This window comes from Cotesia typhae, unplaced genomic scaffold (assembly GCF_013202065.1).
Source record: "Cotesia typhae breed Kobodo isofemale line unplaced genomic scaffold, CoteBio_Ctyphae contig_28, whole genome shotgun sequence".
Classification (NCBI taxonomy): domain Eukaryota; kingdom Metazoa; phylum Arthropoda; class Insecta; order Hymenoptera; family Braconidae; genus Cotesia; species Cotesia typhae.
The window spans coordinates 306,235-426,730 of record NW_027423736.1 but is presented as its reverse complement, the minus strand read 5'-3'; the positions used below and the strand labels follow the sequence as shown (position 1 = coordinate 426,730).

The following is a 120,496-nucleotide window of genomic DNA, read 5'->3' as shown; positions in this document are numbered from 1 at the left end:
CGTTACAAGTTAGACGGTCAACGAACAAGTGACTAGCTAAGTAACTTTTAGCGGGCTACCAGGTTGTAGCGCTTTGTCCCCACCACCTGTGGTATGCACTTGTCGCAATTCTGGCAACAATAAAGGCAAACGGTCGAGTACACGTTGGAAGTCTCTCGGTTTCTTTCTCGGATTAGCGCGATGATTCTTCAAAAAAGAAGACGACAATAGAGGCTTATAGCGGGTACTCGCTTGGACAGTGATTCCAAACGAAACAGTATTTATTGTTTGTAGCCAAGGATTTTTAATTAAATAATGATATAGTACAAAGAAGAGACCTATATAGAACAGAAATTGTTAAAAAATTAAATTAGCCGATATCTAAAAATTTTTATAATTTTTTTTATTAAAAAAATAATTACAAAAAAATTTTTTTCATTTGTTGAAAAATTTAAAAACTGTAAATGCAATTTTTAAAAAATATTTTTTAATTCTAATTTAATCAATGATGCAAAATCGAAAAATCAAAAATTCCGGCAAACTTTATTATTATAAATTGTTTTTAATTGTACTTACAGTTTATATAGATATGGATAGTGCTTACTTTCTAAAAGTATAAATTATTTTATTGATTTAAGTAAATTGTAGCAATTGAATATATTATATACATATAAAGTGTCAATTTAGCTGACGTGCCATAATTTTTAAAATATGCACTTGTAAATTTTAAAATTTTCTACAAGTGCATTTTTGAAAAATTATTATTTTTCAAATATTAATTTATTTATTTACAAAACCAAAATTATTAAATATCGTCGGTTGAATTTACACCCGTATGTATATGAAACCGTAAAATTTATAAGTGTATCAAATATTAAAGATTATAAATATATGGTAGTTATATCCGATAGAAATCGATCTGTTAAATTCTAGAAAATCCTTATTTCAAATTACCATAATTATTTCCATGATTTACTTGTTGTAACTGATAGAGAAAAAAAATGCAATTCCTCATTATCCCAAATACAATTAAATTAACGGAATATCAGATTCGGTAACTGGAATCTATTGTGTTTTTGCAACTGCAATTACTTATGAAAAATCATAAATAATTATAGTTTTTATGTTGCAAATACTTTATAAATACCAATACATATCCCAAAAGTAGGTTAGTTATTACAATTAAAGTCCGATAGAAAAAGTCATTGGCATAAACTTATAAATACTTTTATGTTCATAAAAACGAAAACCAGGTATATACATAATTTGTACAACCAACATGAAGTTACAATTAGAAAAATTTAACCACTTAAAATTGTAAATACTGATAAAATTTACCATTTTGGTTTTTCCTTATTGAATCAAATAAATAACTTACTCGAAGCACCAGATAAAATCCAATCAAATTAAAAAATTATTACAATCGTATAGATTACAATATGGAAAGACCGTATAAATCTCAAATTTTCGTATCGACTGATAAGTAACAATACAATTCTTATCTGGACATTTTTTGATCCAGATAGATCTATCAGGATTTCTATGGAAATCAATCATTTTTTAACGGTTTTTTTCCACAGGGATACCGACTGTGTTTACTGTAAGCATGACGTTTTTTTGAGGTTGCAAATTTTATTTTAAATTCTACGGTCTTTTTTTTTCTTAAATTTCTATTATAACAGTAGTTCATACCTTATTTTCCTAATATTAATTAATTGAAAAAATATGAAAAAATTGTTTAGTTCTATGAATTAGAATTATTTCGGTTCAGACAGCGTTGAATATAACTGCTTAAATTTTGTCCCTATTATAATTTTTTATTCAGATATCTCTGCATAGGAACACTTTTTAACAAGAAATCTAATTTCTAATGTTTCATATTTTCGATAACAATAATACTAATTATAATAATAAAAGTAATAATATCGGTAATAATAAATTGATGTTAAAAATGACAGAAATAATAATATTTATCATTATCATTATTATTACTAAAATAATTGTTTGTTATTTTCATTGAATTAATGTGTATTGCAGTATTAAATCTAAATTAAAATTTTTTCTTATTAAGAAATTAAATCTAAATTAAAATTTTTTCTTATTAAGAAAATGTCAAAATTCTCTTTGTATATATAAGAAATGTATAATTTCCATCGATAATTTAAGTTATCGATTTAAACCGGAGGCGTTTACGCGGATTAGTCAGTTTAAATTTTTTAATACCACTAGCTAATATAAGAAAAGAAAACATTAATTTTTTTTATCAGAATTTGAGCTGTAAAATCAAAGAACGAACGACTTTTCATATGATTATAGCTTTGCCTGAACAAATTCATTTATTTATGAATTTTTAATATTGCGCGGGAAAAGTTTACGTTTGAAATTAAAAATGTAAAAGTATCTTATGAAACAAAAAATTTTATAGAACAAATTATCATACAACCTTCCATGTTTATGTTTGAAACATATTTTTTAATTAAATTTTATTTGTTAACCAGTTTAAACACACAAACATTGTATGAGTTATACTTTCTTCGGATAAACCAGATGTTCAGTGTCTGGGGAATTCTCATTGAAAAGTGTATACATTCGATGATCTTATGGTTAATGCATGTAGATGGCACTGTCATCCAATTGAGCGGGTTTCAAATAATCTTAATCTCGTGATAACATGTAACTCATTAAAAGTGTGAACATTCTGTGATCTTATGGTTATTGCCTGTAAGTGGCACTGTCATCCAATTGAGCGGGTTTCAAATAATCTTAATCTCTTGATAATACGAAACATGACTATGCGTTTGATATATTGCGTCATTTACTAACAACAATATCATAATAACAATAAATAATATTGGTAACCATAATAAAAATAACAATAATAGTAATTATAATACTGAAAGTATTAATATCGGTAATAATAAATTGATGTTAAAAATGAAAGCAATAATAATGTTTATCATTATCATTATTATTACTAAAATGATTGTTGTTATTAATAAATCTGAACAAAAACAGTTTCACTATAAAAAATTGTGCCAAGTCCACGTTCATAAAACTCATCTCAATAACATTAGCACTTTACAAAAAAAAATAAGACTCGTTTCAAAAATTTTCATTCTTTACAAAAAGATGTGAAATCCGAACAAAAACAGTTTCACTGTAAAAAAATTGCGCCAAGTCCACGTTCATAAACCTCATCTCAATAACGTTTGCACTTTACAAAAAAAATAAGACTCGATATAATAATTGTCATTCTCTACAAAAAAAAGTGAAATACAAAAAAATACCAAGAAACTGTCATAATGTTAAAAAAATTGAAAGAAAATTTGTTGAAAATTTAAAAATTAAAAAAATTTTTTATCGTACTTGGCGCGCGTCATTGAGTACCCCAAATTTTTCAGGATAAATAAACATCCTTTTAATGATTAAAAATTTATAATTAAGTCAACCTATAAAATGCATGAATTTAATTAATCAACTATTATTATTTAATAATAAGTTTTACAAAATTTAGGTAAAATCGACATGTCATACGTATGTTATTTGAAATTTTTAATCTTCCAGACATCATTTATGATTTTACTAAAACGCCCTCTCGTGTTTGGTTATGAAAACTACTTCAAAGTGGATACAATTGAGTGCTCTAGAAAAGAAAACATATGGCCGACTAAATTGAGAAAATTCGGTGTGATTGCCAATCAAAATGTGTTAATTACAATTAAACTAAGCAATATCAAGTTTCTTCATTGAAGCTTAATGACAGAGCTGAAAAAAATTGAATCCAAAAATTTTAAATAATTTCAGATGATTTCACCACACCACCATATTGATAGTTATGTCCACTAAAAATTTAAAAAAAAATTTAAAAACGGATTTTTTTCACTGAAACTCATAATTAATCGAGTAAGCAGTGTTTTTAATGAGTTGAGTATGCTTGACTAATGTAAATTTATAAGTATAAGAATGTATGAAATCATATATTATGTAATTAGAGCTGATCAGCTCGAACATGTATAACTATACATAATTACATAAATTCGAGCAAAATCGTTTTTTCTCGGGTTGAAATTCTTCCGAAAAAATTTGGGGTACTCAATGACGCGCGCCAAGTACGATAAAAAATTTTTTTTTTAATTTTTAAATTTTCAACAAATTTTCTTTCAATTTTTTTAACATTATGACAGTTTCTTGGTATTTTTTTGTATTTCACTTTTTTTTGTAGAGAATGACAATTATTATATCGAGTCTTATTTTTTGTGTAAAGTGCAAACGTTATTGAGATGAGTTTTATGAACGTGGACTTGGCGCAATTTTTTTACATTGAAACTGTTTTTGTTCGGATTCATGCTTTACTTCGTTATACTTGTAACTTTTAATCTTCATGTATATTAACAAAAATAGACAAAACACAAACACTCACTCACATACAGCGTGGCTTTGTTTCCAAGATCGATTTGTAAATATGTAGGATAAGGTTGTTTCTTTATTTTTTTTTGTATGTTTTTTGTGTAAATAAAATTGTATATGTACAATTGTAGATATAAGTAGAAGAATAATTTGTAATTATAATATTCTTGCATATAAATATGAATAATCGATCAGTCTTTCATTTTCAGTGACGTTTTACATCACAGTCTGTTTTACCTACATCTACATTTTCAGTCTTATAATGATCGATGTCAGGCATAGTCGTTATTAAGAGTAGGGGAGCAGTAGTTATTATAACAGTTATTTGTTTATATTGTAGGGCTCGGTGTCAGTACTCGCTATTGGCAGACGGATTTGGATGACGCATATTCACGACATCAATCCGCGCCCGAGCGGACGCCCGCGGACCCGCCCAGCGGATCAGGCGTTTGATACTGCCGGTTCCCAGACACGTGCTCCACGTAAATGTCCCTCGACCAGCGAATTGTCTCCGATACAATGAGCCGCCTCATCAGACGAGCAAAGTACTGAGAAATACCCAGCCTCCTCAGAACCGGCTCATTGTTCGGGTCCCAGGCACCCAGGGAGCCGACGACGATCGCGTCCACGGTCACCTGATACCCCTGTACCCTGAGCGCTTTTGCAAGCTCCCGATACTTCTCACTTTTTTCGTTTCGAGCCGTATCAAGGGCTTTGCACTGATTCTCAAATGGCACAGTGACATCCACAATGGCAATGGACTTGGCTTGCTCGTTTCTGACTACCAGGTCAGGTCTGAGCGCTGCCAGATCCCCATCAACTCCCCTTACGGTCTGGTTGACCCGCTTCTCCCCCGGAATCCTCGAGGCCTGCGATATCCGTTTGAGGATCGCATCATGTCTCAGCTGATAGCCCCTGGAGTGCGTCATACAGTGATTCAAGACGTGGGGCAAGGATTCGAGATAATACCCGCACACTCTGCAGCGCCTATCCCGCTCTCCCCAGCGCATTGCTCCATTAAGGGGCAATACGTCGAGTCGAGCGCGGTGGATAAATCGCCACTCGGCGAAGCGGATATATTTCCCGTCGCGCAGGCAGAGATTACTCTCCCGATTGCGCGACGTAACCTCCCACACCTTACCCTGGTCCTTCTTCGCTGTCAGCATCTCCAGATATTGTAGTTGGGCTGCCTTGCGAAGTCTCCAGATGATCTGAGACCTCGCACTTGGTGGCACTGTGACTGTGCGGTCCCCAGTGTCCTTTATGATGATGGCGAGGCCATTCTCAACCTCATCCCATCTCCACTCCACACCAAGCCTTTTGGACAGACGCCTAGAGGCCATTCGGACCCTTGTCCAGACGTTCGGGTCACCTTTTTTGTTCCCTGCAAAGGGGCCATCCAGTGAACCCGAAAGGAACTCCGCAATTTCTTGCGGCGAAGGATGGTGAATGGTTTTTCGCTGGACCACTTGCTCAAGTGAGGATTTTGCAATCTCAGCCACATCAGTGTCCTTACAGGAAAGCATCCTGAAGGCCTGGGCAATGACTGAGATATCTGCGAGGTCCGCAAGTGGGATGATACCACACCCACCTCTCCACGGCTGTGCATATACCACTTCGGTAGTTGCACGCTGTGGGAGGTGTAGCCAGCTCTTCACCATCCTCCTGAGTCCCTTGTCTATGGTGGTCAAGGGTGTTTTTTCAACTTGTCCCCCCCGCAAGATATAGTCTATCCGCGGCATGATGAAAGTACGCAAAGCGTCTATCTTCTGCCACGGTGCGAGGAGGGACTCGTCGATGGCCTCCGCCTCCGCCATCATGCTGGTAAGAGTTTTGACAGGATTTTGGTTGATCCTGAACCCCACTGGGACACCCAGATAATCGTACGCTTCTCCCTCCCCCAGCGACTTCATTTCCTCACCGCTGATGGTTAATTTGCTATTCTTTACACAGCGCTTGCTACCCTTGCCACTTATATGTAACGTGACGCATTTGGACGGGTTGAATCTGATTCCAACCCGTCGGGCAGCAACGCTTGCGGTGAGAAGCAGCTGTTCCATATCCTCTTCCGAGGAGGTAGTAAAACAATAGTCGTCCGCATACGCGCATGACGCAATCCTTTTGCCGTTCAGCACGTAGCCACGATCTCGTTCCTCGACTGATCTTAGAACTGAATCGGTGCCAATGTTGAAGGCAATTGGACTTGCCGGACAACCTTGCTTGGTGCCTCTCTTTAGAGGTATGGCAGCTGTGAAGCCTTCACTGGTGCGAACCCTCGTCGTGCACCCAGTGTAGAAGCTTTTTATGAGGTTTTGTATTGGCTCCGGAGCGCCAATACCCTCAAACGCGTCGAATATCACCGCGTGCGGGATGGAACCAAAAGCATTGGATGCATCCAGGCACGCGACTAGCAGTAGTAGTAGTAGTAGTAGTAGTAGTAGTAGTAGTAGTAGTAGTAGTAGTACTAGTAGTAGTAGTAGTAGTAACGGTAATATAAACTATTGCAAGGTCGTTGAGCTTGCAAATTCTTTTTACTGAAGGTCACTGACGTGGTTGCTTTTATAAGCGTGATGATGTTACATACATACAGTTATAACCGTTATAGAAATAATGCTGAATTTACAAATTCTTTTTTGCCAAGGTTATCAACGGGCTTGATTACAACTCTTTATACTTATCAAGTTTTTATATTTAAATGTATACTTACCTTTTCATAATATGTATATTACTATTATATCATACTTATTTATTATATAAACTAATAATTAAATAAAAGATTTTAAAGGAGAGGCAATTATATCAAAATAAATAAAGATACAACTAAAATTTGCATTTTTGATATTTAATTCCACATAAAAAGAATAGGAGTACATAATTGATTATTAGCGATTATTGTGAATACAAAATTAAGAACATGATTGAATATTAGCTATTATGTCACTTACAAAATTATTGTTATATTTTTTTGGCTATATTTTCATAAACGTATTGTAATATTCTTCGACGATCTCATCATTTCTGTCAAGTCTTCCGTCAAAGATAGATATAAATCTATCAAGTGAAGGATAAGTAGACATATAATGCAAAAACATGATACAGTATTGACCGCACACTTGAGAATTTTCTTTTTACAACTGAATGTGGTTATATTTGAACCATTTACAGTTGTTTTTGAGGGGTTTAAGATGCTGCGGGATATACGGTGGGAGTCCATAGCTATCGAAGTACCATCCACAGCCATCTCTATCGACGTATATGGCGACCCAGTGCTGTCCTGGCTTATGGCATCCATCTGTGTTTATTACGAAGGCTGTAGGCTTAGTCCAGACTCTCGGGATCCTGTCTGCAGGATACACTCCAATCGCGTGGTATGGTATATACTGAATAGCTTTTAAGACCTGCACCGTGTTCATTACAAGCCTCACACCCCCAAGGACAAACGAGTGAAGGTTCGTAGCTATTTTCACTAGCTTCAGAATTTGCTTTCTTACTTAACCACTGTTTCAGTAAGTCAGCACAAGACAAAGCACACTGATTATAACCAAGACTCCGATTTCTTCGAGATTCCAAAACACTGTGTAAGGCACAGGTTAACCGTGGCTGATGCAGCGTAGATACTGAGGGACTATCTTGCAAATCTTCAATTTTTATAACTGGTCTGCAGAGTAGAGATTCCAAGTATGATTTTTGTGCCCTCCCTCTTGTATAAATTTTCATAGAATTTTGACAAAAAAAGCGTAACTGTGTATGCACGTATTTTACCATTGATTCCCCATCGTACCATTCAAGACCATGTTTTCGGGTTAAGGCGTTGTTTTCGAGCTGTCTTTCTTCGGATAGCAGGTTAAACGAGAATTCAGGAGCCAAAATCCAATGTGCAGTATCACCGTTAATTAGAGAGGTTACACCTATTTCTTTAGGTAAAAATTCACGGTCGTTATTTATAAAGCCTTGGATATATATAACAACAGAAGACATATCGGTCTCCACCGTACTACAGCAAAGCGTATACTAAATTTTAAATACTTGCTTACCCGGCGAAATCTATAGTTACTTGTCTCGAAGCATCTATTTCTAAAACACTTTCATATTCGGCATATACTATACAGTTTGTAGTTGTAGCCAGTGCTTTATCAAATCTGACCTCTATACGAACTGTACCATGTTTGATTAAATTCCAATGAGTGTTACTATTAGCTGATAAATCGGGCGTTAAATCAAAAGCATATAAACAATAGCCGTTAGGGTAATCAAATCTGTCTATAGAGTTCCCTTCGTTCAAAAAATGAATACCTGTGCCTGAGAATAACGTGTGATAAGCGTCTATGTAATTCATACGGTTTCCAAAATCAGGCTGGAGTGGTTTTGACGGTATTTGCCAACCGTCAACATACAGCGATAAATAATTAATCCCGAAATTTTGGAAATTGAAAGGATTCATCGAAGCATCGCCGTTAAATGCTTTATTATCAACAAAACCGATGATTAAACGTCTAGGTATTTGGCCATGAAGGATATTGTCCATAGTCTCGCCATGTACACCAGCTGCCATTGAAACAGCTTTAACCTCAACTCTGGTCAGTGGATATTTAGCAGTAGTTTTAGCTAACATACGGGCGTGTGCTAAAAGTGTTCCTGGTGAAATTTTTGCACGACGCACTAATAAACTAGCGTCACTAATATTGTATACACAACCGTCATCCATTAGACAAAAAGTATCACGTGCACATGTTAATCGTAATCGCATTTCTACACCGTTAATTAAAAATCTTTCTTGATTGAAAACGTCACAATGTAGATGACCAATAAAATCTGCTGTTTTATCACACGTTAATAATTCTTTTCGTTTTTTCAAGCCTAAATTCTCGTCGGTTAAACTATCCATTTTTCCAGGGGTATCACAGCACCACCCTACAGTAGTTAAATGCGATTTTTTGGCATCTGCTCCGTAGTTCAATAAAGTTTCTATGTATGCCCGGTACGGATATAAATTATTAGGTGTTGATACAGGTTTTTGATTGAATAACACATCAACTTGACTGAATATTGAATGCATAAAATTGTTTATAGGTGCTACTTTAGGAGGGTGAGCGCTAGCTGTCACAGGGCTTCTTCGGGTAATACCCACGCATAACCTTAGCATCGTATGTGCTAAATCAATGTATTCATCCCCTTGACCTTGAACAACAAATTCTATCGGCGAGTTATCAGTCAATGATGAAATTGGTTTATAATGAACCCATTGGGAACTTTCAATTGTTGTTTGGGTCGGCGGTAGAGTAAATAATTCTAACTCAGTTTTAGCACACTCACATGAATGTACATGTAAAAACGACATTTTAGAAATTTTTATCAAAAATGTCAGCCACTGTACGTAGTTTTTATTTTTATTGTTATTGTTTTTCTTTTTAATAGCGATCTTTTTTTATTAACTTTACTTTTATTTTTCACTTTAGATTTGACAATGCGTCTTTTTTTTTTTTTAACAATCCGTTTTCTTGAGTTTGGTTGTGTGTTGCTCATACCGTTGGTTAAGGCAAACTGGGTAGGTATATAGCCAGACCCGTTCATAAGACTATCAATTTTTTCCTGGGCTTTACGTTTTAAATTTTTACCTGACTCGCGCACGCGCGTTTTAAATGATTCTTCAACGGGGATTTGGTGATCCAAAACATCTGTAGCTATATTTACACCTGATCTTAAAGCTTCTTTACCAACGGTCTTAAGACCGCTTTTTAAAAAAGGTAATACTCTTCTGAATAAGCCGCCCAAAAAACTACCTATACCATGCCCTCTTTGATAAGGTGATCCTACATAAACATGGCTTATTCCAGAATAACTACGGGTACCGTCACCGTATTGTATCATCTCGAAGTCTATCATCGTAGAGAATCTTAAAAACTTCTTTTGAAATGTAACGTTACTGTCAACGTCCCGTATTCGAATGGCACGGGTTTACCATATTCGTCTCTTATATCAATTTCGATAGTAGCCATACTTTTACGTAATAGAGGTATATATTGGCCAGGCGAAAAACTTTTAATTTTAGTTGAACCGTAAATGTATTGATCGTGATCAAGAGGCACAACACGTAGTAGAGGGGCCTGAATATCTCCTGTTATGTAGCCTTCACAAATATCTGTATAAACGAATAATTTTCCTGGTATAGCTTGAGATAGAGAGGCTGGATTAGATCCGCAACAGTCATCAGGGCCGTCTGTTATAACTTTAGAAAACGAACTTTCTTCAAAGCCTAATATATGCCAGAGCCGATCACTTAATGCCAGCGTATGTCTTGCATTTTCACACTTGCATGTTGTATAAAATTTTATGAAACCGCCAGCACTACAAGTAAAATTGATATGCTCTGAAACAGATTTAAGTTTGTTGAGAGAATCCACTAAAGAGCCTATATTTTGATATTGACCATGTGGTATGTTGTTAGAATAAAGGAATGAATCCATTATTTTATTATTATCTTCTGTATCTATATATTCAACGGTTAATGTAACTTTCGTGAAATCTTTAGGAATATGTAAGATTGTCATTGGCGTCTGGATTTCCACTAAAGCAACATCCCACCATCCGTTAAGTTCTAAAGGATAGGGCAAACGCGTTATAAAATGAGTAGTTGTGTTGTCCGGGAAGTATTTCATGCTGCTATTGCTAGGTAGCACTATGTAAAAATTATCTCTTTCTAAAGACATTTATTCAACCTTAGATAATTCCTCTTCATAAAATATACCGTTGATTGGTTCGTTTTGAAGATCGGTTAATATAAAAACCGGTGGTTGGCGATATTCAGAAATACTTGATACTTTAAAAACTTCGCTAGTCCAGCCACTCTCATATCCTTTCGTAAACGCTGCCTTTGCTTTACTGATACGTACCAAGTCACCAACAGCATATTTAAGCTTACGGTTTTTCAAGAGCGCAGAGCGCTTCTCATTTTCATAACGTTTTTTAAGGTTATTAAAAGCTATTTGAGCTGTATTATTGTTAACATTTACCGGCGCCATTTTGATACCAGTATGCGTTGTTTGATTGTAAGCGTAAATAATTTTTTGTAATATGTCTAAATACTTTTTTGTGCGGGAATACGTAAAATAACGCCATATTCTCTCCTTTATCGTTCTATTTAGACGTTCTACAATAGCTGCTTTGACGTCAGGGTTGCGTGCTGTTCTAAAAAATATTCCTTTTTTTAAAAACTCTTGAAAAGTCTCTCCAAGAAACTCCTTTCCGCTATCTGTCTGCACTAAGCGGGGTATTCTTTTGTTACTTCTACTTAAGATTTTTTAGAATGCTTGAGTCACACTTAGACTAGTTTTATTTATTAGAGGCTCAGCCCACGCATACTTACTCAATACATCGATCACCATCAATATATATTTATAACCCTTGTTATACGTAGAGATACTTCGTAAATCAGCTAAATCAGCTTCCCAGACATCATCTATTGATTCAACATTGTAAGTCCTTCTAATAAAACGTTTCCTGTTCATACGGTGCTTTGTAAAAGTTTCTTGTTTATTTAACCATTCCTTAACATCATCTTGAGATAGCTCTGATTTGTTTTCAGCAGAGTATTTTAGAATATTTTTAGCACCTGAAAAACTTTCTGGTCTTATAGGATCATAATAGATGTTTTTTAGTTTTTTATCTATCTCAACTTTATCCATGGTATTTTTTTACTTTGACTGTTTTTATTTATAGAACCTTCACCGTTTTTATTTAATTGTAATTCGTCTAAGGATGTGTGTTCTGTAAGTATTTCAGGCACGGAAAAATTAACAGATCGTCTTCTAGGTGTAGAAGTTGACATTTCTTCGTTAAAATAAGCTCGATTACCGATGTATTCACGCGGAATGTTTAACGTTTGCAGTACTTGAGCAAACTGTTGACGACCTATCGCTTTCACACTCTTTCTAGACCTCAACACATCGTTTAAAAGATCAGTGATATTAGAACGTGCTACTTGTTTACCTCTAATTGTCACAAGACCTCTATCGTCCCAAGATATTAACGTGGCAGGTGCACTTCTTAGTCTTTTTAATAGCCGCGCTGCATTTCCTCTGAATCTTCTAGGTACACTGTCTATAACCGAAATATCTATAACTACATCATATGAAGAACGATGATCAATTTCACTTTCAGAAGAACCTGCACTACTCTCGAATAATTTAGAGTTGTTGTTGTCTACAGCCAGGTCTGAAACATTTATGTTGGTATCTATATTAGCAGCGTTGACAGATTTTTTTTCATTTTCAAGAATCCTAAGATATCGCTCAAGTGTTTGTAAATAGGCTTGACATTTTTCACGGTCTGAGTTATATTTACCCGTAGAATTTAAAATTTCATACATTTCATTGTCGAGCCTAGTTAACACTGTTCCACTAGTAAGACAAGATTTATTTTTTGCGATATCTTCATTTTTTTTCTGAGACTGCCAATTTCTCATGAATTTTATCCTCAGGTACTAACACCATCTTACGGGCGTCTTCCATGATTTTACTAAATGTTTTATTTAGAAATTATATTTGCAACCACAGCACCCAGAACAGGTGCTAAAAATAAAGGTAAAAAGCCGCCTTTTTGAATAATTATTTTCTTTTTAGTATTTAGATTGCTTCCTCCTGATGATAATTTTCTTAAAATCGTAATGTGACGTTTTAATTTTTTCTTATGACCTGTTGTTAAAGGTACGTTACCGCGTAATATGTTTAATATACACTCGCAAATATAACGTATTAAAGCAGGATCAGCTTTACGTAAAACAGCTAAGCGTTGCGTATTATTTAGATAGCACAATGCTTGTAATACACGTAGCTGTTTTTTTTTATAGGTGTGAGCTCGCCCATTATCAAAGAACTACTGGTACATTATTCCTTTTAGTTTTATAATTTATACTTTTTTTCGACACATAGACAACCTGGTATGGGTCGTCCGGGAAAATAGAGCATCGGAAACGGCAGTTTTCTGGAGTTGATTGTTTTAAATCCAGTAGTAAGTAACCGTGTGGTAAAGATGTCGCTTCGTAATAAATCTCTTGTAGAAAACGTGTATTTTCCGGACTCACTTGACGCGCTAGATGTTGAATTTGTGATCTATCGCGTGGGTTTTTAAAAACTACAATGTAATTCGCATTTAATGATATATCTCTTTGACCTCTACCTTGATGGAAAATATTTTGTGTCAAAAAAATAACACTCAAATTCCTATGATGACTACCTTTTGTAAAAAGATCTATTATAGCATTATTTGATGCTTCACGCATCAAATCGTCAATAATTACTAGTTTTGGATTATTATCACAACCGTATTCTTCACCTATTGGAAGACCTTCATGAAACTCAATGTTTTTATCATGAATATACTCATTGTAGCCCGGCTGCCATTCAGCGTAATGAAATATTATTTTTGAGAAATTTGTATCACTCATTAGAGATAAATGTTTGATTAATCTTAATACGAATACTGTTTTACCGCAACCAGTAGGACCGCATATAATTGATGTCCATGGATGTTTCCAACGTGGATCCATAATATATACTGAGCTAATTTATAAAATGTTATGTTATATAAAGACAGACTCTGCTAAGATCTACGGGGTGTAAATCGTAAAAACACATACTGATGATAAATAATATAGATTAATTTTCATCGGCTATAATAGGAACTTTATTTATATTTTCCAATGATTGGTATCTCCAAATACAATTTCAATGATATTATTTTTATAATTTATGTCGTAGAAAGCGTTGCATATATAAATAGATAAATATAATTCATGTATAAATATAATTCATAAATATAATCTTAATCACGGCTGCTGCTGCCGGTAGTGCTGCCGCCACAGCCGCTACTGCTGCTATTGCTAACACTGCCACTGCTGCTCATCGACATGTTTCGATGTGGTATAAGAGCTTGTTGCACAAGCTCAGGTGCTGACCTCATGGCTGATTCGAATATGTCTTGACTAAGATTCTCAAAAAACTACAATGTTTTAAAAGTTTAAGAAAAGTTAGAAAGTACATGAAATCATAAGTTAGCAAATAAAATTTTTAATGTACCTGTAGAAACGTTGATGGACGCCTTACAAGACGTGTGCACAGAGACAGCCACACAACCGTTTCTTCATCTAAGCTCCTTGATAAAATCTGGAAAAGAGGTCATGAGGCCAAAAAGTCCGAAAGGCCATTAAATCCTCTTCACGCACTTCGATTATTGGTAATATTCCAGACTCATCTTTCAAAATCACTTCTTTCATTTTAGGATAGCACATATTGACTGTGATAATAATGTGTCTTTTAACACTAGCTTGAATATAATGAGCGTACGAGCTAACAATACAGTCTTTAAGAGATGTTACAGCTGAGAATTTGCTGACAAATCTAAACGTGCTGACATGAAAAAAGATTCTGTATTCAAACGTTCTTTTAGAAGCCACTTTTGTAAACACAAAACATTATTTAATGCACACGAAAAACGCTTATCCGGTAATGAAGTCTTTCCATGGAATACGCAGTTAATTACTTCAGGTTCTAAATTCTCAAACTTAGGACATTCTGACGAAGGTTCTTCTAAATTAATAATTTCTCTTTGTAATAACTCTTCAAGATATTTCGCTTTTACAGACCCGCGTACATAAATACGATGAGCTTTTTCAGAATAAAATTTGATGTTATCAATTAAATTTGAGAGATAAACGGAACCATCCGCCCATTTCAAACCATGATGATTAAAAGTTAACCATGTGTTTTGATGACGGTCCTTTAGGGGTAATTTATTAAAAGGAAACGGTGATCTAATCAACCAGTGCCTTTGAATACCGTGCTCTACAGTATTTAAAGCAACTTCTTTTGGTAAAAATTTGCCTCGGCCGTCTGTGAAGCCCTGGATATCAATAATTAGATCCATTTAAATTTTTAATGTGTGTAGAATACTTGAAAACACAGCGTGTATAACTATCACTCTCGGTAGTAAAAGAAAAACTGTGGTATATGAATAAATTTATAAAGCTGCGGTGTCGGTTAAGGAAGGCGTGGTTAAATTTTTTAACCAATAACAATTGAAAACACATTTAAATAGGTTGTCAATGCGAAAAAAGGAAAAAGCGGGAAAAAGCCAGCGGAAAGTGAGGCGTTTTAAGCGTTTACTGTATTTGCGTACTTAGAAAGATAGTTGAACACATTTATTTCATTGTATACATAATTACATTTACAATATTAATTTATCTGAATTTATTTCGTTAAATACATAATTCCATTTACAATATTAATTTATCTAAATTTATTTCCTGAAAAATATATAATTACATTTTATAACCAAACGGTAATGTCATGTATTTATTTTCAAACTTTCTTTTCTTAAATTGCGGGTACGTTTTTTTCTTTTCTTTCTTTGTAACAACAGCGTGAAAACATGTTCTTCGTATAGCGTCAAATTTTATTTTAATAGGTTTTTTTCTTTCACCTGTGACAAGAGACCTTACGGTTTTATAATTAATTTTAAGACTGGTTGAAACACTTAAAGTTATACCTTTAACCTTACACACTTCTTTTATAGACCCGTCAGGTGTAAGTATTGTAAAAGCATAAAATTTAGGGCCTCCTGTTACAAATGATGTGATATAACTACCTATACCATATTTCTCTAGCTCATCGGTCAGCTCACCTAAAAATTTACCGGTCGGAGGTTCGTACAGACCATTTGATGAAATATAAATACATGAATCAGTATCGCAATATAACGCTCTCTTACCTAATTTTTCTAAGTAACTATACAGTTTAAGTCGAGCTTGAGCCGTTGTATAAGCTGCTATCACAACATTCGTTGTACGTGACGGTTTGAGAGCGTCTTTACTATGAATAAAATTTATGTACAATGTTTTATCATTTACTGGTAAGAAGCCGCAAATTTCGATTTGACTGTCTGTTAACATTTCCATCAACCGTGCACGCGTCGTGACAATTTCTGTCTGCATCAAATTTTCGCGCTGACCGAACTTACCCCAAAGAGAGTTTAAGCTGAGCTTCGCTACAGAACGTAACCCAGGGTTTACTTCAACTTTTTCACTATCTAATTTAATACCCTCAGCTTTTTTATAAGCAGCAATATATTGTGTTTTTTGTTGATCTGTAATACAGTCTCTGGGGTATCCAGAAGCTTCAGTTTTAATTTTTAAAAATGTATTAATATCATCTGCAAATATTCCACCAATACCTGTTTCTGGATTGTACTGCGTTATTTTATAATGCCATATCTCATATACTTTAAGTAACTTATATCCTTTCTGAATGGCCTTTCTTATCTCATCAACAACCCATGTGCCTCTTAAAAGCCTATCTTTAATTTTATGGGTACAGTTTGTTTGCTTTAATTCTTGAGCACAAGAACGACATAAAGTGAAAAGAAGTCTATTATGGAGCTTACAAGGGAGTACTGGGGGTATAAATTCTGCGGTGGTAAAATAGTGCATTTAACTAGCCCTTCTACTTTTGATAAATCCTTGTTAGGACCTATAATTTCAGAACATTCCTTACCTATATATATTTTAGGGTGGCCTATTGGGAATTTACCTGTTTTACAAATGTAAGGATACAGCGAGCAAACATCTACGTACTTAATTTTTTCATTTTCTTTTGCATCATATAACGATATAAAGCTTTCCGTACGACCTCCAAAAAAGCATCTCGTGGGTTTAAGGGCTCTATATTGATTAAAGGGTGATTTTGCAACGCTATAAGTGTTTCAGGATTGTTGGTTAAGTATAAATCAAAATCACATTCCCACTCCTCTATTAATTTATAACCCAAGTTTCGAATTCTTTCGGATATAGCAATGGTACGTTCGTATCGAGTATCCATATTATCTATTTCTTGGTAGTTATTATTTAGTTTTCTATCACGGTTTACTTTATAACATTTAGGACACCCGTGCCAGTAACACCCGTGAAATTGTAATACGGTTTTTTTACCTGTTCTAGAATTTTCAAAGTAACCATCCACCACTATACCGGAAGGTAAACGCTGTTCTTTACCACGCGCTGCTTGTGTAATTCTATAACCGTACTCACGTTCTTTTAAAATTAACCATTTAATAGCTTTCAATGATTGATTCTGAGACCATCTGTATGTACCTGTAGCCGGTAAAATACCTATTGTATCGGGTTTAAGAAAATTACGGCGATAAATTTTTGAGCAAGCTGACGCTATTGTAGTTCACTCTGAAAACGGGCAAACATTTCCACACTTTATAAACATATCCCGAAACTGCATACAAGCTCTTCTTAACACAATAACATCGTTTCGACAATAAAATTTGATTTCGGAATCAAAATTGAAAACATAATTTTCTTCTGATTTTTCATTATACCATGCAATAAATTTTTCAAGCTCTTTTTGAAACATAGTATCAGGAGAAAAATATTTGACAGCAGGGATAGGACCTACATAACCCCTATTACAGGGTTTGTTGAATAAATGAGGAAAATATCCTTTCGATACTTCGTTATTGAAACCGAAAGCTTCTGGGAGATCTCTCAAAGGCATATGTAAATAATTTAGACTGTCTAAAAAAACCGTGTTACCTATACGCATAACAATTATTTTGGTACCATTTAATATTAAATCCGGTAGCCTTGTTTTATTCTTTTCTATCATACATTTCAAAATAAATTGAGCATCAAAACTTCTAGCATTGTGAGCTATACATATAGTTTTCGAAAATTTTTTAGTATTTTTTAAAGCTAGATCGATTAATTTTTCTACAGGTTTGTCGTTAAAAATAAATTCACGCACACCGCATTCAGCACAGTTTTCAGAAACATATTTGTCATCCCAACAATAAGTACAAGTTTTTTGAACTACACACAGATTAGGTATATGAATTCTTGTACTACGGTTACCTTTTACACGTTCATTTTGCTGTGTTTCGAAATCATAAAATAAAAATAAGACTTTTGGTAATTCTTTTTTTTTCAAGGGGGCCATAAAACAATAATGATTCAGAGGCCTTTCGCAGCAGCACACTTTGCAATAATTTATGTTGCATTTATGTTCTACATTATGAAAGATATAACGATAACAAACACCGCATAATTTTAATGCTTCGCAAACTGTGAAATTTTTATTTTTACCTCTCAAATTAGCCGAACCAGTTTTTAAGTGATTTGAGTAACAATCATCGTTTGAAAACCATCGCTTACAGTTAAGGCATGTTTTTTTACATATTTGTCTACACACAGGTGCCACGTTGCAGCGCGGGCACTTTTTAGAACACCTATGACCACGTGCTGATTCATATCCTTTATTACAAGTTTCGCAAAATGCACGACTGCCTAAAGCACCCGCTAAATTTATTATTGGTTGAAAATGATTAGTGTCTTGGTAATATAATAAATTAATTGTATTGCAAACGTTTCCGAACGCTTCTTGAACAGCATTACGACCGTCAAAAAGCGGTTGACCTTTACCAAAAGTTAAAAATTCATAAACAACGATAGCTGTACCCTCGCGGGCAAAGTAGTGTTGAAAATTTTGTATTTAATTTAAACCGCAACCCCTTCGCGGTATAACGACCGGGTAAGTTTGTAATAATTTAAACGCTTCTTTCTCTTGAAAACTCCTTCGTCCATCAATTATGCTTTTCCATCGTTTCTGCAAATACCCTGAACGGATCTCACCACGTTCTATATATGCTTTCAACAACTAACGAACGAGGTAAACATAAGTTATCATTGTTATTGATTGTTATAATGGATCGTTTAAATATATTTTCATGAGATAAAATTACTTTCCCACACCCCGCGACACCGGCGACAACAGCTGATGTAACAATTATTTTATCGTTGGTTGTTAAGCCTCCGGCACTTTGAGAAACGCTAGTAAGCAAATTCCATAAATCAGTGCCTGTAACAGCGTTTGCACATTGAAAACGCGACCATATTACACCCTGTGTGAGTTTTTCATAATTAATTGTAAAACCTATATAGTCATGCGCATTACAACCCGCTGTAATATATGTTACAATATCGCTCAATGCGTCGTGAAACCATTGTAGGGGATCTGTATTAACCGGCGGTTCTTGTATTATTAAAGTTGTTTCTTTACCTTTAGCTTGAAACCGCTTATAATGTTTAATTATTTCACGTTCGATTTTGAATCTTTTACCAGGTGGTTCAACAATATGCTCTTCAATTGAAGTATGATCTTCAATTGAGGCTTCGTGATCGTCTGGTAAGCCTGCTGTCGATGTAGATGGTAAGGCGTTCTGTGTGGCTTTTGCTCTCGAGCGTGTTGTTACACCGCCATATTGGGCACTTATATATATGTATATTTTCAATTAAACTATTTATAAGGTAGATGTTCATGTTGTTAGTATTTTAAACTTTTATTTAAATCGCATAAGGTGTCATACAAGCAGTAATAATATTTAATTAAATTTAAGCAGCGAAGGGTGTGTGAATATTTGTAATATCTTGTAAAATACCTAGAGCGTGTGATTGTACAAAGGAACGTATATTATCATCACTAGAGTCATCACTATTGTCGTCATAATAATCGTCAGGGTCATCAAAAAATAAAGGCGTGCTCTCTTCTTCTTTTTCTTCTTCTTCTTCTTCTTCTTCTTCGTCTTCTTCTACAATAATCTCTTCAGCATCGCTGTTGTGACGATTATTATATGCTACGTGTTGATAATACTCTTCTTCCGAATCGAGATCAGCCGATAAAGTCATCATATTTTCATCAGTATCCGTAGGATATGATACATGCGTATCATCGGAGCTAGTAGACGATGCACGGCTCCGTGAACGTTTCACTCCGGTAAAGCGGTCTAGCCTTATTATCTCACCTTTTAGAGCTGCAGATGTTGAGGTTTTTGACAGTTCTATGAAACAATTGCGATTATTATTATTATTATTCGATTGGTTTACATCTTGATTAAATACACCGAACTTACTTTTTCACGCTAATGTCAATATCATCCTCATCGTCATCAGAAGTATTATCAGAATTTAGGAGTTCATCGCGGCAATAGACTTCTATAAAACCATTAAAAATGAGGTGTGAGATATTTAAATTAAACGCTGTACGGTCTAGAAATAAAAATACTTACCATAAGCTGTTAAGAAGGGTTTTAAACACTCAGCGTCTGCTTTTGATGTTTGAAGGATTGTATTAACGGCAATTGTCATAATAAAGTGTTATTTGTTAATAATCCTTTCTTATAAGCTCTTGACAACACACGGCAAGAAGCTACAGCCACAATTCTACGCAATAGTTTTATTAATCTGTCACGCTGTAAAAAGACCCAACTTGAAACACGCGTTTCGGTGTAGATAGACCACAAACGAGGTGATTTATCCCGTATGTATCGCACTAGCTGACACACAGCCCTCGTAAAGGGTTGCTGATAAATATAATTATCTGCGTTCATTATGTCTTCAAAAATACTTTAGTAAGTTACAAGAAGCTGATTGAAACTGTCTTATAATTATAAGAAAAATTGTGTGCAGTAGCTGGTCACGTTATGCTGAGACGGCTTTTTTAAAAACACACGTGTAGTCTAGACAGTGAACGCATAGCTCTACTCTACATTTGTTAATATTATATGAAAAAATGCTTAACCATCATATTGAGTTGTGGGTGTTAACCGTGTGTAACCAGCATCAGTTCGCTTAAGAACATTGTTGGTGCAACAACTATTAATTTGCAATGGCTAAACGCTCTTTCTACGAGAATTTTCAAGCTGACGAAGGTGTTGAAGAACACCGTTTTATACCATCATGGGAACGTTTTGATTTCTTATTGACTACATCTTATAAATTAAATGATTCACACTCAAAGTCAATCATTGTTGGTTTAAAATTGAATAGTGATGTTTACAAGTTTGAACCATGTATCGCTATTGTTGACGAAAAAGCCTGCGGTATTTTATGTGCATCAGCGAAGTGGTTAAAATTTACGACTGTTCTTAAAAAACTAGCCCGTAATCTGAATTTAATCGAATCACAGTATAAAAAGTTACCGCTCGATACAACATCGTTTGATGGATATAGTTTTCAATATTCTCTGCTGGGGTCCATGTATGGGAAAGCTAAATTATTCTCCATCATTGAAAGAACCGATCAACAACCATCATCATCAACATCTACTGCTGTTCAGCGTGGCCGAAAAGTGACAATGAAAGAGAACACACTCCAAACTATCTACGGTTTTGAAGAGCTCGTGAACGCCCGCTTGAATTATCTTCAAAAATTCGTCGAACCTTGTAATGTGTGTCTCAATCACCTTTTTACACCTGTTCAAGAGTTCTTACCAAAACTTCTTGGCAAAATCGAATTACCTGAAGAAGTCATTCGTAAATGTGTGGTATCAAATTTGAAGAATAATACCGTCAAAGATAGTGTGATTAGTGAGTTATCGGCTAAAGAAGGTAAATCGTACGAATGGTTTATTGAAAACTATATCGATATTGTTACTTATGAATTAATGTTGCTATTCGATAAAGAAATTATAGCTAAAGTGAAGAATGTTTAAATGATTATGAAAAGTTTGAAAATCTAAAATTATTGCTATTATAATTATAAAAAGGTAAATGTTTATTTTATAAAATTTAAAGAGTTTTGTCTATTGCTATTGTATTCTGCGAAAACTTATGTATCAATAACTAATAATACATGTATTGATAATTTATGCTTATTATGAATATTATTATAATAGCTAATAAGAAAAAATCCCTTCATTATCCTTAAAATAAGATCTGATATGCAGGTATACGGTAAGTAAGATTTTCGTTTATCAATGGAATTATTTAAGATTATAAATTATATAATAATTAATTATTTAATGCTAAACGGTTAGTGAATATACATATACAAAATATTTGCAAGCTCAGCGACCTTGCGATAACTTACATTACTACTACTACTACTACTACTACTACTACTACTACTACTACTACTACTACTACTACTACTACTAATAAGGCATAAAGTGTAGGTATACGATCAGTAAGATTTTCGTTTATCAATAGAATTATTAATATTACAAATTATATCATAATTAATTGTTTATCGCTAAAAGGTAAGTGAATATACATATATACTATTATTAATATACTATCCATTATATATATATATATATATATATATATATATATATATATATATATATATATATATATATTAGGGTGGGTCAAAAAAATCGAATAATTTATTTTTGACTTTATACTCTGAAAAATAGGTTCGTAGACACCTAAAAAGAATTCTCTCCAAGTATAAGCTCTTAATTATAACGGGAAGGTCCTCCGCTTTGCGGGTTTCTATTTTTTTCGAATAATCAGATAAAAAAATTTATATCTCGCTTCCAACTGCTTGGAAAAATATTCCGTGGCATAGATTTTGTGAGAAATTGAATGCTTTACAAAAAAGGTCTCTTATGACTTTTTCAAAAACTCAACCGATTAAAAGATATTCATAGTTGAAGTTTGGCTATTTTAAGGAAAATATTCGTTTTTATTATGAATTTTATAAGTCGATGAAAAAAATTATTTCGGATTGCGGAACTCATGATTTTGTAGGAAATTTACTGCTCTACAAAAATGGTCTCTTATGATTTTTTGATTAAGTGAAGCCGTTACGAGATATTCATCGTCAAACATTAACGAATATCAATATTTCCAGTTTTTGATCAATAATTCGATAAATTTTAATTTAAACTATGAGTTTCAGGAAAATTTACATAAATTTGAGTTTCGATCGATAAAGAAATGTTATAAACAATTTTTTTAATATTGTTTTCAGTCTTGAGCTTGTTTGATTGCATTAAAACAAGAAATTAGAGCATTTTTTTCGACATATAGCCAATGATTAGTTTAATTTGAAGTGAATGACATATTTCTTTGTCAAATTTAATATGAAAAGTATTGAATCAAGTGAGAAACAACCAGTATTTAACTTTTTTATAGATAAATTTTTTATTGAATTATCAATTGCAATATAATTGTCTATATTTTTAACATAACAGTACGCTATTACTATAAATAATTTCTTTTATTACAATTTGGGAATGTTTTTGATGTTCTTTGACAACTTGCAATAAGTACTGGAATTGTTCTTCATTTTTTGTCAAGCATTGATTATATTCACTGACTAATGCAACAGCTCGCTCTGCTGAATCATTGACAACTTTTAGTTGTTGAAAGTATTCTTTATTTTCGAGATAACTCTCATTAGTAGGCCATAATTCAACATCGACATCAAGAAAGTCATACGGTAGATCGAAGATTTTGAAAAGATTTAATGACTTTTTAGACACAAAGTCACTCAGAGTTCTCTGCGCCAATGAATTCAAATCTTTTTAGCAATTACAAATCTTTTAGCTTTAGAATCTGTACCTTCACGAGTATTAACAGCTTCAACAATACTTTTTTACTTCTAATGGAACGCCATCGTCAAACAGTGATAAAATGGCAAGTTCATCGCTCAAATACCATAAGTGCGAAATCATTTTTTCACACGTAGCTGAAGAAATCAAAGGATTGATATGTTTGTACTCCAATAAATTTTTCATAAACTGCAAGTCATGATAAGCAGCAGTTGTTGCAGAAGTTGATGAAAACCAAGCTTTTAAATACAATGTGACTATAAAAATACAGAAATGACGAAGACCATGCAATTCTTTCTGAGAGAGTTTGAATTCATCTCTGAATAGATACATTTTCAAACTATAAATGGCCTTAGCCATCCATCTAGCATGATGAACAGCACCAGGACGTTTGAAAGAAATCTTTTCTTGAGGCATTTCTCCAAGGAAAATCAATGATAATTCCAATAATTCTTTATCTAACTTATTATAACATTTTTTTATCGATCGAAACTCAAATTTATGTAAATTTTCCTGAAACTCATAGTTTAAATTAAAATTTATCGAATTATTGATCAAAAACTGGAAATATTGATATTCGTTAATGTTTGACGATGAATATCTCGTAACGGCTTCACTTAATCAAAAATCATAAGAGACCATTTTTGTAGAGCAGTAAATTTCCTACAAAATCATGAGTTCCGCAATCCGAAATAATTTTTTTCATCGACTTATAAAATTCATAATAAAAACGAATATTTTCCTTAAAATAGCCAAACTTCAACTATGAATATCTTTTAATCGGTTGAGTTTTTGAAAAAGTCATAAGAGACCTTTTTGTAAAGCATTCAATTTCTCACAAAATCTATGCCACGGAATATTTTTCCAAGCAGTTGGAAGCGAGATATAAATTTTTTTATCTGATTATTCGAAAAAAATAGAAACCCGCAAAGCGGAGGACCTTCCCGTTATAATTAAGAGCTTATACTTGGAGAGAATTCTTTTTAGGTGTCTACGAACCTATTTTTCAGAGTATAAAGTCAAAAATAAATTATTCGATTTTTTTGACCCACCCTAATATATATATATATATATATATATGTATATGGTTGATAAATCCATTGTTTTCAGTCTCTACAAGGGACAAATTTTAAATACTCTGTGAGAATGTAAAAAACGAAAGAACAAATGCAACGTTTTTTATGAAATATGTAATTTCTGTATTTTTAAATGGCGGAAATTGTAATTAAGAAAAAAATTTCAATGTAAATATAATTTCTAAAAAAAATCTTAAATTTACTTTGATGATTTTTTTAACTATCCGTTAAGAAAATCGAAGATTTTCAAAAATCGTGAAGTCATTGGTTTTACCTCGTGTTTCGAAAATCGAGTGCTCATCACGTCAAAAGAAGAAATTTTCACAAAAAGATGTAAAATCCGAACAAAAACAGTTCCACTGTAAAAAATTACGCCAAGTACACGTTCACAACTCTTGATTTACAAAAATGCCAAGGAGAAATTATCATTTTACAAAAAGATGTAAAATAAAAAAAAAAACGGACCAAGTAGCCGTTATGATCTTCCATAATTGAAAAAATTTTGTGATAAATTTAACGAATAAAAACAATTTTTTAGACGTACTTGGCGTGCGTCATTGAGTACCCAAAATTTTTTCATTTCTGATAACTGAGCCAGAGAACTGATATGAAAAGCGATTTTACGGACAAGTCTTTCAGCCCTTCCTCACCAAGTCATTAACCCTACTGATGATCATTTTGATGCAACCATATGAATCGATAACAATTGAAATTCATGCTTGTTTTCATTATTTCACGGATAAGATTGATATTTGTACAACTAAATAGCTTCCGAGCATTACGTTCAGATCGAGAAAAAATGAATCAGTTTATTAATTGAATGAACTGTTAATTAAATTGACTTCATTAGAAAATATAGCATTAATAAATGTTCAAGAAACACCGGAGCCCTATTTTAAAGGAAGATTTATTTCTACTATAAATTAAAAAAAAAACAGGATTTTATCACGAAATTTGATCATTAATTTACTAAGCAGTCTTTATAATTAATTCAGTAATCGTTTTTCTTGCCACCAGTATATTTTTAACTTCTCGCTAAGAAAATTGAAAATTTTTTGAAGGTCACAAAAAACTTACATGAGTATCCCCACGAGGGTGTCACTGCGTGTGTGTGTGTGTGTGTGTGTGTCTGTGTGTGTGTGTGTGTGTGTGTGTGTGTGTGTGTGTGTGAGTGTGTGTGTGTGTGTGTGTGTTCGTGTGTGTGAGTCTAAATATATTGTAAATATAGTGAATGTAAATATAGTTATTAAAATGTCATGAAAAAAAATTATTGATGTTCAAAGGCTTAAAAAAAAAATTAATTTATTTCATAATCACTTTTTAAATAGAATGACGCTTCTTCTCTACCAAAAACTGTCGATGGAAAAATCAATTATGCTGACATTAATAGTATATAATTCCATCATTATTGAAGAAGATTTCGATAGTTTGCTATCCAAACTACAGGCAAACACTTTATTGAACACACAAAGGAGAACAAAAAGAAGAAGTACTCCTCATATTTATTGTTTTTTTCCATAATTAACAACTAGAAATAATTTTATCAATGAATAATAACGGAATTTATGAATGAACTGGAAACATAAAACTTTTTATCTTATTTAACAAATATTTATATTTTTTAGTGATAAGTAAATAATTAAATATCTAATTGATTACAAATTGTATGGTAAATCTTTTGTTATAATAATTTTTATTTTAACTTATACAGTGTTACTCAAGGATAAGAAAAAAACAAAACGATCGCTAATGAATAAATCGACGTAGTGAACGATTTAATTAATCACAATCGCGAGCCGTATTCTACATCAAGTGTTGTAGCTTATTCCATTTTTATATTAACATGATACTAAAAATATGTATCACATACATAAAAAAATAAATCTCATACATTTTCTTTTTTAATTTGTTAATAAATGTAGAAAATTGATGAATTAATTAATTGAATCTAATGTATCAATTTGTTCATTGATTTACTAATGAATGAATTAATTTCTTACTAAACAATAAATAACTTAATCGTTAATTATTATTAGTAATAAGAATAACAGATGGTAAAAAATTTCAAATCTAGGGATATTTTTCGTAGTCTAAAAAAATACCTATGCGCACGCGCAAATAGTACCCGAAAGACCCGAGGGTACGGAAGCAGTCATATTTCCTATTTTTGGTAAATTACCCGTGCGAATGCGCAAAAACTTGTAAAATGACCCCGTTCCCCGTGCCCCATCCATCGGACGAATTCTCACTGTCAAAAAATTTTCTCCAGGCGACAATGATTTAGATTTTATCACTATTCGAGAGAGTTGGCTTTTCCAGGAGGTCGGTGTCAAGAAGCAAGTTTCTCTGTTGTTTATTATCGCTATAGCTGTGAGTGGTGTCTAAAGAAATTTGTGGTGCAGAATTTAAATATTTGTTCGGAAAATCATCATATCTGGATAGACGTTCTCTGTAGCAAATGATAAAAATACTAATTTCAGGGTATGAAAAGTGAAAAAAATCCCAAATGAGTCGTACATTAACATTATTTTTAATGAAATATAATCAAGAATCATTTGAAATAAAATTTTATTCAAAAGTGGAGTAAAGTGGCTTGGATCTTTCATACAACATTTATTTATTAGTGCCGGTTGGTAGTACATTTTTGTTTTCTATATATTTGGAAAAACAATTTTCTTAATTGAGACTTAGTAACCATTATTAAGGTAATATCTTTTATGTGGTCTTGTAAAAAGTATCATCAAATAAATATACATTTTATTTTATCTGATTTTTACAGATAAAACTAATCATAGAATAAATACTTATGATAACAGTTTAATTATTTTTTATAGTATTCTTCAATATTGAGCAGAAATAAGTTCAAAATGTACATCTTTTTTATGGTGTTCTTGAAGCTGTTTGGTATGTAGTATGGAATTACTCAATTATATTTTTATCTGTGCTACATGAATTGCACTTGAGAATATCTTGAATTTTTCACGATAGTTAGTTTTTGAAGTATGTAACATCATGAAAAACTAGTTTTTACTTAAATTTAATATTAATGAATTTATTCATTTTATTTTTTGTTGTTTCAATTTTAACGATTTAATGAAATTAACCTTTCAATTTCATAAACAGTATGCTTTTGAACAAACAAAGAGTGCTAAATATGAACTAAAAAATGATATCTTTAATAAAGTAGTTCAATTTAAATTATAAATATTTCAATAACTAGGGATGGCTCATTATTTACGGTGTTATCAACAAATAATTTATATTTATAGTCAAATAATGTATTTTACTTAAAAAATAATGAAAAAATTGAACAATCGTAATAGATTGACAAATATTTGAAACAAGAAAGGAAATATGTATATTAGACTGTGTCAAAAAACCTACAAATTTATTCGCTCAAATGGTCTTAAAATTCGAGTAAAAATGTCACAATATAGATTCATTTTCAATAAGAGCCCTTAATACGAGTATCTATAGGTCGCCTTATTGAAGTTTTTCATTTATTATCTAAAGACGTAGAGGAGTTCGATTATATTTCTTTAAAATTATTTTCCAAGATTATTTAAATTTTGCAACCAAGCTATCGTTGCTAAAGAAAATTCTTGTAACTCACTTTAGAGCATGTTAAATTTTAATTGACTGATCAACAGAAACCCAAAATAGTTTTGTACCAGTGAACAGTAATAGTTATTAGTATTTTTTCAAATGAAGTTTATTATTTATGAGCTCTAAAATAAAACAGTAATTACTATGGACGAAAATATCTATTCTTTTGCAAATAATAATTATTTTATGCAAAAGTAAACAACTTTATAGTAAGCTAAAGATTGATCTTGAGTAATTTTTGAATTAAAAAAAAACATCTAAAAATCATAAAACGCCTTTTCTGTAAAGTATTCAATGAATATTTTGGAATTATCAAAATTTTCCCACATGATTTAGATATAGAGGATGAACACATTTGATTTAAAATCTTTAAATATTGTGAAGGGCCTAAATTTTAACAGAATCTATATTTTAATATTTCTCAATAAGACATCGGGTACATTTGAGATAAAATATACTCAGTTGGTTTTTTGATACAATAAATGTATATATGTATATTTAGATATACAGCTATACAGAAATCAGGTTTATTAACTGCGTGTTATTTCTATTTATAGATTAAGGTTGCACATATCGATAGTATCACTAGTTTTCACTTAATAATTGTCGGTTTATTTTTTGGTCTCAGTTACAACTACTTCCTGACGAACTTTATGGCCTCGGAAACTTGCTTGAATTTTAGTTGCTGCTTTGTGTAAATCTGGATCGGTTAAATCGATGCCTTCTAATTCGTTAGCTGCATCATCCATCTGTGAAAAATCATTTAATTTTACTTTTTTTCTATGGAAGTATTATGAAATAAGACGCAACGTTTTGTCGCTTGATATCTAGGAAGTTTCGTGGAAGGATAGTGCACAGTAAACAAATAGAATTAGATTAGATGTGTTTAGTTCGCTTTATTTAGAAAAACTGACTAATAGGTAGTATTATAAGATTAAATAAAGTTTGATTACAGGTATGTGTATATGTATGTGTGTGTAGGTGTAATATGTGTATGTGAATAAATCTCAATAACTATATTCGTATAAGTAAATAGTAGCATAAAGAATGTTTTCCATTTAAATTTCAACATTCCCACTAAAAACTATTCTTATAAAATTTCTAATAAATACTTAATTTCATCATCCTTTTAAAACCATAATCTTAAACTGCTAAAGGGATTTAGTATAGAAATATATTGTTTCGATATACTTCGTGCGATTCGTTGGACTTGTGGTTTTGAGACTATTAATTACAGTTGGATTATCCTCATATAGAATTATTGCCGACTCTTTTGCTTCGTCGAAGAATGTTAATAACCATTTGATCCCACAGCTTCACGAGCTGTTTCACATAATGCTAACAGTTCAGCTTCAGTGGTTGAAAGTGCTACGGTCGTCTGCTTTATACATCTCCAACTTATCGCTCCACCAAACAATTGGAAAATGTACCTTGTATTTAACTTGCGATCCTCTCTGCACTCAGCCTAATTAGCATCAGTATAGCTGGTAAGCTTATAATTTTCTGGCTGACTATCACTCATTTTTAATTCATAATTTATTGTATTTTTCAGTTATCTATAGACCTGTTTCATCTCCAGTCAATCAATTTCCTTGGTTTTATTGATATGTTGACGCAGAATGGAAACGGCTACAGAGGTATCGGGTCTCGTATTAACAGAGATATACAATAAGGCTACTATTAATTTTTGATAATAATCGATTTTGTTTGATCTTGACTCATTACGTAGTTTTTCGTACCCTACATCCAATGGGAATGCTGAACCCTTTGCGCTGTTAGCTTAGATCTTTCCAAGATTTTTTGGATGTACTGACTATCTGATGTTACATCACCTGGTTTAAATATTTATTCAACGTTCAGTGTTCTGTGCATTGTTTGAAGTAATGGGATATTGTCTTCGGGTGTGCTTGTATCGACTGAAGCAAATTCTTGATTGATAATAAAATTATTTTTGTTATTATTATCGAGGTCAAATGGCACCTCTGTTTTTTTTGCTTCTTTCATTTTCTATGAATTTTACATCACGGCTTATAATGATGTTTCCAGTTGCTTGATCCAAAAGACGATAGACTTTAGACTCTTTTGAATAATCCATCATGAGACATTTTTATGGTTTTAAATCCAATTTCTTTCGTTTCTGCTTTGGTACGAGCACGAAAGCACGACATCCAAATACTTTCAGGTGGCTTTGGTCAGGTCACTTGTTGAACCATAGCTGATAAGGTGTACCATTTTTAATTTCCCGCTAAGAAAATCAAAGATTTTTTAGAATCGGGAAGTTATTGTTTTCACCCCGTTTTGCTGAAATCGAGTTTTCCTCAGATCTCGACGTTTTAAGGTCTCAGGAAGCTTCTACTGACTGCTTACTCCCGCGATGTTGTGTATGTATATGTGTGTGTGTGTGTGTGTGTGTGTGTGTGAGAGATTGATTGATTGATTGATAGTTTATTCATGCCAAGGCACAAGCCAAATGGCAATATTCAATTATAATAAATACCAAAAATTTTTTACATATTTAATATTAATATTGCAAGTACATAAATTAAAATTAATTCTAAGCATTTTACTAAATATTTTAGCGATATTAAGCACATTTTTAATCTTATCTGATTCAACAAATAACTCTAAATTTTAAATAACATTTGAAATATAAAGACATATTAAGGTAAATTTCACAATAATTGAGAGTATTACGGGTCATCAAGCGATTTTTCAATTATCCAAATTTAATAAATGGTCAAAAATTTTATTTTTAAACACCTCCAAACTGCTTGAGTTAACAATGTCGTCAGGTAGCTCCTCCCACACTCTTATCACAGTAACTATAAATGAACGCTCTAAATAGGTAGTAGCAAAGTGAGGTAGTTTAAATACAGTGTGTTTTTTAGCTGCTAATCTACTAGAGCGTCGCACATCAGTTTCGTCCAAGAATGCATCTCGTAGATAGCCCGGTTTACCGATTTCCAGCAACTTGTAGAAGTAACACAGCAAAAAATACATTCGACGATATTTTACTGATAGCCAACCTAGTTCTCGACGATAAGCGGTGACATGTTCATCTCGTCTAAGACCAAAGATAAATCTTATTGAGAGAGAGAGAATGTGACCCACTTATAACTTTTGAACGGCTTCACCGAATCGAACGAAACTAGTGGCGTTCCAAAGAGCATCATCAAACTTAGATTTCCTAAATATTTGAATCGATTCGGACCGGTAGATTTGGAGAAAACTCAAAAAAACCCCAAAAAACTACGAAAAATTTCGTTTTTAGATGTAGTTTTTTTGGAAGAACTTTTAAACGGCTGTATCGATCGATTTTAAAAACTAATCAGCTTTTAACCTTGTAAAACCACGTCGATTGCCGCTAATACGGTCAAAATTGGTTGATTCGTTTGAGAGATATCGGGAACGATAGAAAATCGAAAAAAGTGTTTTTTTCGGAATAACTCCAAAATTTCTCGTTCGATCAATTCAACCTTAAAGATTCTTAATGGTGCTTAAAAAACTTCATTGAATGCCGCCAATCGCGTGAAAATCGGTTCATCCATTCAAAAGTTATTGCAGTTTGAAATTTCAAAAAATAATGTTTCAATAAACTTTCATCAAACTTTTGAGCTCGGAGTGCTTATAAGCATAGAACAGCTATCTTTTTGAGCTCGAAGAGCTCAAAATGACACGAAAATTCTATTTTTGAGCTCGAAGAGCTCAAAAAATGAATATTTGCAATTTTGAGCGTTTAAGTATGAAATTCGCGGAAAGTTGCAGAGATGGCCTTTAGGGTCAGTCGTTTCCCAAATTTTTTTACCGTAGACTCCGGTAAATTTTACTCACACAATTGTAAAGTATTTCTGTTACTAGTAAATAGTACAGCAGCACCTTAGCCTCCCACGATTACAATACAGTCCGGTAATTTTTCTCGTTAATTTGAGAGTAAATTTCAAAGAAAATTTCTCTCCGTGTATGAAAAATATATCAAAATGCATGTGGATACTCAAATAAAAATGCTTGATGAGTGTAACATCGGGATGAGCTTATATCTTTAAAAACGTCAATATTTAAGAAAGTACAGTGCAATTTAACAAAAGTCATTTTTTAATAAAGCAAAATTTTTGTTTTTTTATAGTTCACAAGTCACAGTAGTCACATAGTGATATATATTAGATAGAAATAAGGCTGCAGCACTCGACATTTAAAAAAAAAAAAGTGTTTCATATTAGTCGCTTAAATGGTAATAATAATTACCATCATGATTGTAGAGTTTATAATCAACATGATTTTAGCGGTTAACATATATGATGATTAAGTTTACGATCTTTATGTTACCAGCCAGATAGTAATAATTATCATTCAGATGGTAAATGTAACTATCTGGGTGTTTCAGTTAACAATTTGGATAGTTTTCGCAATCATTCGTACTAAGAAGCTTGTTTTACAATACTCGGATAGTTGTATTTATTATTAAATTTTCTCCGTGTAGCTTCAGAAAGCTACAAATTCGGTAATAATCTTTTGTTTGTCATGTATAGATCATCTCAATACGGATTTCAATAAATTCTATTTCCGATTCGATGGAATGTGGAACCTGTGCAAGTCAAAATAATACTCGAATGAATTTCAAGTCTAGATCTAAAACTACAATTCTATAAAGTGCCCAGCGGAACGGGCAGGTAACGGCTTGTTTATATATATATATATATATATATATATATATATATATATATATATATATATATATATATACCCGATGAAAAAAGATTTTGTCTAATCATATATAATCATACATAATTGTCTATATATGATCAGATCCAAAAATTGGCCAGGTCTAATTATATATAATCATGTATAACTATGTATAATAATATATAATTATATATAACAATATTTCATTATATATTTTTACTTCTAATTAATTATTTGGTTACTTTTATGGATGTAGTACTTGATATGGTCGTACGCGATTCTATATAACCAATTAAAATACAAAAGAAAAACTTTATATATAATTTTGCGGCTATAACACCAGCGGTCACGCATCCAACTACTAACCACGCTCAATGCTGCTTAACTTTGGTGATATCCGTGCGCCTTGAAGTTCCCGTCTGCAGTACTGCTATCTCATATGACAATGATTCTATGAAGTACATAATGTATCAAATCAGTTTATCATAAATATAATATAAAAATTAATTTTATAATATATTTTGATACACGGAGAAAAAAATATCGCTCTCATTACTATATGTATCGTAACTATCACGATCCAGGCGAAAAGTGGTGGGAAAGTAGTGGCGCTGCAAGCGGTGTATCGTGATTATCACGATACGTATAGTCCTTAACACTATACGTTTTGAGGTAATCACAATACGTATAGTGATAGAATACAAACGTTTGTTAACAGTCGCTATAAATATGATTGTGATAGTGACGATACAAAGTTTCGTGTTTATCACGATGTTTTTTCTCCGTGTATTCTTAAATTATTTATTTTACCGAATCTCATTATTACATTAGATTTATTTGAATAATAAAGTAAATAATGATTTGACTGTTAAGCAGTAGCAGAGCAGTAAGTAGCGGAGCAGACCTAAACATTCCATAGGAAATGTAACAAATTTTTTATTTCAGAATGATTTAAACGTAATGGTAAACATCATTTTGCACTTTTTTTAAAGACCAAAAAAAAAATTTTTTTTTTCAAAGAAAAAATTTTGATAACATCTGATTACGCAAGTCTGATCAGATCCAATTATATATAGACCTATATATTATCAGATCTGATCATATATAGACTTATATATGATTATATATGGGGTTACAATAGCCAGGTATGATTAGATCTAACTATATATAGACTTATATATAAATGGATCTGATCAGATTTAATTGTATATGGACTTATATATAATCAGATCTGATCATATATAGACTTATACATGGATTTATAACAGCCAGGTATGATCAGATCTAATTATGTATGGGGTCATATATAATTATATATGACATCATATATAATCATGCATGATTATATATAACTTCATATATGATCATATATATGAACATATATTATCATATATAATTAGAAAAAAACTTTTTTCATCGGGTATAAATTTATAAAATGATCTATGCATGCATAAAATCTCAAAAATGATTCCACGAAATTTTACAAGTGTACCGTTGCTTTAAAATTTATAATCACTTAAAAATTAAAAATACAATAGACGTAGAATCAGAATTAAAAGCTCAAATTTTAATGGAATTATTTGTATAGTATATGAAACTATATATTGCCGGAGGAACTGGGTGACAATTTTTAAACTTGACGAAACTGTCAATTTTTTCGACATTTAACTTTTTCATAAGTTAATAAAGTTCCTATTATTTGATCTACAAAATAGGTCAGAAGTATCGTTTGTGGCCAGTGTACCTTTCTTGGTCAATTCATTTCCAAATTATTGTATAAATATTTTTAACAGCGCAAGATTTTATGAATTCAATTCGTATAAATGTACTAATTCATAAATTCTATAAAAATTCTATATGAATAGTTCAATTTTTTTACAAATTCACTAAAATATCAAGTGGCCAGAAATGGTCAAGATGGCCAAAACCGGTACTTCTATCCTACTATAGATGAAAAGATTATTAATCATTGAAGTAACAGACTCTTCGATGAAAAAAAAAAAAGAATGTTTTAAAGTGAACACAAAATACCCACTGAAGTAGGAAAAATTGTATATGATTCATCTATAATTATATGTGATTTCCTTATAGTTACATATTATTTTACATAATTAAACAGAATTATAAACAATTATATAAAATTATACATGATTAAATGTAATTACATGTTATTGTATATGTATTATTTATAAATATGTGTAATTGTATATGCACTATGCATGATTGTACATGATATTTGATAAGAACTTTTTTTATCGGAACCCCGGTTGAAGAAATTTATGTAATTGTTTGTGATTATATATAATTATATGTAAGTATATGGACATTCTTTTACCCGGAATGCTCAACCCGTACGCTTTATTACTCTACTGTAATAAAATGAAGCTTTCTCATAAGATTTTTGAAAAAGTTCAATTTTGTGTTTGTTTATGGTGAAAATTAACATAACTCGATTACATTTAATGGCTCATGTATTAATAGATTAATGATACATTTCGATAATTAAATGCATTATTTTCGATTTTTATCAAAATTCCCCTTAGCTAAATATATCTGACATGATTGGTTCAAATTAAGTCAGATTATGTAAACGGGTGCAATAACGTTTAGATCTGTTTTAATCAAATTAGATTAAGATGAAAAAAACTTAGTTTTGTCCTGAGCCAATCAAATCCGCTCTAAACATAGCTACTCCATACTTCCGCTATGATCAAATTAAATGTTATCAAGCTTAAAAAAAAAACTGATATCTCTTTTTTCTGAGCAATTTTTTGTCATGGCCCTTTCATGAGTATACTCAAATAGTTAACATGACACTATGCCCAGATCAGAACAATTACCTTAAACATTAATAGTAAGCAGTTTTGAAATTCTTCCATAAAGGGAGAACGATTGTTGGATTCGATCGGTGCAAGAGAGTTAAGTCAGATATTATAAGTTCCGATGGTTGAAGAATTTGTTTTTGAGTAGATTATTTCTTCAAAGTGATATTTTCAATTAACGTAGACTCAAGAAGAATGACTGACAGTTCCTCGATAAATTTATTAATTCAACGCCTTTCGACAGTTTTTTTTTCTTTTCACTGTTGGATAATAGTGATAATAACAACCTACGCCGATGACTTAACCCGCTCACTCCTATCAACAAGAAAAAAAAAAGTAATGACAAATGGAATTGTTTCAAATGAAAAAAAAAGTTGAAAGCCACGTAAGTTTAAGTTTTCCTACATTATATGATACACGGAAAAAAATTTCTGGGAATTTTTACTATACAACTATTGTAAAGCTGGACGATACTTTCATTACGAGTAATTGTCGAATATTTTAGAAGAAAATTTATTATTTATTCAAGAAATTTTACAACTTACTATCGTAATTTCACCAAATAATTATTGTATTACACTCGATTAGAAAAAATACGATATCCTATATATTAAAATTGATGGTTAATTGAAGTTAGCTTAGTATCGAAATAATTCAAAAACATGGACCCTGATTCCTTATTGGTTCAAGATTAGAGTGCGCACGTACGCGCGCATTTTTAATTCCTTGTTTATATCTTAAATAGAATGGGAATAAAAATTAAGATGTAAAAATATAATTATTCTTGTATTCATTTTTAAAATTTCTAGTGCTGTGTATCTTTCCAATCGAAGTAACAAATTTTTTAATAGTTGAATTGGATCGTCTTTTAATTAGTGTGAGTGTTGGCCGTACACAATGCTAGACTCCGAGCTTATATAATTGCTAAGGACATCAGTAGTAGTTTACCTCGGAAAGCTTAGAGGGAGACTCTCTGGCTACCCGATGAAAAAAGTTTTTGTCCAATTATGATTACTAGGACCAAGACTTTCACAGTTGTTCACATGAGCATTTATATGTTTAACCTCAAATTTGAATAAAGAAAAAAAGCTAACTCTCTGGCCCTAATGATTACCGTATATAGTACCAACTAAGAGTTATGGTTTTGATTCCCGGAAGAAAATTCCGATTTGTTTCTTCAATTACTGTAAATTTATTAATGAGTTTAACCGCCTACGCTCGCTCTCCTTAAAATTTCGTTTAAAGAAACCAACTGTCAATTTTTACAATAGTTGAATTGTAAAATTCATTAATACATCTTGTAAAATTTGCTCTTGGAATATTGGATTTTTTAAGTCTTCTGATAGTCTTATTTGTTAAATAAAATTAACAGTAGTAGATCGTAAAAATTATCAAATGGCAAGTATAGTCCATTGTTATTAATTTATTCAGTAAAAATTACAATAGTAAAATAGTAGAAATTCTTTCAATTTTTTTTTCCGTGCAGGAACAAAAAGTTGATTCCGTTCGCTTATACTGTGATGAGTAGTGTTTGTTATCGAAAAATTGAAGTCTCGTTGATATAGAGCTGCAGATTTTGAAGTACAAATATGAACAGAGTTGGAAGAAATGAAATTTATTGTGTGAAATCAAAACTGGTTAATTTACGGTAACGTACCTTTTCTTCTATTTTTGACGATACATTTTCTATAGCATCTTCAGTAGCTTTCATGACTGATGCAACAGCTTGTTCTTTTCTAGACATGTGGCCGCGAAAAGATGCTTGAATTTTTGTTGCTGCATTACAGAGATCTATAATAAAGTGAAAAATTATCAATGAAAATGATAAATAAGAAAAACATAATTTAAATGTTTACTTGATAAAGAAAAAAAATTAGTGAAACGGTTGACCCTACAGGATATCTTTGCAACCTCCCGCTAATTTATAATTCAAAGAGTTATGAATTTCAAGGTGCTTTTTCATACTGACGTTCGAAGCTGGCATACAGCGTCAAGTGAGGTCACGTGGTATAATTTCGACTGGGACGCCATCTTTAATTAATGCAGCATTAAATATTGGACCGTCAAGCTTCAAAATATTGAAAAAAAAAATAAAATTAAAAAATTTTTAAAAGCTAAACAATGTTTAGCTTTGACGCTGCATTAATTAATGATGGCGTTTCAGTCAAAATCTTACCACGTGACCTCATTTGATGCTCTAAGCCAGCGTCGAGCGTCAGGATGAAAAAGCACCTAAAAGTACTCGAACAAGCTTGCTCGTGTTACTACACAAATAAACTTTTGTGAAAAGAACGATATATCATATTAATTGATAAATAAACAAAAATGATAATTAATCTGTAACACATATATTAAATGTAAACGTCTTAATCATAATAGTTTAACAAGTAACATTTATGAATTGATTTCTAACTTATAACTATGATAGATAAACTTTGTATAAATATGCTTATAATATTTATAACAAATTAGTTATATAATCATAAAAATTAGAAAATCGGTTGACCCTGAAGGCCATCCCTGCAACTTCCCGCTACTTTCGTAATTAAGGGCTCAAAATTGCGCTTATTACGTTTTTGAACTCGAAGAGCTCAAGAATATAATTTTCATGTAGTTTTGAGCTCTCTGAGCTCAAAACAATTGCTTTGGAAAAAGGCTCAGGGTGACTATCTTCAGTCTGTCTTCTCTCGAGCTGGCCAAGCAAAAGACTTTTGAATAGAGATAGATAGGTTAGGGTTAACACGGTCGGCAGCGAAGTCGATATCGAAGATCTAAATACCTACTACGTGATAGTCATTGAAGGTAGAAAGCTTCCATCTTTTGATGAAGTTGAAGCTGGTGTTGTTCGTTCGCGTGGACATGAATGGTTTGTGTTCGGCCGGGCTAGTACCTCTGATGTAACTAAACACCTCTCGGTCGGCACCTCTAGAGTTGTTGGTGTTGATAACTTGTCGGCTCAAACGTTAAAAACTTTTAAAAATATACTAGCTCCGTTGATCGCAGACCTGATTAATTATTCGCTAGAAAATAAGTGCTTTTCACGTGGCGATCCGCGCTCGTTACACCAATACCTAAAGTGCGTAGTCCGGAGTCTTTGACAGATATGCGGCCGATTTCTATACTCTGTGCGATGTCTAAGGTCTATGAGCGTGTGGTTCTGGATCAAGTCATCAAATTCCTTGATGAGTATAATATATTAAGTCCACAGCGGACTAGATTCAGACCCGGTATGGGTACGCAAACTGCTGTAGTTAGACTCGTGGATGACGTTCGTGCGAGAATCGATGAACAAATGGTTACTGTTGCTGTATTTCTAGACCTAACAAAGGCGTTTGACTCTGTGGATCACCTGCTATAGCTATACAAGCTGTTTAAATTAGGCTTTTTGCTGGACACAGTGCACTGGATGTATACGTATCTTGTCGACCGAAAACAAGCAGTGAAAGATGGTAATACAGCTTCATCTTGGTAGGAATGTGTAGTCGGTGTACCTCAAGGGAGTGTCTTAGGATCTCTGCTGTTTTCCCTGTTTATCAATGACTTACCGAGCTACTGACGTCACTGTTGCTGCTTGCTGTATTCTGATGACGGTATCATATACTACTCGTTCAACTTGCGAGACATCGGGGAAGCATTTGGTAAAGTCAATGAAGATCTTGCGGCAATTGAGTTGTAGTGTTGGCGGAACAAGCTTAGAATGAACTCTTTAAAGACTAAAACGATGTATTCTGATGACGGTATCATATACTACTCGTTCAACTTGCGAGACATCGGGGAAGCATTTGGTAAAGTCAATGAAGATCTTGCGGCAATTGAGTTGTAGTGTTGGCGGAACAAGCTTAGAATGAACTCTTTAAAGACTAAAACGATGTTATTCGGTAGTACCTTTTACGTCAAAGTCCTTGACAGGAGTGTAGTGTCAAAACTCTTGTTATCTGGAGAAGATATTGAGTATGTTAATAGCTTTAAGTACCTAGGTGTGACATTTGACCCAACAGTGCAATGGACTAATCAAGTTACAGAAATTTGCAACTCAGCTTCAAGGACGCTTTATCGTATTCGTCAGTCGACAAACTATCTTAATTTCGCCTTCAAGAGGCAGCTGGTGATCAGCTTGGTTATTGTGCAATTGTTCTTACTAACTTAAATTTTGGGCTTGAGAAAAAACTGGATGTGGCTTTAAATAACTGCGTTAGATTTATTCTGTGGAGACCGCTTGGTGTACACATTAATGGCCCTCGGCTTGAGCTTAGGTGGCTTTCGCCATTGAACCGCCGGCTGTATCTCATAAGACCGGTTTATTAGGAAGAGACATTAAGCTGAATCACAATTATGCCAGACATCGAGACAACGACAGGACTGATACGCTCTTCTTTATTTTCTTGTTCTTGGAGTTGCCTTCTGGAACGCTTTACCACCTGCTGTTTCAACTGCTGCGTCCCTGGATGAGTTCAAGACTCGTTGTTACAATCACTTACTTTCTATTGAGCAGGTTGAAGTTGCAGGTGCATGGATTCAAGTGCAGTAATGTGCTTGGAGTGCGACTAGGTGTAACATGATACTCGCTTAACTTTGCTCAACTTTAATTTTTTTACTTGCTCTTTGTTGAAAATGAACTTAATTTCTTTTTATATAATTAAACTTCCGTATTTACTGAATTCAAGCTTCTGTGACTTTCTTCTTATTGTATAATATATTATTTAATCATTTTTTCTTATTTAAAAAAACACACTTTGTACTATATTACAATATTTATGTATCTTTTAGCTGTCAGGGGACTTTATCCTACAGCCAATCAATAAATAACATTACATTACATTACACATTGTTTTTTGTAATGTTGTTTCACACGAATGATCTACTCTAAAGCCAGACTGTTTTTTTTTTTTCAAATATTATTCCTATCAAGGTGTTCTATTAATCTATTTTTAACAACTTCTTCTAAAATCTTTTCTAATTCAGGTAGGGTCTTAGTTGTTCTGTACTCCTTCGCCTTATTAGTACCTTTAACTTTAGGTATCGGATGAATCAATGAGTTTTTCCATTCGTTCGGAATTTCTAATGACTCTACAATTTATTAACTACAATTTATTAACTTTGTAATTACGATTTTATTTACACTCCCTATTTTACTATAACCGAATCTGTGGATCTTCAAAGATCAAATGATCGTTTAATTTTCGCTTATATGAATATCAAATATGCGGTGAGTTAATCTTAATCTTCAATGGAAAAAATATGCCGGTTAATAGTTTCATTGAACTTTGCAAACAAACTGTAAATTTGATACATCCATCTGGTAAATTGAATTGGACTCAATTAGTAAAGTCTCGCATTCAGGGCAAATCTAGCAGATATGTTTCGAGTGAGTCAGAATTAACTTTTGAAGAAGTTCTGAACAACCTCAAAATTACTCTAGCGCCAAGGCGTAGATAGTCTCAGTGGCAATTACTCCTTTCGAATATTCATCAAAATGATGCATCAGAATGATAGCAGATTTTGCAACTAGAATTAAAGAAATTGTTCACGGCACTTCTGAAGTAATTATTGACAAATATTCGAGAGAAATAAGAACTGGGTTATTGGCGAGCACATGAGGAACACGGGATAGTTTTTAACGCTGTTTGAGAGGACAGTTAGGGCTGTGGGTAGCGAGTCAAAAACCATTAACTTTATTACAAGCAATCGATTTCATTTTAGAATTAGAAAAGAGAATGGAACAGAGGGATTCACTTGTAGGTAGATTTCATAAAATCTATGTATTGCATTGGCCCTTGTGTAAAAATTCACACAGAATATCATTACTATGTTAATTATTTAGTCAAGTAAGGCTTAAAAATGACATTGGTTGGGAACTTTATATATATATACAGTACTCACAAAAATTAAGGGAATAAAAAAAATGAAAAATTTTCTTCAATTTTCGACAGGCTGTATTTCATCGAAAAATGATCGTATGGCAAAAAAAAAATGGATTTTTAAGCTCCAAGTCTGTAACTTTCAGATCTTGAGGTCAAAATTTTTTATGAATTTCGGTTATAACATGATCCGAAGAAATAGAGCGAAAAAAAAATTTTCCACATTTTTTATTTTTTTTTCGCTCCAAGGAATTGGAAAAATTTTTTCAGAAAAAGCGACCTTATGGAACAGATATGTTTATTCAGCTTCAATTTCATTTTCTATTTAGCTTGATACGACTATTTGTTGCGGAGATATCCGAGATTGAACAAGGAAAGACGCTTATGTCTTTAACCATCAATATCTCTGCAACCACTAATTGTACGATAAAAAAAAAGACAGTTTTGGAAACTGGCAGAAATTTTTAATAAAATCTTATGAAAAAATTCGAACGAAAAAAAACTTTATCGATGTTCGATACCGGTTAGAAAAAGGTTGAAAAAAGTGACTTTTTCCCTTATTTTGGTTAATTGACTGTATCTCAATAAATATCAATGGAGAAGCTCGACATTTCAGAAATTTTTACACTCCAATGTACCTCTGATAACCCTGTTGAATTTCAGATCGATCCATTCAGTAATTTTCTCGCTCCGAGCATTCAAAATTTTGAGAAAATTAAAGGAATAAGATTTCGATCCATTATCGTAGCGGAATTTTCGCAAAAATGAAAAATTTATTATTTTTTCGTTTTTCTCTAAATTTTACATCGGCTCATCAGTAAATATAAATGAAAAAAATGTCAAAAAAAGTTAGGAAAACGGTTGACCCTGAAGACCATCCCTGTAACTTTCCGCTAATTCCATACCTAACCGATTACAACTTCACTCATGACGTTTTTGAGCTCTTCGAGCTCGAAAATCTGATAGAAGTTTCATAGAACATTTTTGTTTTAATTTTCAAACCACAACAACTTTCGACTGAATCAACTGATTTGCACGTGGTAGGCGGCATTTGACGTAGTTTCATCAGTCTCATAAAGAATCAATAAGTTTAAATTGATCAAACTAGAAATTTTGGAGTAGTTAAAAAAAACGCGTTTTTTGGCATTCTTTCGTTCACGATATCTCTTGAACGAATTAACTGATTTTGAACGGATTAGTAACGATCGACGTAGTTTTTCAAGCTTAAGGGCAGATTAGTTTTTGGAGTTGATCGATGATGCTGTTTAAAAGTTATTCCAAAAAAACCACTTTCAAGAACAATTTTTTTCCGATTTTTTTTTAGTTTTCTCAAATTTTCTTAAAATCTATCGGTCCGAATCGATTCAAATTCATAGGAAATCTAAGTTTGAGGGAACTCTTTAGAACGCCGTTTGGTAGATTCCGATCAGTTCAATAGTTCTAAAGTTATAAGTGATTGACACACACACACACACACACACACACACACACACACACACACACACACACACACACACACACACACACACACACACACACACACACACACACACGCACACCTGTGACCTTCAAACGTCGATATCTGATGAAAACTCGATTTTTGCGAAACAGGTTGAAAACAGTAACTTTCCAATTCTTGAAAATCTTCGATTTTCTTAGCGGGAAGTTAAAAAAATTTGTTTTTGACAACATTTTTTTTTCAAGTTAGTAGTCCTTATCTTTAACTCGTTGGATAAAAAATATGGATTTTGTTTTTAAATGGCTTGTAACTTTTGTACTTTAATCTTTTTTACTTTCTAATTAAAATAAATTAATTAAAAGTCGATGTCCCCGAGATTCCGGCAATATTCTTCAAACGAATATTGAGGCACAAAATTCTGGCGTTTTGTTTGCAAAGCTAATGAGTGTTCCTAACACCAGTTTTTCTCAAGACTACTCTGATTTTTTGTTGAAAAAATCCATTCATCAGTTTTTTTTCAAAACTACTATTAATTTTTGCAAATATGTCGAAAGAAATTTACTATAGGTTGTTGAAAACTTTGTTTTTTTTTTTTTCCAATTTTTGATTATGCTCAGGCGGCATTTACCTGCGATAGAAGTCGCTCAATTAGCGACTCTGGTACAAGAGGGGTACAGGTATCAGCATATCGGCGATAGACTGGACGTTTCTGCCTCCATCGTGTGTCGTGTTTACAATCGGTACCTAGAAAATGATAGTTATACTCGACGAGCTGGCCAAGGTTGGCGTCGTGCCAATGTTATCACTCGGGACTTTCCGAACCACCGACAACAACAACTGCGACGACAATTGCGCACAACCGATTCGTCATCGTCTCCATGAGACTGGAGTACGAGCTAGAAGAGCCGTGCGCGTACTAATGTTGTCAACTGCCCATCGCGGAGCTTGCCTGACTTACGCTCATCGACATTCTGCTTGGACCATGAGGCTATGGAACGATGTTTTGTTTTTCGATGAATCACGGTTTTGCCAGTATGACAATGATCGAAGACCTCAAGTTTGGCGTCGTCAGGGAGAGCGTTTTCTATAGAACTTTACTCGGCCTGTAGCAGCGTATAATGGAGGATCTGTAATGGTTTAGGGTGGAGTTTCGCGAATTGGGCAAATTCCGTTAGTAATTGTTTGTCAAAATTTGAATGTTAGGTGTAAGATCATCTCAAACATTCGCAGTGAGAATTTTTAATTAACTGAAATTAATTCATCTAATTTATTTAACATCCGAAATTGTTTCATTAATTGTGTTAACTTTTAGAATAAATTAATTCGGTAGAACTAATGATTAGTTTTTACACTTGAGAAAAACTGACAAGTGTCTTCTCACGAATTATTGGTCAAGCGTCGGTAGATATTTTACGTCGCAGTTAATCCGAGTTCCCAAGGTCATAAAAACCAAACCAGCGAATGTTCTAGTGTCTATTTTACGTGTCGATTTTTATGATTGAATTTTTTTATAACGGAAATTATTGAACTTTATATTGGGAATTACTTTACTTGAATTAATTTATATTATAAAACAATTTATTGCAAATTCATTTATTAATATTACGACGCGTTATGTTGAATTATTGATTATATCAAATATGAATTATTTATGAAAATTAATTTGAGAGACATTCAAAATTTAATTCTTAAAATCGAATTGAGATTAAATGAATTTCTGCGTATTAATTATTGAACTGTTTATTGATTGTTAAACTTAAGTTATTCAACTTAATTATTGAACTGAAGTTTATGAAACTATTTAGTTAAATTAATTCGTCATTTTGTCGAAAAGTATGCTATTAATTAATTACCCACACGGATATTAAGTCCAAGAATCTATAGTCGAATTTTATGATGAGAGTTTATCACGAATTTATTTATTGTAGAATTCATTACCAGTGTTGGATATTCTAGTTCGGATTTTTCTTTAATTGTAATTTGTTTATTAGTTTGGAAATATTGTGTAATCAATATACTGATGACTGAACATATTTAGTTGAAGTTTTTAACGTAATTTAATTTGTTGTAAATTTTCATCATTCTTAAAATTAAAATAAAAGTTAATTAATAGCGTCAGTGTAGGTGTGTGTACGGATTATGTGTGTGTGTGCGTCGCGAAACCATTTCGGTATATGTTTCGTCGTTGGCTGTTAATTCTGTAGCAGAGCGAGCTGCGGGGAAAACATCTCGGTTTATGTTTCGTCGCTGAGATGTTTTTTTTTCGCCGTAGCTAATTGATGATCTCAATAGAGTAATTAATACGTTATGTCCTGCCGTCAGTTACGTTAGTTACTTTGGTTCAGTCGAATTAGGGGGCATCCATAAATTACGTGAGGTGTTTAAGGAAGGGAGGGGGTTAAGTCAAATCTCATCTAATCTTACGTTGGAGAGGGGGGTGTCTGGGCAAATATCACGCAATTTTTTTTCTGATTGAAACAAAAAAAAATTATACTATTTTGGTCCATTTAATCCAGATTGTACATGCTTAAGATTTTATCTTGAGCATAATCGAAACACGATTAAGATCATTTATTAATTCGTTCGAAAGAAAATAATGACTAAAAAATAAAAAATATCTTAGTTTTCGTAAATCTTATCGAGTTTTTTTTTATGATTTAGTATAAAAAATTTTATGTGATTCATCACGATTCAAATAAAAAGCGTTAAATAGACATTTTGTAACAACCTAGTTGGCAGTACTGTAAAGATTATAAATTCAATTGTCATTTAAATGTTAATTCGTTATTTTGTAACGGGTAATTTTTGAGTGTTTATTCTTTTGAAGAATAAACGCCGAACGAATATGAACGATACTGCGACACAAAACGCCCCCTTGCTCGAATCTGAAGCTCGTCGGAGTCCAGGGTAAAAGGGGGGGGGGGGTTAAACAACAAAATACAATCCAAAATAAAACCAACAGAACTCAGTTACTTATAAATAAATAATACATAACTACGTCTAAATAAATAACTCAAAATATCAAACAGGTTATGATATAGAAACAAAATAATCATTTAATTACCAAAATCAACTCAATAGGTTAATGAAAAAGATTACAAAAAAAATAACAAAACTCGTAGTACAAATTTTAGGTTATTCAAACCTCAACAACTAAATCTAATGACAATAATACACAACATGACTTCGTGACGTCGGTCAACGCACGCGTATCAAGGCCCGATCAAAACTGGTCTGTACAAAACAAACTCTCACGCATTCTCACTCTCGTGAGTGTCAAAATCGCGAACTAATATTCCAAAATGTGCTGCTGGCATGGGCCCGGACGGATCACACTTTCTTTTCTATTTACAGGTTCCACTGGTTCAATGGCGGTTTCAGCAATCGACTCGGCGACAACAGGATTCTCATTGATAGGTTCAGCAAGTCCATCAACATCTATCGGCGCACCAGGTTCAGCAGTAGGTACCATGGCATCCACAGGTTTCGTCATCTGCGGCGCAGCGATCAACTGGGGACTACGCTTGAAGCGTGGGCCCGGGTTGGTGGTTGTGCTGTGGTTTCCGTCGTCGATGCCTGGATTCTTCCCTGCAGAGGTTTCCCGTGTGGGGCTGGGTCCGAAGAGCTCCTCCAACCTCTTTGCTCTTGTTTCTAACTTCCTGGTCAGATTTACCAAACCGTTCGTGGCTGGCCTGATCCGTATTCTTGGCCTCTTGCGCTTGAATAGTCCATGGCTGATCCTTTTTGGTTGAGTGCTGACTGCGGTGGTCGGTGTGGCTGGACGGCGATCAGGTCTCACAAAACCTAGATTGGCTGGATCGTAGGGCTCTGGTACGGTGACGTTTTCGGGGTTAGGGTTTACTGGTCTTGCAGTTTCTGGCAGGGGGGTGAGAACAACGTCCAATGGTCTCCTCAGCATCTCCTCGAGTAGCCATATTTCCTCCTCTTCGGTAAATTGGCCATCCATTTTGTGTTTTCTAGATTATAGTGTTAATTAGAACAAATTCTATTACGCTACCTAGACCAGTTTTGACCATCCTTTCGCTTTATTTACTATTAAAACATAAAAAAAACAAAACTTTGTATTTCTTTTGACATGATTTTGACTCTTAGCCCTGTATAGACATTTCAATTTCGTGATTGACTACTAGGTGATACAATTTTGAACAGAATTTTCAAAACTAAATACGTAAAAGAAAAAATGCAACTTGACTCTAACAGTTTACTTGGCGTTCCACTTTCAACCTGGTTCTCCGGTGGCAGAGACTAATTTTGCCTTTTTGGTCATAGCTCGGGTTACACGACGCGGTCCCGAGGTTTCATCTACGTCCGGATAATGGTCAATTTGTTTGCGTTCGAGTTTTTCATAATCAGATTCCGGAGGATTTCCCTCATGACACGGTTTCAAATCCTTTATGTGCGCAGTGAACGTTTTACCCTCTTTGCTAACCTCGTATACGGAAGGACCGACGATCTTAGTTACTGTAAAACCCGTCGCGTACTTCTCCGCAAGTTTAGCCGAAAAGTGGTCAATCGCCGATGACAGATGGTGTTCCCTCTTGCTGACCAGGTCTCCAAGAGCTGGTTGCCAGGAACCACGCTTGCGGTTATAATACTTGGCTTGTTTCCCATAGGCTTGGGCCAGGTTAACTTTGACCAACTCAATGGTGTCTTCCAAGGTCTTGGCTGCTCGATGCGGATCATAAGCCTCGTCTTTCCCTCGGTTGGCTCGTACTCTGATTAACAAAGGAGGTAGGATTTCGCGGCCGTAATTTGGATACGCCGGGGAAAACCCTGTTGCGTCATGCTTTGCCGTGTTATAGGCGAAGGTGAATTCTGGGACTTGTTTGTCCCAGTTTCGTTGATTTGTCCCTACGAATTGGGCAATCATTGTTCCTATAACTCGATTCGTTCTCTCGACTGGATTGCATTGAGGTGAATATGGTGGGGTTCGTACGTGATTTTTTCCGAATTGTCGCAATAAGGAGGTGAACTCCTTGCTTACAAAAGGGGTACCATTGTCGGTGATCACTGTGTCTACCCTACCGAAACGCAGCAAGACTCTTTCCGGAAATCTACGCAAAACCGATATTTCCGGTTCTTTTTCTTGACTTACACGATAGGAGAATTCCACGGGCTGTTTGATGGTTCAATGATTCCGTCTTTCAGCATTTTGTCAACTTCGTTGTTCATAATTTGTTGCATTTTCGGGTTCTTCGGAAAGTAACGCGCCTTTACGGGTTCGGTTCCGGGTTTAATTTTAATTTTGTGCGTCGCACACCGGGTAGGGCCAACTATTTCTTCGTCTAGTTTGAGCCAGGTCTTTATCTCTTGTCGAGCAGTCTCCAAATCGTATTCAGTATCCAACGCATTGAACTATTTTGCCTTGCGTTGCAATTGATAACCTAATATCGCCAGGTTGTCAACGCCTAAAAGCATATCGTTTGTGTAGGTTGGCATGACGTGAAATGGTAGTTCGTACGAGTGATTATTTTCCTGGACATTGACTCAAACTGTACCAGATGATAGAATCACTTGATTCCCTAATGTCGAGCCCCGTATCCGAGTGGGGTTATGTTTAGTGTGTAATCCATTTTCGCGGATAAAGTCCCAGACTCGTTGGGAAACAATGGACGCGGTTGCACCAGTATCCATTAATGCCTGGATTTTTATATCACCGAGTCCAATTTCGGCGAAGGGTCGTTTCTCACCAGGCTTCAGTGCGGTTGGCTGGAAGTGCCCGGTTGAGGCTCTGGATTGGTCGGCGCAGTGTTCTGTCCCTGCAGCGATGCTCCATGTGGGTTCACGGGCCGGTTTTGGGAGCGCGTACCGGTCCTCGCGGCGTTTCCCTGGTAGGCGCAGCATTCGCGCGAATACACGTTCATTTTTCCGCATCGTATACAAAACTTTATCGCCCGATTCGTATTGTTCATTGTTCTCTGGTGTGCCCCTTTTGGCGGCATCGCCAGCAAGAATCACGCCAGTTATACTCGAAAATCTCTATTGGTGCCGGTTCGACAGGTTTCGCGGGTTTTCGATTGAACGAAGTTTCCGTTTTCCGGGGTGCTTGCCTGGTCTCTTTGACCGCGGGGGGTTTCTCTTGCACAACGAGTTGCTCGTACTCTCTTGCAAGCCGTAAAAGTCCTGAGACGTCAGCGAACTCTGTACGCTTCATGTAACGTCGGTATTCTGGTCTCATGTTCTGATATAGTCGGGTAAGACGGGCCGAGTTTGACATCTGGCCATGTCTTCGCATCAAGGTTTGCAGTCTTGTTGCATATTCCGCCGCCGACTCGGTTTCTCCCTGGACGCTGTTCCGGATCTGCTCCTCCAGCTCAAGTTCGAGGCCCGGAGGCAGATAAAAAGATTTCAGGTCCGACACGAAATCTTCCCAAGAGATCCAGTCTCTCTTGTTGTTGCGATACCAGAGAAGGGCCTTTTCGCGCAACAATATCGGGATGCATGGCAGCAGGTGGTCCATCTCGAAACCATAACTGTCTGCCATTTCTTCTAGCCGTTCCAAGAAGTCTTGTACGTCGCGTTCCCCTTTGAACACGACGTTCCACTTCCGCAATGTTAATTAATAATTTCTCGAGAAAATACGCCCGTTGAAGTATCAGGCGAACATGAGTAACGAAGAGTAGGTAAACGCCGTTGTTCCCCTCCTTGTCCCTTCTTCCGCGCCCTACTCCTCAGCTGTCCTGTACTAGCCATCGACCCTCTCTCTCCGACTCAGTCCCACTCCCCTACCCTAGATCCTTTTTCCGACATCTGGGTCATCATTTGAAGTCAATTTATTACTTTTTTCGTATTTTACCGCAAAAATCACTGTAGTTTTTCATCATAGCGCCACTTCTATGGCATTATTTACATGTAAACAATACTTAAGGTAACTTAAGTCAGTCTTCTATAACTTTGTTTATACTATGCGGCATCTTGGATTGTTTGATGTGTATTTAATTATTATATTGGAGTATTAGTAACGTTCACTGAGTTAGTTTTTGATTTTCAATTTTTATTATTAAAACATTTTGCCATTAATTAAAAAATGAGCTGCAACCCTATTTTTTTAATTGGTACTCCAAACCCAGACGTCTTTGGCCGTAAATTACCTACGGTTAGAGAGGTTATGTCTGTGTTTTTTTTATCACCATGTTGTATTGAAGGAGACAACCCTGGTGAAAATTTTTCGGACTTTTCTCTCACAAACTCTGAAGAAGTCTTTAGAAGTCTTTTAGAACTTAAGAAGTCTTTATTAGAGTTTTTCAGAGAAAAGTCCGAAAAATTTTTACAAGGGAATTAGAAAAAGTGCAGGGAATATCATAGTTAAAGTTGAGAAGCAATGGTATTCTGCTAGATTACCTGTTTGTAGAAGAGAAAACGCTGTAGAAAAATTGATAGGATTACATTTTAAGTGGAAAAGTTTACACAGAAATAAAAGCAAAAAAAATTCACCTGCTCAGATGAAAAATCAGTCTCTTTTTCAAACAAAGTTGGCTGAACTCTTTGATATTACGGATCAAAAAAAGACTTCAATCAATAAATTACGATAAAACGATTTTTTGAGAGGGGCAAAAATCTTCGAATCGAAGTGGAATTATAAATTTAAGTTCACAACCAGACTCTGAAGCAGATGTGATGATAGCCGATGAAATAAGTAAGTATTACATGTTATGAACATGTACCAATTAACATTCATAGTGCTCATAACTCTATAATAAATTACTAATTATCAAATTGTACAATACATAAATTAACGGTCATTAATTTGTAACAGTTTTGCCTGTTCAGGTTGGCCCCTAATTAATTTTATAAATAAACTAACAATTCAACAACAAACGACAATAATTATCAGGGCGCCACCAGGATTTTTAATCGCGGCTCCTGGAACCGCTTCAGCGCTGAGAATTCCTTATCTTAAGGTAGAGAGAGTGGAGGAAGGTGCTGTTGAAGGACAAATAATTAATTAACAATTTGATCAGTTTTATTAACAATAAAAATTAGCAAAAGAAGTATTTGTAAAAGATTAACTAAATTTCACTCACACACTCACACTATAATTAATTAAAAATTATTATCTATAGCCTAACTGACGGCTAACCAGGACCACTTATTAACTATAGCCTAACTAACGGCTAACCAGGACCACTTATTAACTATAACCTAACTAACGGCTAACCAGAACTATTTAATTACTCTGCACAAAGACAACAGTGTGACAGAGATCATATAGCCTAACTAACGGCAAACCAGGACCAACTTAACACTATTAACACTCTCTATCACACATTACCCACACTAATCTTCACACACATAACCCACACTTGTAATGATTTTATTTTATAAAAATGAATTTAATGTTTATAAAAATAAATTAATTTAGAATTATTTAATTAAATTATTCAATCACTAGTTTCTAATTAATAATGTTACAAATAAACAACCAAATTCCAAAATACACTACTGGAAAAAATTAAGGGATCAAAAAAAAATTCCAAATTTTTCGGTAGTTTTCAACAGGCCGTAACTTAGAGAGAAATGGTCGCATAGGAAATAAAAAAAAAGGAAATTGTAGCTCCAAGTGTCTACTTTTTGGATTAGAACTTCAAAATTTTGTAGCCTCCGCGGTTTCTGAGTAATCGTAGAAAAACCAGCAACAAAAAAATTCTGAAAATTTTTTTAGTTTTTTTTTTTGGTCTACGGGCGTCGAAAAAATTTTTTTAGCTTAACCACCATAAGGATCGGATACTTTGTTCATTTAGCTTTAATTTCTTTTTTTAAACACCCTGATACGTCCACTCCTTCGCTGAGATATCGGTCTTCAAATGGAAAAGGATCTTTTTGTCTTTGATTATCGATATCTCAGCAACCAATGATCGCACAGAAAGTTAAAGGTGGGTTTCAAGAACTTGAATGAATTCCCCTTAACGACTGTCCCCTGTTTTTTCGAAAAAAAATTTTTTCTTTCCGTCACATGAATTTGAAAATGCAACAAAAAAGGGCTTTTAGTGGTTTTTGGAAAATCAAGCGCTGGATCGAAAATATTGAGGAAACCACTAATGTTAAGAGTGCCTTTTACAGTTCAATATGTCCACAAAAACCCTACAAAGAATCAAATTAATCCAGCCAGCCGTTTTTTTGTTTCACTTGATCGAATTTTTGAAAAAATTAAAGGATCACGTTTTTTGCTCTGAAAAGCTCATAATTTTTAAAAATGAGAAAAAAAATTGTTCTTTCGAGCTTTTTCCACATTTTTGTTCCAGAAAGTGCTTAAATTGAAAAAAAAAAAAAAAAAAAAAATTTTTTTGAAATTTTTTCTCTTGAAAAGTTTAAGAAAACAATTACCGCCGGCATTAGCGTTATCCAAAGCGTACCACGTGGAGGTCGCGCGGTCGGATTTACGCTTGTGTGTGTGTGTGTGTGTGTGTGTGTGTGTGTGTGTGTGTGTGTGTGTGTGTGTGTGTGTGTGTGTGTGTGTGTGTGTGTGTGTGTGTGTGTGTGTGTGTGTGTGTGTGTGTGTGTGAGGTATTTCAGGAGAATTGAGACCCGGTGGCTCGTCAGTTCCACCGTATTTAATGACTCCAAACTCATTCTCTGAAGGTTTTTGTTGGTTCAATACCGGGTATTACCACCCCTGTTTTCAATAACGGCTCTCAAACGTTCAGCCATGTTTATGCAGACGGTAATTTGAGGCTGCGGAATGGTATTCCAAATGTGCTGAAGCGCGCGTTGCAAAGCAGCTAATTTCTGCAAATTTGGATACTCTCTGCGCAACCGACGGCCCATTATGTCCCAAACGTGCTCTATGGGGTTGAGATCTGGACTCATTGCTGGGTGTCGCAACAATGTGATGTCATACCGCTCAAAGAAGCGCCGGGTAATGTTGGCTGTGTGTGGACGTGCATTATCTTGCATTAATATGAACGACCTCAGATGTTGTCGTCTGCGCAGAACAATAGGCCTTAAAATTTGGCCGATGTAACGTCTAGCTGTCAAATTTTCGCGTACAATTACCAAAGGTGTTCTCCAATTTCGTGAAACGCCGCCCCACACCATAACTGATCCACCGCCGTAGGCAACGACTGGACGGACAAAGTTCTGGCGAAAACGTTCTCCACGACGGCGCCAAACGAGAGGACGTCGATCGTTGCCATACAGATTAAAACGAGACTCATCAGTGAATAAAACATTTGTCCATTCCCTCAAGTTCCAATTTCGATGATCGTAAGCATACGCTAAACGAGCTCGACGATGTCTTGCTGTCAACAGGGGTACACGATTAGGATGTCGTGCGTGTAACCCAGTTTCACGAAGACGGTTGATGATTGTTCGAGAGCAAATGTTTCGCACTTGATGCCGTCGTCGCTGTTGCTGTTGTTGTTGCTGTTGTCTGCGATTGGGGAAGTTTCGAGCGACAATATTCGCATTGACGAAAGGTTGTCGTCGAACTTCTCTAACAATTGTTCGATCATCGCGGGCATTAGTGACTCGATGGCGACCTTGTCCGGGGCGACGATGATATTGATTCGTCTCTTGGTATCTGGTATAAGCTCGAGATACGACAGTATGACTTACACCCATCCGGATAGCAACTGCATGTTGAGTGTAACCTTCGTCGATAAGAGTCACTAACCGAGCGACTTCCACCTCCGATAAATGTCGTCTAACCATGATTAAGAATCAAAAGTCAGAAATTTTCAATTTTGACCAAAAAATTAAAAAAATTTTTTTAGCGCAGAGGGATTAGTTTTGAAAAAACTGTTGAATGAAGCGATTTGCTAAGGATTCACAAAAAGAAAAGAAAAAAAAACTCCGAAAAGCGTATGAAAAAATCGAAATTCGATTGGGGGTATTAACTTTTTTATTAATTTAATTAAAAGGAGATCAGTAGAATCAAGGAATGCAGCGGTGGAAAGGTGATAAAAATCATTGGGCGATGGTTTCTTGAGTTTCCTTAACTTGTTAAAAAAATTTTTCCAAAAACATTTTTTTAAATTTTTTTCGAAAAATTTTTTTTTTTGAAAAATTTTTTTTTGAATTTTTTTTTTTGAAAATTTAAGCACTTTTGGAACGAAAATGTGGAAAAAGCTCGAAAAAACCATTTTTTTCTCATTTTTAAAAATTATGAGCTTTTCAGAGCAAAAACGTGATCCTTTAATTTTTTCAAAAATTCGATCAAGTGAAACAAAAAAACGGCTGGCTGGATTAATTTGATTCTTTGTAGGGTTTTTGTGGACATATTGAACTGTAAAAGGCACACTTAACATTAGTGGTTTCCTCAATATTTTCGATCCAGCGCTCGATTTTCCAAAAACCACTAAAAGCCCTTTTTTTTGTTGCATTTTCAAATTCATGTGACGGAAAGAAAAATTTTTTTCGAAAAACAATGGACAGTCGTTAAGGGAATTCATTCAAGTTCTTGAAACCCACCTTTAACTTTCTGTGCGATCATTGGTTGCTGAGATATCGATAATCAAAGACAAAAAGATCCTTTTCCATTTGAAGACCGATATCTCAGCGAGGAGTGGACGTATCAGGGTGTTTAAAAAAGAAATTAAAGCTAAATGAACAAAGTATTCGATCCTTATGGTGGTTAAGCTAAAAAAAATTTTTCCACGCCCGTAGACCAAAAAAAAAAACTAAAAAAATTTTAAAAATTTTTTGTTGCTGGTTTTTCTACGATTACTCAGAAACCGCGGAGGCTACAAAATTTTGAAGTTCTAATCCAAAAACTAGACACTTGGAGCTACAATTTTCTTTTTTTTTATTTCCTGTACGACCATTTCTCTCAAAGTTAAGGCCTGTTGAAAACTACCGAAAAATTTGGAATTTTTTTTTGATCCCTTAATTTTTTCCAGTAGTGTAGCTTTGAACTATCTATTACTAAAAATTCCGACTGCTAATTTTATATTTAAATTCAAATATAAAATAGATTAAAATTATAAGATCAGATTAACATTCTTGACTACTTTACTACCAGGGTCTTAATATGACAACAATAATGGATTAAAACACAAGGTCTTAATATCTTAAATCAATAACCGAGAATTGTTTGGTAATTATTTAATCTAAATAATTTTTTGAAAAATCAAGTTGAAAATTATTAACATAAAATTAATGATGCAAATTAATTAATTATAACCGGATTTTCTGTGATAATATTCAACATAAAATAACTAATTTCTTGGACTTAATGTCCACGCTATTAATTTTTAATTTTCAACAAAATTTAATTTATTTAATTCACAGACAATCCCAAAATAAATTTTCACTTGATAAAATAATTTTACAGTATAAAATAATTTCAACAAATAATTCTTAATAAAATATTCGATAATTTCCAAATAGTTTTATAAATTATAAAAATCGACAAAAGTCGAAACCTTCAATTCTGTTAGCTAGAACATTCGCTAGCTTAGTTGTCTTTAACCTTGGGTATTTGGAATTTACTGCGACACAAAATATATCGACGCTCGACCAAAAACTCCACGAGTAAAATTGCTTGTCGATTATTTTGAAGCACAAAATTAATCACTTTTTCTTGAGTTAATTGTAACAAAAATGATAACAATATATTAAACAAAGTTTCTAGATGTTAATTAATTTAATTGATTAATTTTAGTTTCTTAAGAATTCTCCCGAGGAATTTAGAAAGAATTTATCCCTCAAGGTCGATTAAGTGATTCTAGGGTATAAGCCCCCAGGAAAGTCACTCAATTCAAACTAGCGAAGATCAAAATTCTCATTAATTAAATAATCGTTGATTAAACGATCCAATTGATAATTAAATAGGAGAAGTAACCGAGTATTAGGTAAACCGCGGTCCACTTCTTTCCCACAGAGTAATAATTGATACCTTGACGAATAAAACGATGATCTTACTCTCTAATTGAGGATGAAGTCCTAGTTGTAGTTGGCTTCTTTCGTCTCGTCACTACTCCGGGGATCGGTCCTTCTCAGTTTTCCGTGGCACTAGGTCTGGCGGTCAGACTATTTCTCCCTTTTTCACTGCACGGCTCACTTATTTTAACCCAAAACTACTCCCTCCTATTCTTCCTTTAGGCCCGAAGATCGAGACGCGCCAGTGCTACGTCGAATAATCGATATCCGGTGACTTATCGATTTAGAGTAATTTTACCCTGTTACAAATTGTTTTAATGTATAATTATGATTTATGATTCATTCATTATTTGATTAAAAATAGTGTTATTAGCTATCATTTTTTCTGAATAACTATAAGTAGATGACTAAAAATTCTTTTTACTTTCAACTTGTAATATTTAATTTTATTTTTCCTAAAATTAACAAAGACTTTTTTTCTACATCTAATAACATTTGTATGCTTATAAAAATATTCAAGTTTTCAATTCTAGATCAGCCCGTGAAAGATAAACAGATCTCAATAATTAAACAAGAATCTGATCTAATAACATCCCAGTTATTAGCGAGCTTGACTCCAAAATCAGTCTCCGATTTAGAAAATGAATTAACACCGCCTATAGCTCCTAAAATTAACGTGATGACACCATAATTAGTTGCTGCATTAGATCGATCGAATGTTTCTTGTAGAAATGCCATGTACATCATTTCTGCGACTCTGAAAAGCGTTGGAGTTGATTTAAATAGTGTAAACATCAGTTACAAAACAATTCAACGTAGCCGAATAGCTTTGCGAAAAGAAATTGCAAAGGGGTTAAAAGATGAGTTAAAGTTTGAAGATAATTATATTGTGCACTGGAACGGGAAACTGTTGACAAACATCACGGGAACCGATACTGTAGATAGACTTCCAATCGCTCTGACGTCATGTAGTGGTGAACAATTGTTGGGTGTGCCGAAGTTAAAATCAGGAAGTGCCGATGATCAAGCAGTTGCTATTCTTGAAACTCTAAAGCAGTGGGGTCTTAGTTCATATGTCAAAGGGATGTGTTTTGATACAGCAGCTGTTAATACAGGTTAGTTATTTATGATATACAAGCTACTTATTTGAACCATCCATATTTTTCGATTATTCCATTTGTTTTCTAAGACTTCATCATGGGACTAGTGCTGAAATAGAAAAAGCTTTCAGTCGAGAGTTGATCCATTTACCTCGTCGCCACCACATCTTTGAACTCATATTGAAAGGTGTGTTTGAGGTATATTGGCCAACCTCATCAGGCCCAAACGTTCAATTCTTCTTTAGATTTAAAAATAAATGGAATGGCCTTAATAAGTACAATAATAAGTACAAGGGGAAGGCTGGGATGGATAATAGTACCATTAATGAAATATTGTCAAATAGCAAATAAGCGTTGATTAATTTGATGGAAAAAAATTTAGTGGTATGAATTTATAAATTTGACTTCACAAAAATTATACATGCCATATGTTCTTGATGAAGTTCCAGATCATCCTCACTTTATCGGATAATTTAAATTAAATTTTTTCTAAATACTTGACAGGTCCGTCAACCGAGAAATGATTATGAAGAGTTGTTAAAGCTATCACTGATTTTTTTGGGTGAAAAGCCAAAAGATAACTTTACGTTTAAAAATCCAGGTCCAAATCACTATGCTCGTTTGATGTAAAAAGCCATTTATTCGTTAAAAATTTTTCTTTTTAGAGAATAATTTAAATTAACTAGGCGAGAAATTAACGGTTTACGTCAAGTGTGTATTTTTCTAGTAAAAATATATTTAAAAGCTTGGTTTACTGTGTAACGGGTTGGAATCGTCCCTTGGTCACCCCTTTATTTAAATTTAATAATTAAGGGCGGCCCTGAAATTTTTATCACGGTTTCCAAAACCGGTCCAAGCAAGAGAGATATCACAGGGTCAAGAGAAATCATAAAAGTTTGACATAAATAAGAACAATTTAATTTTGCGTTATTTATAAATTTATTTTAACAATCTGACAACAATTAAATCTTATTTTAATACTCACACACACTCTCATACTTATAAAAGTTGCTTATTCCTAACGATACCCTCATAAGGAGCGTCTATACCGCAGTTCCCACCTAAATCGCGCTGTCCACAGGACCCTCACGCTCTATGACTCTAGATATGACCCTGGGTGGTCGCCCGGACCCCTGCCCAAGGTTCATACCGTCCTTAGCCCTTTCGCTGTCACCCGGACCCTCACTACGGGACTAAGGAACCTGAAGTCGATTAGGACGGAGGAGACTACCATGACACTAGTCGACAACCTGCTAATACTAACCTCCTCGACAGCCCGTGAACAAGTATATACTGTAAATTATTTTTCCACACAGACACACAAAATTCTCAATAAAAACAATTTATCCAAATGCATGCTTGACTCTAATTTACAATTATTTTAAAATCCAAAATACTTTTTACAACATAACTTCCTGGGAATCAAATCTCCCGGTCCCTAACTTGACTTCGATAAATAATTTTATTTAATTCTGGTTGCTTAGTTATTAATATCACAGCAGCTTTTTATTCAACCAAAATTTTAGATTAAAATGTACTCGAATTCAAACTGCCTGAATAATCGGCTTATGTCTATTTTGAATTCCATTCAAGATTTGAGACTTAGTCTTCAACTTAGCTAAATTTTGCCAAGGCTAAATTTTTTGTTAATTATTTTTGAAATCATCATACTGGAATTTAACGAATTTATTTATCGAAGTTTATTGAACAAATTATCTTTTATTGATAATTTTACTCTTGTAATTTTTGTTTTATAAATTAATTTACTGCTTAACAATTTTAATATTCTAATTTAAGGAATTTATGTCTATGGTAATTTTATTTTATAATTTTTTTGATATTTTTCCAAAAGTAAACTTTAATTATTAGTTTTCATTTTAAATTTTAATTTATTTTTACTTGTTGATTTTATTGGTCAATTTTAATTTAACTTGGATAAATTTCTAATTGTAATTCCCTTTAGTTTTCTTTTAATTTCTAATTTATAATAAATTTAATCGACAGAATTTCGCTTAGACAAATGACGCAGTTTAACTCAATTTGTCGATATAAAAATTTCTGATTGGTAAATTTTAATTTAAATTTATTTGACCAATTTTATAGTAATATCAATTCTAAATTTAACCTCTTTTATTTTTAAATTTGAAATTTTTCAACGTATTAAATTTTCTATTTGTTCAAATTTTATTTTAATTAATCTTACTTCGACTTATAATTTAGATATTTTAATTAAATTCGAATAATTAATTAACTAATCAAGTAGGGTGATTGGAAGACGGAACCTGGCCTGTGCCTAGAGTTTCCGGGGGCGATGCAATACTTTACCGAGGTTAAACTTTATTTTGTACCTGAGAACTTTTGAGAACTTTTAACAACTTCTTTTCTTTATTCGGGTCTCTAAGTCGTTCTCGTGGCCTTTTATTGAGACAACTTCGTCAGCCAAAATCACGGCTTCTCGGTACTCGGGTTCACTACGTCGCAGCTCGGGATTTTCAGCAATAATTTATCTGGAATTTTAGGATAGTTAGAATTTTATTATTGGATATTTAGGCTGGCTAAATGCCTAGCAATAAATATCAGATTTATATGTTAAAATAATCGCTCTGAAGGTTCCACAGGAATCTCAGAGGAATATTAATATTTACCTTGTATTCCCAAAATCTCCTGGCGGGTCGGGCTCCGGCTTCACAATAACGTTTTTCCGTACGCCAACTTCACGTGTCCCTCGTGTGGGATTATCCCCACCCGCTGAACGCTTATTTCCTAGGCCCCGGAACTTATGTAAATTTTTATTGCTATTGCGCGAGCATCCTAGACCACAGCGCCCTGTGATCCGTCGATAACTAACCGCGGCTAGGGTGAGGACCTTCAACGGGTAATGAAGGAGCCCCGTGACAACTGCTCCATCTGCGATTTTGGTACCACACAATGAACTGATCTTCATGCAAAACTTGATTAAGTATAACACTGTAGAGAGTGACGCATCAAAAGCAGCTTGTTCAAAAATGATCAATCAAAGAGCAGGAGGTTTAATTGGGCACTTCCGGCGAAAATTTGAATTTTAAGCGGAAGTGCCCTAACTAAGCTCCAGTTAAAAAATTCTATGAAAATCAAATTTATCGTCTTACCCCAAAATATCTTAGGAAAGGCCTAAACACAGCTGATTACAAAAGCGGAACTGAAAATTCCAATTTTATAAGGCCCATCAAGAAAGTTACATTTTGGCACACCCTAATATATATATTAATTACACTATTAATATACACTAATTTAGTTTGCAGTTGCTACTACACACTGATGCATGTGCGTAATCAAAAATACAAAAACAATTCAGGTCCACGACCTACAGCCATCAGTGCGCCGCATCATTGGTGGTCTCTCTTTCTACCAAAGTCCTTATTTCAGGACCGGCATCAACAGTCTCTCCAGCACAACTTTCATTGTCCGAGCAGACATCCAACTCAATAGGAATATGATTCTCAGGCATTTCTCTCAACTTATCATGACTATACTTAAAACTCCTATTATTACTCAAAGATTTTAGTTTGTATCGGTCATTATCAAGTAATTCTATTACCACAAATGGACCTCTAAATTTTCTGTCAAGTTTCGTCTGATTATGTTCTTCATTTCTAATTAAAACATGATCTCCGATTTTAAATCTATTGACTTTAGCTTTATTTTTATCGAATCTAATTTTCTCATAATTAGCATTCTCTTCTATACTATCAATCGCACGTTGTCTTACATTAGATATATCAATTTCTTTTTCGTTGTCATCAACTAACAATCCATAAGGTCTTGCTTTCTTACCGATTAACAATTCTAATGCACTAGATTTGGTAACACGATTCACGGTTGAATTTAAAGCTAACTAGACTTCACCAATGGCCTCTTGCCATGAGCGATTATTAGACTCGACAGCAGTAAACATATTTTTTTTTTTTTAGCGTACTCATCACACGCTCTACCTGACCATTTGCCCTACTAGTACCTGTAACTATTAAATGCAAAATAATTTTTAAAGATTTCCAAAGGTCTTTAAAGTCTTTTCCAATAAAACATCTACTTTGATCGGCAATCACACAAGCTGGGACTCCAAAAATAAATACTGCAACCTTTAAAGCTTTGATAACACCATGACTGTCAATTTTGCAAGTATGATGTAAATAGATATATTTGGTAAAACCATCTACAATAACAATAACATATTTTTTTAGTATTATTTTTTTTTTACCACTCAATTTACCTTTAATATCGATATGCACAGTATGCCAAGGTATACGGGTCTCGGGGATGCAATTTAGCTTGAATTTTACCTGAGTGAGTTTTAGAGAGTTTACACGTAATGCAATTGTCAACAAATTAACGTACATATTTAAACATACCCTCAAACCAGAAATATTCAAAAACCTTCTCAAGAGAAAAACCCGTAATAAAAGAACTTTCATATTCTTTTAATATTGAAATTAATTTTATTTTATTGTCTTTATCAACATCGGTATCAACGCTATCAAAATTTATGATTTTAACTCTACTACATTCATTTATAACTTTAGATTTACAGATATTAAAATTAAGTTGGGAAATATTTACTTCAAAACCCAAGCTTAAAATTTCTCGACCAATCAAAATATTCTCGTTCAAATATTCATCTGGGACAATGTAAGAACGGATCTTTAATATAAACGAATTCATAATTACATTAGATAAAATTTGCATACAACGATTTGCTACAACATTTCGATACCCTTTAAAATAACGAATTCATTAATCCTTCTTCCCGAAAACTTAAGAGCAATCGATTCATTTTTTAATCAGCATTTCGCTACTGAATCAAAACAATAATAATATGGAAACAACTCCCCAAGATGGTTCAGAATACCAGTAGGAGCTGCAACTCCTGGTGAATTTTCATCCCGATCGCTGTCGCAGTTTCTTGTCCACCAAAACGTGACACAAAAAGTTCTTTTAATTTTGGCCACTGTATACCCGGAATTGCTGATTCAGACAGCCACTGAGACGCTGAGCCTTCCAAAGCTTTACTAAGCGCAGATATCAATCCGCTTCCTTGGAGAGGGTTTTCCAACAGGCACAATTCCGTTGCTGAACACCATCCAACAGGATCCGATCCCGCACTCTCTTGATTGAACCGCGCTAAAAAAACATTGTTCTTTGTCGAAGACGGCTGCGGTAAAAAAATCTTCATAAGTTCAAGAAATGAACTCCACTGATCGGGTGCTGGACCAGATGGAAACGATCCCACTTCTGATGTCAGAGAGGCAGGAGTTATTGTTGGAGATTTAGCATCTTGTGATTTACTCATTTATATTATTACAATTAATTAATATTCACAATTACAAAAAGATCAATTATTACGAATGAGTAGATAAACTCGTACGAGGTTAAGTTAATTTAGAACGCAAACAATGTTAATAATATCTTGCGATAAACTGAGACTTAGGAAATAACGAATTCGCGATCACCAGGACGTCCGTTCGATCTCGATCTCAAAGCAAGACTGTCTTTTCAAAAACTATTCTCAAAAAGTCTGCCTGCTACACATTTCTCTTTTCCTTATTAATTTTATGATACCCCTATCGTCCGGGGATCCCGACTACGTTGACAACCATGTGCCTACCTAGGCCTAAGCCTACCGCAATAAAACATTTTAGATATATCTTATTTTACAAAATATTAAAGTAACAGTACATTTCTTAAATAACTAAAAAAATAGAAATACCCTCAAGAATAATCTCATCGCTTCATCAGAAAATACTCTGAAAATTGAAAAATCGGGATAATAAATTTGTGACCACAGATTATTGTTTATTGATCTATCCTGCAGGCGCCTGAATTTTTATAATTTTTTATTTTCATATTTACTGAGTTTAAATGATATTTATTCATTAAAAGTCCGAAAGGGGCGTGGCTTGCGCAAGCCAGTATACTCGTTTTCGAGCGTATTTTTAACCCTCTAGGAAAATTATAAATATTGGTCCTACAGTTCTGGAAGGCAAGATTTTTAAAAGGAAATATCCTCTTCTTTTTAAATATCTTTTTAAATTTAGATTGTCTCGAATAGTTTTAGAGATATTGATGAAAATTCAAACTCCCTGTTTTCACTTAATTATTCATAACGATTGAAATTTTTCCGAGTTGTCTGAGCATTTCCTTAAAAACTATCTACATGTCATTCAAAATCAAATGACACCTCAATCATAATTTTTAGAAAAGGCGAAAAAATTTTGACCTAAAAAGCACTTGTTGACTAGTCTATTACTGAGAGATTATTTACTCTCCATAAAACCTATTTATTGATCAAAAATTTGAATGCAAATTTCTGTATTTCTGTGGATGAATAAAACTGAATTGGAAGTCTTACCAACGTCATCCGCACGAAATTCTTCCTGCAGCTGTTCTTGTGTTGGTTCACTCTCCTCATTGGTTTGCTTTTGCTGCGATGTAGTTTCTGTTCCTTTCATACTCTTTCTGGTATGGTGTCCTCGAAAAACAGCTTGTATCTTTACAACTGCTTCTTCTAGATCCTTTTCCGTTGAGTCAACTATGTTGTTTTTATCCAAATGATATTCAGGTGATTTTTCTTCGTTTGAGTCACCAGTATTTGTAAACTTTGGAATTTCTGTTGATAAAAAGTGACAATTGAACTTCTATTTTACAAAATAAGAAAAACGGTTGACCCTAAAGATCATTCTTGAAACTTTAAACTGATTCCATACTTGAGCGTTTAAAATTGCACTGATAACGTTTTTGGGTTCTTCGAGCTCAAATATGTCGATTAAGTGTCATTTTGGGCTCTCCGAGCTCAAAAAGAAGATGTTCTATGATTTTGAGCTCTTCGAGCATAATAGTCTGACAGAAGTTTAATAAAACACGATTCTTATAATTTTCAAACGACAATTACTTTAGACTAAATTGAACGATTGTCGAATTCTGTGATTTACTTTTAAATACGAATTTCCGGGGCCAGTAAATTAAAACACTTTTTGGGCTGCAACAATAATTTTATTTGATTAAAAACGTGCCGAAAAGAAATGTCTAAGTTATGTAGAGAATAATTTTTTTTACTTTCGGCTAAAAAAATTGAAAATTTTAAAAAATCGGAAAGTCGTTGGTTTCACCCCTTTTTGCCAAAATCGAGTTTTCATCAGATCTCGACGTTTTAAGGTCTCAGGAAGCTTCACTGACTACTCCCGCGATGCTGTCTGTCTGCCTGTGTGTGTGTGTGTGTGTGTGTGTGTGTGTGTGTGTGTGTGTGTGTGTGTGTGTGTGTGTGTGTGTGTGTGTGGCCGTATGTAAACCTTCTATAACTTTTGAACGGTTTGCCTTGTGAATTATCCCATCTACATTTTTCTATATCATTATGATGTATTTTATTTGTCTACATTTTTTTGCATGGATTTTCAGATCCAATGGATTTCCTCATCTATATTTTCGATAAATATCATACAATAGTCACAAAAATTAAGGGATATAAGAAAATTCAAAATTTGTGGGTTATTTTCACCAAGCTGCAACTCTAAAGAAAATGATCGTATAGCAAAAAAAACTAGCGAATTGTAGCTCCAAGAGTCTAGTTTTTAGATATAATAACCAACATTTTTAATCATGTTTGGGTCTGGAGAAATTTTAAGAGAACTTAAAAAAAATTTTTTTTCAAATTTTTTCTCGTCTTAAAAAAGATTGACGGGCTTGAAAAATACTTCTTTTATAGTTTCGCTCAAAAGCTTTTTTAGAAAATTTCATGCTCTTGAATATATGGATATACATATATATATATATATATATATATATATATATATATATATATATATATATATATATATATATATATATATATATATATATATATATATATATTATAATCAAGTTGTTCAAAGTCGATACAGATGTTCGATCGTATTAGTTTTCCGCGCTTTCAGACCTTGGCGTTGAACGCCAATTTATAATCAAAAATTTCAATTTATAACCGAAATTTGCACGGGGAGTGTACGGAAACTTAATTCTAATTAAAAATCCGAGTTATACATCGCGCAACTCGGTCGATATTGCAGGATGTGAAATTTTTGAGCGTCATGTCCCCCTAGATTATCTACTGACATCATCTATCAATTTTGAAACTAAACAATCAAGATTGAAAAATTTACATAAATTTTTCAAACATTAAAAAGGTAGTGTAAACATGAACAAATGACTATAGTTGTTTCTAAAATAGAGGTTATGTTAAATCATGTTCCTCTTTTATGAGCTAGAAAACAAATGAACCAAGTAAATGCCTGTTTTTTGTTTTATGGGAGCAAATAAATTCATAAACAAACAAATTGTGAAATCGTGGCAAAGGGCTCATCGAATTTGAAAAATATTTAGCTTATAACCATCTACGATTAATTCCACATCGAATGGTTGTGATTTCATGCTGATCAGTCCAGTAGTTTTCGAGTTTACCTCGGACAAAGAAAACAAACTTTGCTTATATATATATATATATATATATATATATATATATATATATATATATATATATATATATATATATATATAAATGCAATTTTAAGCACCTAGGCATGGAATTAGGGGGAAGTTGCAGGAATGGCCTTCAAGGTCAACCGTTTTCCTAGTTCTTTATTTTTAATGAACCAAGTTCGAACCGTTTGACTCTTAATTTAGACCTTACTTTCGCTAATTTTAGAAATGAAGTGATAATCGCATTCCATTCTCACCGAGACTCAAACCCGAGCCGCATGCTTACCAGACCAATAACTGACCCCTACACCGTACAACCGATGAGTTGACAAACATCTTATCAGTCTTATAAGCTGAATATATCAGGTGACGAAGTGTAAGGGTTTATTATTTATGTTATTTAAAGTTGTGTTTTAATGAAAAATTAACTATTTTTTACAAATGTTTATTAGTTAAAAAAATGCAAGAGTCACGTTACTATATTACTTTAGATTTGGTACATCATTTTATATATTTTTTGTATCTTATGATAAATTTTAATCTTTAAAATTATCAAAATTCGAAATTTACCTTTCAATGATTACATTTTTAATTTTCAAAACCATATCAATTTTGATGATATGCAATTATTTTGATTAGACGATATATTTTTAATTTTAGTATTTGCTTAAAAATATTTGTTAAATAATGAATATTCACTGTTTAAAATTCTATTACTTACTGATCAATTAAGTTTGAATTTCCCATTAAATAGCCAAGGCTAGGTTACCTAATCTTGGTTCAAGTATAAGTTGCCATACAACCGTCATGGTTAGGCTTTCCAGCCTTGGCCCAGACTCGGGTAATCATTAGGCCGGCCAAGGCTTGGCTGCCTAGTCTTGGCCCAGTTTCGGGTAATTATTGGGTCGGCCAAGGCTGATTACCCTGATAACCCAGTCTTGGCCCAAGCATAAGCCAATATCGGTGTGCCAACCTTGGTTGTCCAGTACTGGGCTAAGCAAGGCTCTGTCATTCAACTCCGGCAGTTCCTACATAAGTTTCTGATATTTGAAAATCTTCGATTTTTGTTTCAGGCCATCCATGGAACGTACCACTATTTTGGAGCTCAAGATATTTAAAAACTTGGAGCTCAAAAATCTAGTAGTTGTAATAGTTTTTCGAAAAGTTTGTACCGCAATATCTCTTCAACAATTTAACAATTGTTGATGCAGTCAGCGGCATCACATTGTTTTTTAGAAAAAAAAAAAAGACTTTCTCTTACTTCCCAAATTTTACCAGCTTTCAACTTTCAAAAAAAAATTTCGATCGACGAAAACGACATCAAAATTGGATAATTGGTTTTTACCCCGCACGGAAAAAAAGACTCTGTTAAAATCTCAGAAAAAACTGTCAAATTTACAGATTTACCGCTGTCAACCTAAATATGTCAATCTTACAAAGTTAAAAATGTTATTTTCACATTGTTGAAACTGTCAATCTAAAATGTTAGTCTTACAATTTTTCAATATAACAATGGCATTGAAAAAATGTAAAATTCACTTATTAAAAAAAATACAATGTATGTTAAAACAATAATTGAAATTGTTATTTATGAGTAAGAATTTTACATTTAAGATACATATACCTATAATAATGAATAATAAATTTATCTATATTATTAAGAAAATAAGCAAAATTCTGTGATTAGTGTATTTGTATGATAGAATATGTTTTTATGATTAAATTTAGTATCGTTCGAAAAGTCGTGACTTGGGAGTTGGGCCTTTTCATGGTTTCATTTTATTTTTACCAATAGTCAATTTATGATGATAAGTACTTAGGCTGCATTCGAAAATGCTCTATCTCTAGATACATAATTGAGAAATGACCTTGCATCTTGTGAACTATTGACAGTTTTAAAGATATAAACTCATTCCGATGTTACACTCATCGAGACCTTTCATTTGAGTACCCACATCCTTTTTTCATATATATATATATATATATATATATATATATATATATATATATATATATATATATATATATATATATATATATATATATATATATATAGGGTGGTCCTTACGTTGTGTTTTTTGAAATTTTTTTCACGATAGTTCAAAATCGGTTCAAAATCTATAAAAAAAAATCATGCCAAGTTATAGCTCTTAATTTTAATATTAACCCGCGCCCCCCGACGGTCAAAGTTTTAAATGAAAATAACATGGGAAAAGTTATATTTTTACTTTGGAATTTTTTACGTCATAAACTAACCAACAAATCACATCAAAAATATTTTTTCTAATGCAAAATTTAACGGTCTACAAAAAAGGTCTCTTATCATTTTTTGATAATTCTAACGGTTTTGAAGTTATTCGAGGTCTAAATTGAAACTATAATCTTTTTCATAGTTTTTTCTGTTTTTTTGGTCATTTAATAGTTCATAAATCATGAACCGGTTATTCTTTATAATCTCATTCGATTTTTTTGTTTAGAAAATTTTCAAAGTAACTGTAACTTTGGAATAATAGTAACACCAATTCATTTTTTTAGCCTGAACTGTCGAACATTTTAAAGATTTTTAACTTTTTTTGGATACAAAAGAAATTCGGGACCTATTGTCTCGATTTTTATTGTTATTGGTACAAATATCAACAAACTCCAATTTCAAATTTTGATTTCTGGTTAAAAACATTTTAGAAACCGATCATGCCGCCATCTATTAGATTTTACTTCAATCTCTAACACTAAAATTAATTCTCAGATTACTCATAACCTACATTTATTTCTCAGCTTGATCAAAATCGTTCAATTACTAGTACTGATGCCTTTTTGATATATAAATAAATTTTTTGAGTTCATTTATCCGATATTTAAGTAATCAGTTAAATATGGAGTTATCACGTTTACGTCAAAACATTTTTTTGATTGGTGATGTTGACGTTCAAATCGTAGGTAACAAATTACCATCGAAATTGCAAGCTTTGAAAGTGTTATTTTTTTATACACGTATTTTAAATAATACTATCACAGATAGTGTTGCTGCAGTGATTGATGAAATTATTGTGTTTTGGAAGAAAGCTCGAATTCCCGTTCAAGATGTGCAAAGATGTCGAGATAAGTTGAAAAAACTGTATGATGAGTGGCGCATACTTCTTAAACATAGAAATCGGAGTGAAGTTGCTGTGAAAAAACAAAATGAATTTTCCTGTTCATTAAAAAATTATTTGACATCGCACCGTCAAATGTATTTGAAATGGTTGATGAAAATTCCAAAGAATTCTTGAATAATCAGAGATCAGATGAACGAATTGGTTTTATTGCAAATATTAAGACGAAATGCGATGACGATGAAATTGGTGTTAAAAAATTAGAGAAACAATTGGATTTCGAAAAACCTAAATTGGAAAGTGAAAAAGAAAAATCATTATTTGGTAAATTATAATAATCAACTTACTCATTGATATTTTATTATTTTATAGTGAAGATATTTTTTGTCTTATCATTATCCTTTTTTGTAGACAAAAACGTTGAACTCTTATCAAGCCAAGGAAGTGCTCAATCAGTCTCTAGTGGAGAAGTATACATTCCAACTACTGCCGGCCAATTTAAATCAAGAAATATAAGAGGAACTCACAATATTCTCAACGAAAGAGTTGTAGCTACTTTTGACCGTTGTAAAGTAAGCGACAGAGATGCTGTGTTTATAACTACAGCTATTTGTCAGTCGCTTATCGATTTAAAATTATTAGAAGTGGATATTAATTCCATTATTGTCAATCGATCATCTATTCGCCGATGTCGGCTTACTATGCGAGAGTCAAAATCAATAGAAATAAAAAAACATTTCCAAGACTTAAAGTTATCATCTATTGTTGTACATTGGGACGGAAAATTATTACCTAATTTGTTAAATACAGAAACTGTTCATCGATTGCCTGTAATAATTACTTCAGAAAGTAAAGAAATTATGTTAGGTGTACCAACGAGTGAAGATGGAACTGGAATGGCACAAGCTTCTGTAGTTCATAAGACATTATGTGACTGGGGATTCGACATATCTGTAAAAGCAATATGCTGTGACACTACTCCTTCAAATTTAGGCCTTCGTAATGGTGCTGCTGCATTACTGGAAAAATTGTTAGAAAGAGATTTGTTGTATCTTCCATGTAGGCATCATATATTTGAAATAGTCCTAAGATATGTCTTCGAAGCTGTTTTTCCAAATACTGTTGGTCCTAATGTTCCACTTTTTATCCGATTCCAAAAGCAATGGGGAGATTTAAATAAACTCAGTTACAAAACAGGTTTAGATGATCCGAAAAATGATAATATCTTGACAAATGAAAAAATTGAATCTATTAGAACTTTTGCGACTGAAACTCTTGCATCACAACTGCCTCGTGATGATTACAAAGAGTTATTAGAGCTTACTTTAGTTTTTATCGGTGTCATCCCCGAAAAATTTAGTTTTCGTAAGCCAGGAGCTTGTCACCATGCACGATGGATGGCAAAAGCTATTTATATATTGAAAATGTACATGCTTCGGGAGCAATTGTCATTGAAAAAAGGTGAAGATTTTAAACTACGGCAAATATGTGTTTTTGTGACAATGGTTTATGTTAAAGCTTGGTTTTCGTCGTCAAATAGTGTCAACGCTCCGTACCATGATCTACAGTTTATAAAAGAACTCAACAACTTTAAGACAATCAACAGTAATCTTGCTACTGTGGCAATTAGTAGATTTATGAATCACTTGTGGTATTTATCACCAGAATTAGCAATCATGGCTATTTTTGATGAGGAAGTTTCACAAGAAACAAAATTAAAAATTGTCGCTAAGCTGCGTAAAGAAGAAGAAACAATTGTGATTGATGATATTCCGGAAGAAGACTTGGATTATACTAGTGAAAAATGTAGTGTTAAACGCTTTCAAACTAAGAGCATAACTGAATTATTATATAATGATATTGACTTTTTCGTAACTGCAGAATCGATCAATTTTTTCAATAGATTCGAGTTACAAACAGAATTTTTAAAGATTCATCCTTCTGAATGGGCTCATAATGAACACTATAAAACTGCATTATGATTCGCTAAAACTATCGGTTGTGAATGACTGTGCTGAAAGAGGAGTTAAACTAGTGCAAGATTTTTGTAATCGTTATACTAAGGATGAAAAACAAATGCAATACGTGTTACAATTGGTTAAAGATCATCGTCAAATGTTTCCTGACGCACTTAAAAAACTAATGTAAAAACTTCATGAAAGTATCTGTAATTAAAAATAAAAATGGTAATGTTTGTACATTTTCGATTCATTAAAATATTAATAATACACTTCTTTAATTGATTAATACTTGTCACGTAAATTATAGTTCAAAATTATATGCATAAGTAAAAAAGTAATCTAATATGAATAATAACCCATCTATGATTGTTGAATTATTAAATGACCAGAAAAAACTATGAAAAAGATTATAGTTTCAATTTAGACCTCGAATAACTTCAAAACCGTTAGAATTATCAAAAAATGATAAGAGACCTTTTTGTAGACCGTTAAATTTTGCATTAGAAAAAATATTTTTGATGTGATTTGTTGGTTAGTTTATGACGTAAAAATTTCCAAAGTAAAAATATAACTTTTCCCATGTTATTTTCCTTTAAAACTTTGACCGTCGGGGGCGGGGGTTAATATTAAAATTAAGAGATATAACTTGGCATGATTTTTTTTTTATAGATTTTGAACCGATTTTGAACTATCGTGAAAAAAATTTCAAAAAACCCAACATAAGGACCACCTAATATATATATATATATATATATATATATATATATATATATATATATATATATATATATATATATATGTATGAAAAATATATCAAAAATGCATGTCCCATTTTCCGTTCATTGGCCAAGGCACGGCTACAAATGCTCGGCCATGTATCGGCGTTTTACATCGGCCTAGCCTCGGTAAACCATCGGCTCTTAATATTCGGCCAAGCATTGGCATTTTGTACTGGCCCAGTCTAGGTAAGTCTTCGGCTACCGCGGGATACTTATTATAGTATAATGGTATGTGATTTGATTATCAGCCATTGCTTGGACAATGCTCAGGTTAATTCTTTAATACATTAGAAAACAATAATACGTATTAGTCATTAATATGTTGTATCATTGATTTTAATTTTTCTTAATTTAAAGTTTGACCAAATTATCAACTAATATGTACTAAAAATTAGTAAATCAATTTTTAAAAGAAAACTTAAGAGATTTTTTTAGAAGAAAATAACAATTTAAATAATCAACATATTTTTTTTTTTAAGTATTATATTGATCATTTTGTAATTTCAATAAATATTATTATTATTCAACAAGCTTTATAAAGATTAAATCAACATTTGTTTTCACTAGAATGGATTTAATCAGTTAATACAAATTTTTTTAGCGGACTTCTTCGATAAATTTTACATTATTCAATCAGTTAAGCCTATTTCTTTTAGTCATTCGTATAAAAAAAGAAAAAATATTTTAGCAAGAAACCAATGATTTTTAATGAATGATTTATCTACTAACGAATGGATTTATGGGTATAAATAAAAATATCTATATTTATTTACTAATGGATCCGTTATTTTTTCACTTCTTGCTTAAAAAATGAAAAGTTTTAAAAAAGTGGGCAGTTATTTTTGATTTATAAAATTCAGAAATTTTTCAATTATGAAATAAATAGAATAATTCATAACAGCAGTCGAGTTAACTCAATTATACTGAGAAAAATTGATTGTTGAACATTGAAATAGTTAAACTATGAACGATACACTCAGATCAGTTAGCAGCGCCTGTGACAGCCCTAGAGATTTTTACGCAGATGGACCCGATTCGAATCCCTCCACATCCGAGATTTTTCAGAATAAATTTCTATCAACCAGTATTCCATCATCTCAGAATAATAACAATTCAAGTAAGAAAAGAAAATGAATTTTTTTTCGTTATTTTAGCTAAAATTGGATTTTTTTGCCTATGCTTGGCCGATGCTCGGCCAATGCTTGATTACTAAGTTCAGCCGACACTTAGTCGCCTATATCGGCTTGGTGTTAACATCCAATGCTCGCCCAGTCTTGGCCCTATTTCACGATATTTCACGATACTCGGCCGATACTCGAAGATAGGTTGGCAGTCTTGGTCCAGTATCGGGCCGATCTTCATTTCTTGTACGGGGTGAGTACTCAAATGAAAACTTTATTTTACCCCGTTTTTCGAAAATCGAGATTTCATCAGATCTTGACGTTTTGAGGTCTTAAGAAGCTTCTCTGACTATTGCCGCAAGGGTGTCACTGTGTGTGTGTGTGTGTGTGTGTGTGTGTGTGTGTGTGTGTGTGTGTGTGTGTGTGTGTGTGTGTGTGTGTGTGTGTGTGTGTGTGTGTGTGTGTGTGTGTGTGTGTGTGTGTGTGTGTGTGTGTGTGTGTGTGTGTGTGTGTGTGTGTGTGTGTGTGTGTGTGTGTATATATATATATATATATATATATATATATATATATATATATATATATATATATATATATATATATATATATATATATATATATATATATATATATATATATATATATATATATATATATATATATGTGTGTGTGTGTGTGTGTGTGTGTGTGTGTGTGTGTGTGTGTGTGTGTGTGTGTGTGTGTGTGGATGTAAACCTCTCATAACTTTTGAACAGCTTCACCGATTCTATCGCGGTTGACGCCAATCGAAAGGGCTTGACTGAACTTAGATTTTAAATATGGTTTGAACTGATTCGAACCGGTAGATTTTCAGAAATCTCGACAAAAACTGCGAAAAAAATGTTTCAAATGTGGTTTTTTTTTAATAACTTTTAAACGGCTCGAGCGATTAATTCCAAAAACTAATCAGCTCTTAACATCGAAAAACCACGTCGATCACTACCAAGCCGGTTAAAATCGGTTGATTCGTTCGTGAGTTATTGTTGACGAAAAAAATCGACAAAAGGTTTTTTTTCCGGATTACACCGAAATTTCCAATCTAATTAATTTGTGCTTAAAAATATATCATAGAATTTGAAAAACTGCGTCGAATGCCGCTGACCACGTAAAAATCGGTTCATTTATTCAAAAGTTATTGCGGTTTGAAAATTAAAAAAATAGTGATTTATTAAACTTCTATCAAACTTTTGAGCTTGGAGAGCTCAAAACTACACAAAAATTGTATTTTTGAGCTCGAAGATCTCAAAAACATATTAAGTGCAATTTCGAGCGCTTAATTACGAAAGTAGCGGGAAGTTGCAGGGATGGCCTTCAGGGTCAACCGTGTTCCTAATTTTTTCTTCAATGAACATTGAGAAATCTTCAGAGTATCTCTAGTAGAAAATCCTCTGAAAATATGAGCTCTCAATATCAATATGTAAAGGTGGCGTTCTGTGATTTTCTATTTTCCATGTAAATTGCATAGGAAAATGTTTTCTTAAACTTTGGAATTTGGTGATATGATAACGAGCTACTTTATAGGTAAGATGAAATCAATCTTTATAGGAAATTAAATGCTCTACAAAAAAGGTTCGATTGACATTTTGCGTATGTCAAGCCGTTTCAATGATATCGAGCCTCAAACTTCAGACTGTTAGAAATTGCGCTTTGTTTTTTTTTTTTTTTTTTTTTTTAATCTAAAACAATCAATTTATCTGTATTAACAACCCATTATTATCAACTTTATAATAAAAGTATGGATATATTTAATAGAATTCATATCCAAAATTCTTAATAATTTGGCAAATGCTAATTTTTATTAATTATTAGTCAAAAATATTTAGTTATGGGTCATTTCATGACAAATCGACCAATAGTCGGTAATAAAAGTTCTCCAAAAAAAAAAAAATAATAAAAAATTTTTTTTTCAAAAGATATGCGAATTCAAAATTTTGAGATTTTTCCAGATTTTCAATTTTGTTTTTGTAATATCTCGAATGCTATTATAGATACATATATAGCCTTTTCTTTGTTCGAAAGAGAACACTTGGGGCTAGTGAAAAAAAAAATATTTTGGAAAAAAATTTTAAAAAATGCCAAATTGGTCAAATTTTGAATTTTTAAACATCGTCAAAAATGACGATTGAAATTACAATTTTGACTTAACTTTTTTTTTATAATGCCTTGTACTGATTTTAAGATATTCTGAAATTTTAAAAATTGTGTTTTTTTGTTTTTTTTTCTCCAAAAATATGAATTTTTGAAATTTGAAAAGAATTTTTTTTCCGTTTTTCGCAACTTCTAAGTAGAATCGAGTTATGTGAATACATATTATTTTAATTTTGAGCATTAACAAATTAATTGCACGCTATGGAATTACTAAATAATAAATTAATTTCAACTTTTTTCATTCTTTAGACATAGTCTTAAAGTGATCCTTAATGCATATAATTATTGATTAGTGGGCTAAAAATCCGTATTATTGGAATTCAAATTATTAATAGCAATAATACTAGTCATAAGGCTTAAAAATAAAATGTGAGCGAAAGGCAAAAATTTTAGACTGATATCTTAGGCTCGCCAAATCAAAGTTGACAGTCGAAAAAAAATACATTTACGTACTTATTTTGATAGGAAATTTAATTATCTGCAAAAAAGGTCTTTTCACACACCAATGCAGGAAACCCCCAAAGTAGACAAAGGGGCCAGTACTGGGAAACCTAGCTTTGGCGTACCTGTATTGGCCCATGCGTGGACTAGGCTGCTTAACCCAGCCTCGGCTATGCCAATGATCACTCAACCTTGGGTCAAGACTGGCTAACCTAGCCGCGGCCATTCAATAACGGCTCACACTTTAGCCAGGACGAGTTGCCCAGCCTTAGCCGTTGAATGGCAATCCAGACTTGAGCCAGCATTGGATAACCTAGCCTTTGCCATTCAATGGGAAATTCAATCTTTATTAATCATCAAATAATAGAATTTTAAACAGTAAATATTGATTGTTTAACGAATATTTGATAGGAAATTCTAAAATTGAAAATTTATTATTTAACCAAGACAATTTCATATCGTCAAAATTGATATAGTTTCAAAAAAATTAAAATGTAATAATTTACAGTTAAATTTTTAATATTGATAATTTTAAACCTCAAAATTTATAATAAAATATTAAAAGTATACAGAACGATGTAAAAAGTCTAAAATAATATTAGAATTTGACTTTTGCATTTTTTACCTAATAAACATTTTTAAAAAGTAGTTAATTTTCATCAAAACACAATATTAAATAACATAAATCATATTAATAATAAACCGATATACTTTGTCACCATATCGATTTAGCTTTTGAGAGTAATGAGATGTGCATCCCTGGTTAAAAATACTGTTTAAAAAGAATTGAGAAGCGGTCACTCCATGCAAACTGTATATCTATATATATATAGATATATATATATATGTATATATACAAACAAAAGAATTGAAATTATTAAAAATAATTCGAATTTCATCATTTTTAATTCTTTTTAATCAATATTTTTAAACAGGGATCAACTTCTCGGTCGTACAGTGTAGGGGTTAGTTATCGGTCTGGCAAGCGCGCGGATCCGGTTCGAATCTCGGTTAAAACAGGTGCGATTTTCACTTTATTTCTATAATTAACGAAAGTTGGGTCTAAATTATGAGTCAAACGATCTGAACGTGCGTTAGCTTTACTTAAAAAATAAAATAAAAAAAATAACACTAAAAATTCTTTATTTATCATTTTTTATTAAATGGCATGGGCCAGATTTGAAAAGTAACTATGGGTGAGTCCTGGTAACCAGTCATGGGCCAGTCCTAGTCATCAGGCTTGGCCCATCGTTATCATCCCAGACTTCTCCCAGGGTTGGGCCAAGTCTGGCTTACAAACTTGGCCCAACGTTCTACATAATTGAACCAAGCTTGGCCCCGTGGTACTTTACTCTATGGGTATCTCAGAAACGCTAATTTTTAATGATTTTGTCAAAGGATCGTTTGTTTAGATAATCAAATTTCCTATTAAAATAAATACGTAAATGAAATTTTTTTTCGATTATGAATGTTGATTTGGCGAGCCTAAGATGTCGGTCTAAAATTTTTGTCGTTCGCAGACATTTTTTTTAAGCCTTATTATCGGTATTTTTACTATTAATAATTTGAACTTATAAAATGCCGATTTTCGGCCCATCCTAACATAAATAAATAAATAAATTAAAAATATATATATATATATATATATATATATATATATATATATATATATATATATATATATATAAATTTTATATAAAATTTGACTTTTAAAGAGTTTTTCCAGAGAATTATTTCCACAAGGATTTCTACAAAAAGTTTTAATAACTCTTCTGGGAGATTCTGAGATCTTGCAAAAAATCTGACTTTATAAGTCGAATTAAGAGTTAATCTCACTTAATAAGACTTTTCGTACTCATTAAGAAAATAAAAAACTTTTTGAAATGTTATTCGTATTTTTTAAAATGTTTTCACAGTTATTTCAGAGAAATTTTTTCACAAGGATCTTTTCATTATGACCAAAGGCTTTTCTAGTTAATCTATCTGCGACATCGTCCGTATCAACTTTTTAGTTACTTTACAATTTTTCATTTAACCCGATAACAAAAAAATATTTATTAAAATATAGTCCATATAACTATGTGTTAATAGTTGATCAAACTAATGCATACTTCGAATAACTACAAAGAAAACGTTCCGAAAACTATATTTTTTTACTTATCGAGTTGTAATTCACCTAACTATCCACTCTTTTCTCAGTGCTGGAATAGAGTATGACCAACTAGGTTCTTGAAAAACTACGAAAGTATTTACGAGTTAATCACCTTTTGTTCATTAGTATATTAACGAAATGTTCTGTTCACCCTTAATTTATAACATTTTTTAAAATAAACATTATAACAACAAGTTATGGTAAATTTGGTTGAGCATAATTTGACAATTATCTCATTTACCGACAAATAATAATACCGTACTATACGTCTCAGCATTACCGTAAATTTAATGGTAATTAAAAAAAAAAAAAAAACCTTCTTTCATTGCATTAATTTTTATTCCTTAAGTTTGTCAAATTAAAAAAAAAAGTAAGTAAGCCATTATATGGCTATAGATTTCAGTCGGCAAAGAAAAACAAGTATTTTGTTTGAAAAGTTACTATAATAACTAGACCGATTGTACGGCTGAGTATAGAAATTGAAAACGATAAAAAATAACTCAGAAATGTCAAGAAGAATAAATCTCATGTACTTGTCCATGTTTTACAAGAATTTTTTCACTTCCTTCCATAGTAAAGGATTGCCAAAAATATTTATTTTCATAACAGAAAAAAAAATTTTAGATAGTGGCTAACCCTGATAGCCATCTTCAGACCTTCCCAATATTTTTGACTTCAAGCACAGAGTGGGTAACACCTTCTGAACACCTTTTGAATCTTGCAAAGTATTTAGAAAAGTTAAAAACTGAAACTGTCTCAAACTATCCAATTTAAGATGAAATACAATTCTTCTATAGAGATAAGTATGGTGGTTAGACATCTCAAGAAATTGATTGAAAATAATCAAACAAAAAAAAATATCAAAAAGTAAGTATAAACACCATAAAATTTTCGAATTTGAAAATAAATCTATAGTTTGAAATATTCAGATTGAAAGAATGACATACTTCAAAATGGTTGATTCGGTGCAAAATATTCATTAATGACTGACGAATCGCAAACTTTAAAAATTAAATTTAATTAAAAACGAACTTGTAATCACTTATTTCTTTGTTGATGTTGGTTTTACGGAAAAATGCTAACCTATTCGAGTATGACAAATTCTATAGACGAATCTTCTAAATTCATTTTCTGAGTTCGATATCTTAAATCAACTAGAAAATCTGAAAGTCGATTTGATTAGGCTTTCTATCAAACTAAATTAAAATTGAGCCATAGGCATGATACTTTTTATGCGACTATTAAACTTTACAAGCTAGCTAAAATACTATTCCAGTAGCTTAATCCAGCCAATTAATTATAGAGTTAGATTTAGGTTTCTTAATTATTTTTAAATGATGCTCAGAAATCTGAAAATTAGTTCCATATAAACGTAGAAAGAGAGAAAGAGAGATGTTAATAAATATATTGATTGGTTTCAACCACTCTGCAGATCATAGATTCGTTATTATAATTCAAACACATCGAAAAGAAAGAATTCGAGATTTTGAGAACAATACTTTCTGCACTAAACTCCAGTTCATATTGTATACGATATTGATTTTATCTTCTTTCTTTTATATTTTAAACAGAAAAATGCATGTAATAAGATTTGTTTTGTTTTTTTGAGGCTTTTAAATAGGCTTCAGTATCATGTGATCCACTATTATTGCAATTCTAAATTGAGTTATAGATAAGCATTCATGCGGTTATGTTTTAGGTAACAATTTATTTCTTCAAAAACGAGAAGCAATCCTTAAAAAGATAGTTACATACATGCCCATGTATGAACATTGTGTATATAATATACATATGCACAATTGAAACTATTGATTACGTTTTTCATCCACTGAAGTAGGTCGCGATAATTTCTACAGTGAATAACAATGTTCACTTAAGATTTATCGAGTTAAAATGAATGAAGATGGATTCCTCGCATAAAAATAAATAATTTGTGCTATAGTTAAAAAGTTAGATTGTTTAGAATTTGAAAAGAAATAGTAATAGAAATATTTAAAGTTGTGTATCATATTTTATCTAAACAATTCATAAAGATATTTATAATATTATAATAAACTCACCCCCTCGTCAAATATACTACACACATACAATTTATACAAGCTTCAATGTATAACTGACTTGAAAATTGTGTCAGCAACCCTTATAACAGCGCATCAGTTCTGCGCATACATTACGCAGTCTCCGTATTCACTCTTCATATTATCTACCGAGACTTTTATATCTAATAACCATGTTGATTTCGCTTACTTTGTAGTTCCTTAAGTGTTAGGCTACACTTTTGCATAGCCTATACATATCGTCTCTTAGAAATGTTTCATGAAAACTTGAGCTAACTTTCTCCTCAGAGATTTTTATGAGTGAATTTTCAAACTAAAAAATAATATTCTTAAAAATACACTTTGTCTTGTCAAGTACAACTATCAGTATTAAACACATATTAAGACTCAACTTCTATTTTATTTTGCTGATAAAGTTTATATTTAAGTCATACAATGCCAGGGAACAAAAACTGTATGGTTCATAAAGTTCATTTATAAAAATTAAATAATTTTTAAGAAAAAAATTTAGAAATCGGTTGACCACGCAGGCCAATTTTAGAAGTTCTCGCTAAGTTTGAATTTGAAGCGCCTTAAAATATGTTTTTTCGTTAATATTTGAGCTTTTCAAGCTCAAAGCACCATTTTTCACATTTTGAGCTCTTCAAGCTCAGAATGTATTTATAACTTTTGAATGTGTCGTTCAATTTTCTTTCGTAAAAAAGCAGTCGACGCAGTTTTGAAGCACAAAAAATGTATGCATAGTTTGATTATGATTTTTTCGCACGCTTTAAAGGTATTTTTGAAAAATATAAAAATTAAAATTTTTTTTGGTTTTTTTTTTTTAATTTTTTCTTAATGGCTAGATGGATTAACTCTCAAATCTAATTAGATCTAAGTTTTGACAAACTCTTTTGACTGACAAGTCGTAGAATTCAACTGATTCGATTTTGAGAAACCGTACGACAAAAATTTATTTATACACCCCCCCCCCCACACACACACACACATCACCGCGAAAATAGTCAGAGAAGCTTCCTTGGATTTCAAAACGTTGAGATCTGGTGAAAACACACGTGTCGGGTTTGCTGGGTCCCGCATCAGCACCTCCCCAGCTGGCGGATAGGGACATACCTGGCAGATATGTCGGGTACTGAGGAAATAAAATACTCAGAATGAACCAAAACCTAGCAAACAACGACACGGAAATGTCGCAACACTTTCAAACATCGTTTACCATATAGGGGAGAGATAACTCAGTGCCGGCGAGAGAGGGCGTGCAAACGGGCCCGAAACCGTCGTGATTAAGCGACCGTTTGGACAGCGGAGTGGACCCATGGCTCCAAGTTAAATAATGATGTGAAGCGGAAAACCATAGGAGTTGAAACGGGAGTCGATGACGCAGGAAAGAATAGGAGTTACGGTTATTATTACCCATGGCTCTGCTGTCGAGAAATGTTACAGGAAGTAAGAAAACAGCCCATATGGAAGTAGACAGTCAGTCACTAAGCATTCCTCCAAGAAGTTGAGGACCTATCGCTCCCGTCACTACTCATGCTTACCAAGGAAGGATTAGCTCTCTACCCACTGTCACTGGCCGAGAATCGCCAATGGAGCGGCTCGGTAGCAAAATTGAAGAGTTAGCTGATTTCATCAAGGACAAAAAAAATCTCTATCATGAAATTAGAAAATTAGTTGGGTCCATTGCTACGGCATATAGGCTAGCCAACAAATAACCAGGCATATAGGTAACGATCCAAATATCTCCATGGATGACCACAGAACTACAGCCGCTTTTGGTTACTCCTGAGAAACCATCACAGCAAGGAAAGGACAACAACAACAAGAGGTACACTACCGGTCAAAAGTCTTTGCCCACCCTATAGATTGCGGGTTTATAGAACAAATAAAAATAATACGATTGATTTTGATACCTGTATTTAAAAAACATGAATAGATAAGAATACAGTAATGATAAAACTACAATATATAATTGATTTTTATTTAAATTTTCGATTCATCGACGTAACCTCCTTTTGCTTTGATTACTGCGGCGCACAATTTTGGCATTCTATGTATTAATTTCAATAAATAATCATCATCTATTTGGTTCCATTCATTTTGCAGGATTTCCCAAAGGTGTGAAGCAGAAGTAGGACACTGCTTTCTGACTTCTCTGTCCAATTTATCCCACAACAACTCTATCGGATTAAGGTCGGGCGACTGTGACGGCCAAATCATGACTTTGAGCACATTCTTCTTTTCCAATTGTTCTAAATACTCTTTACAAAGCTTAGATGAATGCTTAGGATCGTTGTCGTGTTGGAAGATAAATTTTCTGCCGATCGGGCGCTGGCCAGAACGGACTACATTTTCCTTTAGGATTTTTATAGCCTTCTTTCTTGAGAATTCCTTCAATTTTTACCAAGTCTCCAGTCGCCCTTCCTCCGAAACATCCCCAAACCATCACTGAGCCTCCACCGTGTTTCACAGTAGGGATTACACATGCATCTAACATCCGTTCTTGACTTGACCTGCGCACAAAAACTCTTCTTTTAGACCCAAAAACCTCGAACTTCGACTCATCGCTAAATAAAACGTTCTCCCACTCTTCTTGCATCCAATTTTTATGTTCTCGGGCCCATTGCAACCTCTTGATTTTATTCTGACGTCTTAAAAGTGGTTTCTTCACTGCCACCCTCCCAAAAAGGCCAACTTCTCTCAATCTCCTTTTCACAGTAGAAGTACTCACAGGCGAATCCCTAGACGAATTGATTTGAGTTGCGATCTCTGGGCCTGTGAGTCGTCGATCTCGTTTGCTGATCAATGCAATACGTTTATCTTCAGCAATTGTGGTTTTTCGAGGCCACCCTGAACGGTTTCTATCGTGGAGACTTTTGGTGGATGCATATTTATTAACATTATAGTCCACGGTTCGTCGAGATATTTTCAATTCAGAGGCAATAGCACGGTTACTTTTGCCTTGATTATGAAGACTAATGATAAATGCACGAGTTTCGATTGATAGCTTCTTGTTTTTCCTCATTTTTAGACTTTTTGATCCGAATTTGTGAGAACGAAAAGAATCCAATTATGAACTTCACAGAAAAAAGTTAATATCACTGTAACGCCCTTTCTTTTCGTTTAAAACTGCAGAATGGGACTAAACTACAAGAGTAAACACCAAAATAATAATTCACTTTTACACAAATAAAAAAAGAGTCGGGTACTTGAAAGTATTAATTTTTCACAGACACCCACAAAATATAAAAATGTTCTATTATAGAGTAAACCAATTACAGAGAATGAAATTTTTGTTCAATATAAGATCGTTCTGAACTTAGTTTGACAATTATGAGAGAAAAATTCGGAAGAGAGTAATATATTGAAACAGAAGTATGGTTGAACGGGTGGGCAAAGACTTTTGACCGGTAGTGTAGCTGTCTACGCCTAGCCCTTCTTCAGCAATCAAGAAACTAGTACAGAAACAGATCGCTTGGGACAATACCTGGATCAAAACGACTTGGCAAAAGAAGAAGAAGGAAAGAGATCAGGAGCCAGCGGCTCAATCTACTGATGACCAAAACCAGCCAAGTTAGGGTGGCTCTAAGAAACCAAGGAGGAAGAAGACAATAATTAAGGCTGTTCTGGTCCAACCAGTAGAAGGCCAAATATATGCCGACCTTCTAAAGGAAATCAAGGCTAAGGTCAATCCTGTCAAGACAGGCGTCGACATAAAGTTTATAAAACGGACAAAGCACGGAGGCGTTCTACTCAAAATGGCTCGGAAAACCAAAGATAGCAGTGCTTTTACTAACGCGGTAAAGTTCGCTACTGCTAATATTGGTACGGTCAAGACGCTCACACCAATAACAACAATGGAGATCTTGGATGCCTTGGTTTTGGGCCCCAAACGCGTAACTGTACGGTACCTGATAGGAGCAAGTGCTGCTAAAAATGTGGCAGAGAGAACCACAAGTCTGCAGACTGCACGGAGAAGCCAAAGTGCTTCCTTTGTACTGCCGACATAAATGCTCAGGATGGTTTATGCTATATTTCTGGCACCGGGGTTTGCAAGGCGTTCCGCACAACACTTGCCGAAGCTAGGAGAGGGCAGAAATGACACGCATACTGCTAGGCAACCTAAATAGGTGCACTTTACTGTAAGACCTGCTGTTTTATCTGTGAGCAACATCTAAACATCGAAGGTAAAACATGGTTCGCTGATAAGTCCAGTACAGCAGCGATCGGGATAGTAAACTCGAAGAAGGTTACTGTCAACAACAATGGAAGCGGAGTGGGCTTCATGTGAATTGAGACTCCCACGACCTACTTGATGAGCGTCTACCTTTACCCAACGAAGAAATTACTGTGTTTCACCAGAAGTCGGCAAATATAGAGGACTTCATCGGCAAACTCAACAGTGGAGTCATCGTAGTTGGTGATTTCAACGCCATATCGGCTGAATGGGGTGCTGACTTCTCTGGCACCCGAGGAAACGAAGTAGCAAGACTTGACCTCATAATGCTGAACACTGGAACTACCACAACCTTTAGAAGACCGGGGGGTACAAGGGATCAATCCTCGACATTTCGCTGGCAATTCCAAGGATAGCCAACATGAACGAAGACTGGACTGTATCCGAAGAATACAGTGGCAGTGGTTAGTAGTGTGTGACATTCAGCGTTGGGCTGGCACCTGTTTCGGCTCCACAACACGACCTTCAAAAGCGAAAGTGAAACGCCAGGAAGTTTAATCTAGGAGCATTGCGAATGTCACTTACACGAAGCTGGTCTACCCTTCAGAACGATTCGACTCCAAATACCCGCAGTGAAACAAAAAAAAAACAGTGCTAAATGTCATGAATAAAATTGCTGTCTCATGTGACGCCTCTATGGCGCGGCTAAAAAATTGGGGGTTTCACAGGCTGGCGTACTGGTAGTCAACAAAGATAGCCGAAATTCGCGAAAGATGCCATGACCTACGTCGCTGTGCAATAAGAGCTGCGAAATGCTCCCCAAACCAGGACTTACATTTGAACGAGTACAAGCAGGCCAAAAAGACATTAAATCGAGCCATCAAAGCAAGTAAAGTGATGTTGTGCAAAGAGATCTGTTACGATCTCGACAAGGACATCTGAGGTAAAGCCTACCAAATTGTCGCCAAACGACTTGGAAAGGCTTCATCAGAAGCGTCGAAGTCACCTGCCCTGTTGGACAGCATTGTAACGAAGCTTTTCCCCAAACACTCGCCGCGGGAGGAGAAATACTACGTTGAAAACGGCGAAGCAACACCCTTTACAATCGAGGAACTACAAGACGCGGCTGTCTCTCAAGAGAAGAAAGGCACCTAGCCCTGATGGCATCCCGACATCGGTGATCAGGACTGTAGCCCTGTAATGCTTAAATATATTCCTGAACACTCACAATGCTTGGCAACTGGCACGTTTCCCGCGGTTTGAAAGCGGCAGAAATTGGTTTTTTTAGACAAATGTAAGGGACTACCTGTAACACCTTCGTCGTTTGAACCACTCTGCACGTTGGATATTATCGGAAAACTGCGCGAGAAACTCATACAAGGAAGACTTTGCAATAACATCGACCGTGCTAGAGGCTTTGCCACCAACCAACATGGCTTCCGGAAAGGTCGATCAACAGTCGGAGCGAACGAGAAAGTCATAAAGGCAGTAACACAAGCATGGTCTGGTAGCCTCAAAGCTCGTAAAGTATGTTTTCTCTTCACGCTAGACATCAAAAACGCCTTCAACAGCGCAAATTGGGGAGATACATTAGATGCTCAGAAGCACAAATTTGACGCGCAGCCGAAGAATCTGGCACAAGTCGATAACTTCCTTGAAGGAAGAAAACTAATAGCGAAAACTACGGAATTCCCACAAGAATATGCCATTACGGCTGAGGTGCCATAAGGCTCAATAATGGGGCCCGATCTATGGAACGCGGACTACAATGAGCTCCTGAAAATCCAAAACTGGAAATTGTCAAAACAAGTAGATCTAATAAGCTTTGCGGACGACGTAGTGGCCACGATACTAGTAGACAACATAAAAGAGGCCGAATCCTTGGTTCGGAAAACCATTGACGCCGTTGAAACTTGGCTTGATAAACACTATCTGAAAGTCGCCAAGCACAAGACCGAAATGGTCGTTCTGACACGTCAAAAATGGTTCCCAAAATCATTCGGTGTAGACATAGGAGGAACAACACTGACATCAACAAGGACCCTGCGCTATCTAGGGGTAGTGATAGGCAAGGATCTAGTTTTCCGTGAACACCTTGACAGTGTATGTAGAAAAGCTAGCAAGATGATGTCTAGTCTACCAAGAATCATGACCAACGCTATGGGACTAAGAATCAAAAAGAGAAGAGTCCTTCTGGAAGCAGCCCATTCAGTACTGCTTTGTGGAGCGAAAATATGGGTAGATATATTAAAGCAGAAGATCTACTGGCAAAAAATGGCAGCAGTTCAGCAGCGAGACGCTCTCAGGGTTGCCTACGCCTACCACGCGGTCTCCCAAACGGCTATATGGGTCATTGCGGGAGCCGCGCCCATCAGCCTACTAGCGTTCGAGAGAGTAAAACTTGTAACGGAGTAATCGTTACCTGTTAAAGGTCCTTTTATCCACATTAAGTTAGTTATCGACAGATCACAGTGCGCTGTGATCTTAAGCCTTCGTAACCATAGCTTGAAGCTATTAAACAAGGCCCCAAGGTAGAAAAGCCAACGTAGTGGTAGTGGGGAGAGCAGAGAAAGCAAGAAAGGAAGAATAAAATTTGGTAAGACTCATTGTGACTGAGTGGCTCAACTGGACGACACACAAATTTTCCAAAAACCCAGCAAAGGCTATATATAAATATCAAGGGAGTGAGTGATGGTGACCAGAGTTTTGCCGTCAAATTGAAGATATCTCACTGAAGGAAAATTCACGCCAGTACCCGAAAACGAGGAGTTGTAACTCACCGTGGGAGTGCAGATAAAATTCTTAATACGCCAGGTACAAATAAAGAGTCAATTATTCTTCGGGACCGCAGCATCAACCAGGCCTCATGTCGGCGGAAGGTCACCGCCATTTGGTGTTCGGTCACGATCGTAAGTTATTTTAAAATTAAAAATTTGGAATAAATTACGAAGCAATTAATTAATAATACCAGGACCTATTTTGGGTTATTCATCAATTTATTTAAACGAAATAATTAGTCCGCGTCATATTATAGATTAGAACACATAGGCGAGTCTGAGTTATCATTACTAGGAAGAATTTTGGTTTATTAATCTCAGATTTCAATGTCATGTGTAAAATTTGATTATGGCAAATTGAGAGTTAATAATTTGACTTAAGCCAGTGTAAAGAAAATTCTATAAAGGGTCTAATTAAATTATTTAAGATAGAATTTTATTTAACATTAGAAAATCAAGCGGTAAATTATTGAGCGCATTATTTAGTAGTTTATTACAATAAAAAAATTAAAATAAGGATCAAGAAACCATCGTTAATTTAATGGTGAAATTAAACGGTTTAGATACGATTATAAATTCATTAGTTAAATACTAATTTTATAAAAACTCGCGACCTTGAGAGAGTCGGCCATCTCGTCACGCGCTAAAACTCAGTATAAAACCTCTCAAGGACAAAACGAAAATCACTTGGCTTACAATGAAATATCTTTTGTCAAAATTTCACGTTTACGAAAGAAATAAAATTTAGTTAAATTTACCGCTGATAAATGGACTGAATAAAATGATTTGGATTGAAATGGTTTAAAATTCATTTAATGAATTCTCGGACTCGACAAAATAAGGATTAATTCCAGATACGAAGAACTCTTGTATTAAATAATTATTTTTGTAACGTTAAGAACACGGCAATCATTGAGTAATTAGGAAAATTATGATCAGAAATTAAGAATGGATAATTAGGAAATGAGAATGGAAATCAATTTATTATTCGGAAAATTTATTGTTAATATTGGAAATCGAAAATAGTGTGGTTGTGTGTGTGTAAAGGGAATGACTCGGTTTCATAGTATACTTCTCTGGCTTTGAGGTAGTTCTTTTAGAGTAACGTGAAAGTTTAGGGGACAGCGTGCACTGCGTAGACAGCGCGTGCAGTAAAATGAGGATCCAGCGCAGTGACGTGAGAGTCCGTGAGACCACGTGAACTAAGTTATAGTAGCGTGAGGGTCCAGGAGACAGCACGAAGTAGATAGAGTAGTATGAAAGTCCAGTGGACAGCGGGCACTGCTGCCACGTGAAGGTCCAGCTAGACAGCATGAAATATATTGTACACGGAAAGAAAATTGTATGAAAAATTACCGTGAAAACATCGTAATTTTTAGTATAGAATATTGTAGTGCCGGACCTAAACTCAAACATCGTAATTTATACGATGCAGCATCGAAAATTTCTATCACTCAAATTAAATAGAAGCTTAGGTCATTGAAAAAATAATTCTGTATCACCAAGGAATCGAACCCGAAGTCCCCTCCGCCACAAGCCCAAGGTTTATCCCTTTACGCTATCGGAGAGAATATCTAAACTTTATGTTTAGTCACATAATGAGACCCTCTATACAGTAGTAGGTCATCTTTTGGTGGTGGCGCCGCAAACTACTGGACTCTGTATTCCCTAGCGGATTTGTGGTGACGGTCAAACTACGGTCAAACGACGGTGAATTCACCGTCAATTCACTTTACTGATGAAAGAAAGCCTATTGATGGTCGAACAACCGTCGTTTGACGGTGAAAAATAAGCCAAGTTGTGAAATATTCTAACAGTGATTGCATGGTTAATAAAGTAAACATTGTACAAGATTTTCTCCATTTTTTTTTCCATTCGATAGCTATGACTTCCCAATCCTTTGATTGTCTTCAGACATAAATACAACAGTGAATGACTGGTAAAAATTCGGTGAATAAAGAGTATTTCAGTGGTGAATCCATGGTAGTCTGCGGGTGAATTTAAGATCAAATGGCGGTAAAGAAGATAGTGATGGTAAAGTAGAAATTTTATAATTTGCTGAGTGAATATAAGTTTGATTTGTAATTATAAAAAAATTCCATAAAATAATATGTAAGGCCAATAAACACAAATTAATAGTTAATAAAAAATAATTTGAAAAAAAATTCAGTCACTAGAATTTTTGACATTATCCAAAACAACACTGTTTACAAATTTTTGTAAAATTTCAAGATTTTTTTTTTCATGAAATCTTAAATTTAACATAAACTCATAAAGTTAAAGAAAGATTTCTTTATAGTGAAATAGAAATAATTATCGAAACAACATCAAGTCTCCGTAAAATAGATGGTGATTCAAAGACATTTATAATTCACGTCTGGGATAGCATTACAGGAAAATCTCTTGACTCTCAATCAGATGATCCAAGTTCGATTCCTGGTTTAGGCGATGTGATTTAACACTGATTTTTTTTTTTTTTTCAATATTATGTTATGTAAAGAATTTTTCTTTACATATTTATGAATTATAAAAAATCGAGTATGATTCTATTTCATTTTTTTTTAAAGGATAATTCGAGTGTGATCATTAAGTGTCTCGTCCGATCTCTCTCTAAAATTTTACTGTACTTAGGCTATCTCGGATGCGTCAGGGAACAAATAGTCCTAAGTACACTAAATGTTTTTGGGAAAGTTTTTAGATTATCTTTAGATAAGTAAAATAAGAACTCCCAAAATAAATAATACAAAAAAAAATAAAAGTCTAGATAGTAAATAAGTTTAGGAAAAAATAGTTTAAATAATAATGATAACAAATACGTTAAATAATAATTAATAATAAATAATTTAGCTAAATAACTATTCGGATGTTAAAATGTTAAAATAATAGTAAATAACTAAAATGATGTTCAAACAAATAAGAAATACGAATATGAAACAGATAAAAAAAAATATAGAACTTAAAAGTTAAACAATTTAAAATGAACAATTATTAAACCACGAAATTCTAAAATAATACAACTTATAAATTAATAAAATAGAAATATTTCTACAAATAATAATTAAATTTAGAAAACAAAAGAGATGCTAGATTCAAGTACATGCACATTTATTCATACGATTTTTAATAAATAAATTCTTGTTAAACAGTACGAATGTATGTATTTGTCTATGCGTAAATGCGCTTACGTATACACAAACACATAGATGATTAATAGAACATAAAGTAAGTGAAAAAACTATATTGCGCTCTGACCCAAGTAGAGGGGACTCATACGATATTTTTGAACAACTTAAGAGAGAGGGTGAGGGCCCAAGAAAATAGACAAATAATTGGACATTTGGTTCCCCCAATGAGTGGAAATTAGTAACGCCCTAAAATTCGACACCTTATAATTTTCTCAAGGAAATCCCTCTCGTTGTCCTGACATCCTAGTGTTAACATCGTAAAGTATAATTGTGAAGTGAATCAAATCAAAAGAATAAGTCAAATCAACAAGATTCATAAATTTTTATCAGGTACATTTTAAATAACTAATATTTGTGAATTTAAAAATATTGTAAAATCGTTAAATGAAAGAGAAGGGTTAACTTTGAATCACTGTGTAATAATTGTAATTATTGTAATTTAACTAATGATATTAATTTTTGATTTAAACAATATATGTATTAAAATTATTCCACGTACAATTTATTCAACAAACCTATTATTCTCAATAAATATGAAACTCGGAGTTCCCAGTCTATTAGCCTGATACGCTAGGACTAAATACTAAAATAAAACAATTAATTACCTGTAAATTAACATAAATTTTTACATAACAATTATCATATACGCGAACATTTTACGAGCTTAATACTGATTATTCTGGGTGAATGCACCTATTTTATTACATCGGATTACTATAATGAAACGGTGAATTTACCGTAATGAGCTAGTTTTATGCTAGTTTCTTGCTAGTTCTGTGCGGGTGAATTAAAGGTCAAATGTCGGTAAAACCACCGTGAGTTCACCCGCAGAAAAAAGTATTTCTCGGATCTTCAGTCGATAAATCAACAGTCAAAATTATTCACAATGACACCTGATAAAGACCGTCAAATCACGTCGTATAGAATAATGTTTGACTGATGTTTGATCGTGAATTGGCCATATTATAACTGTGGCGGTGAAACCGCTAGGGTTTCTTTTATTGAATCATATATTATGGGCCCTTATTCACTTGCTCTTACAGAAATAAAATTTACTAAATAACATCGTAATATTCGAATTGTATTCTGTAGACGGCAGCATCGTAAAAATCAAGATACTAAAAGTCTAGTCCTGGATTACGATGTAACTATTGTAATTTTTCATATAATTTTTTTTTCCGTGTATATAAGTGGGGTGTGAATGTGTCTTATTCTATGAAATTTTATTAATTGTTTGTCACGGGGCTCCTTCATTACCCGTTGAAGGTCCTCACCCTAGCCGCGGTTAGTTATCGACGGATCACGGAGCGCTGTGGTCTAGGATGCTCGCGCAGTAGAAATAAAATTTACATAAGTTCCGGGGCCTAGAAGATAAGTGTTCCGCGGGTGGGGATAATCCCACACGAGGGACGAGTGAAGTTGCCGAACAGAAAAGCGACATTGTGAAACCGGAGCCCGAGCAACCAACACGAAATTTTGGAAATACCAGGTAGATATTAATATTCCTCAGAGATTCCTGTGGAACCTTCAGAGCGATTATTTTAACTTGTAAAATTGATAATTACTGCTAGGCATTTAGCCAGCCTAATTATCCAATAAAACCGTTCTAACTATCCTGAATTTCCAGATAAAATATTGCTAAATATCCCGAGCTGCGACGCAGTGAACCCGAGTACCGAGAACACCGTGATTTTGGCGGACAAGGTTACCTCTATTAGAAGTCAACGAAAACAAAGAGAGCTGAACTCAAGTGAAGAAATCGTCAAAAAGTTCTCAGGTACCAAATAAAGTTTAACCTCGGAAAATTATTGCGTCGTCCCCAGAAACTCTAGGCACAGGCCAGGTTCCGTCTTCCAATCACCCTACTTGATTAATTAATTAATTATTCGAATTTAATTAAAATATCTAAATTATAAATCGAGGTCAAAATTAGTTAAATCAAAATTTGAACAAATAGAAAATTCAATAAGTTGGAAGAATTTCAAAATTAAAAATAAAAGCACTATACTCATCATCGTTGTAAAAATTTTCAACTTTTAATTTTACCTGATCAGTAATTGTCCTCCCTATACAAAAATGTTGAGTAATTTAGTTTTCAAGTGTATTTAAAACATCGATTTTACGCTACCCATACCTAATTTCGATTCAGGTGTAGAAAGTAAACCCGTTTCTTCAACCAAATTTTTTGCTACTCTTGACAAATGTCTTGATGTATTCATAGTTTCACAAATACGTCTCTCACTCCATTTTACAGGTAATAATGTTAAAATTTGTATTTTCAAAGAATTATCAGTTTCTTTATCGTTGAATTTATCATACAACATTTTAATTAGAGAGCGAAAATTTTCACCATCGTCATCAATCGATTCTTCATCTGAAGAAGAAAGCAAAACTTTTTTCAAGCTGTCGGATACCCGATTTATTTTATTGTTCAAAAATTGATTATCATTCAATTTCTTCGATGGAATCGGTGATTGATTTAACAAGTCTAATGCATGGTTTATTACGGGTAATTGAGTTGCAGCGCTAACTTGGGATCCTGAGCTTGATTGTGATGCTTTGGGTTCGCTATCAAATGACATGGAACCTTAAACAATAATAGTGAAACATATAGCTACTAGAAATGTATTCAAGTAACGTATAAATAATTAAAAAAACTTACGGAATGATAAGGATAATGGGAGATCCATGGCAGTTGTATTACTATCATTATCAGCCTGATCATTGTTGTCATTATTGTCACTATAGTTGTCTTCACGGTCACTTACATCAGCACTAGGATCATTACGAGCATTTGTTTGTTGCTTCACTAACTCTGAAGCTTTTTTTCGACATGAACTGCATAATAAATAATTATCATCTAATCCTAACGTTACTTTCATAATATCAGTTGCCGGACGTAAACCAATTTTTTTAAAATGAGATTCCAACTCAAAAGGATTACAACACCGATCAAATACCTTTTTGACGCCATAAAGACAAATTAAAAAAGCGCTTATAAACTAGAGAAATTATTTATTTATACAACAAATGTAATGACAATCTTTTATAAAACACTAGATTGCACAAAAGATTTATAGGTTATGTTTTAGATCTCAAAATGAAAAAGCCGCACTTTTAATCAAAACATACTAGCTTATAGCATCTAGTTTACTGGCTATAGGTAAGTCGATAATTGTTATCCCTAGTTTATCGATCTAATTGATATATTAAAATTTGAATCTTACTAAATACAGTCATCGATGAAGCCTCTAAATTGTGAATGTAATGCCGTAAAATCGTTGAATTGTATTTATCTCATTATATAAATAAAATTTATGAAAAAAAATTTTTTTTCCATTTTTGAAAATTTAACAATATTTTTTCAATTGAATAAAAAAAATAGAAAGAGAAATCGGCCCAATCTGGGTTCTACAGGGATAACTGTGGAATTGATTAAAGTTTATTTTAGAAAAAAATTAAAAAAAAATGTCGAACTTCGAAAAATCATTGATTTTTGTCAAAAAACTGACTGAAAATTCCATATGTATTGACTTACAAAAATTTTTTAATATTTTTTATCGGAAAGTACATCTAAAAACAAAAATTAAAAAAAAAAAAAAAAGGTACCTAAATGTTTAGTTTTGAAAAAGTTATGGCTATTTGAAAATAAAAAAGCCATTTTTTTGAAAAATTCATAACTTTTTTGGAGTTAGGTAAAAAAATTCAAAAAAATTCTGAGAACCGTTTTTTATAGGGTAGAAAAGGATGGAAAACTTTCGGCCAAATCGAAAAGGGTCGGGGTCAAAAGTGGTCGATTTGGCATGGAATACCCCAATGGGGTATTGGGGTATTGGAATAGATTCAACGGATCTATATATAGATCCGTTGATGCAGTTTACGATGCCATTGAGTCTGCACATTTTCCAACAGAGTTTTTAAACTCATTGGATTTACCAGGCATACCACCGTATAATTTAGGACTCATATTTGGAGCTCAGATTATTTTGCTTCGGAATTTGAACCCACTACGGCTGTGCTATGGCACGCGATTAGCCGTTAAAAAATTAGTGAACGTCATCGAAACCATTATTTTAAATGGCAAATGCCGGGGTGAAGGTGTATTACTTCGACGAATCCCTATTATACTCACAGATGTGTCAATTCAATTGAAACACATTTAATTTTCCATTAGATTGGCATTTGCAATCACTATTAATAAGTCTCAAGGCCAAACAATGTCTGTCTGTGGCTTAGATTTTAGCACATCGTGTTTGTCACGAGGACAATTATACGTGGCATGCTCTCGAATGGGCAAACCATCCAGTTTGTTTGTGTGAGCTAAAGATGGAATGACAAAAAATATTGAATACTATGTTGCACAAAAAGATTAATATTGTTGACTATTAGCTTTAGAATTCGTTGTATATACAATTAAAAAAATAAATTACAATAAATTAAAAAAAGACTATTCGGCAGCCAAAATGGGAGTAGATTTTTTAAATAACAAAGACAAATTTTTTACAATATAATATTGATCATAATATATAACTTCTGTTACAATAAAACAATTACATCAAAACAAATGCAAAAGTAAAATTTCATTAGATCTGTCTAAGAGTGTAGGAAATTTTTGATCTAGACTGATAGTGAGGTATGGAAATTAAAGTTTATTTAATTAGCGTTGAGGTGCAATTTACAAAAATTTTATAAATCATCGCATTCAGAAGTCATATCGCGATGAAACAGTGAAAGTTCCAAATTTTGAGGAATTAGAAGAATTCACATTTCTGTCATTTATAAACTATTTAATCTAATAAAATATATAAATATGCAAATTAAAGATTGCTTAATAAGCTTTCAGATGTAATTTACAGGAACTTGAGAGGATAACGTGTTCAATTGTTATCCCACGAAAATACGAAAAGAATGAAAATTTTTGCGATTTTCAAAAATGTCTTAATTGCTGTCATCCCTAAACTATTTAATTTGGAAAAATGAATAAGTATGCAAACTAATGCTTATCACATGAGCTTTCAGATCCGATTTACACAAATTGAATAAAAAATCGCATTTAATTGTTATTGCACGGGAATTCGGTAAAAGTGAAAATTTTATCGAGTTTCGAAAATTTTTGAATTGCTTTCATTAAATAACTAACCGACAGATTTGGCTCAGCTTAGAACTTAACCTCAGAAATTGTCCTAAGAATGAGTATGTTACGTTTTATTGAGATCTTCACTCATATGCCACATACGCGCACACTTACAAAAAATAAGATATATTTTCATACACTAGAATAATTCATTTTTTCCCGGGAGTCTGAAAATAAATTCCATTACGAATGAACTTTGTGAATTTTAGAGACCTTCATCATTTCTCTCAATACTACAGTCCTGTTTAAAAAGTTTACTTAGTGACATTAAAATATATTAATTTTTCGTGAGAATAAGTTGGAAACTTTAAATAAACACAGTTCATGGAGTACAGACGTGGTCATAGTTGAGTAGCTATATTATCCTCACGTGGGTCAAGGTTTGAATTTCAATGCGTGATTGATGCTTGACATATATATTATCGTCAAACTAAGGCCAAGGCCCCATAAATATCTTTTTAATTATCAAAATTGTCAAAATTTGATTTTAAATTAGATGCATTAACCATGTTCATTGAGTTTTCAAAAATTTTAGGATGATTATTATGTAAACTGACTGTAAGGAAATTTTAAAAAATTTTACGGCTTACATTCATAAATAATAAACTTTCATAGACAATTTTTTTTTCAAAAAAAAAAAAATTATATTCCCTAGTTAGAAAATAAAAATCAAAACGACTGATAATTTCAGTTTTCCATTGAAGTCACGCTGTACTTAATGCCATACTATACTTTACAAGGGCAAACGCAATATTCAGTAATACTTAATCAAAATATCAAAATTATTCATAAATTGAAGTCATTCTCATCATAAATAAAGACAATAATATCAACTTATTACATTTATGTGTATATTTATCTAAAATTGTACTATTTTTTACACTATCCTAAAAAAAAAAAAAAAAAAAAAATTTCCTCATGAAGGACGTAGAGAAAGTACATAGAGATATTGATCAATTGTTCAACACGGTTACAATTATTTGTACGGCCCTGAAATGAGCTACAAAGTCAAAAGAGAAATTCAGTGCATACAATCAATACGATCAGTTTTGCTTTGAAATTAAAATTTTACAGAAAGTATTTGTTTTATTAATGTACCCACTGAGAATAACATCTATAAAACCTATAAGTGAAGATATAAAAAAATTATATCCCATTGTGTGTGTGTGTGTGTGTATTTTTGTCACTATAAGTATGTAAACCTCCTATAACTTTTGAACGGCTTAACAAATTTTATCGCAGTTGGCGCCATTCGTAAGGGCTTGACCAAACTCATATTTTGAATACGAGTTGAACCGATTCAAACCACTACATTTTGAGAAAGCTCGAAAAAATTACAAAGAAAATTTTTTTCAAGTGTAGTTTTTTTGGAATAGTATTTAAATAGCTGTACCGATCGATTCCAAAAACTTATCAGTTCATAACATCAAAAATCCATGTCGATCGCCGCCAGCCCGGTCAAAATCCGTTGATTCGTTGGTGAGTTATCGTTGTCCAAAGAAAACTGAAAAAAGTGTTTTTTCAGAATTGTTTTGAAATTCTTTATTCGATCAATTTAAACTTAAAGATCCTTCATGAAGCTTTAAAAATTGTGTTAAATGCCACCAACCACTTGAAAATCGGTTCATTCATGCAAAAGTTATTGCAGGTAGAAAATTCAAAAAATAGTGTTATATCAAACTTCTATGAGACTTTTGAGCTCGAAGAGCTCAAAAACATCATAAAAGTGCGATTTTAAGCGCTTAGATATGGAATTAGCAGAAATGGATGGCCTTAAGGGTCGACCGAGTTTCCAGATTTTTAACTTCCCGTTAAGAAAATCGAAGATTTTCAAAAATCGGGAAGTTATTGTTTTCACCTCGTTTTTCGAAAATCGAGTTTTCATCGGATCTCGACGTTTTGAGATCCTAGAAAGCTTCCCTGACTATTCCCGCGATGGTGTTGGTATGTATGTATGTATGTATGTATGTATGTATGTATGTGTGTGTGTTTGGATGTATGTAAACCTCTCATAACTTTTGAAAGGCTCGACGCGAATTAAATTTGAAAGGCAAGTTCGAATTACACCGAAATTTCGGGTCTGATCAATTAATTTTCAAAGATGTATCATAGAATCTGAAAAACTGCGTTGAATGCCATCAACCGCGTGAAAATCAGTTTATTTATTCAAAAGTTATTGCGGTCTGAAAATTCAGAAAATAGTGTTTTATTAAACTTCTATCAGACTTTTGAGCTCGAAGGGCTCAAAAGTGTCGTAAGTGCAATTTTAAACGCCTAGGTATGGAGTTAGCGGGAAGGTGCAGGGATGGCCTTCAGGGTCAACCGTTTTTTAAATAAAGTTTTCCTAATTTTTTTTTCGAGAAAACACGCATGTTAAGTTTTTATTAATTAATACATATTATGGAAAACATTATAACTACAAATAACTATTAATATGTTATGAAAATAAAGTCTACACATTTAATCAGGGACTTACTAGTAAGATTGATTACATCTTCATGATCTCATAAGAATATAAAATTTTTCAATGTAATAAAGTTAAATAACAACTAACTTTTATTTATTTATGTCCACATTATTTCGAAAAAACGATTGTTAATAGTAGTTTGGAAGTTAGTAGTACATTAATATCCATTGTCTTATAGAAGTACATATATTGATTAATAATTGGGTTAAGATTGAAGCTTTGAATAAAATGTGCAGGCGAAATGACTCGTAAAATCGTGAACCCTCACCACCATTCTTAACATCCTCCTTTGATTCCTCGGTTGTCGATTGAAGAGTTTCTTTACTAGTGTTGCATCCCATTTTTTATTGATGTACTAACCACTGTTTGTCGACGTACAAAATTAAATTATATATCGCAATGAGTTTATAGTTTTATTTATCGAACTCTTAGTTGCTTATGAAGTTAATATTTTTATTAAATTTAATCTAAACATTTCTAACATAAACACATTTAAAAAACTGTAGTTTCAAATTTTCGAAAAAATTACAAATTTTTATTGGTATATTAAAAAATTGAGTGAATAAAATGTCACCAACAAGAAAGTATGTGAAACGTATGTATATATATATATATATATATATAATATAAAATACTATTCTACTCTTGTTAAATATACATAATTAGATTCAGAAAAATATTGTTCTATATTTAGTTTGAGCTGAAACAGAAAATTATGTAGTTAAGGATTTATCACTAAAATTTGCTACAGAAAGAGCTGAGGATTACTATTAGAAACTAATACTATTCTACAACAATCAACATGAATGTCCCGTCGATGTCGCGGGCGTACTGACTACAATTGCTTTCGACCCTGCCCTTGTGTCACGACAGTCTGAGTCAATATAGATTATTTACTATACATATCTGACTCCAATATAATAGTTTAAGCTTCAACCACCCTGCTTTTGCTTAGTCGTAGAAAATGATCGATCGATTTTACATACAAGGGGAAGTGATTCCATGTTACGCCAGCTACTTTTTAACTTGAAAAACAAATATTTTTTTTGACAGATTTTGTGAAATTTAAATGTTTTGTATGAATTAAGTTTAATTATTCATCAGACAATTGAAGAACAATTTCAGAAAATGGAATTAATTTTCTGCAAGATTCATTTATGATCTACGGGAAAAAACTGTTTTTCTTCCAATGTTGGTTTAAAGAATACAGGGTGAGAATTTTGTGGTAATATTTACCATCTATCATTTTTAATAATTACAATCCTCGCTGATAATTTAACTATTACGGATTTTTATGTTATTAGTTAAAATATTCGATAATAATTATTAAAATTGACGATGGTAATGATTACCACCACAATTTTTATGATTAATCATAAAGATAGTTATGGTTACCATCATATATTTAAAAAAATTAACAATATTTTATTACGACAACAAATAATATAATACTATTTATTATCCTATTATATAGTATTATACTATATATAGTATTATATATATATATATATATATATATATATATATATATATATATATATATATATATATATATATATATATATTGTAACAGGGTAAATTACCCTAAATCGATAAGTCGCCAGAGATCGATAATTAGTCGACTCAGCACTGGCGCGCCCCGATCTTCGGGGTCTTCCGTTTAGTAATTAAGAGGGGGGGGGTGGATTGGGTAAGTGCTCGGGAGTCGGAGAGTGACAAAATCAGAAGAGGTTTGATAGTCAGCCGCACCGGTCACTACTCAACGAAGCAGCAGGTAATTATTTTTTCACTCGTGAATTTTCGGAACGCTGCGATGATTTTTTAAGATTGTCTTTCCAATCTTTTAGACAAGATTTCTAACGTTAGTTCTGTTACAAGAAAAACTGAACTTAGAGTGAGGACAATTCCCCGGAGTGAAAAAGAATCTAACAACCGGTACCTGGAGGACTCACCACGGTAGACAGACATCGTGGACGTAGTAAGACAATTACCCAGGTACATTATTTCATTCCGTGGGTGGAAAATAGACCGCGGTTTGTACTCGGTCTATCATTCCTCTTCTTTTCTTTTTATTCAATAATTAAATCGTAGAACATTTGCTAGTTTTTGGATTAGTGATTTTCATGGGGGTTTATACCCGGAGATCACTCGATCGACCTTGCAGGGGAAATTTTTAATATCTAAAAGTTTTCAATCAATTAACTAACATCTAAGAAAATTCATTAAATTAATTTTTCAATAATTAACTGAGTAAAATTGATTGATTTTTGTCATTGAGAAAAATAGACAAATTTTTATTCGTGGAATTTTCGTCAAGCGTCAGTTGTGTGTCGCATAAATTCCAATACCCAAGGTCAAGCAAAGACTTGACTAGCGAATGTTCTAGCAATTGAAATTTGACTATTTCGACTCGTGTCAAATTTTTATAAGTTATAAGACGAGTAGAACGCTAGTGATAATGTTTTATATCAAGAATTAATTATTAAGAATTCTATATTGAGAATTAATTATCGAGGATAATATAGAGTGGAAAATTATGGAGAATATTATATTATAAGATTATTCCGTCAAGTGTGAATTTAATAATTTTGGGATTAAGTCCGTGAATTAATTAAATTAATTTTGCTCTAATTTGATAATTATCGGCGTGGAAATTAAGTCCAAGTAATTAGTTAATTGAGTCAAAAATTTGTCACAGTAAAAACTTAGTCAGAATTAATTAATTAAACTTATGTTAATAATTTTGAAGTGATTGTAAAGGTTTATATTGTGATTAAGTTAATTCAAGGCATTAAGCCTCTGGTTCTATAGAGATTAGTTCAAGGTTAATTGAAGTTAATTGTTAAATTGGAATTATTGTTTTTGCCGAATACTAATGATTGAATAATTTGGAAAATTATTGTAATTAGATTAAAATCCTTTTTTTAAATTAAAATTATAAAATTAATTAAGCGAAGTGTGGGTTATGTGTGTGAAGAATTGTATGGGTTATGCGTGATAGAGAGTATTAATAGTGTTAAGTGCGGTAGTCCTGTGGACTTAGTTTTAAGTTAAAAGTGTGTAAAGTTAGTTCGTTTTGGTAGTCCGGTGGACTTGTAATTTTAAGCTTAGTTTTAGGTCAGGTGTGGGAGACCGTTCGTTAGAAAAACAATAGGAAACGCTATAGTCATGTTACAGACTCTTACTCTTATAAAATTAAACAAATAAAATAAATAAATCTTAAAATAACCATCTCAAATAAATAAAATGAACCTAAACAACTTGAACAATATTCTCAAATAAATCTGTCATCGTACTCTAGATTATTTCCAACATAAAAGTATCCTGTAGAATCGGCTATCTAATGTCTCATAACCAAGAACTCGATTATTAACGCTCAAATTACAATAAATAAAGCGATCTCATACCTTTTTGAAACAATGTCGATGCTGAGTAACTTTTCATTTTATTTTTAACAACTTAATAAATCTGTAATTTTATCTGGAGCCAATAATAAAATGCAAAAGACTGAAACCTTAACCTGGAACTGAGAACTCTATGCAAGTCCGATCTCCTGAAGTGACTAGCGGTAACTCTCAAACGCGACTGTACTGTACGAAGTCCAAAACTCGACTGTTTTACGTGACTCACTCACAACTAAAATCTCTATAAACAATTAATTCCCAAATATTCTGAATCTTTAATCAAACCATTGAGGCTCAGAGTACGGATATTCCTTTGGTGGATGCTCTCCAGGAACTGACTACGGCTGGGATCGAAACTCAAAACTCAGTACGTAAACGTAACATAAACAAAAGTGGATAATTTGTATTCGCTAGAAATTATCAAAACTAGCCAAAACGTAACCGAAAACTTAAACTGATCCCGTATGCTTTCGTCATGTCCCTCTATGTCGGAGCGCTGGCATCTCAACCAGACTTAGGCTGACTTACCCACGTCCTCTGCAACCTCAAAACCCAAAACCAAAGATTCAGAACTCGAAACTCAAAACTCAAAATCCGAAACAAAACTCAAAACTCAAAATTCGAAACCCAAAACTCAAAACTCAAAATAACTCAATAAAACCCTTAAATGACTTGACCTTGATATTTTTCACAACTTGACTCTACTCTTAAAAATCCTAAAATCTCAACTGTAACATTAATTCTCTAAATTCACTCTAAAACTATAAACTTCGTTACTCGGCATCAACACTCACTTAATTCACAAAACAATTTTCTTTAATCTTTAAAATTATATTTTCTATGGTATTTGGCCTTGAAATATCAGCTTAAAACTACAAAAATTCGTTGGCGCTAGTGACGTTCATTTTAAATAGACCCCGGTCGTGAAAATAACGTCACAATATATATATATATATATATATATATATATATATATATATATATATATATATATATATATATATATATATATATTGTTATGTCCACCCCAAAATTTTTCTTTAAATTTAAATCACCCGCGTAGATGGAAGACTTCTCCATGCGCTCAAGCCACAATAAAATATAAGCTACGCGACTGCTGGTTGACTAGCGGGGACTTCTGCAATCTCAGCACCGCGAGTATTTAAAAAGGCGATCAACAGCCAACGCCGTGTCTTTGCTCAGTTAATTTGACTTCCGCGTTTAACTGACGGGCCCGTGTCTTGTAAAAGTCCCTTATCTTAATTTGCGCTGCACTTAAGACGAGTTCAGATTCGGTTCAACCGGCAGGCCACGTATTAGTTTTCATTATCTACAAGTCGAGATTCTCAAAGTTCTAATTTGCCCTGCACTTAGACGAGTGTTTGGTCAATAACTATAATATCTTTTAAAGCTAAATCTGCGCACTTTACCCTACGGGGGACTGGAGGACGTTAGCTCAACTAAATAAAATTCATTAATATAATTTCGATTAAATAAAATTTGTGAAAGTGTAAAAGTTTAGGTGTTTATTAAAATAAATCTTAAAAAGAAGTGAAATTCCATTCGAGTTCGTTAATTTCATAAGATAAGAAGCCCTTAGATTAAGCAGCCTAAATCCACCCTACTCCATCCGCTGCGAGAACCAACCAAAGGGCCCAATCAAGGAACAGGCGCTAACAGCTGCCCTAAAACCACGGATCTGACCATCAATAAAGTTCCTGTAACAGTAAGTACATCTACTCTCATAAAAATCCGTCAGTCTCAAACGAAGGCGTGGTAAGTTCGTATCTCGAAAACGTCCCACATAAATAATTAAAACAACGGAATTAAAACTTCCGTTGCGTATTCTTTAAACTGTTAGTCCAAACCTCCACCGTTTACGCTACCGCTCTAAAAACGCCCTTGGACATAACAATATATATATATATATATATATATATATATATATATATATATATATATATATATATATATATATGTTGTGACATGGGAAATTTTTCCCATCTATATTTCGATTATAGAGATTATTTTTATTTTAGGTATTATTTAGTCTAGAGTGTTGGCCAGGCTGATGGAATGCTGAGATTCGACGCGCCTGAGTCGCCCAAAGTGGTGCCCGATCAGAATGAAAAGCTCGAGGTAGAAATCTAGCCGAACCGCGCCAAATAAACTATTTTAAGTATGGATGTATGCGTCCGACAAAATTTACGATGTATTTGAGAGTGTGTGAGAGAGAGAGCGAGTGAGAAAAGAGACCGGGCGAACCCGCAGTTCAGTTCACAATCAACGACCAGGGAGACATCTGGGAGTGACAACGATCAACGAGGGAAACCCGGAATCGGAATCTACGAATGACAGGACGTTGAAGCAACGGGAGCACACCGAGGCTCCACCTGAACGCCGGATGGAGAAGTAAAGCGGGAATCGACCAACCATCGAGCATGGAAATTTATCCGACAACGACTGATTGGACGCGCAGCTTCTTAGCTTCGCTAGAGAAAAATCACATGTTGCTGGAAAACGAAACAGAAATTATTCAATTCTGATCTGGATACCGTTCGAGCTAGTATTGACACGCCAATAAATTTTTGTTGTTACACTAAAATTAAGCTAAGACGGATTATATTGGAATTTCATCCGCTTACGTGGTGAATTTCTTTAATTAATTAATTTTGAGTGTCGATCCCGCCGAAAGTCAGTTTCATTGTGTCATTGCCGTACACCAGAAAGCCAAGAATTATACCAAAAAGTTTTTGGTCATTCCGACAACGAAAACTTCCGTTGTGACGCCATCGCCGAGAACCTCTGCCGCCTGTCAGCACAGCCGACACCTGCTTCCTGGACTTTCACACCGTGCCGAGACGTCGACTGAACGGGGTAAGTGCGGTCGCAGTCTGTTAATGTACCTGGGTAACTTCACCGCGACCCGCGATTAAATCGAGATCGGATAGGTTTCTTACCTGTCCGAGTTACAAGCTATAATTGTTTATGTAAATTTTTTTTAACATTTGAAAGAAAAAAAAAAGGACAACTAATTACAATTGCACGTAAGTCCGAGAATAATTGTATACCGAAATTCAACAATTGTGTTGTTGAATTCCGGCTTCGGGGTGACGTCAGCCAGGTGTCCGGTGCCATTTTAATTTTTTTTGTAAACTATGCTGTTGAGAGCTATCGTGTACATTTGTCGATTTGTTTTGGTCAAAGTTTGAGATTGCCTGCCGCAGAGAATTGGCTCGACCCAAGGGCCATCTAAGAGCGCCACTAGATACTATACCTCGAGCTTTATTCCCGCGTATTGCCCGACAGGTAACAACAGTTACCGACGGTCCTGTTATCCGCCGCGGATGGTAACTGATTGACAGATTGTGCCATCAATAATCTATGTACTACGATCGATTCACTTGATAAGTTCATTTCCTTGATGCGAATTAAAGTGAATAATTTTTTTTGTTTGTTGCAATTATTCGACTGATTGCTTGTGACCTATTGTATTAACTTCATTATTGTTTAAGAAGGAAGATAATTTTTTTTGGTTGTTAATTTGTTGCGAGGCTCTGATTCGATTCGTTTGTTTATATTTTTATTGCGTACTAGCGATATTGTTCAACTTCGCGTGTGGTTGAATACGTTACCGATTCCGACTGGTCTGATTTTGGCGATTTTAATCGGATTTTGAACCATTAATTAATTAAATTTTTTTTAATTATTTTTTTTTAAATAAATTCAAAATTATGTTTGTTAAGAAAGGATAATAGAAACAATTTTTTTTTGTTGTATTGATGAATTTATAATTTGTTTGTTAAGAAAAAAAAAGCGAAACAATTAATTTTTTTTTTATTATTTTTTTTTAATAAATTCAAAATTATGTTTGTTAAGAAAGGATAATAGAAACAATTTTTTTTGTTGTATTGATGAATTTATAATTTGTTTGTTAAGAAAGGACAATAGAAACAATTTCCTTTGTTGCATTGATGAATTCATGATTTGTTTGTTAAGAAAAGAAAAGCGAAACAATTATTTTTTTTTGTTATTTTTTTTTTGATAAATTCAAAATTTTGTTGTTAAGAAAAGACAAGAGAAACAATTTTTTTTGTATTGATAAATTTATAATTTGTTTGTTGAGACAAGAAAAGCGAAGACAATTATTTTTTTTTTAAATTCAAATTTTGTTTGTTAAGAAAGGACAAGAGAACAATTTTTTTGTATTGATAAATTCAAAATATTGGCTGTTAAGAACAGAAAAGCAAAACAATTATTTTTTTTTGTATTGAGAAACTCGAAAATTTTTTTGTTAAGAGAAGAAGAGAGAACACATTTTTTTATTGATCATATTCAGATTTTTGTGATATTGAGAATTGCCGGACCTGCGTATTTGTTCGATCTAGTTCATTGTTAATTAACAAACATATTTGTAACAGTCCCTGCGCATTAATTTTTTTTTCTTTGAGCTGTCTCAATTTTTTTTATCTCTGGTGGTACAAATATTCCGAATCAATTCCTATACCCGCTCTACAAACTTTAGGATCTCTTCGACATTGACCTGCCGCCCAACGACGACCAATTGTTAACTTCCGAACCGTGGAACGTAAAGTTCCTGGCGCCCAACAATCTACGAACCAGGTAAGCCAATATTTAGGTGGAGCTCTCCGGCACTGTCGACGCCAGTGCCGTGAAAAAGCCATCATAATATATATATATATATATATATATATATATATATATATATATATATATATATATATATATATATATATATATATATTGTAACAGGCCGCTTTTAGCGTCACCTGTTAATAAGTGGTTTCCTTATTTAACTTTAATTTTATTTTAAATTAAAAAAAAAAAATTTTCCAGTTGTGAGGAAGGTCATTGGTTGGATTCGCCGCGACCGAGTCGCCCTCGCGCGGGTAAAACCGATCGAAGCTCAACTGCGCGCGAAATAAATTTAAATTGCGGTTTATAATTTAAGTTAGATAATAAGTTAGCTTTAAGATAAGAGGTTGTTCGGTAATTAGATAATTGTAATTGGTAATTAGAACAATTAGATAATTGTTCGGTACTATAGACGACTGCCATTTTACCCGAGAAGAGGATCATCGACGAGCATCATCGACGTGGGATAACCCCAAGAGAATCACCTACGACGGAAAGCTGACCCAAGAATCAAACGACGGACTGGTCAGTCTACGGGGCTGAACGAGTGGCGCAGGCGCGGAGTTGTCGAGCTGGCTGTTGAGCGAGCCAATGCTCCAGTCAATAGATCAAAATAAGTCGATATTGGACAATTGGACAGGCAGAGCCATCTCTGGAGCGTCAAGCGAATCAAGTGTCCAGGGAGAGGGGCGAGCAGCCAGGCGGGCAACAACCAAGCCATGTTTCCTTCTTCCACGTGTTCCCGCGACAATAATCGGACGCTGATTTTTTGAGGTTGCTTTTACACTGCGATTTTTCTTGGTTGGTTTTGTCAGTTGCTGTACACTTGTTTTTTTTTGTTATTTATTGATTGAAAGTAAATATTACGACGACGTGAATAATAATTAATTATCCGTGCGACGGACTATCGATAATTTTGAGCAATAACCTACGACGTGAGAGTTGATGTGTCAACTATTGTGACCGACGCAACTTCCATTGTTGGAAATTTCTTTTTTTTTGTACATCACACCGTGTTGAGACGCGGAGGTCAATTCGACATGCAAGCCGAGGACGACGGAGCCGTGCGACCCAGCCAGAACAAAATTTAACTGCTGTATTTTCCACTGCTGTAATTTTTTTGGGAGAACGACGCCTTCTACCAGGATAAGTGGTCTCGTCTTTGAAAAATCTCGTGGGATTCACGTACTCGGAAGAAGATTACGAGTGACTTAATTTTTTTTTATTTTTATTTCAATTTTATTTTGTGCATTTATTCCGGAGATTATCCCACGAGGTATTTCCGGTACCAATATTGATTGTTGTAGTGATTATTCATATTCTTGTGTATTGCTGCCATAATCCCGATTATTGAGCTTCGGTCGTGCGGGTAATGCGCCGGTTGGGAGTGTTGTGTTGATAAGGTCAATCTAAATAATTGAAGAAACTTGACGCTAAGTTTGGTTGAAAGATTTCCATGCGTATTTTGGATAACTACATTTATTGCGCCGGTGTCTTAGGTATCAAGGACACTTTATTTGTTTAATTTAATTAATTAATATTAATCAAAATTTTTGCGACGATTAATTTATTCAATTTCATTAAGTATTCGTAATGTTCAGTTATAATACCGGCACCTTCTCTCAAACTTGGGTAGGTTTTCTTACAAATATAATAATTTGTTGGCCTTGAAAAAGACCGATTGTTTTGGACTACGTAGTAGTCCTGAGATGACTTGTTAGTCACACGCTCTTAAATAAGAGCCTTTAGTAGTCTTGAGAAGTCTTATTCTCACTCTCAAAATGGGAGTGAGAATTGATTAGTTCTGAAAAGAACTGTTTAAAGTTTAGTTCTCAAAAGAACTGATTTAACGATGCTAGTCAGCGTTTGGTGTAGCCGAGATGATCCGAGTTTGTCCGATTGTTGAGTCGTGAATATACAAGCCTTGCTCGCTTGGTATCCAAATATACTGCACTGTATAGTAAGCCTTGCTCGCTTACAGTAGACGATTGGGTTCTTTCTTTTTCTTCTTCTTCTTCTTCTTCTTCTTCTTCTTCTTCTTCTGCTTCGCTCAGTAGTTAGAAGTGGACTGTGTGGTAGCTCTCCTCGCTCCTCTTTTTAAGCAGTCTGTTGATTTGAGAGGGGATTGGAGTCGGTCAATTCACTGGCCCGGCAGCTCCGATGGACTGAGTGGGGGTTTTGAAGGTAGCGGCCCAATAACAATTTTGAATAATTTCCCACTATATTAGAGTAATTTTCCACTAGCTCTCTCGTTAAGGTCCGTGCTTTTGTTAGTACCATGACTAGTTCTCTAGTCATGGTCCGTGCGATTTTTGATGTCAATTGATGATTTTGGCTTTTTTCAACATTCTCCCCCCCAAATTCTGCAGGAATGCAGAATTTCAATTAGATGACTCTTGGTGAGGAGCTAGTGGAAGAAGAGCTAACTTGACAATTGGTCGAGTGAAAATTGATGTAGCGGTCTTGAGAGTGACTACTCGAGTAAGTACATCCTTCCCTGGGTGAAGTTGAATTATTCTCGCGAGAGGCCATTTTGAAGGGGGAAGTCTTTCATCTGTTATTAGCACCAAGGATCCTAGTTTGATATCGTCTTGTTGGTTGCGCCACTTTGAGATGGACTGATGTGCAGATAAGCATTCTGCTGACCATCGGTTCCAGAATTGTTGAAATCGTTCTTGAATCCGTTGAAATTGAGATAGTCTTGACTCGTTTACGGAAGTTAGAGATGGTTCAGGTATAGAGTTGAGCGCAGCTCCTCGAATTAAATGGCCTGGAGTTAGGGCGGAGAGATCTTCTGGATCATCTGATAGAGCACTGAGAGGTCTTGAGTTGAGTACTGCCTCAACTTGTGCTAAGAGAGTAGAGAAATCTTCAAATGTGAAGCTGGGAGGTCTTGAGTTGAGTACTGCCTCAACTTGTGCTAAAAGAGTAGAGAAATCTTCAAATGTGAAGCTGGTCTCTGATATTGACAATTGGAGATGACGTTTGACAGATTTCACTGCGGCTTCCCATTTTCCCCCCATGTGAGGTGCTCCTGGGGGATTAAATTTCCAATTTGTACCATCATTAGTGAGAAGACGTTGAAGTTCTTTTGATTCTGATGTAGCCTTGGAGAAGAGACGTTTCAATTCATTGTCAGCTCCTTTGAAATTAGTTCCACAATCACTATGTAGTGTTTTGCAGATTCCTCGTCGACTAGAAAATCTTCGAAATGCCTTCAAGAAGGCTTCAGTTGAGTAATCTGAGACTGCTTCAAGATGAATTGCTGACGTTGAGAAACAGATGAAGACTGCTATCCACCCTTTGAATTTCTTTGCACCTCTTCCTTGAAATGTCTTTAATGTAATTGGTCCAGCGTAATCAACTCCAGTAGTTTCAAAAACTAATGATGGAGTCACTCGAGATGACGGTAGAGGTGCCATAAGTTGTTGTGTTCGGACTGCTCGGATTCGGGCGCAGACTAAACAGTGTTGGATAAAAGACTTGATTGGAGCTCTTCCTCCTAGTATCCAACATTGACGTCGTAGGTACATTAGTGTAAGTTGAGTTCCACCGTGGAAGGTTCGGGCATGAGCATCTGCGATGAGAAGTTCCGAAAGTTTGCATTGTCGAGGTAAGATGGGTGGGTGCTTGCTGTCATGATCAAGTTTCGAATTTTGAAGACGTCCTCCAACTCGAAGGATACCTTGATGATCTAATCTTGCAGTTAGTCTAGAGAGGGCATTTTTGCTAGGAGTTTCCCTGACATAATGGTGCTAATTTCTGATGAGAACTATGCTTGCTGGGTTGCTTTTATCCAAAATAGTTTTGCTTTCTCTAAGTCTGCTGGACCAATTGGAGATGTTGATACGTTCGAGTTGGGGATTCGTTTGAAACATGAGATGGTTCGTTGACATAGTGCTGTTATTCGGAGTAGCTTGTTAAGGCCTTTGTGAAATGTTTTTACACATGGAAGATCGATCAAGTCCCAGATTGTTGGTTGTATTACTGCAGTTAACGAGATGCCAGGTCGTTCTTCGAGATCTTCTGTTGGAGATGGAGCTATTGAGATTGGCCAATGTTCAGGAGATTGAGCTAGCCAAGGTGGACCTGTCCACCAGAGATGATGACTAATTAGTTGAGACGCGTTTAGACCTCTTGAAGCACAATCTGCTGGATTGAGTTTACCTGACGTGTATCTCCAACTTGCATTTGGAAGTGTTTGATGAATAGTTGAAACTCGGTTTCCAACGTATTCTTTCCATTTCATGGGGTTATTTTTGACCCATGCAAGTGTTATTGAAGAGTCGGTCCATAAAATACTGGGACATCTTGGAGTTCTAATGTAGATTGCGTATGCCTTATGAGATGGGCGAGAAGCACTGCAGCTGAAAGCTCTAATCGTGAAATTGTTAGCCGCTTGATTGGAGCGACTCTAGTTTTTGAGCAGACTAGAGTGACTTTTGAGTTTCCTTTATGATCAGTGACTCTGAGGTAAACAACAGCAGCCATAGCTAGCTGAGATGCATCGGAGAATCCATGGAGCTGTACTGAGTATGAATTAGCTTGCAGATTAATCCATCTAGGTATTCGAAGTTCGGTTAACTTTGAGATGTCTTCTCGAAACTTGGTCCATTGATTTACTGTATCAGGGCAAAGTTGATCATCCCAATCAAGTTTCTCAAGCCAAAGTTGCTGGAGTAGAATTTTTGCTTTAATGATCACTGGAGAGATGAGACCGAGGGGATCGAAGAGTTGAGCTACTTCTGAGAGAATTGATCTCTTGGTTATTACTGCATTTTCTGATATAGAGCTTTGAAACGTAAACTGATCATGAGTTGCTGACCAGGAGAGACCCAATACCTTTGATAGTGATTCATCGAATGTGTGAAGCGATGATTTGTCCCTGGATTGAGATGTCGAAGGAATAACAAACTCTTGTGTGTTGCTTTTCCATTTATCTAGTGGAAGACATGCTGAGGCGCACATGCCGTTGAGCTGTTGAGCTATTGTGTTGAGCTGGTCAATTGAGTCAGCTCCACCTGAGATGTCATCAACATAACTGCCTTTTAGGATTGAATCAACTGCTAATGGGTAACTTTCTTTTTCATCTTCCACTAGTTGGAATAATGTTCTGCAAGCTAAGTATGGTGCTGATCGAGTTCCATACGTAACTGTTTTTAGTTGATATTCGTGGACTTCATTCTGTTGGTTGATCCAGAGAATTCGTTGTAAGTCCCAATCATCCTGATGGACTTGAATCTGTCGAAACATCTTGACTATGTCAGTCATGAAGATGAATTTGAAACGTCTGATGAACAGCAATACGTCAAATATATCTCTTTGAGTTTTTGGACCAGCATGCTGAATGTCATTGAGTGATACTTGTGAGGTGGTTTTACATGACCCGTTGAAAACGACTCTGAGCTTTGTAGTAGTACCTTGTTCTCGGAGAACTCCATGATGAGGTAGGTAGTAGGCTTGTTTAGGTTCAGGGGCTTCCTTTGGAACTGCTACCATGTGGCCTAATATTTCATACTCATGCATGAATTCCATATACCGCTGTTTGAGAAGTCCGTCAGATTCCAGACGCTTGAGAAGTCGTTTCAAACACCGATAAGCGATGGCTCTGGAATCTCCTAACTGAGAGATTTCAGCTGATAGTGGTATTCGCACTACGTAGCGCCCTTCTTGGTTTCGTGAGAGTGTGCTAGTGTAATATTCTTCACATTGCGCGTCTGCTAAATTAAGAGATGGTTTTGTTTGATGTGGTACTTCTTCCTGAACCCAGAATCTTGTGAGAAAGTCTTGAAGCTCATCGTTTGTCACAGTATGAAGAGACTTGAGAGGGAGATTTCGTGCTTGAGATACTGCTGGTCCAAGAAAGGCCCATCCAAAGATTGTGTGAATAGCTAGTGGCTCATCTGATTGCCCTTTAATTATTGGAGATGGTTCTAGTATTTGATTAAGAGTATCAGCCCCTATGAGGATTTCAACGTGTCCAGGCTTCAGGAACTCTGGATCTGCTCTTTCTAGGTTGCTCAGATGAGACCAATGCTGGTCTGTGATGGAGACTGATGGAATCTTAGTAGTGATTTGAGGCAGGATATGTGCTCTGAGATGGACTTGTTTATGTGAGATGCAAAACTCAATGGTTAAGTTAGTTTTCCTTGAAGACTGATTACCCACGCCTAGGATTGGTATCACAGTGGCTAGTTGGTCAAGTTTTGCTTCTTTAACTAGCTTGGCTGAGACTAGTGTCAATTCTGATCCTGGATCGATGAGAAGACGAGTTGTATGTTTTTTCATGTTGGGAGACACTACTAGTACTTTGCAAGTGGCCAGGATTACTGCAGTTCTTGTGTTAATTGCTGACAAAGCTATTGCATTTGCCTGAGCAGGCAATTGCTCTGGTTGAGATGACTTATTTGCCTGAGTAGGCAATTGCTCTAGCTGAGATGACTTGAATATTTCAATTGTTTGAGATGACTTGTTGATGGTAACCTTTTGAGATGACTTGTTATATTTGGTGATGTTTGTATCAGTTTGAGATGCTCTTGATCTGAGATGTCTTCCTGGCTTGAGATGACTGCGTGGGTTTCGAGATGACGGCTGCCACCGTCATTGTGGAGCTGGCTTGTCTTTGGTCTGGGAATGTTGAGACAATGATGATAATCTTTCAGAGAAGGCTGTTGGAGGTGTTGATTTTTCCTTTGACGTTGTAAACAAACCATGTAACAATGAGTGATGGCGTTCCTTACAGAGTTTGCAAGTCAGGGTGTTGCTGCACTTATACAAGTTGTGTCTACCGAGGCAGTTGTAGCACAACCGTTCGGTTTTCACAAATTGAAGCTTCTCAGCATCTGACTTTGTTGAGAAGTCTGGACAGAAGGCAAGATAATGATTCTTGCCACAGTACTTGCAGGTGTTATTTAAGTCCTTTACCCATGGCTTGGTTTCTGGGTGAGATGACGTTCCAGGTTGCTCAGGGATGACGTGATGAACCTTTGCTGGTTGGGATGTCCTCGTTTCTGATTTTGTCTTTTTTAAAGCGATCTTGGACTGCTCCTCGATGCTTTCTAGAGCTCTAGCAGCACCAGTTAGAAAACCAGTTAACTGTTCTAGAGATGGATACTCCGTTGATGACCCAAGATGCATTTCCCAATCTTCGCGAGTTTTGGAGTCTAGATGGTGTGTCATGAGATGTACGATGATTGAATCCCACTGGTCAACTGGAAGTCCGAGAGCTTTCAGAGAGTTGGTTGATTCAGAAACGACGTTGAGAAGATCATTGAGAGTTGCTGATGACCGAACTCCTGGCGTTTTCAAGCGCAGAAGCTTATCTAGTTGAGCTGCGATGAGAAGTCGTTTGTTCTCATACCTCTTGACTAGAATGTCCCAGGCTACTTGGAAAGAATCAGCTGATATCTTGATGTTGGAGATGAGACTTGCGGCATTTCCAGAGAGACTATTTCGGAGATGGACAAACTTTTCTGCATTTGAGATGGCTGTGTTTTCACCAATTAGTGAAACGAACAAATCTGAGAAGGCTCTCCAATCTCCGAAGTTACCAGAAAATGGTGGAATCGGAATTTTGGGCAATGATGATGGTCTGACTGCTGCTCCTCCAGTTAGACTTGCGTTGGCAAGACTAGTTCCACTAGGAGGATTAGCTGCTTCTAATTCTGATATCCTCTCTTCCAGGGCAGCTTGGACATTAATAACGCATTGCATAGCCGTTTCGTAGGCGTTGTTCTTGATGTACGAATTGTCTGGTGGGATCTCGACCTTAGACAGGATGATTTTTTCGTGCTCTGCCTCAAACTTTTCCCAGTTGGTCTTGAGCATCAACAGCTTTGCTTTGGCCACGTGAATGTTGAATGATTGGTGAGTTTCTGCCTGAACTTCCTTCTGCAGAGACATGATGAACGCGTACTTTGACTGCTGCAGCGACAATCTAGCCTGAAGTGCTGACATCTTTGAGGATTTGAGTGACAAAACTTCCCGCAGCACTTAGTGCTCCACAATGCGCAAGGTAGTGAAACCCAATCTCAAAAAATGTGGCACTGTCAGAGATATGTCTGGAGATGTCACTTAGTACTACCCAAGCCGAGAGAAGATCCGGCTCGAGGGACCATTAAATGTTCGGTTATAATACCGGCACCTTCTCTCAAACTTGGGTAGGTTTTCTTACAAATATAATAATTTGTTGGCCTTGAAAAAGACCGATTGTTTTGGACTACGTAGTAGTCCTGAGATGACTTGTTAGTCACACGCTCTTAAATAAGAGCCTTTAGTAGTCTTGAGAAGTCTTATTCTCACTCTCAAAATGGGAGTGAGAATTGATTAGTTCTGAAAAGAACTGTTTAAAGTTTAGTTCTCAAAAGAACTGATTTAACGATGCTAGTCAGCGTTTGGTGTAGCCGAGATGATCCGAGTTTGTCCGATTGTTGAGTCGTGAATATACAAGCCTTGCTCGCTTGGTATCCAAATATACTGCCCTGTATAGTAAGCCTTGCTCGCTTACAGTAGACGATTGGGTTCTTTCTTTTTCTTCTTCTTCTTCTTCTTCTTCTTCTTCTTCTGCTTCGCTCAGTAGTTAGAAGTGGACTGTGTGGTAGCTCTCCTCGCTCCTCTTTTTAAGCAGTCTGTTGATTTGAGAGGGGATTGGAGTCGGTCAATTCACTGGCCCGGCAGCTCCGATGGACTGAGTGGGGGTTTTGAAGGTAGCGGCCCAATAACAATTTTGAATAATTTCCCACTATATTAGAGTAATTTTCCACTAGCTCTCTCGTTAAGGTCCGTGCTTTTGTTAGTACCATGACTAGTTCTCTAGTCATGGTCCGTGCGATTTTTGATGTCAATTGATGATTTTGGCTTTTTTCAACAAAAAGTAAAACTCGTTATGAAGCGGTTATTCTCAGCATTGACAGCAGCCATAATTATATCGTATAGCTCTCTAAAGGCCTACATAGTCCAGGTAATAGGATTTTGACCAGACGGTGGATCTGTAATGCGATACTCCATTGAATAACTGTTCATGTGAAAACGTGGTAAGCGCTGTCTTCCGTGATTGAGTTGAACGAGAGCACGGTTTCCTTCTTGATTCATATTTACGGCATCTTCATTTTCATTTTCTACATTTTCCAAAACGTTATTTTCCATTTCTGCATCGGGTTCATTTCCCCCACCTACTTGAATGTAACATTTAAAATAATGATAACACAATGATCAGATAAAATTTCATAGTAATAAAAATAACGAGTCTTTCGTCGATCTTACCTTCATCAAAATTTTGTCGAATTTCCTCGATTTGTACTGGCAAACAAGGATCATTATTTAACTCAGGCAAATTTTCAGGAATCTCATTGACTTCTAACCATTGCGTAACAAGATGGTCAGCATCATCGTTTTCTAACTGTGCATCACAATTCAATACCTGATCTGTAATTAGAACGCTTTTTTAAAAATGAAACAAAGTAAAGACAAAATGTAATGCACTAAATTTTGAAAAACCTAGTAACCAAATTATTCATATATTTACTTACCATTAATATCCAGTAAATAACAATTTAAATCCGGAAAAATTTGAGGCAAAACATTTTCACCAAACCACTGCTCTTCAAAAGAGTCATCTAATCCGTTAGGATCCATCGTAGTCAGAATTTAAAAACTGAATGTACTCTCAAGAAATAAAACCACAGATAAAAGTTAAATTTTTTTTCTAATTTCGAAAAACAACACATCCCTCCCCTCACCCAAACTATAAGAAACCCTCCTCACCTGCGACCCATTTTCCTTTAAAATCCTCAAAGGTCATCATCTCCTCAATCATCACCGCGGTCCAGCTGTCTCCCTCACAGACCCCCCGGTTTTCCTTTAAAATCTGTCCGCAAAGGTCGTTAACCTCAATCATCACCGCTCTCCACCAAAACATCCGGTTTTCCTAGACCCCCCGGTTTTCCTTTAGAATTTATTCTCAAAGGTCATTAACCCCATCATCAAACACCTCTCTAAATATTCGAAAAAACTCGGATGACCCCCGCTGAGGGGTGAGGAAAAGGTCTGGCGCCAGTGGCCGCGGAGTGGGGGTTTGTTATGACTCGCTCTGAGCGCCCCATACTACTTTCTACTAATTGGGGACTTAAACTCCAAACATTCACTGTGGCATTGTAAAAATATGAATAATAGTAGGAAAATTTTGTTTAAATTCTTACAAAATAATCAAATAAGTATACAATGCCCCGACGGCCCGACACACATTTCTATTAATAATACATTAGCTTCAACAATCGACGTAGCATTAATTAAAAATGTAAACATTAGTAAACCAGAAATTTTAGATGAGCTTGACTCAGACCATAATCCTAGACAAGTAATTATTAATAAATCTTATTACTGACAAGAAATTAAACGAATTTCAGTGTACACTAGAGTAAACTGGAATAAATTTAAATCCGAGTTAAATACCAACGTAATAATTAATAATAAATTGCATTCCATAGACGATGTTGACACGGCAGTAGTAGACTTTACCAAACAACAGTAAAAAACCATTCACGATATCATACAATTTAAGACATTAAGTGATTAAAGAGATAAATTACCTAAAGACATTATTCAAATGATAAAAAGACGCAATTATTATCGTAGGAAATATTGTGGATCGCTTGATAAATCAAATAAGAATATATATAATAATTTAGTTTACAGTACACAATTAGCTATAAAAAACTATCACAGTGAAATAGTAAACAACAAATTAAAAGCTCTAAATATAAAAGACCAATCGTTATGGAACGCAGTAAAAATGAGTAAAAGTAAATCCAATAACATACCTACATTACATTCAAAATCCGGATTAGTATTGAAACGGAGCGGAACGGATTGTAACTGTTCTATTCGTTCTCTTTGGTCACCCCTTAATTTATTTAGGGCGTCACTGGATTTTTAGACACAGTATCCAGAAACTGGACCAAAGCATGGAGTAAGTTCTACAGGGTCGTGAGAGATTGCTAGGAAGGAAACAAAAATTATCAAAGAAATTCATTTTACAAGAAATTTTATTTAACCAACCCCATTACAATAATAATTTCCTGACAATTAATTAACACTTAATCCTAGGTCCTATTCCCGTTTGTACGACGGTTTCCTATTATAGTTTCTATTTCCGACGATACTCTCATATGGAGCGACCGTATCGCGGTTTCTAAGTGTAATTATTTTTCTCACACGCACCCTCAATATCATTATTATAATCCAAACACACAAAATATTCCCATAATTTTACAAATTAGAATTTTCCAAGATTATTATTTAATTCCATTTTTCAAATTAAAATCCGATTAACCGATTTGCTAAATCGAAATTTTCCATTCATTCTAAATTTCTATTTAAATTAATATCCTAATTAAAATTCTTAACTAATTTACTGCCGTGATCTTAATAATACAACAATAAATATTTAAAACTAAGAGGTCTTCGTATCTTATATTAATAGATTAAAATCTGACGACAGAGCTCGTAATAATCTGCCGACAAAATATTCGTTACGCCCGAGCATATTATAACTTTATTTTTTTTTGTCGATTTTAATTTCGCCAAGTTTTATAATGTGATTTTGCTTAATTATTTTAATTAAAAGTAATTTAGTTTCATTTATTAAATTGTTTTATTCGAATTTCATTTTGTCAAATTTTTTAATTTATTTTATTTACTTTCATTGTTTTAATTTTATCCAAATTATTTAGTCAAAATTTAGGCCTTACTTTATTTAATGTTAATCTCCGCATTAAGAATTTGTCAATTGATTATATTTTATTTAATTTTGACTAAATTATATTACTTGTCTCTGAATAACTGAGTTTATTTTATTTCGACTAAATGACCTCATTTTACTTTCTTTTGTGTTGCTTAAAACTTGGAGTTTATTTTATTTTGAGGATTATATTTTATTTTACAATGCACTGAGATTTTAGTCTCGACCTTTCGTGTCTTCAACTCAGCGTTTTATCGCGAGACAAGATAACTGACCCTCTCCCAAACTTTTGTCGATTTTTCTTCAAGTGAAATTTTCAAGTGATTTATTTTCTACTTTTATTCAAATAATTTTAATGACCATTTTAACAATTATTTTCTGATTCTAATTTTACTTTTAGATAATTATTAATTGTATTATTAAACACTTAATTGTTTTAATTTCACACAATCAAAATTTTTAACAGGAAATTTAGTTGAGCACTTCCAGCCAAAATTTGAAATTTCAGCGGAAATGTCCAAACTAAACTCCTGTTAAAAAATTCTATGAAAATCGAATAAATCGTCTCACCCTAAAATATCTTGGGAAATGATTAAACACAGCTCCTGCTAAGAGCGGAACTCAAAATTCCAATTTTAAAAGGTTCATGGAAATTGAATTTTGGCACACCCTAGTAATTATTATTGTTATGTCCACCCCAAAATTTTTCTTTAAATTTAAATCACCCGCGCAGATGGAAGACTTCTCCAAGCGCGAAAGCCACAATAAAATATAAGCTACGCGACTGCTGGTTGACTAGCGGGGACTTCTGCAATCTCAGCACCGCGAGTATTTAAAAAGGCGATCAACAGCCAACGCCTCGTCTTTGAGCAATTAATTCGACTTCCGCGTTTAATTGACGGACCCGTGCCTTGTAAAAGTCCCTTATCTTAATTTGCGCTGCACTTAAGACGAGTTCAGACTCGGTTCAACCGGCAGGCCACGTATTAGTTATTAATTAAAAATCTAGAGAACCGGAATCTCAAAGTTCTAATTTGCCCTGCACTTAGGTGAGAATCCGGGCAGTAAGTATAAATAAAACATCTCTAAAAAGCTAAATTTGCGCACTTTACCCTACGGGGGACTGGAGGACGTTAGCTCAATTAAATTATTAAAATTCATTAAATTAAATTATTTAAAAATCAATTTGTGAAAGTGTAAGTTTTAATGTTTATAAAAATAAATCTCAATAAAAGAGAAATCAGTTTTCAACAAGTCATTTCATAAAATAAGAAGCCCGTAATATAAGCAGCCCAAATCCATCCTACTCCATCCGCTGCGAGAACCAACCAAAGGGCCCAATCAAGGAACAGGCGCTAACAGCTGCCCTTAAACCACGTATCTGATCATCACTAAAGTTCCTGCAGAGAGTAAGTACATCTAGTCTCATAAAAATACGTCAGTCTCAAACGAAGGCGTGGTAAGTTCGTATCTCAAAAACGTCCCACATAAATAATTAAAACAACGGAATTAAAACCTCCGTTGCGTATTCTTTAAACTGTTAGTCCAAACCTCCACCGTTTACGCTACCGCTCTAAAAACGCCCTTGGACATAACACCATACTAAAATTAGATTGTATCGACATTAAATACTAGCCGAGTCCAATGGACAGGATTGTAATAAAATAAGCAATTATATGTAATAACTAACTGTTACCCGCCCGCTTCGCTAGGTATTTTATAAAATTGTATTTTTTGATCTAAACTTAAAATTTGATTAGAGTAGTGTTTTGACTTTCACGAAATCAAAATTTCATCGAATAAGCATATACTTTTTATTTATAGAATCATTCCAGCTAATATTCATTGTAACTTTCAATGTGCAATCACTATAATGTTTGCGTGGCCTTTTTTTCTAAAATGAATAATAATTGACACGAAGACAAAAATTTGAAATGAGAATTTGGAGTCTATAGGAGCTATAGCTTGGAAATTAAAAATTTTTGATGTTAGCACCCACCTTCGCAAACCCCTGTGAGGTGAGCTATCGTAAAATTTTTCCATGGACTTCTTCTATATCTCTTACAGAAGATTCCTACCAAATTAGGAGTCGATAGGAGCTATAGTTTGAGAACAGGAATTTTTCATAGTTAACGCCCCCGCAACCCCCCTTGTGGGTGGAATTTTCTAAAATCCATTCTTAGCTGACCTCTACTCGGCGAAAAGAATATTCCTGCCAAATTTTAAGTCTCTAGGTCTCATAGTTCCAGAAATATCGTGATGAGTGACTACATCTATAGAAAGTCTCCTATATGTATATGTATATATATTTTCTGTTGAAATTTTTCCTGCATTTTCTTTGCTATAAATCTCACGGAGCCCGAGACTTTTTTAACGAATGCAAAACCGTGGAAATCGGTTCGTGCGCTCTGGAGTTATAGAGTCAGGAAGGAAAACCCGACTAATTTTTATATAGTAGATAACGATTCATATAATTTGGAATTGGAGCGATCAAACTGATTTATTTTTACTGGTTTGCAGCAAGAACTGATTCACGTCAGTAATACTGATAATAGTTCTGCTGAAGTATGTTTAACAACATCCCTAACCGTAAGATGATTATAAATTTGTGAAGTTGTATAATATAAGTTTCAAATTTATATATATATATATATATATATATATATATATATATATATATATATATATATATATATATATATATATATATATTAGGGTGGGTCAAAAAAATCGAATAATTTATTTTTGACTTTATACTCTGAAAAATAGGTTCGTAGACACCTAAAAAGAATTCTCTCCAAGTATAAGCTCTTAATTATAACGGGAAGGTCCTCCGCTTTGCGGGTTTCTAATTTTTTCGAATAATCAGATAAAAAAATTTATATCTCGCTTCCAACTGCTTGGAAAAATATTCCGTGGCATAGATTTTGTGAGAAATTGAATGCTTTACAAAAAGGTCTCTTATGACTTTTTCAAAAACTCAACCGATTAAAAAATATTCATAGTTGAAGTTTGGCTATTTTAAGGAAAATATTCGTTTTTATTATGAATTTTATAAGTCGATGAAAAAAATTATTTCGGATTGCGGAACTCATGATTTTGTAGGAAATTTACTGCTCTACAAAAATGGTCTCTTATGATTTTTTGATTAAGTGAAGCCGTTACGAGATATTCATCGTCAAACATTAACGAATATCAATATTTCCAGTTTTTGATCAATAATTCGATAAATTTTAATTTAAACTATGAGTTTCAGGAAAATTTACATAAATTTGAGTTTCGATCGATAAAGAAATGTTATAAACAATTTTTTTAATATTGTTTTCAGTCTTGAGCTTGTTTGATTGCATTAAAACAAGAAATTAGAGCATTTTTTTCGACATATAGCCAATGATTAGTTTAATTTGAAGTGAATGACATATTTCTTTGTCAAATTTAATATGAAAAGTATTGAATCAAGTAAGAAA

The 120,496-nt window shown here is 34.0% G+C and overlaps 7 protein-coding genes across 13 annotated transcripts; 2 read left to right on the top strand and 5 right to left on the bottom strand.

The window, feature by feature from the left end:
• Positions 1-8,416: 8,416 nt before the first annotated feature.
• LOC141525911 (uncharacterized protein F54H12.2-like) lies at positions 8,417-9,724 on the bottom strand. The gene has a single exon (XM_074240613.1). The coding sequence runs from the start codon at positions 9,722-9,724 to the stop codon at positions 8,417-8,419; it is 1,308 nt and encodes a 435-aa protein (XP_074096714.1).
• A 17,729-nt stretch (positions 9,725-27,453) lies between these two features.
• Positions 27,454-100,738, bottom strand: Igl (IQ calmodulin-binding domain containing protein igloo). Of its 3 annotated transcripts, none has more exons than XM_074240586.1 (5): positions 100,640-100,738; positions 97,501-97,594; positions 63,604-63,861; positions 37,619-37,752; positions 27,454-29,208 (listed from the first exon to the last, which is right to left on the bottom strand). In XM_074240586.1, exons 2-5 carry the CDS (start codon positions 97,571-97,573, stop codon positions 29,071-29,073), a joined length of 603 nt encoding a protein of 200 aa, XP_074096687.1. In that variant the 5' UTR covers positions 97,574-97,594; positions 100,640-100,738; the 3' UTR covers positions 27,454-29,070. The 3 variants fall into 3 exon arrangements, 2 of the variants coding, with proteins under 2 accessions (XP_074096687.1, XP_074096688.1); XR_012478917.1 differs by lacking the exons at positions 27,454-29,208; positions 100,640-100,738 and adding exons at positions 31,508-31,523; positions 35,980-36,276 and having other exon boundaries at positions 97,501-98,249; XM_074240587.1 differs by lacking the exons at positions 27,454-29,208; positions 100,640-100,738 and adding an exon at positions 35,340-36,276 and having other exon boundaries at positions 97,501-98,249.
• Positions 29,243-67,235, top strand: LOC141525895 (uncharacterized). 5 transcript variants are annotated; one of them, XM_074240588.1, is made up of 4 exons: positions 29,243-29,946; positions 30,012-30,096; positions 46,633-46,739; positions 50,538-51,720. In XM_074240588.1, exons 2-4 carry the CDS (start codon positions 30,066-30,068, stop codon positions 50,829-50,831), a joined length of 432 nt encoding a protein of 143 aa, XP_074096689.1. In that variant the 5' UTR covers positions 29,243-29,946; positions 30,012-30,065; the 3' UTR covers positions 50,832-51,720. The 5 variants fall into 5 exon arrangements, 3 of the variants coding, with proteins under 3 accessions (XP_074096689.1, XP_074096691.1, XP_074096690.1); XM_074240590.1 differs by lacking the exon at positions 50,538-51,720 and adding an exon at positions 66,776-67,235 and having other exon boundaries at positions 29,243-30,096; XR_012478918.1 differs by lacking the exons at positions 46,633-46,739; positions 50,538-51,720 and adding an exon at positions 66,776-67,235 and having other exon boundaries at positions 29,243-30,096.
• Positions 67,997-70,778, top strand: LOC141525892 (uncharacterized). Its single transcript, XM_074240582.1, has 2 exons — positions 67,997-69,118; positions 69,206-70,778. Exons 1-2 carry the CDS (start codon positions 68,941-68,943, stop codon positions 70,774-70,776), a joined length of 1,749 nt encoding a protein of 582 aa, XP_074096683.1. The 5' UTR covers positions 67,997-68,940; the 3' UTR covers positions 70,777-70,778.
• On the bottom strand, positions 91,143-92,513 carry LOC141525962 (uncharacterized). The gene is made up of 2 exons (XM_074240675.1): positions 92,294-92,513; positions 91,143-92,218 (listed from the first exon to the last, which is right to left on the bottom strand). The coding sequence occupies exons 1-2, from the start codon at positions 92,511-92,513 to the stop codon at positions 91,737-91,739; spliced, it is 702 nt and encodes a 233-aa protein (XP_074096776.1). The 3' UTR covers positions 91,143-91,736.
• Positions 100,739-107,673: 6,935 nt separating the features above from the next.
• LOC141525910 (uncharacterized) lies at positions 107,674-108,825 on the bottom strand. The gene has a single exon (XM_074240612.1). It carries the CDS (start codon positions 108,823-108,825, stop codon positions 107,674-107,676), a length of 1,152 nt encoding a protein of 383 aa, XP_074096713.1.
• Positions 108,826-109,567: 742 nt separating this feature from the next.
• Positions 109,568-111,896, bottom strand: LOC141525909 (uncharacterized). The gene is made up of 2 exons (XM_074240611.1): positions 111,891-111,896; positions 109,568-111,775 (listed from the first exon to the last, which is right to left on the bottom strand). Exons 1-2 carry the CDS (start codon positions 111,894-111,896, stop codon positions 109,568-109,570), a joined length of 2,214 nt encoding a protein of 737 aa, XP_074096712.1.
• Between the last annotated feature and the right edge of the window lie 8,600 nt (positions 111,897-120,496).

What these genes read in the sequence shown, in the direction of transcription:
- Igl (XM_074240586.1), bottom strand. Translation starts at nt 97,573, where the DNA reads ATGGGATGCAACACTAGTAAAGAAACTCTTCAATCGACAACCGAGGAA. An exon ending in ATTTCGTGCGGATGACGTTG is followed by an intron (nt 37,753 to 63,603) that starts GTAAGACTTCCA and finishes ACTTTATTATAG; the next exon opens with ATCTCTGTAATGCAGCAACA. An exon ending in CGTCAAAAATAGAAGAAAAG is followed by an intron (nt 29,209 to 37,618) that starts GTACGTTACCGT and finishes GATTTTTCACAG; the next exon opens with ATGGATGATGCAGCTAACGA.
- LOC141525911 (XM_074240613.1), bottom strand. Translation starts at nt 9,724, where the DNA reads ATGTCGTTTTTACATGTACATTCATGTGAGTGTGCTAAAACTGAGTTA.
- LOC141525895 (XM_074240588.1), top strand. Translation starts at nt 30,066, where the DNA reads ATGTTGACGCAGAATGGAAACGGCTACAGAG. An exon ending in GAATGGAAACGGCTACAGAG is followed by an intron (nt 30,097 to 46,632) that starts GTATCGGGTCTC and finishes TTCTATTTACAG; the next exon opens with GTTCCACTGGTTCAATGGCG. An exon ending in TCGGCGCACCAGGTTCAGCA is followed by an intron (nt 46,740 to 50,537) that starts GTAGGTACCATG and finishes AGTCTTTATTAG; the next exon opens with AGTTTTTCAGAGAAAAGTCC.
- LOC141525962 (XM_074240675.1), bottom strand. Translation starts at nt 92,513, where the DNA reads ATGAAAGTAACGTTAGGATTAGATGATAATTATTTATTATGCAGTTCA. An exon ending in CCCATTATCCTTATCATTCC is followed by an intron (nt 92,219 to 92,293) that starts GTAAGTTTTTTT and finishes TTATTGTTTAAG; the next exon opens with GTTCCATGTCATTTGATAGC.
- LOC141525892 (XM_074240582.1), top strand. Translation starts at nt 68,941, where the DNA reads ATGGTTGATGAAAATTCCAAAGAATTCTTGAATAATCAGAGATCAGAT. An exon ending in AAAAGAAAAATCATTATTTG is followed by an intron (nt 69,119 to 69,205) that starts GTAAATTATAAT and finishes CCTTTTTTGTAG; the next exon opens with ACAAAAACGTTGAACTCTTA.
- LOC141525910 (XM_074240612.1), bottom strand. Translation starts at nt 108,825, where the DNA reads ATGTACCTACGACGTCAATGTTGGATACTAGGAGGAAGAGCTCCAATC.